At 51.1% G+C, this 121,970-nt stretch overlaps 3 protein-coding genes across 3 annotated transcripts; 1 reads left to right on the top strand and 2 right to left on the bottom strand.

The window, feature by feature from the left end:
- Window positions 1-8,595: 8,595 nt before the first annotated feature.
- On the bottom strand, window positions 8,596-9,314 carry LOC132577426 (probable N-acetyltransferase CML1). The gene has a single exon (XM_060247206.1). It carries the CDS (start codon window positions 9,304-9,306, stop codon window positions 8,641-8,643), a length of 666 nt encoding a protein of 221 aa, XP_060103189.1. The 5' UTR covers window positions 9,307-9,314; the 3' UTR covers window positions 8,596-8,640.
- Window positions 9,315-11,652: 2,338 nt separating this feature from the next.
- On the top strand, window positions 11,653-23,850 carry INO80B (INO80 complex subunit B). The gene is given in 6 exon segments (XM_060247207.1): window positions 11,653-11,679; window positions 11,682-11,721; window positions 15,457-15,643; window positions 17,076-17,194; window positions 20,620-20,795; window positions 22,745-23,850. Coding segments are annotated over 6 exon segments (1,014 nt in total). The 3' UTR covers window positions 23,210-23,850.
- Window positions 23,851-24,999: 1,149 nt separating this feature from the next.
- CPXM1 (carboxypeptidase X, M14 family member 1) lies at window positions 25,000-93,409 on the bottom strand. The gene is made up of 14 exons (XM_060247208.1): window positions 93,100-93,409; window positions 71,643-71,741; window positions 57,445-57,554; window positions 56,058-56,197; window positions 51,426-51,510; window positions 46,469-46,619; window positions 46,102-46,190; window positions 40,607-40,730; window positions 39,138-39,334; window positions 37,249-37,428; window positions 34,887-35,184; window positions 33,912-34,051; window positions 31,028-31,130; window positions 25,000-27,854 (listed from the first exon to the last, which is right to left on the bottom strand). Exons 1-14 carry the CDS (start codon window positions 93,407-93,409, stop codon window positions 27,592-27,594), a joined length of 2,289 nt encoding a protein of 762 aa, XP_060103191.1. The 3' UTR covers window positions 25,000-27,591.
- Between the last annotated feature and the right edge of the window lie 28,561 nt (window positions 93,410-121,970).

Below are 121,970 nucleotides of genomic sequence, written 5' to 3' on the forward strand. Positions count from 1 at the left end.
GGTTTGATTCCCCACCCCTCCACTTGCAAGCTGCTGGAATGGCCTTGGGTCAGCCATAGCTCTCTTATCTGGGAGAACCGGGTTTCATTCCCCACTCCTCCACTTGCACCTGCTGGAATGGCCTTGGGTCAGCCAGAGCTCTCACAGGAGTTGTCCTTGAAAGGGCAACTTCTGGGAGAGCTCTCTCAGCTGCACCCACCTCACAGGGTGTCTGTTGTCGGGGAGGAAGGGAAAGGAGATTGTGAGCCCCTCTGAGACTCTGAAATTCGAAATGGAGGGCAGGATTTAAATCCAGTGTCCTCGTCGTCTTCTTCTTATTATTACTACTACAATGTAATATATAATGAAATAATTATAGAACTCATGGCCGGTTGCTTACAGGCCCGGTTGCTAACGGACTGGGACTGGTTTGTGGAGTGTGGTTTGGGGAGCTGGGCTATCCAGATTAGGAGATGCTATCTTAGCCTAGACACATGGCAAACTTAGCCCTAACCTCAGCAGCCCAGGCTAGCTTGATCTCATCAGATCTTGGAAGCTAAGCAGGGTTACGCCTGGTTAGTACTTGGGTAGAAGACCACTGAAAAAGACGAGGTCCCCTGTGCAGAGGCAGGCAACAACAAACCATCTCTCGCCTTAAAAACCCTTGAAACGCCATAAATCTGTCGTGACTTGAGAATACATATTTGCCCATGTTTTGGTTGGTCCAAGCTTCACTGATCTTATCAGGTCAGGTCAGCCCAGGTTAGTATTTGAATGGGGGACCATCAGGGAAGTCCAGGGTTGCAAGGCAGAGGCAAGCAATGGCAATCCATCTCTGGACAGTTCGTGCCTTAAAAACCCTATGGACTGCTGGTGGGCCTCCTGATGGCCCCTGGGTTTTGGCCACTGTGTGACACAGAGCGTTGGACTGGATTGGCCACTGGCCTGATCCAACAGGGCTTCTCTTATGTGACACAGAGTGTTGGACTGGATGGGCCATTGGCCTGACCCAACATGGCTTCTCTTATGTTCTTATGTGACACAGAGTGTTGGACTGGATGGGTCATTGGAGAGCCAGTTTGGTGTAGTGGTTAAGTGTGCGGACTCTTATCTGGGAGAACCGGGTTTGATTCCCCACTCCTCCACTTGCACCTGCTAGCATGGCCTTGGGTCAGCCATAGCTCTGGCAGAGGTTGTCCTTGAAAGGACAGCTGCTGTGAGAGCCCTCTCCAGCCCCACCCACCTCACAGGGTGTCTGTTGTGGGGAGGAAGGTAAAGGAGATTGTGAGCCGCTCTGAGACTCTTCAGAGTGGAGGGCGGGATATAAATCCAATATCATCTTCTTCTTCTTATGTGACACAGAGTGTTGGACTGGATGGGCCATTGGCCTGATCCAGCATGGCTTCTCTTATGTTCTTATGTGACACAGAGCGTTGGACTGGATGGGCCATTGGCCTGACCCAACATGGCTTCTCTTATGTTCTTGTGTGACACAGAGTGTTGGACTGGAATATCTGTTCCAGTCTGATATCAAAAAGGATATTGTTTCCTGCAATATCAAAAATATTATACCATTGGAAAAAGTGCAGAAAAAGGCAACTAGAATGATTAAAGGTTTGGAACACTTTCCTTATGAAGAAAGGTTAAAACGCTTGGGGCTCTTTAGCTTCGAGAAACGTCGACTGCGGGGTGACATGACGAAGGTTTACAAGATTATGCATGGGATGGAGAATGTAGAGAAAGAAGTACTTAGCCACAGTGTTTGTGTGCGTGTATATATATATATATATATATATATATATATATATATATATATATATATATATATATATGTATAAATTATTGGCCACTGTATGACAGAGTGTTGGACTGAATGGGCCACTGGCCTGATCCAACAGGGCTTCTCTTATGTTCTTATGTGACACAGAGTGCTGGACTGGATGGGCCACTGGCCTGATCCAAAAGGGCTTCTCTTATGTGACACAGAGTGTTGGACTGGAGGGGCCATTGGCCTGATCCAACAGGGCTTCTCTTATGTTCTTATGTGACACAGAGTGTTGGACTGGATGGGCCACTGGCCTGATCCAACAGGGCTTCTCTTATGTTCTTATGTGACACAGAGTGTTGGACTGGAGGGGCCATTGGCCTGATCCAACATGGCTTCTCTTATGTTCTTAAAACCCCTGTGCTTGTTTCAGTTGCAACACAAGACCGCAGCTGGTGCTGAATGACGCGCTCCATCTTTGCCAAGTTTCCTCCCGTCGCTTTCTGCATCTCAAGCTAATTGGCGGAAGGAGATCTAAGTAGATTTAAATACTTCTGCAGCTGCAGGCTCTTCCGCCCTGGGGAACAGGTCACGGATTCATTAGGGCTCTACATTTATCGTGTTTCACCTTTTCAACCCTGCCGATGCGCACACAACTCTTCCAAAGCCAGGACTCGTCAGCGATATCAGGTACGGGCTAGCGAAATGGCCAAAAACACACCAAGCCTGCGGTCTCAGCTTGAAAAAGGTGGATGAGCCAAAACAGGCAGCTGTCATGCGTGGAGTGGGGAGACCCCCTTTTTAATACATCGAAAAGTTTCAAAAGCAGATTCAAATGTTATCTGGAATGGCCTTGGGTTAGCCATAGCTCTCGTAGGAGTTGTCCTTGAATGGGCAGCTGCTGTGAGAGCCCTCCCAGCCCCACCCACCTCACAGGGTGCCTGTTGTGGGGGGAGAAGATATAGGAGATTGTAAGCCGCTGAGTCTGATTCAGAGAGAAGGTAGGGATATAAATATACAGTCTTTCTTCTATGGGAAGAGGCAGAGAAGATGAAAGATGATGATAGTGGATTTCTATCTGAATCTCAGAGCGGTCACAATCTTCTTTACCTTCCTCCCCCATAACAAACACCCTGTGAGGTAGGCGGGGCTGAGAGAGCTCTCCCAGAAGCTGCCCTTTCAAGGACAACTCCTAGGATAGCTATGGCTGACCCAAGGTCATTCCAGCAGCTGCAAGTGCAGGAGTGGGGAATCCAACCCGGTTCTCCCAGATAAGAGAGCTCTGGCTGACTCAAGGCCATTCCAGCAACTGCAAGTAGAGGAGTGGGGAATCCAACCCGGTTCTCCCAGATAAGAGAGCTCTGGCTGACCCAAGGCCATTCCAGCGGCTGCAAGTGGAGGAGTGGGGAATCCAACCCGGTTCTCCCAGATAAGAGAGCTCTGGCTGACCCAAGGCCATTCCAGCAGCTGCAAGTGGAGGAGTGGGGAATCCAACCCGGTTCTCCCAGATAAGAGAGCTCTGGCTGACTCAAGGCCATTCCAGCAACTGCAAGTAGAGGAGTGGGGAATCCAACCCGGTTCTCCCAGATAAGAGAGCTCTGGCTGACCCAAGGCCATTCCAGCAGCTGCAAGTGGAGGAGGGGGGAATCCAACCCGGTTCTCCCAGATAAGAGAGCTCTGGCTGACCCAAGGCCATTCCAGCAGCTGCAAGTGGAGGAGTGGGGGAATCCAACCCGGTTCTCCCAGATAAGAGAGCTCTGGCTGACCCAAGGCCATTCCAGCAGCTGCAAGTGGAGGAGTGGGGAATCCAACCCGGTTCTCCCAGATAAGAGAGCTCTGGCTGACCCAAGGCCATTCCAGCAGCTGCAAGTGGAGGAGTGGGGGAATCCAACCCGGTTCTCCCAGATAAGAGAGCTCTGGCTGACCCAAGGCCATTCCAGCAGCTGCAAGTGGAGGAGTGGGGGAATCCAACCCAGTTCTCCCAGATAAGAGAGCTATGGCTGACCCAAGGCCATTCCAGCAGGTGCAAGTGGAGGAGTGGGGAATCCAACCCGGTTCTCCCAGATATGAGTCTGCACACATAAACCACAACATCAAACTGGCTCTCAATAAAGGTAAAAATACAGAGGCCTACATTAAGGTGCGCTGTACTTTGACTTGTGTTTGGCTTTCCTGATTCAAAAGTAATTTCAAACACCAAGAAAGTGTTATCTAGTCTATGGCTTTAAAGGGAGTCAAAGTCTACGGGTGGGGAAAGGTCACTAGTCCCGATTTGTTGTATTCTCCATGATGTTTCCTTCTAATGAACAGTTTAGTAAATAACACTTCCATCACAGAAGAAATTGATGAAGATATTGGATTTATATCCCGCCCTCCACTGTGAATTTCAGAGTCTCAGAGCGGCTCACAATCTCCTTTATCTTCCTTCCCTACAACAGACACTGTGTGAGGTAGGTGGGGCTGGGAGAGCTCTTACAGCAGCTGCCATTTCAAGGAAAACCTCTGCGAGAGCTATGGCTGACCCAAGGCCATTCACGCAGCTGCAATTGGAGTAGGGAATCAAACCCAGTTCTCTCAGATAAGAGTCCGCACACTTAACCACGTCACCAAACTGGCTCTCTTACAATTAACTTCCCTTCCTCCCTGCAACAAACACCCTGTGAGGTGGGTGGGGCTGAGAGATCTCTCCCAGAAGCTGCCCTTTCAAGAACAACCTCTGCTAGAACTATGACTGACCCAAGGCCATTCCAGCAGCTGCAAGTGGAGGAGTGGGGAATCAAACCCGGTTCTCCCAGAAAAGAGAGCTCTGGCTGACCCACGGCCATTCCAGCAGCTGCAAGTGGAGGAGTGGGGAATCCAACCCGGTTCTCCCAGATAAGAGAGCTCTGGCTGACCCAAGGCCATTCCAGCAGGTGCAAGTGGAGGAGTGGGGAATCAAACCCAATTCTCCCAGATAAGAGAATAATGGCTGACCCAAGGCCATTCCAGCAGGTTCAAGTGGAGGAGTGGGGAATCATACCTGGTTCTCCCAGATAAGAGAGCTCTGGCTGACCCGAGGCCATTTCGGCAGCTGCAAGTGGAGGAGTGGGGAATCCAACCCTGTTCTCCCAGATAAGAGAGCTCTGGCTGACCCAAGGCCATCCCAGCAGGTGCAAGTGGAGGAGTGGGGAATCAAACCCAATTCTCCCAGATAAGAGAGCAATGGCTGACCCAAGGCCATTCCAGCAGGTGCAAGTGGAGGAGTGGGGAATCAAACTGGTTCTCCCAGATAAGAGAGCTATGGCTGACCCAAGGCCATCCCAGCATATGCAAGTGGAGGAGTGGGGAATCAAACCCGGTTCCCCCAGAAAAGAGAGCTCTGGCTGACCCACGGCCATTCCAGCAGCTGCAAGCAGAGGAGTGGGGAGTCCAACCTGGTTCTCCCAGATAAGAGAGCTCTGGCTGACCCAAGGCCATTCCAGCAGGTGCACGTGGAGGAGTGGGGAATCCAACCCGGTTCTCCCAGTTAAGAGACCTCTGGCTGACCCAAGGCCATTCCAGCAGCTGCAAGTGGAGGAGTGGGGAATCCAACCCGGTTCTCCCAGATAAGAGAGCTCTGGCTGACCTAAGGCCATTCCAGCAGCTGCAAGCAGAGGAGTGGGGAGTCCAACCCGGTTCTCCCAGATAAGAGAGCTCTGGATGACCCAAGGCCATTCCAGTAGGTGCAAGTGGAGGAGTGGGGAATCCAACCCGGTTCTCCCAGATAAGAGAGCTATGGCTGACCCAAGGCCATTCCATCAGGTGCAAGTGGAGGAGTGGGGAATCCAACCCAGTTCTCCCAGATAAGAGAGCAATGGCTGATCCAAGGCCATTCCAGCAGCTGCAAGTGGAGGAGTGGGGAATCCGACCCGGTTCTCCCAGATAAGAGAGCAATAGCTGACCCAAGGCCATTCCAGCAGCTGCAAGTGGAGGAGTGGGGAATCAAACCCAGTTCTTCCAGATAAGAGAGCTCTGGCTGACCCAAGGCCATTCCAGCAGCTGCAAGTGGAGAAGTGGGGAATCAAAGCCGGTTCTCCTTTGGAGAGAACCCGGTTCTCCCTTTGGAGTTCAGTGATGCTTGTCACACCCTGGCTCCACCCCCCAAAGTCCCCAGATATTTCTTGAATTGGACTTGGGAACCCTAGCCTAAATGTACCTTGCAGGGTTGTCGTGAAGATAAAAATATTGAGACAAGAACGAGGTTAAGCCGTTTGGGGTCTCCACCGCTACAAAAAAAATATCAACGAGGTAAAAAAAACACCAAAGTGAGATGCTCTGCAAAGTATATTCCATAGCGCTGTACTTTAATACAAATAAAATGACACTGATCGGTGTGGGGAAAGCAGCACAGTCTTAACATTTTGCATTCAGAAAACGAGGCAAGACACTATTGGCACCTTCGCAGGTCTTCATAAAATCAAGATGGGCAGCTGTGTCCGTAGCAGTGAAGAAGAGCAAAAGTCTAGCAGCACCATAAAGACTAACGACATTTGTGGCGAGGGAGGAGCTTTTGTGAGGGCACGAGCTTCCAAAGATTCACATTCTAGCTGCGTCTGAAGATGACGACGATACTGGACTTATATCCCACTCTATTCTCTGAATCTCAGAGTCGTCACAATCTCCTTTACTTTCCCTCCCCCAACAGACACCCTGTGAGGTGGATGGTGGCTGAGAGGGCTCTGACAGAAACTGCCCTTTCAAGGACAACCTCTGCGAGACCTATGGCTGACCCAAGGCCTTTCCAGCAGCTGCAAGTGGAGGAGTGGGGAATCCAACTTGGTTCTCCCAGATAAGAGTCTGCAAACGTAACCACTACACCAAAATGGCTCTCAGGAGACAGACACCTGTGAGATGGGTGGGGCTGAGAGAGCTCTCAAAGCAGCTGCCCTTTTAAGGACAACCTCTGCGAGAGCTGCAGCTAACTCAAGGTCATTCCAGCAGCTGCAAGTGGGGAATCAAACCTGGTTCTCCCAGATAAGAGTCCGTGCACTTCACCACTACACCAAACTGGCTCTCAGGAGACAGACACCCTGTGAGGTGGGTGGTGCTGAGAGAATTCTCACAGCAGCTGCCCTTTCAAGGACAACCTCTGCGAGAGCTACGGCTAACCCAAGGCCATTCCAGCAGCTGCAAGTGGCGGAGTGGAGAATCAAACCTGGTTCTCCCAGATAAGAGTCCATGCACTTCACCGCTACACCAAACTGGCTCTCAGGAGACAGACACCCTGTGTGGGTGGGGCTGAGAGAGTTCTCACAGCAGCTGCCCTTTCAAGGACAACCTCTGCAAGAGCTCTGGCTGACCCAAGGCCATTCCAGTAGGTGCAAGTGGAGGAGTGGGGAATCAAACCCGATTCTCCCAGATGAGAGAGCTATGGCTGACCCAAGGCCATTCCAGCAGCTGCAAGTGGAGGAGTGGGGAATCCAACCTGGTTCTCGCAGATAAGAGTCAGCGCACTTAACCACTACACCAAACTGATTCTGTGAGCACGAAAGCACCTCCCCTGCCACAAATTTTGTTAGTCTTTAAGGTGCTCCTGGACTCTTGCTTTTTCTAAAAAAAAAAGAAAATCAGGTTTTCTGCATAAACTGCAAACCAGGATTCCACAACAGGAGCAAACTGGTTTTACAGGGTTTTACATAATCCACAGTTTGTTGCTTTGGATGTAATGGCAAACTATGGCAGGCTTAAAACTAGACATAACTGAACTTTCCCAAAGAGAGAGGAAGGATTTTGAGAACAAGGCCTGTGCACTGCCAAATCACAGTTTGCTTTTATGTCCGAACCCAGCTTATTAGTTGTAGAACAAGGAGAGCAGGAAGACAGCACCCGTTCTTCAGTAGTGTGTTCAACTGCATGCCAAAAGCTGCCTGCTGCACAGGCTGAGGAAACTGACAAGGCATTTCTTCATCAAGACAGGCTGAAGAAAAGGCCTCTGGATGCAATGAGTCCACCTGAGAAGGCAAACAGACATTTTTGATGTTGGCAACATGATAGCCCCCTGGCTTCTGGGACTCTCACCAGCCACATAAAATTTGTAGACCTGTCTTCTCTCTCTCGAAGGGAAGGAGGGAGGGGAGGAAGAAAAGAAACGACTAAGGGGGTGGGGGATATGACAAAGGTTTACAGTACTACGTATGGGGTGGAGAGAGCTGACAAAAAGAACATTTTCCTCCACTCCCCAAGTACTTGAACGCAATGACATCCAATCAAGCTGATGGGCAGTAGGTTCAGGACAGACAAAAGGAAATACTGCTTTACGCAGAGGCTGATTCGAATGTGGAATTAGCTGCCAGAGGTTGCAGTGATGGCCCCGGGAATAAACAGCTACAAAAGGGAATTAGATAGATTCATGGAGGAAAAGTCTATCAACAGCTACTAGCTGCAGTGATTAAGAAGAACCTCCACATTCAGAAGCACTAATCCTCTGAAGGAGGGGAAGGCCATGGCCTCTATGCCCTGTTGTCGGCTGTCTAGAGGAACTGGTTGGCCGCTGTGTGAGACAGGAGGCTGGACTAGATGGACCACTGATCTGATCCAGCAGGGCTCTTCTGATGTTCTTCGGTTCACCCCTTTATCCAAGGCTGCAGGTATTGCAAAAGCACACAGCAGAAGAAAAAAGGAATGGAAAAATATATACTATTTCAGCATCCTTCATTACTAGACTCCCTCGGGGCATGATTCCTATTGAATGCCTTCTTCAGACAATCTGAAAATTAACACTCCAGGTGTACAAAACCGGAGGCGTCTTCCTTCACCCGGCACCGCAAAGTGACTCGCTTCCATTCTCTTCATCCCACGGAATCCGCTGCTTGAAAAAAACAAGCAGGTTGAAATGCCAAGTCCGGTCAGCAGCCACAGCCAAAGTCCCAACCGACTTCTCAGCCCGCGGAAGGGATGTCGTATCGATGCTTGGAGACAACGCAGTTGGCCAAGTTGCCGTAGAAGGTGGGCAAGACGTAGCGGTGGTACACGCGGAAGCCGACACTGCTGTACAGGGCGCGGGCTTCGTGCTGCACCATCAGGGTGTTGAGCACCACCGACCGGTAGCCGCGCTCTCGGGCGAAGGAGAGGACCGTCTTGCACAGGGCCTTGGCGATGCCGAGGCCTCGATAGTCCTTGCGGACCGACATGCGCTTCAGCATGAGCGCCTCTTGGTGTTCCTCGGAGGGCCGGGCTCCCACCGTGGCCACCACGCACTCATCCGACTCTGCAACCCAGAAGCGGGAGCCTTTGCCCTCCATGTACGTCGCCTGGATGTCCAGGAGGTCCTCTTGCAAGCAGCGGTCGATGTACCTGGACCAAACGTAGCCCAGCAGCTGCCGCCCCACGGCCAGCAGCAGGGTGACGGCGAGGATGGGGAGGAGGAGGGATTTGGAGCTGGCGAGCAGCAGGCAGAAGGTGCAGGCCAGGAGGAGGATCAGCCACGGCTGCTTCAGCGTGTGGACGCACAGCGTGGGCACGTACTCGCTCATCCCCGTGGCGAACAAGTCACGCACCGTCTCGTAATCCTCGTCTCGGTACTCGCGGATGTGGAAAGGCACCATGACGCCGGGAGGGGGGGGGCAGAGCTGGAACAAAAAGCAGGCTTAGGATCATAGAGCTGGAAGGGGGACCTCCGGGGTCATCTAGGCCAACCCCCTGCACAATGCAGGAAATTCACAAATACCTCCCCGCCACACATATACATCCCCAGCGACCCCTGCTCCATGCCCAGAAGATGGCAAAAACCTCCAGGATCCCTAGCTAAACTGCCCTGGAGAAAAGTTGCTGCTAGACCCCAAAAGTTTCTGATAGACCTGTTGGGTTAGCCATAGCTCTGGCAGAGGTTGTCCTTGAAAGGGCAGCTGCTGTGAGAGCCCTCTCCGGCCCCACCCATCTCACAGGGTGCCTGTTGTGGGGGAGGAAGGTAAAGGAGATTGTGAGCCGCTCGGAGACTCTTCGGAGTGGAGGGCGGGATATAAATCCAATATCTTCATCTACCTCACAGAGTGTCTGTTGTGTGTGGGGGGGGGAAGAAGGTAAAGGAGATTGTGAGCCGCTCTGAGACTCTTCGGAGTGGAGGGTGGGATATAAATCCAATATCTTCATCTACCTCACAGGGTGTCTGTTGTGTGTGTGTGTGGAGGGGAGGTAAAGGAGATTGTAAGCTTCTCTGAGTGGAGGGCAGGATATAAATCCAATATCTTCTTCTTCAAAGTGGCAAACAACATTTCCCTGGGTGTGTAAGAAAGGGTCAGGAGAACTAAACATTGACACACCCCTTCCTGCTCTCCTTCTGATCTGCCTAATTCACAGAATCAGCATTGCTGTCAGATGGCCATCTAAGCCTCTGTTTACAAACCTCCAAGAAAGGAGAGCCCACCACCTCCCGAGGAAGCCTCTTCCACTGAGGAACCGCTCCGTCGGAAAGTTCTTCCTGTTTAGCTGGAAACTCTTTTTCTTTTTAAAAATACTTTATTTTAACTTTTATTCAACATACATCCAACACTACAGCAAAAAACAAACTCTCTTGAGTCTTACCACTTTAAGATTTTTTTCCCCAACTGTAATTTGATACAGGAAAGCCATACAAAGAGCCCTTAGCAGCAGGCACAGCAGTTGCCTTAGATTTATTTAATCCGATTTTTAATTTATTTTCCTTCGTTTCGCTTCCACTTTTCTTTCCAGCGGAGGGCGCAAAGCAACACACATTGTTCTCCTCCGCTTTGTCCTCACCCTGTGAGGTAGATTAGGCTGAGAGCATGTGACTGGCTCATATTTTATCTATTTTATCCCTGCAACAACCCTGCAAGGTAAGTTAGGCTAAGAGGACATGACTAGCCCATGGACAGCCAGCACAACCAACCACACATTAGTCTCTCGACATCTTACCCTCATGACATCCCTGTGAGGTAGGTCAGGCTGAGAATTATGCGACAGGTCTGGCTCAGCTGGTATCTGGGGTGGGCTGTGTTTTTTTTTTTAGGCAGAGGCACCAAATTTGCAGCATAGCATCCAGGGCCTCTCCTCAAAATATCCTCCAAGTTTCAAAAAGATTGGGTCAGGGGTCCAATTCTATGAGCCCCCAAAGAAGGTGCCCCTATCCTTCATTCTTTCGAATGGAGGGAAGGCATTTAAAAGGTGCGCGGTCCCTTTAAATGGGATAGCCAGACCTCTCTTTGGAGTTCAATGCTTGTCACAACCTTACTCCCGGCTCCACCCCCAAAGTCTCCTGGCTCCACCCCCAAAGTCCCCAGATATTTCTTGAATTGGGTTTGGCAACCCTGATTCGAACCCGTGTCCCTCTGACCACGTTGGGCTCGCAGCGCTACGTTATCTCACCTGTAGCCACTCAGGACGGCCCTCCAGCAGGAAAGCCCGGCGGGAGGGTGGCAAGCACGAGTTTCACGCAGGGAGAAACAGGCTGGCCTTCTCCCTTAGCAACGGCGCCCTCTCGGCGTCATTCCAAAGCGCGGCTGCCGCTTCCGGTGACGTCACTTCCCGGGTCAGGCCCGCCCCAGCCAATCGCGCTCGCTCTTTTCCCGCCGCTTCTCCGACCACAGAGTTGGGCTAGAGCGTCCGAACGCCGACGGACTGGGTCTAACTTCCGGCTTAACTCGAGTTTCCGTTTCAAGCCGCCCGAGAGCGGCCTGGAAGAGACGACCTTGGGAAATGCTTTGAAACCATCGCGAAGGCCGAAGCGGCCGAGTTTATTGTTCGCGGCCTCCCGAGGCCGGAGGCTCTTTGAGCCGGGGCAACAAAATGGCGCCCAAACCAGACGGAAGTCCCGCCTCCCAGGAGTGGGGTTGTCAATCGCTGGGCGGAAGTAAAGGCCGGGGCTGGTCCGTTGCTTTTGTGGTCCCCCAGGGGAGGCTTCCGCGCAGCTTCAGCCTCTATTCCGAATTTCCTTGATGAGTAAAGCGTGGCGAAGGCCGAGGTGGGCGGCGGCGGCGGCCTCAGGATGGAAGGCGCCGGACGAGGTGAGGAACCGGGGAGTCCGGGCGCGCCCAAAGATTCTGGGGTTGCCAATCCCCAGGTGGGGGCGGGGGAAGAGGTGTCCTGCCGAGCACTCCATTATTCCCTATGGAGGTCAATTCCAATAGAGTGTAATGGAGAATTGACCCACGGGTATCTGGGGCTGAGAGAAGGCCCCCTATTTTTTGACGCAGAGACACCAAATTTGCAGCATAGTACCCAGTGCCTCTCGTCAAAACACCCTCCTAGTTTCAAAAAGGTTGGACCGCGGGGTCCAATTCTATGAACCCCAAGTAAGGTGCTCCCATTCTTCATTATTTCCTATGGAAGGAAGGCTTTTTAAAAAGTTGTTCGGTCCCTTTCAATGTGATGGAAGGAGGGGAGGGAAATGTCTGCTGGGCACTCCGGTATTCCCTATGGAGACCAATTTCCATAGGGTTTAATGGAGAATTGATTCACGGTTATTTGGGGCTCAGGGAGGGGGCTGCTTTTTGAGATAGAGGCACCACATTTGCAGCATAGCATCCGATGCCTCTTAACAAAAGACTCTCAAAGTTTCAAAAGGATTAGACCAGGGGGTCCAATTCTATGAGCCCCAAAAGAAGGTGCCCCTAGCCTCTATTATTTCCAATGGAGGAAAGGCATTTAAAAGGTGTGCCGTCCCTTTAAAATGTGATGACCAGAACTCCCCTTGGAGTTCAATTTTGCTTGTCGCAACCTTGCTCCTGGCTCCATCCCCAAGTCTCCTGGCTCTACCCCCAAAGTCCCCAGATATTTCTTGAATTGGACCTGGCAATCCTACTGCCTTCTTCGGGCAGGCCTGTGTTGGGCCGAGCCATGTGTGACCCTATTTAAGATTAGGTAGCAAAGGACACAGACTGAAGTTAACTGTTTTTAACTTCAGTTTTTAACTGAAGTTAAACAAAAATTAAAACATGCTTAAAACATTAGCATTTGTTGGTTTTAAAGGTGCTTTCTCTGTATTTCTCCCATGGAATCCAGGGAACTGGGCAAAGGAAGCTTTAGCTCAGGGGTGTCAAACATGTGGCCTGAGGGCCGGATCAGGCCCCTGAAGGGGTCCTATCAGGCCCATGAGCAACTGGCTGTCATCTGCTTCCTTCTCTCTCTCTCTTGCCTCTTTCTGCCTTACAGCTTGTTTTGCAAGGCTTGCTCAATCGCACAGGAGCTACAGAGCAAAGCCTCTGTTTTCTCCTTTGGCTGAGGCTACTCTGGGGAGGAAGGGGAGGAGGGAGAGCTTGCTTTGCCAGGCTCTCTCAATTGCACAGCAGAGCTACTGAGTCAAACCTCTCTTTCTTCTTTTGGCTGAGGCTCCTCAAAGCAAGCGTTCTCAGTTATCAGAGACACTTAAATAAACAAGATATTGCAAGAGCGCTAATGTTTTAAGCATTTTTTTATTTTAAGTTTAAAAAAAAATCTTTCTTTTTGTGTGTGTCCTTTATAAAGTCCTTTATAAAGTTTATATCTCTATCGCCTGCCATTACCTTTTATGACACGCATAGCCCAGCCCAACAAGGTCTCAGTTAGGTCAGATCCAGCCCTCCTAAGGGAGTTTGACACCCCTGCTCTAGTTCTTTCCCTGCCTCCTCAGGGGACCAGGAGGGGGACGAGCATCAGTCAATGGAGAAAATCAAGGTTTTGCTCTGTAGCTCTGCTGTGCGATTGAGCAAGCCTTGCAAAGCAAGTTGAGATGCAGAAGGAAGCGAGAGAGAGGGAGAAGGAAGCAGATGACAGCCAGTTGCTTGGGAGCCTGAGAGGAGCCCTCCGGGGGCCTGATTTTGGCCCTCGGACTGCATGTTTGACACCCCTGACCAAACCGCTACCAAGTTGGCGTCCAGGGACACCTTTAAGACCAACAGAGCTTTATTCTGGGTGTGCTCTTTCCCTGTCTCCCCCGGGGACCAGGAGGGGGACGAGCATCAGCCAATGGAGAAAATCAAGGTTTTGCTCTGTATCTCTGCTGTGCGATTGAGCAGGCCGTGCAAAGCAAGTTGAGATGCAGAAGGAAGCGAGAGAGAGGGAGAAGGAAGCAGATGACAGCCAGTTGCTTGGGAGCCTGAGAGGAGCCCTCCAGGGGCCTGATTTGGCCCTTGGACTGCGTGTTTGACGCCCCTGACCAAACCATACCAAGTTGGTGTCCAGGGACACCTTTAAGACCAACATTCTGGGTGTGCATACACACAAAAGTATCTGAAGAAGCGTGCCTGCACATGAAAGCTTATACCCAGAATTAAACAGTGTTGGTATTAAAGGGGCTGCTGGACTCAAACTTGTTATACTGCTTCAGACCAACAGGGCGAACCACCGTGTAGCTGCACCACGCTGTTACTCTGAACTGCCCATGCTTGTTTTTGCCTGTCGGGCCTCTTTCCCTCATTCCTGTTGTGGCTGTGCGTCTATCTCCTACCTGGGACTCTAGCTTCTGGCTTTGTGGTATATCCTTTTAAATAGAATGATTAAAGGGTTGGAACGCTTTCTCTGTGAAGAAAGGTTGAAACGCTTGGGGCTCTTGAGCTTGGAGAAACGTCGACTGCGGGGTGACAGGATAGAGGTTGACAAGATTATGTGCGCGGGACAGAAAAGGTAGAGAAAGAAGGACTTTTCTCGCTTTGTCACAATACAAGAACTCGTGGGCACTCAATGAAATTGCTGAGCGGTCGGGTTAGAACAGATAAAAGGAAGTCCTTCTTCACCCAAAGGGGGATGAACACGTGGAATGCACTGCCACAGGAGGTGGCGGCTGCAAGCATAGACAGATTCAAGAGGGGACTGGATAAGCATCTGGAGCAGAGGTCCATCAGTGGCTGTTAGCCACAGTGTATTGTTGGAACTGTCTGGGGGCAGTGATGCTCTGTATTCTTGGTGCTTGTGGGGGGGTACAGTGGGAGAGCTTCTAGTGTCCTGGCCCCCCTGACCTCCTGATTGCACCTGGTTTTTTTGGCCACTGTGTGACACAGAGTGTTGGGTTGGATGGGCCATTGGACTGATCCAACAGGGCTTCTCTTAGGTTCTTATGTGACACAGAGTGTTGGACTGGATGGGCCATTGGCGTGATCCAACATGGCTTCTCTTATGTCCTTCTGTGACACAGAGTGCTGGACTGGATGGGCCACAGGCCTGATCCAAAATGGCTTCTCTTATGTTCTTATGTGACACAGAGTGTTGGACTGGATGGGCTACTGGCCTGATCCAATATGGCTTCTCTTATGTCCTTCTGTGACACAGAGTGTTGGACTGGATGGGCCATTGGCCTAATCCAACAAGGCTTCTCTTATGTTCTTATGTGACACAGAGTGTTGGACTGGATGGGCCATTGGCCTGATCCAACATGGCTTCTCTTATGTTCTTATGTGACACAAGTGTTGGACTGGATGGGCCATTGGCCTGATCCAACATGGCTTCTCTTATGTCCTTCTGTGACACAGAGTGTTGGACTGGATGGGCCATTGGCCTGATCCAACATGGCTTCTCTTATGTCCTTCTGTGACACAGAGTGTTGGACTGGATGGGCCATTGGCCTGATCCAACAGGGCTTCTCTTATGTCCTTCTGTGACACAGAGTGTTGGACTGGATGGGCCATTGGCCTGATCCAACATGGCTTCTCTTATGTCCTTCTGTGACACAGAGTGTTGGACTGGATGGTCCATTGGCCTGATCCAACAGGGCTTCTCTTATGTTCTTGTGTTCTTACCTTCTTTATGGGTTTTCCCCCCCGCCGCAGGTGAGGACGATGAATCCAACAGCCACGGGTCTCACAAGAAGAAGCATAAGAAACATAAGAAAAAGCACAAGAAGAAACATCACCGCGAGGATGTCGGAGTGACTGCGGTAGACATGGGTCCTGCCCTCCCGAAGCCTCAGCTGAAGCTTAAGATCAAATTGGGAGGCCAGATCCTGGGGACAAAAAGGTACAAAGACGTGGAAGGGTGGGGGAAGGGGCTTGACTGTTCGTGGCCTGGGAGTGCCGTCTGTTCCATTCAGCGGCAAGGAGCAGATTCTGTTTTAGAGCCCCTGTGAAATCCGCCAGATTAAAACGGGTTAAATCCAGTGCGTGGGGGTTCTGCCCTCGCTTCAGCCCCAATTGAAATCTTTTGCGCTGCTTCTGCTTCGTCTCCCTTAAACTCGTGGAGGAACGTCTTCCCAGCTTGCGGGCTCTTCCTTGCTCTGCCGGGACTTTAAGAACATTAGAAGATCCCTGCTAGATCAGACCATGGCCCATCTAGGCCACCATCTGTCCCACATGCTGAGTAACCAACAGGACAGGGTGGCCAGCGGTAGCTCTCCAGATGTTTTTTTTTGCCTACAACTCCCATCAGCCCCAGCCGTTGGCCATGCTGGCTGGGGCTGATGGGAGTTGTAGGCAAAAAGACATCTGGAGAGCTACCCTTGGCCAGCCCTGTCCTACATCTTCTCCCCCCACAACAGACACCCTGTGAAGTAGGTGGGGCTGAGAGAGCTCTCCCAGAAGCTGCCCTTTCAAGGACAACCTCTGCCAGAGCTATGGCTGGCCCAAGGCTGTTCCAGCAGCTGCAAGTGGGAGAGTGGGGAATCCAACCCGGTTCTCCCAGATAAGAGTCTGCACACTTCACCACTATACCAAGCTGGCTGTACAATCTCCTTTCCCTTCCTCCTCCACAACAAACACCCTGTGAGGTGGGAGGGGCTGGAGAGGGCTCTCACAGCAGCTGCCCTTTCAAGGACAGCCTCTGCCAGAGCTATGGCTGACCCAAGGCCATTCCAGCAGCTGCAAATGGAGGAGTGGGGAATCCAACCTTGTTCTCCCAGATAAGAAGACGACTGCAGATTTATACCCCGTCCTTCTCTCTGAATCAGAGACTCAGAGCGGCTTACAGTCTCCTACATCAGGGGTGGCCAACGGTAGCTCTCCAGATGTTTTTTGCCTACAACTCCCATCAGCCCCAGCCATTGGCCACGCTGGCTGGGGCTGATGGGAGTTGTAGGTAAAAAACATCTGGAGAGCTACCCTTGGCCACCCCTGACATGGAGGATGAAGCATCCTGGCACTGGGATTTGGAGGCTGACTGCCTCAGAACACGGTCACTGTGGCTAGTAGCCCCTAACAGACCTCTTCTCTAATCCCTGGCTGTCACGACATCCTCTGGCAGCATTTTAAACAGACATTTGAGTAAAGAAGCATTTCCTTTTGTCCATCCTGAACCGACCGCTCTTCAGCTTCGTTGGATACCTTCAAGTTCTAGCTTTTAGCATTCCCCAGCCTCCCCCCGCCTCCCTTTAAAGCCAGAACTGGCTGGTCTCTGAGTGTCTCTCTGCCTCCCAGGTTTCGTCTCGGCCGCTTACTTGCGTCTCTCTTCTCCCCAGCGTGCCAACCTTCACTGTCATCCCAGAGAGGCCGCGCTCTCCCTCCCCGCTGATGGTTGTGGATGACGAGGACGAGCCGATGGAGGGAGTCCCAATTGAACAGTACCGGGCCTGGCTGGGTGAGCGGATGATGGTGGAAACCAAGGCTGAAAGTGCGGATAAGAGATGGGATGGGCAGAGCTCTTCTGGATCTTTTTTTGGGGGAGGGCAGGACTCTCTATTACAGGGGTGGCCAACAGTAGCTCTCCAGATGTCTTTTGCCTACAACTCCCATCAGCCCCAGCCACCATGGCCAATGGCTGGGGCTGATAGGAGTTGTAGGCAAAAAAACATCTGGAGAGCTACCATTGGCCACCCCTGTCCTATATCTTCTCCCCCCACAACAGGCGCCATGTGAGGTGGGTGGGGCTGAGAGAGCTCTGACAGAAGCTTCCCTTTCAAGGACAGCTCTGCCAGAGCTCTGGCTGACCCAAGGCCATTCCAGCAGCTGCAAGTGGAGGAGTGGGGAATCCAACCCGGTTCTCCCAGATAAGAGAGCTCTGGCTGACCCAAGGCCATTTTAGCAGCTTCAAGTGGAGGAGGGGGGAATCAAACCTGGTTCTCCCAGATAAGAGAGCTCTCGCTGACCTAAGGCCACTCCAGCAGCTGCAAGTGGAGGAGTGGGGAATCCAACCTGGTTCTCCCAGATTAGAGAGCTATGGGTGACCCAAGGCCATTCCAGCAGATGCAAGAGGAGGAGTGGGGAATCCAACCTGGTTCTCCCAGATTAGAGAGCTATGGCTGACCCAAGGCCATTCCAGCAGCTGCAAGTGGAGGAGTGGGGAATCAAACCCGGTTCTCCCAGTTAAGAGAGCTATGGCTGACCCAAGGCCATTCCAGCAGCTGCAAGTGGAGGAGTGGGGAATCCAGCCTGGTTCTCCCAGATAAGAGAGCTCTGGCTGACCCAAGGCCATTCCAGCAGGTGCAAGTGGAGGAGTGGGGAATCCAACCCGGTTCTCCCAGATAAGAGAGCTCTGGCTGACCCAAGGCCATTCCATCAGGTGAAAGTGGAGGAGTGGGGAATCCAACCCGGTTCTCCCAGATAAGAGCGCTCTGGCTGACCCAAGGCCATTCCATCAGGTGAAAGTGGAGGAGTGGGGAATCCAACCCGGTTCTCCCAGATAAGAGTACGCACACTTAACCACTACACTAAACTGGCTCTCTCTCATTTATTAAGTGATTAAACAGGTACAGCATGCATGATACTTCTTGCTTGAACTGAGGCTTCAGGCCTTAATCCCTTTAGATAATAGTTTTGGACCCATCCGTTCTGCATTCAAATGCAAAGCACCAAAATCTACCAATCTGAGTCCCCTCTGTCCCCCACCAACATTCCAAGCCCATTAGCTTAAGAGAAACAAAAGCGTACATTCTCTGGGAGACATCTGTCTCCCAGAGTTGGCTTTGGTGCCATTATGTTCCCTTCAGGCTGATAAGCTGAACAGGACCCTGAGAGGTTCCATGAAGTCATTTACAATGCTGTGGGGCTAAAATCATGGCAGAAGGCGCTCTTGAAAACTGAACAAAGCAGGGGTCAAGGACCACCTTTAAGACCAAAGTTTTTTTTTCCAGAACGTAAGCTTTTCATGTGCCAAAAGCACACTCCTTCAGATGGGGGGGGATAAGGTGCAGTGGGCTGAAATACATGCCGTTGGTGGGTGAAGAGGGCAAACTGATGCAAAGCTGGCATCACACGGCAAAACAGTGAAACAAATTAGAGGGCTGTTTGGTCCCGATAGCCATAAAAGGTAATAAAAGTTGCCTGCCAGTTGGTGTTGCTGCAAGCCTGCGTAAAACAAAAGAACAAGGAAATACATGCCCCTTTGTTTTACCCAGGCTTTCAGCAACAGCAATTAACAGGCGACTTTTATTACCTTTTATGGCTATCCGGACCCACTGGCCTTCCAATTTATTACCCTATTTCGCAGTTCGATGCTAACTTTGTATCAGTTTACACTCTTAGCCCACCAACTGCATGTATTTCAGCCAGCTGTGCCCTATCCCATCACCTGAAGAAGTGTGCATGCGTGTGAAAGCTGACGTTCTGAATAAAACTTGGTTGGTCTTAAAGGTGTGGCTTGACTCCTGCTTTGTTCTACTGCTTCAGACCAATACGGCCTGATCCAACAGGGCCTCTCTTATGTTCTTATGTGACACAGAGTGTTGGACTGGATGGGCCTTTGGCCTGATCCAACAGGGCTTCTCTTATGTTCTTATGTGACACAAAGTGTTGGACTGGATGGGCCTTTGGCCTGATCCAACAGGGCTTCACTTATGTTCTTATGTGACACAGAGTGTTGGACTGGATGGGCCTTTGGCCTGATCCAACAGGGCCTCTCTTATGTTCTTATGTGACACAAAGTGTTGGACTGGAGGGGGCACTGGCCTGATCCAACAGGGCTTCACTTATGTTCTTATGTGACACAGAGTGTTGGACTGGATGGGCCTTTGGCCTGATCCAACAGGGCTTCTCTTATGTTCTTATGTGACACAGAGTGTAGGACTGGATGTTCCACTGGCCTGATCCAACAGGGCCTCTCTTATGTTCTTATGTGACACACAGTGTTGGACTGGATGTGCCATTGGCCTGATCCAACAGGGCTTCCCTTATGTTCTTATGAGACACAGAGTGTTGGACTGGATGGGCCATTGGCCTGATCCAACATGTCTTCTCTTATGTTCTTATGAGACACAGAGTGTTGGACTGGATGGGCCATTGGCCTGATCCAACAGGGCTTCTCTTATGTTCTTCTGTGACACAGAGTGTTGGACTGGATGGGCCATTGGCCTGATCCAACAGGGCTTCTCTTATGTTCTTCTGTGACACAGAGTGTTGGACTGGATGGGCCATTGGCCTGATCCAACAGGGCTTCTCTTATGTTCTTATGAGACACAGAGTGTTGGACTGGATGGGCCATTGGCCTGATCCAACAGGGCTTCTCTTATGTTCTTATGTGACACAGAGTGTTGGACTGGATGGGCCACTGGCCTGATCCAACAGGGCTTCTCTTATATTCTTATGTGACACAAAGTGTTGGACTGGATGGGCCACTGGCCTGATCCAACATGGCTTCTCTTATGTTCTTAGGTCTCCAGACCCCTCACCATCTTCATTGCCCTTTTAGTCAGTGTTATACTGGAAGCTTCTTTAAATTCTGCAAGGCAGAATTATCTAGGGCTGCATTTGGGTAATTTTAAGGGTTTGGAGGCAGTATTAATTGAGATTTCCAGCTGAGATTTTGAAGGTGTGCTTTTTTAGATTCATAGAATCATAGAGTTGGAAGGGACCTCCAGGGTCATCTATTCCAACCCCCTGCACAATGCAGGGAATTCACAAAGACCTCCCCCCCCCATTTGCAGTCAGTCAGTGGGAGAGGATACATGTGGTACCCAAAGACAGAGATCGAGGGGGACTTGATTTGCCGTATTGGCACGATGCTGCAGGTTTTGACTCTTTTAATAGACTATAATAAAAGCAACCCGCCTCCTTCCCATCGGTGCACAGATGAGGACAGCAACCTGGAGCCTTCGCCCCTGCCCGAGCTTGACGCGGAGATCGGCTTCCCGGCCCGGGAGGAAGAGGAGGAGCAGCGGTGGCTGGATGCCCTGGAGCGAGGCGAGCTGGACGACAACGGGGAGCTCAAGAAGGAGGTGGATGAGTCCTTGCTCACAACCCGGCAGGTAAGAGGGAGGAGCAGCCTGGCTGTTGGTGTGATGGCATGGTTTGAGTGCCTGACTCTCCCTGGGGCCGTGGCTCGGTGGCAGAGCCTCTGCTTGGTATGCAGAAGGTCCCAGGTTCAATCCCCGCCATCTCCAGTTAAAAGGACCAGGCAGTAGGAGATGTGAAAGACCTCCTCCTGAGACCCTGGAGACTAATGGAGAAGGGCTCTGGCTCAGTGGCAGAGCCTCTGCTTGGCATGCAGAAGGTCCCAGGTTCAATCCCCGATATCTCCAGTTGAAAGGACCAGGCAGGAGGGGATGGGAAAGACCTCCGCCTGAGACCCTGGAGACTAATGGAGAAGGGCTCTGGCTCAGTGGCAGAGCCTTTGCTTGGCATGCGGAAGGTCCCAGGTTCAATCTTCAGCATCTCCAGCTAAAAGGACCAGGCAGTAGGTGATGGGAAAGACCTCAGCCTGAGACCCTGGAGAAGGGCTGTGGCTCAGTGGTAGAGTATCCGTTTGGTATGCAGAAAGCTTCAGGTTCGGTCCTAGGGAATCTCCAACGAAAAGGAGCAGGCAGCTTTTATTTCGAGCTGCACTTGATTAATTTTAAGGGTTTAGAGGCAGTATTAATTGAGATTGTAAATTGTGATCTTGAAGGTGTGCTTTTTTAGAGTCAGAGTTGGAAGGGACCTCCCGGGTCATCTAGTCCAACCCCCTGCACAATGCACCTCCCCCTCACAAACACCTCCCCCTAAATTCACAGGATCCTCATTGCTGTCAGATGGCCATTTAGCCTCTGCTTACAAACCTCCAAGGAAGGAGAGCCCACCTCCTCCTGAGTTGGAAGGGACCTCCAGGGTTATCTAGTCCAACCCCCTGCGCAATGCAGGAACTTCACAAAGACCTCCCCCTAAATTCACAGGATCCTCATTGCTGTCAGATGGCCATTTAGCCTCTGTTTAAAAACCTCCAAGGAAGGAGAGCCCACCACCTCCCAAGGAGGAAGCCTGTTCCACTGAGGAACCACTCTTTCGGTCAGGAAGTTCTTCCTAATGTTGAGGCGGAAACTCTTCTGATTTAATTTCAACCCATTGGCTCTGGTCCTATCTTCCGGGGCCACAGAAAACAATTCCACACCATCCTCTATAGCACAGCCCTTCAAGTCCTTGAAGATGGTGATCCCATCACCTCTCAGCCGCCTCCTCTCCAGGCTAAACATCCCCAGCTCCTTCAGCCTTTCTTCATAGGACTTGGTCTCCAAACCCCTCACCATCTTCATCGCCCTCCTCTTCGTCAGTGTTTTACTTATACTGCAAGCTCCTTTAAATTCTGCAAGGTAGAAAGGCTATTAAATTTGTCAAATAAAGTTCCATCTGCATGATTTTCCTCCCCTGGATTTTTGCAATGTGATTTCTGGTGGCACCCCTGCATCGTCACTGCAGCTGCAGCTTGGAGCCTCTACGTCAGGGGTGGCTAAACTTGCGGAATGTAAGAGCCACATAGAATAAACATCAGATGTTTGAGGGCCGCAGAAAGTGCAGATCCAGGGAACTGGGCAAAGGAAGCTCTGGCTCTTTCCTTCCTTCCCCAGGGAACCAGGAGGAGGAGAAGCCTCAGCCAATAGAAGGATGAGAGGCTTCGCTCAGTAACTCTGCTGTGCGATTGAGAGAGCCTGGCAAAGCAAGCTCTCCCTCTTCCTCCCCAAGGGAGGAGCCTCAGCCAATGGAGAGAATAGAGGCTTTGCTCTGTAGCTCCTGTGCAGTTGAGCAGGCCTGGCAAAGCAAGCTGTGATGCAGAAGGAAGCAAAAGAAAGGGAGATGGAAGCAGATGGCAGCCAGTTGCTCGGGGAGCCCTCCGGGGGCCTGATTTGGCCCCTGGACCGCACGTTTGACACCCCTGCTGTGCGTCTGCAGCCCCTCGTCTAACCTCCTCTCCCTCCCTCCCTCCCTCTCCCTGTCTGTCCTGCAGAAAGCGCTGCTGCACAAGCAACAGAGCCAGCCGCTGCTGGAGCTGCCGATGGGCTACAAGGCCAAGGAGCTGACGGAGGAGATGCTGGTCAAGCGGGAGGAGCGCGCCCGCAAGCGGCGCCTGCAGGCCGCCAAGAAGGCCGAGGAGAGCAAGAACCAGACCATCGAGCGGCTCACCAAGACCAGCAAGGCCAAGGTGAAGACCCTGCGGGAGCGCAAGGCCAAGGGCGGGGCCGTCCCCACCGTCTGTTACCGCAACGCCCCTGACGCCGTCACCGTCTCCTTCCCGCCGGGGGCCGCCCTCCCTCTCCTGCACGCCGTCGCGCCCGCCCCGCCTCCGCCCACCCCCTGCGGGGTCAACGGGTGTCCCAACCTCAAGCGGTACTCCTGCTCCCGCACCGGAGTGCCCCTCTGCAGCCTGGCCTGTTACAAGAAGAACTTGTCCCTCCAGCAGGTGGCAGCCTAGAGCTCTCCTCCGAACGGGCTTGTGTGGCCAATCCAGGTGGTGCTCTGACCCTGGGGAAGGGCTGCTGCTGTGTGCTCTCGGCGCCCAGGCAGGCCGCGGGAGACGAACGGACAGAGCCGCCCATCTGTGATGCGAGAGGCTCGTCGGGTGGGCCGCGTCCGTCCGACTGGGGTGGCGGATGAGGCTTCTTAAGCCAGCGGAAGGGGTGATGTGGCGATGGGCGCACCAAAGGGGGTAAACGCGTCTCACGGGTGGAGCCTGCAATTCTGGCAACTCTGCTCTCCAAAGAAGCACGTGCCGCATCCGGGCACTTCGTTGTGGCTGCATTCTGGAGCTTCGGGGCGCCGTCAGCGTGGTGCACAGCGAGCGTTTCGAGCGTGCCGCTGCACGGGCCACTGATTGTGTTTGAGGTGGGGCTGTACGGAACAAGCGGCAGCATCGAGGATCCCTTTTGCGCCAGTCCCGCGGGCTTCCTGTTGGTTTCAGAGCTTCCCACTGCCTTTCCAGTAGCAGGTTGTCGAGTGGGAACGGGGAAGAGCCGGTGATGCTCTCTTAAAACCAGGCCCTGCAGGTCACTGCTTTTTAAAGAAATGTGGTTTCTTTGGCAGTAAAGGATGCATTGAAGATGCTGGAGAACCGAAGCGGGCTTGATTGTTTCCTTACCTGACCCAATCCCTCCCCCCTTTCTTCTGCTTAATGATGTTCATAGGACATAAGAGAAGCCATGTTGGATCAGGCCAGTGGCCCATCAAGTCCCACACTCTGTGTCACATAAGAACATAAGAGAAGCCATGTTGGATCAGGCCAGTGGCCCATCCAGTCCAACACTCTGTGTCACATAAGAACATAAGAGAAGCCCTGTTGGATCAGGCCAGTGGCCCATCCAGTCCAACACTTTGTGTCACACAGTGGCCAAAACCCAGGGACCATCAGGGGGTCCATCAGTGGGGCCAGAACACTAGAAGCCCTCCCACTGTTCCCCCTCCCAAGCACCAAGAATACAGAGCATCACTTGCCCCAGACATAAGAGAAGCCCTGTTGGATCAGGCCAGTGGCCCCTCCAGTCCAACACTCTGTGTCACATAAGAACATAAGAGAAGCCCTGTTGGATCAGGCCAGTGGCCCATCCAGTCCAACACTCTGTGTCACATAAGAGAAGCCATGTTGGATCAGGCCACTGGTCCATCCAGTCCCAGACTCTGTGTCACACAGTGGCCAAAACCCAGGGACCATCAGGGGGTCCATCAGTGGGGCCAGAACACTAGAAGCCCTCCCACTGTTCCCCCTCCCAAGCACCAAGAATACAGAGCATCACTTGCCCCAGACATAAGAGAAGCCATGTTGGATCAGGCCACTGGCCCATCCAGTCCAACACGCTGTGTCACACAGTGGCCAAACCGCACACCCCCCTTGGTGCCATCAGGAGGTCCATCAGTGGGGCCAGGACACTAGAAGCCCTCCCACTGCTGCCCCCCCCCCCCACAAGCACCAAGATACAGAGCATCACTGCCCCAGACAGAGAGTTCCATCTATACCTTGTGGCTAATAGCCACTGATGGACCTCTGCTCCATATGCTTATCCAGTCCCCTCTTGAAGCTGTCTATGCTTGTAACCGCCACCACCTCTTGTGGCAGTGAATTCCTTATGTTAATTGCCCTTTGGGTGAAGAAGGACTTCCTTTTACCCATTCTAACCCGACTGCTCAGTGATTTGATGGGAGTGTCCACAAGTTCTTATTTGAAAGGTGTAGCCTTTATGGGAAAACATGACTGTAACCCACACAGTGAGTAGGTTAAATAGCCAAAAGTTTATTTGATATATTTCCACGTGAACGGCCACTTGGCTAGCAAGGGCGCTTCAATGCCAGCATTTGTTTTAGGACAAAGTCGCACAGAGTAAACAATGGCAACACAGTATAAACAGAAATCTTGAAAACAACTGTGTCAAAACTACAAGATGCGATTTAGCAAATTTACAAAAAATCTCTAGATTAAATTGTGCACAGAGAGAGCATAAAGCCCCAAGCAGAAACACAGTTCCCAAGGATGACTCTGGAAAATTGTATTGAAGCCGTCGATTGAAATATACAATATGGGCGTTGGAGAGAAGCCGGTCTGAGGGCCTTGTCAGTTGGCTTGCGAAGAAGCTGCAAATGCAGCGGAATGCGATTTAAGCCGGTGGTTGCGTGAAGGCAAGATTCTCTCCTTCGGGAGCCGACAGCAGTGGAAGGACTCCGTTTGGAATTTACTTCTGAGTAATACTCCTTATAGACTTTTTGGAATTTTCCGGAGTCATCCTTAGGAACTGTGTTTTTGCTTGGGACCTTATGCTCTCTGTGTGATTTACGTCTTGGGAATGTATTTTGGATGCTTTTGCACAATTTGATATATAGATTTTTTGTAAATTTGTTAAATTGTATCTTGTATTTTTGACGCAGTTGTTTTTTAGATTTCAGCTTTTGTTTTAGAGCAAACCAGGTACTAGAGGCAGCAGTTCCGCTGGAGAAAATGGCGCTTTGGGGAGGGAAGGGTCTATGGAATGCTTTGGGTTCTAGGTGAAAATCCCTCCCCAAATCCTCCATCCTCAAGCTTTGCCCTCAAATCTCCAGGGGTCTTTCAGGCCAGAGCGGGCAGCCCTACAAAGAAGGCGATGCTGGCTGTTGTATAAAATGCCTGTTCCAAAGGCCCAGCCTGCCTCTTGCCTTGTCCCTGGCCGTCGCCATTTTGGAATTGGCGGTTGCCATCTTGGACTCTCTCACTTGGGGGCAGGAGGTTTCCCACCAACTCTGGGACTAATGCAGGAGAGTTGTAGGCATTCAGCTACGGCCCTGTTCTTCTTGGATCGAGAGAATGTCTGCCAAAGGTTCTGGTTGAGGATTTCTCAGAAATAGGAGTGTGAGCCACGCAGGCGAACAGTTCCTTGAGGGAGGTCCACGTGAAATCCAGTTCCAGAATGAAAGCTATGGGAGCCTGCCCTCAGAAGTGGGACCCCACATCCCCGTTGGAAGCCATGATCACCAATTTTAGTGCCGTGGGGGGGCTGAAGATGGTGGTGCTGGACCTTTCAGTGGGCTTCAGCCCTCAATTGCGTTGTGGGTTTATTCGATGAAGGTAGAAGATATTGCATTCATATTCTGCCCTAAGCTCCGAATCTCAGAGCAGCTCGCAATCTCCTTTTCCTTCCCCCACACATACAACACACACCCTTTGAGGTGGGTGGGGGTTAGAGGACTCTCGCAGCAGCTGCCCTTTCAAGGACAACTCCTGCGAGAGCTATGGCTGACCCAAGGCCATTCCAGCAGCTGCAAGTGGAGGAGTGGGGAATCCAACCCGGTTCTCCCAGATAAGAGAGCTCTGGCTGACCCAAGGCCATTCCAGCAGCTGCAAGTGGAGGAGTGGGTATCCAACCCGGATCTCCCAAATAAGAGTCTGCGCACTTAACCACTACACCAAACTGGTTCTAACCCCCATTGATTTTCTTTAGGCATTTAATATTTTATGCATAAGTGGGATGTTCTAGGCCTGTAGGTGGAAGAGGGCTGCGGAGAGACAGCTCTAATCTGGTCTCCCTGGGCAACGCTGCTATGGACCAACTGAAAAGGGAAGAGCACTGGATGATGATGATGATGATGGATTTATATCCCGCCCTCCACTCCGAAGAGTCTCAGAGCGGCTCACCATCTCCTTTTCCTTCCTCCCCCACAACAGACATCCTGTGAGGTGAGTGGGGCTGAGAGAGCTCTCCCGGAAGCTGCCCTTTCAAGGATAACTCTGCCAGAGCTACGGCTGACCCAAGGCCATTCCAGCAGGTGCAAGTGGAGCAGTGGGGAACCAAACCTGGGTCTCCCAGATAAGTGTCCGCGCACTTAACCCCTACACCAAATTAGGACCTGATATGTTTCCCACCCACCCCCGCTCAACCAGAAATTATATATGTACTTTCTCTCCCTAGAAATAACACAGTACCCAGAACAGGAGTCTCCAATGGGAGGCCTCCTTTGCGGCACCCACCAACACCTTTCCTGACACCCACCAATAATTTTTAGAACATGGGTGGGGCTTTTCCCATGCAAGGCTTCTGATTGGCCACAGGAGATGTGATTGGCTGTGCTTTGGCGGCAGCTGCCACCACAGCCCAAGTATCGTCGTCCCGTGACTGAAGGTCAGCTGGGGCGGCCATTTTGCGGCTAGCTCCGCCTCCTGGGGCAGCCACGTGGCGGCTGCGCTCACCTCACCGTGTCAGAGTTCCAAAAGCTGGGGGCCCCCGACTTAAAACCGTAAAGTCTTGCAAGAGGAAGGAAGCTGCTTAAGAGAAGGATGTCGGGGGGGGGGGCGGTCAAGGGGTTGCCAGAATCGTCGACGTGCGTGGAAACGGCCCCCTCTCACTGGGCCCTCCGCTGGGATCGCAGTTTGCGGAGCCGCAGCATGCGGAGGCGCAGGGCGAGATCCTTGGGGATCTTGCCCCCTTTGGCTAAGATCTCCCTCAGCCGTTGCTTGGGGGTCTTCGTCAGACGGAAGTCGCAGATGGTGGGGTTGTCCTCGTAAGAGACGCGGCAGCTCTTGGTGACGGAGTGGTAGCCCTCGGCCGCCGCCGTGACGTCGTACTCCCCGGGGTTTAGCAGGCGCCAGTAGTCCCCGTCGAAAGCTGCCGGGGAGGCAAAGAAAAGGAGACGTCAACGGCACGCAAGGTCGTTCCGCTAGGGATGCCAGCCTCCAGGTGGGACCCAGGGATCCTTTGGAACTACAGCTCACCTCCAGTCTAAAGAGGAAGGACGGTGGCTCAGTGGTAGAGCATCTGCTTGGTAAGCAGAAGCTCCCAGGTTCAATCCCCAACTAAAAAGGGTCCAGGCAAGTAGGTGTGAAGAACCTCCGTTTGAGACCCTGAAGAGCCGCTGCCAGTCTGAGTAGACAAGACTGACTTTGATGGACCCAAGAGGATCTGATTCAGTATAAGGCAATGTGACGGAACCGGCCCGATTCTGCCTTCAGACCCGGTCCCGTCAACTCCCTATTGAGTCGCCAACTCCTGGAGGGAGCTATTTCTCCTCCGGCCACTTGGGCTCGCTGCCACCACCTGCTCAGTCTAGGGGTTCAGATTGAGAGGAACAGGACTCCCAATCCCCCTCTCCAGCTATGAGGCCAGGCCTCAAGGTCCTCTGCCACCCTGTACTTGGGTATCACAGAGACCTCAGCACTTCTTTGGGGAACCCCTGGAGGACTGGCACCTTATCCAACTGCATGCCTTCCCCTTTCCCCGGGGCCCCCTTCATAAAGCAGCGTGGTCTAAGCGGTCGGGATCTATGTGGTACAGAGTTTGACTGCCAGCATTCAAAACAGCAAAAATATTTATTTAAAAGAGAAAAAGAAAAGAAAAGCACAACGAAAACAGTTGCATGTAAAAGGTTAGCACAGCCTAGCACCCGCACAGCAAACAGCATGACAAAGAAAAGGTGGTTATAAACGCATCCTACTGTCCCTGGTCTAAACTTGCCCTGCCTTGAGGATGACTTACTTGATCTGACTGCCTGGGGGCCTCCTTTTCCTGAGTAGGCCTATCCCACAGTCAGGAGCCCCCATGCTCACAACCTCCTCCTTTGAGCGCCAGTTGAGGACTGCCTCTCTTCCTGCCTAACTCACATACCAAGAACAAAAGAACTTGCCGCTCTAGGAGGCTTTCCCCCTAGAGTTGTTGGTTTGGCTCTGGAAGGGAGGGGGGAATGAAAGGAGGGCTAGGCCCCAAAGCCTGCTTAGCAGTTTCATGTTCCCTCCCAACTAAGATGGCGTTTCTCCACAGGCAGCTTCTTATGTTCTTAAGGGGAGGAATGGTGGCTCAGTGGTAGAGCATCTGCTTGGTAAGCAGAAGCTCCCAGGTTCAATCCCCAACTAAAAAGGGTCCAGGCAAGTAGGCGTGAAGAACCTCAGTTTGAGATCCTGGAGACCTGCTGCCAGTCTGAGTAGACAAGACTGACTTTGATGGACCAAAGAGGGTCTGAGTGAGTATAAGGCAGCTTTATATGTTCTTAAGGGGAGGGACAGTGGCTCAGTGGTAGAGCATCTGCTTGATAAGCAGAAGGTCCCAGGTTCAATCCCCGGCATCTCCAACTTAAAAGGATCCAGGCAAGTAGGTGTGAAAAACCTCAGCTTGAGACCCTGGATCCACTGCTGGTCAGGGGAGGGATGGTGGCTCAGTGGTAGAGCATCTGCGTGGTAAGCAGAAGGTCCCAGGTTCAATCCCCGGCATCTCCAACTAAAAAGGGTCCAGCCAAATGAGACCCTGGAGAGCTGCTGCCAGTCTGAGTAGACAAGACTGACTTTGATGGACCCAAGAGGGTCTGATTCAGTATAAGGCAGCTTTATATGTTCTTATGTTCTTAAGGGGAGGGACAGTGGCTCAGTGGTAGAGCATCTGCTTGATAAGCAGAAGGTCCCAGGTTCAATCCCCGGCATCTCCAACTAAAAAGGATCCAGGCGAATAGGCGTGAAAAACCTCAGCTGGAGACCCTGGAGAGCCACTGCCAGTCTGAGTAGACAAGACTGACTTTGATGGACCCAGGGTCTGATTCAGTAGAAGGCAGCTTCATATATTCATATGTCAGTTCCCCTGGAGAAAATGGCTGCTTTGGAGGGTGGACTCTACGGCATTGTACTCTACTGAGGCTCCACCCCCAATCACCAGGAATTTCCCGACGTGGATCTGGCATTTGTAATCCACTTTAGTGAGACTGGAGGCAGATTATATACTGGGAATCAATGCAATCTATGGATGATTGCATCTAATAAGCAATGTAACAGGATTTGGGATTGCAGGAATTTAAAATGGAGTACAAGCAATGTTCCCTCTAAGCTGCAGAGTTGTGTGAGCAAAAATTCTACTTTGTGAGCTATAGGCATTAAAGTTATGAGCTGAAGAAGAAGAAGAAGACCGCAGATTTATACCCCGCCCTTCTCTCTCTCTCTCTCTCTCTCTCTCTCTGAGTGGCTTACAATCTTCTTTATCTTCCTCCCCTACAACAGACACCCTGCGAGGTAGGCAGGGCTGAGAGAGCTCTCCCAGAAGTTTCCCTTTCAAGGACAACTTCTGCGAGAGCCATGGATGACCCAAGGCCATTCCAGCCAGGTGCAAGTGGAGGAGTAGGGAGTCCAACCCGGATTCTTATCCCAGATAAGAGTCCGCACACTTAACCACTACGCCAACTTTACTGGCATTAAAGTTGTGAGCCACTGCATAAATTAGTGTGCTCTGGGACCATCCTTCCTGAGTGAATGCAAAAATGTGTGAGCTGCAAGCTAAAAATCTGTGAGCTAGCTCACACTAACTGGGAACCCTGAGCACAAAGTATTAAGCAGGACATGTTACTGGATCAGTAGAAACACAGCGCCTTTACCTGAGTCACTCCGTTATAATGTAGCCCGTTTCCTTTATAAGAAGAAGAAGACTGCAGGTTTATACCCGGCCCTTCTCTCTGAATCAGAGACTCAGAGCGGCTTACAATCTCCTACATCTTCTCCCCCCACAACAGACACCCTGTGAGGTGCGTGGGACTGAGAGAGCTCTGACAGAAGCTGCCGTTTCAAGGACAGCTCTGTGAGAGCTACGGCTGACCCTAGGCCATTCCAGCAGCTGGAAGCGGGGGAGTGGGGAATCAAACCCGGTTCTCCCAGATAAGAGTCTGCACACTTAACCATTACACCAAACTGGCTCTTGTGAAGTTATCCTTTTTTCCTCTACAATGGAGACTCGGAGCGGCTGCCACGTTTGGCTGTCCGGATGGCCTGCCGATGAGCGACTGTCAGTTGCCCTCGAGAATTTTGCCCTACCTGTCCTGATGTCGTGGTTGATGCCGTCCACAGAAATGATGGCGTCTGCGATTCCTTGTTCGGTGTCTTTGTCTCGAACTATGCCTTTAATGCCCCTGCGGACCTGGAACGACAAGACACGGTTAACGTAAGAGATGGCACATTGCACCAAAAGATGCGTGCGCCTGAAGCATCGCAGAGAACTGAAATAAAGTTAGTTTAGTTTTGTTCATTGGATTTATATCCCGCCCTCCCCGCCGAAGCAGACTCGGGGCGGCTCACAAACACAATTGGAGAACGATAAAAACCAGTTAAACATTAAAACAAACCATTTAAAACAGCTTAAACCATTTGGTGCTAATTCTGTATGATCTAGGATGGCGCTCCACGTTCTTCGACAGCCAATTGGAACTCGTATCGCGGCGGTGGCCGTCAGTTAAAAGCTAGCTGAAATAATACTGCCTCGCAAGCCTTGCGGAATTGGGCAAGGTCCCACAAAACTCTGACGTTCTCGGGCGGTTGGTTCCACCAGCGGGGTGGGGCGGGGTGGGGCGGAGGGGCAGCGATGGAGAAGGCTCTTTCTCGAGTTGTTTTCAGCCTTGCCTCTCTCGGCCTGGTGATCGATAATAGATTGTGTGTTCCTGATCGAAGTACCTTCTGGGGAACATGTGGGGAGAGACGGTCTCTAAGGTAGACAGGTCCTCGGCCATAGAGGGCTTTAAAGGTAATAACCAGCACCTTTCTGGTGGAACTCTGAGACTCTTGAGTGGAGGGCGGAATATAAATCCAGTGTCTGTCTGTCTGCCTTCCTTCCTTCCTTCCTTCCTTCCTTCCTTCCTTCCTTCCTTCCTTCCTTCCTTCCTTCCTTCCTTCCTTCCTTCCTTCCTTCCTTCCTTCCTTCATCTGATATTTATTCTATGTGGCTCCTACATTAAGCAAGTTTGGCCAACCCTGACCTAGTGGAAGGCCAGATTTGCACCACATTGATAACTGTGCCACTATTGCATCTAACAATCGGGGAAGGAATGGTGGCTCAGTGGTAGAGCATCTGCTTGGTAAGCAGAAGGTCCCAGGTTCAATCCCCGGCATCTCCAACTAAAAAGGGTCCAGGGAAATAGGTGTGAAAAACCTCAGCTTGAGACCCTGGAGAGCCGCTGCCAGTCTGAGTAGATAATACTGACTTTGACGGACAGGGTTGGAATTCTAGCAGGAGCTCCTTTGCGTATTAGGCCACACCCCCCTGATGTAGCCAATCCTCCAAGAGCTAAGCAACCCTGGAGGGTTCCTATTGAGTAACTGTTGGTGGAATGTATTAGAAAAATGATTTGTTGGAAGTGCAAGAGAAATACAGTCTATGCGAGTGGAAGAGGAATTGTTATAATGGTGAGTGTGGCTGTGTTGTTTTAATATTTTATGAGATGCGATAACCCCTTGGTGTATTTTCTGTTAAAAGTATTATTAGGTATTTTGTCATAGGAGCAAGTTATGGCAGGGGTGTCGAACTCATGAGGGCCGGATCTGACATAAATGAGACCTTGTTGGGGCAGGCCACGCATGGACCTCTTTAAGATTAGATATCAGAGATATAAATTTTATAAAGAACACAGACAAACACAAATATATATTTTTTTAAAAAATTAAAACATGCTTAAAACGTTAGCACTCACTGGCTTTAAAGATGCTTTCTTTGTATTTCTCCAATGGGATCCAGGGAACTGGGCCAAGGAAGCTCTGGCTCTTTCCTTCCATCCCCAGGGGATCAGGAGAGGGAGGAGCCTCAGCCAATAGAAGGAAGAGAGGCTTCACTCAGTAGCTCTGCTGTGCGATTGAGAGAGCCTGGCAAAAGCAAGCTCTCCCTCCCCTCCCCCCCAAGGGAGAAGCCTCAGCCAATGGAGAAAACAGAGGCTTTGCTCTGTAGCTCCTGTGCGATTGAGCAAGCCTTGCAAAGCAAGCTGCGATGCAGAAGGAAGCAAGAGAGAGGGAGAAGGAAGCAGATGACATCCACTTGCTCGGGGACCTGATTGGAGCCCTCCGGGGGCCTGATTCGGCCTACGGACTGCATGTTTGACACCCCTGACTTAAAGCTTGGATAAAGCTTGCAGCGAAACAGGGACTTAGACCGGTTTTGCCCGTCAGCTTTCGGTTTTGATGGACGCTGTAATGTGCTGAAAGAGGATCCGCTTACAGTCATCCTTCATCGATTTATGGTGCAGCAAACGATGGATTGAATGTCCACATATATTTGGTGACAGTGGTCACACTTTTCTAATAAATGAAGATACTTGAGACACTTGGATAGTGGGACATTTTATTGAACTGAATCTTTTTTTTTTAGTTTGAATCAATATAGAAGTCTGTTCCATACGGTGCTTACACTTGTTCTCGAAATCCCCGGGTGGGGGCAGGGGATTCCCTAGTTTGAAGGCCCTCCCCCCCCCCCGGCTTTAGGGTCATCAAAAAAATAGGGGGGGAGGGAAATGTCTGCTGGGCATTCCATTACTCCCTATCAAGACCCATTCCCATAGGGTATAATGGAGAATTGATCTGTGGGTATCTGGGGCCCAGGGTGGGGCCTGTTTTTTGAGGTGGACGCACCAAATATGCAGCATAGCATCTGATGCCTCTCCTCAAAAGACCCCGGAAGTTTCAAAAAGATTGGGCCAGGGGGGTCAAATTCTATGAGCCCCAAAAGATGGCACCCCTATCCATTATTTCCAATGGAGGGAAAGTATTTAAAAGGGGTGCGATCGCTTTCAATGCGATGGCCAGAACTCCCTTTGATGCTTGTCACAACCTTGCTCCACCCCCAAATTCTCCTGGCCCCACCCCCAAAGTCCCCAGATATTTCCTCAGTTGGACCTGGCGACCTCTATCGGAGTCCTTCCACCAGCAGAGCCCCTCTCACCTGCTCCATGTAGACCAGCAAGGATTCCTTGTTGTTCTCCCATTCTTGGGGCAGCTCCGACTCGTGCGGGAATTTATCGCAGGACAATTCGATGGTGATCTCGAAGCAATTGGTGTGAAGGTAGCTGAAGTCATTCATGCCTGCAGAGAGATGCGAGACCGGAGGTGGCCAGGAGGGGGCAGAAACACCATGACGGCAGCCCTTGAGAGCCCCTCCTGGGTCAATCCCCCCCTCCCCTGATGCCAGGAAAGCTGGCCATGTGCTCCTTATTTGAAGGGATACTTTCTTCCTTCCCTTCCCTCTCCTCCCTTCCCTCCTTCCTTCCTTCCCTCTCTCCCTCCCTCCTTCCCTTCTTTCTTTCCTTCCCCTCCTTCCTTCCTTCCCTCCCTCTCCTTCCTTCCTTCCTTCCTTCCTTGCTTCCTTCCTTCCTCTCTCTCTCTCTTTCTCTCTCTCTCTTTCTTCCTCCCCTTCCTTCCCTTCTTTCCCCTCCCTCCCTTCCCTCCTCTCTCCCTTCCCTTCTTCCTTCCCTTCCTTTTGAGGTGGTGGCGGCCACAAGCATAGCCACCTTCAAGAGGGGTTTAGATAAAAATATGGAGCAGAGGTCCATCAGTGGCTATTAGCCACAGTGTGTGTGTATATATATATATATATAATTTTTTTTGGCCACTGCGTGACACAGAGTATTGGACTGGATGGGCCATTGGCCTGATCTAACATGGCTTCTCTTATGTTCTTATGTTCCTTCCTTCCCCTCCCTCCCTCCTTCCTTCCCTCCCTCCCTTCCAGTGTTTGTGTGTGTGGGCCTGCATCTGGAAGTCACATTGGTGACTGACCCCAAGTTAGAAATACTCTTGGAAAACAGAGGCTTCCCCTTCACGACGCCACATTGTCTCTCCAGCTTCCGCAATGAGAACAGCCCCATCAATCCCTGTAAAGATTTCCAAACCGACCCCCAGCCCCGCCCCGTCCACCTACTTCCCGGCACGGTGTGCCAGTTGGCCCCATTGATGATGTTGCCCTCCCGCATGAAGTCGTCGTAGTGGCAGAGCCGTCGGTCGTCGTCCAGCATGACCAGGTTGGAGGTGGCGTAGACGGTGGCCAGCCAGCGGAAGACGGGGTCGTCGGCTGTGGGCGTCAGCTCCTGGGCTTTCCAGTAGGTGCGGGTCATGTCGAAGGGGTATGACACCACCAGCTCGCCCCCATGCAAGTTGGCACTGAGCACGAAAGGGTAGCGTTGCATCCAGCTGATGACCGCCCGGGTTTCGGGGGCGACCTGTGGGGGTAGGGTGAGAGAGGCAGCTGAGATTAGGAGAACTGGGGCAGTGTTCTCGGACCACCTGCTGTGTCTTGGGGATTTTGTTCTTTGCGCGTGTGGTTTGATGACGTCACTGGAAGTGACATCATAGCACCAGGGATGTCGTGCACGGATGCTCTAGGACTTGCACTAAAACTCTATGGTACCAGATCCCTGCCCCCCAAATAGCCCCATTGGCACAATGATGTCACCTGGAATTGACATCATCGCAGCGGGGACACTCTAGGACTCACACTGAAAACTCTGGTACCATAGAGTTTTACTGCAATTCCGAGAGCATCATACCAGAAATGCTCTAGGAATCGTGGTAAAACTCTATGGTACTATAGAGTTTTCAGTGTGAGTTCTAGAGTGTCCCCCGCTGTGATGATGTCACTTCCAGGTGACATTATCATGCCAGTGGGGCTATGTGGGGGCAGGGATTCCCCTGGTAGCCTGCTCCCTGCTGGCGGGTTGGGGCCCTCCCGGGCAGGGGATCCCCTGCCCCCAGGAAGAGCTTGGGAGCCCTAATTATTGGCGATCACCTGTGATCATGATTATTGGTTTTCTTCCTTGCTGTTAATTTATTCTGTATTGACTCTCTTGTTTTCTCTTGCACTTCAGAACACTGGTCGAAGAAGCTAATACATGAAAGGCGATCACCTGGGGCTTCATCGTCCCCACCTAGGTGGGACTGCAAGGTGAGAGGTGCATGGTGGGCCAGTGTCTTTTGTGGGTCTCAGGTTGTGGCAGGAGAGAGCAAAGGGGTTGCGAGGAGGAGGCCAGCCTCTGGTGTGTGTGTGCGCGTGGGGGGGGGGCGGATCTGGGGATCCTCTGGAATTCCAGTTCATCTCCAGACTACAGAGATCACCTCCCCTGCAGGAAAAGGGCTACTTTGGAGGGTGACTCTAAGTAGGGGTGCCAGCCTCCAGGGGGGACCTGGGAATCCCCAGGAACTCCAGCTCATCTCCAGGCTGCACAGAGCAGCTGCCTTGGAGGAAATGGGATTCCCAAGTAGGGATCCCAGCCTCCAGTAGAATCACAGAGTTGGAAGGGACCTCCAGGGGCCATCTAGTCCAACCACCTGCACAATGCAGGACATCCCCAAATACCTGTCCCCCACACATGCATCCCCCATGACCCTTGCTCCATGCCCAGAAGGTGGATTCTAGGATCCCTGGCCAAAGTGGCCTGCAGAAAAATTGCTCACTGACCCCAGAGTGTCAATCAGTATTTCCCTGGGCGTGTAAGAAAAAGCCATGAGAACTAAGCACTGATGGAGCCCTTCCCGCCCTCCTTCTTATGATCTGCCTAAGTTCAGCCTTGCTGTCTGAGGGCCATCTAGCCTCTGCTTCAAAACCTCCAAGGAAGGAGAGCCCACCACCTCCCATGGAGGAAGCCTGTTCCACAGAGGAACTGCTCTAACAGTCAGGAAGTTCTTCCTAATAGAATCCTAGAGTTGGAAGGAACCTCCAGGGCCATCTAGTCCAACCCCCTGCACAATGCAGGAAACTCACAAACCCCTCCCCCTAAATTCACAGGATCTGCATTGCTGTCAGATGGCCCTCTAGCCTCTGTTTCAAAACCTCCAAGGAAGGAGAGCCCACCACCTCCCAAGGAGGAAGCCTGTTCCACTGAGGAACCACTCTAACGGTCAGGAAGTTCTTCCTAATAGAATCCTAGAGTTGGAAGGAACCTCCAGGGTCACCTAGTCCAGCCCCCTGCACAATGCAGGAAACTCACAAATACCTCCCCCTAAATTCACAGGATCTTCATTGCTGTCAGTTGGCCATCTAGGCTCTGTTGAAAAACCTCCAAGGAAGGAGAGCCCACCACCTCCCGGCTCCCGAGGAAGCCTGTTCCACTGAGGAACCGGTAGGACCTGGGGATCTCCTGGGATTCCAGCTCATCTCCAGACAACGCAGATCGGTTCCCCTGGAGGAAATGGCTGCTTTGGAGGGGGGCCTCCCCACAGAGGTCCCCCCCTGCCCTCTCCCGGCTCCATCCCCAGAGTCTGCTCCGCACAGCGGTAGAGAAGCCTACCGTCGCATTGGGAAAGGTGTAAGCCTCCGGAATGGGGATGTAGTGATTGGGGAACTTGTGGGGCACCAGCTCGCTGTCCTCAGCATCCCACAGGGCCGTGTTGAGGTCGGCAAAGTTGTGGTTGAGGTCAAAGCCTTCGTAAGTCCACCGGCCCGATGCCCAGCCGGACAGCTCGGAGCCCTGCAGGGGGGACAAAAGAACATCCGTTTCATCTCTTCCCCCCCACCCTCTGTCCCCTCTTCGATCTCACCCCTTCTTTCCAAGACCTCCTGGCAGTGCACATCACTCCCCCTTGTTTTATGCCTATAACCAGGGGTGATGGCATAGAAAAAGAGGTGCTGGAGCTAGGGTTGCCAATCCCCAGGTGGGGGCAGGGGATCCCCCGGTTTGGAGGCCCTCCCCCCGCTTCAGGGTCGTCAGAAAGCGGGGGGAGGGGAGGGAAATGTCTGCTGGGAACTCTGTTATTCCCTACGGAGATTTATTCCCATAGGAAATCATGGAGAATTGATCTGAAAAAGAAGATGATATTGGATTGTCTACTGGGCACTCCATTATTCCCTACGGAGACCGATTCCCATAGGGTATAATGGAGAATTGATCTGTAGGTATCCGGGAGAGCTGGTTTTTGAGGAAGAGGCACCCAATTTTCAGCATAGCATCCAGTGCCTCTCCTCCAAACACCCTCCAAGTTTCAAAAATATTGGACAGCACAGTTAAGTTCTATAAGCCCACAAAGAAGGTGCCCTTATCCTTCATTATTTCCAAGGAGGGAAGGCATTTAAAAGGTGTGCGGTCCCTTTAAATGAGATGGCCAGAACTCCCTTTGGAGTTCCATTATGCTTGCCACACCCTTGCTCCTGGCTCCACCCCCAAAGTCTCCTGGCCGCACCCCCAAAGTCTCCTGGCTCCACCCCCAAAGTCCCCAGATATTTCTTGAATTGGACTTGGCAACCCTAGGTGCCCCATGCCACCCACCAGCTTGTAGGCCATCTTGTAGCCATCTGGGTTCATGGATATTGGATTTATATCCCACCCTCCACTCCGAAGAGTTTCAGAGCGGCTCACAATCTCCTTTCCCTTCCTCCCCTACAACAGACACCCTGTAAGGTGGGTGGGGCTGGAGAGGGCTCTCCCAACAGCTGTCCTTCCAAGGACAACCTCTGCCAGAGCTCTGGCTGACCCAGGGCCATTCCAGCAGGTGCAAGTGGAGGAGTGGGGAATCAAACCCGGTTCTCCCAGATAAGAGTCCGCACACTTAACCACTACACCAAACTGGCTCTCCAGTGTTGCCCATGCCTCTGGGATTCAGAGGTTGGCTGCCTCTAAACACAGAGGATCCATTTAGTCATGAATCTTCCATGAATAGGAACATATGAGGTTGCCTTATACTGAATCAGACCCTGGGTCCATCAGAGTCAGTCTTGTCTACTCAGACTGGCAACAGCTCTCCAGGGTCTCAAGCTGAGGTTTTTCACGCCTATTCGCCTGGACCCCTTTTAGTTGGAGATGCTGGGGATTGAACCTGGGACCTTCTGCATGCCAAGCAGATGCTCTACCGCTGAGCCAGAGCCCTTCTCCATTAGTCTCCAGGGTCCCAGGCTGAGGTCTTTCCCATCACCTCCTGTCTGGTCCTTTTAACTGGAGATGCCGGGGATTGAACCTGGGGCCTTCTTCATGCCAAGCAGATGCTCTACCATTGAGCCACAGCCCTTCTCCATTAACCTCCAGGGTCTCAGGCTGAGGTCTTTCCCATCACCTCCTGCCTGGTCCTTTCAACTGGAGATGCCGGGGATTGAACCTGGGACCTTCTGCATGTGAAGCAGAGGTTCTGCCACTGAGCCACAGCCAACCCCCTTCCACGGACCATCCGGTGCCTCCGTACCACCCACCAGCTTGTAGGCCGTCTCGTAGCCATCTGGGTTCATGGAGGGCAGCAGGTGGATGCGGGTCTCGGTCACGAGCCGGACGACCCGCGGGTTGCCCTTTTGGAACTCCTGGCACAGGTACTCCATCAGGTTGAGCAGCAGCTCCCGGCCCAGAGCCTCGTTCCCGTGCATCCCAGCCACGTAGCGGAACTCAGGCTCCCCTGCAGGCAGCCGAGAGAGGGTGTTAGGATGGCTCTCCAGGACCCTCTGTTGCCAACCCCTCTCCCCCCAAATGGGCAGGGCCTAATTTCTAAAAAGCAAGAGGCATCCTCCCAGATACATCCTTGATGAGGGGTATGAGGGAAAGCACTTTGCGTATGCTCTGGTGCCCTCGTTTATTTGTAAAACAGCCGCTTTGAAAACCCCTGAGCTGAAGCAAGTATGACCGTGCATGGCTTTGGAGGGCTGAAATACACGAGAAGATGGGAGATTCGTGACTGGACATTATTTCAAAACACGGCTGGCTCCCACATGTGGCTCTTTCACACATATAGTGTGGCTCTCAAAGAACCCACCACCCAGTCAGCTGGCTTGGAGAAGGCATTTAAACTTAAAGTTGCTTTCTTTCTACCCCTACCAATATATGTGTATGTATGTATATGTGTGTGTGTGTATACATATATACATACACACACACATATATTGGCCACTGTGTGACGCAGAGTGTTGGACTGGTTTGGCCATTGGCCTGATCCAACAAGGCTTCTCTTATGTTCTTATGTGATACAGAGTGCTGGACTGGATGGGCCATTGGCCTGATCCAACAGGGCTTCTCTTATGTTCTTATGTGACACAGAGTGCTGGACTGGATGGGCCATTGGCCTGATCCAACAGGGCTTCTCTTATGTTCTTATGTGACACAGAGTGTTGGACTGGATGGGCCACTGGCCTGATCCAACAGGGCTTCTCTTATGTTCTTATGTGACACAGAGTGTTGGATTGGATGCGCCAGTGGCCTGATCCAACATGGTTTCTCTTGTGTTCTTATGTGACACAGAGTGTTGGACTGGAGGGGCCATTGGCCTGATCCAACAGGGCTTCTCTTATGTTCTTATGTGACACAGAGTGTTGGACTGGAGGGGCCCCTGGCCTGATCCAACAGGGCTTCTCTTATGTTCTTATGTGACACAGAGTGTTGGACTGGAGGGGCCATTGGCCTGATCCAACAGGGCTTCTCTTATGTTCTTCCATCTCATTTCAGATGAAGGCACCGCTGGTAGCATCATTGTGGGATCCATTCCAAGTGACCCTATCCCATTGCATACGTCCCGTCTCTATTTTACCCCCACAAGAATCAGCAACCCCCCCCCTGAAAATTACTCTCCGTGACCTTGAACCCAGCCTCCCCCCCAATCTCCAATCGCAGATCTACAGCTGAGTTCTTATTCACGAGCTCTTATTCTTGGAGGGGGAGGCTGGTAGCAGCAGCTTACCCACTTCGTGGTGCCCAGGGTCATCGGATATCTCCATGACGTACATTTTCAAACCCCGGTAGCTCTTCCCGATGCTGTAGATCCGGGTGATGTTAGGGCAGGCATCGTTCACTTTCTTCATGAGCTGTAAGCGGAGAAGGGAACAGATTTAGACCGCTGCCCTGTCGTATTGCAAGAATTTAAGGGGAGTGGACTTTAGCTCATTTGCCCTGCTTGGAATCAGCTCTGGAGGAATGTAAGTTAGTCAAAGCCAGGGGCTGGCCAGACTTGCTTAATGCAACAGTCACCCAGAATAAACATCAGATGTTTGAGAGCCGCAAGACATGGACATCTGATGTTGGAGAGCTGGAAAGGAGGGAAGGAGGAAAATAGATGGGGGAGGGAGGGAGAGGTTGAAAGAAAGCAAAATGCATTCTCCAAGCTGCTGGCTGGCTTGGCTTGGAGAGTCGATTTAACAAGACAAACGCTTTCTCCACGATGGCCAATGACTAGGCTATGGGAGCTTCAAGAGCCACACGATAGGTGTGATAGAGCCACATGTGGCTCCCAAACCGCAGTTTGGCCACCCCTGGTCAAAGTCCTTTACTGGGCTTTTCCACATTCTTATTTTCCTCCCTGGTAAGTTCCTGCGTTCCTCACGTGTTGGCTGGTGAGTGAAAGGCAGGGGTGGCCAAACTGCAGCTCCAGAGCCACACGTGGCTCTTTCACACATATTGTGTGGCTCTCGAAGCCCCCATCAGCCCATTGGCGGGCTTGAGAGAAGGCATTTCTCTCTTTAAATCACTTTTCCAAGTCAAGCCAGCCAGCAGCTTGAAGAATGCATTTAAAGTTGCTTTCATTCCACCTCTCTCTCCCTCTCCCTTCCCTCGTCAGTTTTCCTTCCTTCCTTGCAGCTTTCACACGTCTGACATTTTTTCTATGGGGCTCTTACATTAAGCAAGTTTGGCCACCCCTGGTCAAAGGCAAGAGCATCCCTAACTGGAAATGTTGTATTAAAACTACTAATGTGGAGAATATCTGATGAATGAGGGGAACACAGATTTCCCCTGAACACTTGTGTTTTCCCTGATTCTTTCCAGTTACAACCCAAAGCCACCTTGTAATGGGAACCTTTGTCTCACTGTCCACCTCTCCTTTATTACTGGATGATCAACAGTGTCATAAGAACATAAGAGAAGCCCTGTTGGACCAGGCCAGTGGCCCATCCAGTCCAACACTCTGTGTCACATAAGAACATAAGAGAAGCCCTGTTGGACCAGGCCAGTGGCCCATCCAGTCCAACACTCTGTGTCACATAAGAACATAAGAGAAGCCCTGTTGGACCAGGCCAGTGGCCCATCCAGTCCAACACTCTGTGTCACATAAGAACATAAGAGAAGCCCTGTTGGATCAGGCCAATGGCCCATCCAGTCCAACACTCTGTTTCTCATAAGAACATCAGAGAAGCCCTGTTGGAGCAGGCCACTGGCCCATCCAGTCCAACACTGTGTGTCACATAAGAACATAAGAGAAACCCTGTTGGATCAGGCCACTGGCCCCTCCAGTCCAACACCCTGTGTCACAGAAGAACATAAGAGAAGCCATGCTGGATCAGGCCAGTGGCCCCTCCAGTCCAACACTCTGTGTCACATAAGAACATAAGAGAAGCCCTGTTGGATCAGGCCAATGGCCCATCCAGTCAAACACTCTGTGTCACATAAGAACATAAGAGAAGCCATGTTGGATCAGGCCAATGGCCCATCCAGTCCAACACTCTGTGTCACATAAGAACATAAGAGAAGCCCTGTTGGATCAGGCCAGTGGCCCCTCCAGTCCAACACTCTGTGTCACATAAGAACATAAGAGAAGCCCTGTTGGATCAGGCCAATGGCCCATCCAGCCCAACACTCTGTGTCACATAAGAACATAAGAGAAGCCATGTTGGATCAGGCCAATGGCCCATCCAGTCCAACACTCTGTTTCACATAAGAACATAAGAGAAGCCCTGTTGGATCAGGCCAGTGGCCCCTCCAGTCCAACACTCTGTGTCACAGAAGAACATAAGAGAAGCCATGCTGGATCAGGCCAGTGGCCCCTCCAGTCCAACACTCTGTGTCACATAAGAACATAAGAGAAGCCCTGTTGGATCAGGCCAGTGGCCAATCCAGTCCAACATTCTGTGTCACATAAGAGCATAAGAGAAGCCATGCTGGATCAGGCCAATGGCCCATCCAATCCAACACTCTGTGTCACAGAAGAACATAAGAGAAGCCATGCTGGATCAGGCCAGTGGCCCCTCCAGTCCAACACTCTGTGTCACATAAGAACATAAGAGAAGCCCTGTTGGATCAGGCCAGTGGCTAATCCAGTCCAACACTCTGTGTCACATAAGAACATAAGAGAAGCCCTGTTGGATCAGGCCAATGGCCCATCCAGTCCAACACTCTGTGTCACTTAAGAACATAAGAGGAGCCCTGTTGGATCAGGCCAGTGGCTAATCCAGTCCAACACTCTGTGTCACATAAGAACATAAGAGAAGCCCTGTTGGATCAGGCCAATGGCCCATCCAGTCCAACACTCTGTGTCACTTAAGAACATAAGAGGAGCCCTGTTGGATCAGGCCAGTGGCTAATCCAGTCCAACACTCTGTGTCACATAAGAACATAAGAGAAGCCCTGTTGGATCAGGCCAATGGCCCATCCAGTCCAACACTCTGTGTCACTTAAGAACATAAGAGGAGCCCTGTTGGATCAGGCCAATGGCCCATCCAGTCCAACACTCTGTGTCATATAAGAACATAAGAGAAGCCCTGTTGGATCAGGCCAATGGCCCATCCAGTCCAACACTCTGTGTCATATAAGAACATAAGAGAAGCCATGTTGGATCAGGCCAGTGGCCCATCCAGTCCAACACTCTGTGTCACATAAGAATATAAGAGAAGCCCTGTTGGATCAGGCCAGTGGCCTATCCAGTCCAACACTCTGTGTCACATAAGAATATAAGAGAAGCCCTGTTGGATCAGGCCAGTGGCCTATCCAGTCCAACACTCTGTGTCACATAAGAACATAAGAGAAGCCCTGTTGGATCAGGCCAATGGCCCATCCAGTCCAACACTCTGTATCACACAGTGGCCAAAATTTTATATATATATATATATATATATATATATAAATAAAATTTTTGGCCACTGTGTGATACAGAGTGTATATATACATATATATTTATATTTATTTATTTATTTATCTAACCCCCTCTTGAAGGTGGCTATGCTTGTGGCCGCCGCCACCTCCTGTGGCTGTGAATTCCACATGTTAATCACCCTTTGGGTGAAGAAGGACTTCCTTTTATCCGTTTTAACCTGTCTGCTCAGCAATTTCATCGAATGCCCACGAGTTCTTGTATTGTGAGAAAGGGAGAAAAGTACCTCTTTCTCTACTTCCTCCATCCCATGCATTATCTTGTCAACCTCTATCATGTCACCCCGCAGTCGACGTTTCTCCAAGCTAAAGAGCCCCAAGCGTTTCAACCTTTCTTCATAGGGAAAGTGCTCCAGCCCTTTAATAATTCTAGTTGCCCTTTTCTGCACTTGGAAAGGCCTTCTGGCCTCGGCATTTGTTACGATCCCTAACCCTTAGTCAGGCTCATGGCCTTGTAGGTGTGCACTTTTGACACGTGGGGAGGGTCTCCTTTAAGAACTGGGCTGTGTAAACAAGAAGCTTTGACTCCCTTCACCTGTTAGGTTACACAAATTAGGGTCAATGTGGAAGGTGGAAGAACCCATGTCTGGCTTAATTGGCTTTGACAGCGGAGGGCCTAGGCGAGCTGCCAGGATCTTCAAGATCTGCTTTGTCATCTTGATTAGTTCCTGCCTCTCGTTGGTTGGTCTGGAAGGACAGCGAGGGGCAGGATTGCTATAACTCTGCACTAGCCCACGGGCTAAGTGTGGAGATGACAGGAAGCCTTGCTACTCCCTCTGGCCATTCTTTTGTTTGTATGTTGCTGGAATATTGCTGGCTGGAATGCTGAGGCTGTACTTGTCCACATGGTAATGTCCTGCCTGTCTGAGAATGTCTAATTAGTGTTTATATCATGCTTTTACTTTGATTTTGCACTAGGGTTGCCAATCCCCGGGGGGGGGGCAGGGGATCCCCTGGTTTAGAGGCCCTCCCCCCGCTTCAGGGTCATCAGAAAGCGTGGGGAGGGGAGGGAAATGTCTGCTGGGAACTCTGTTATTCCCTATGGAGATTTATTCCCATGGAAAAGCATGGAGAATTGATCTGCGGGTATCTGGGGCTCTGGGGGGGGGCTGTTTTTTTGGGATAGAGGCACCAAATGTTCAGTATAGCATCTAGTGCCTCTCCCCAAAATACCCGCCAAGTTTCAAAAAGATTGGACCAGGGGGTCCAATTCTATGAGCCCCCAAAGAAGGTGCCCCTATCCTTCATTATTTCCTATGGAAGGAAGGCATTGAAAAGGTGTGCCGTCCCTTGAAATGTGATGGCCAGAACTCCCTTTGGAGTTCAATTATTCTTGTCACAGCCTTGATCTTGGCTCCACCCCTCATGTCTCCTGGCTGCACCCCCAAAGTCTCCTGGCTCCACCCCCAAAGTCCCCAGATATTTCTTAAATTGGATTTGGCAACCCTATTTTGCACTGCCTCAATGTTTATTTTAAACTTATGACCACTTTTTGTTAACACAATGAACAATTTCGCACTAGACCTTTAACCCTGGTTTATCCCTGTCCCCAAGCTGACATTCTACACTAAAATCATAGAATCATAGAGTCACAGAGTTGGTTTCTCTGATTCTAGTGTAGAATGTCAGTTTGGGGACAGAGTTAAACCAGGATTAAAGGTCTAGTGCGAAATTGGTCATTATAAAGTCTTACTTTGTTACTGGTGCTGGCTCTGTGTGTTGCCAGTTAGAGCTCTCCAGGGATCTGGTGTCCTTGACCTCGGCTATCTTAAGCCACCTGTTTTGGCCTTCGGGCGGGGCTGCTGACTCTCTCTGCAAGTAGAGCCAGGTGGGGGTTCTCCTTTTCTCTCTCCTGGAGTTTGTTAGGTGGCAGACTACCAAGAGGGCTGGGTACTAAACCAGGCAATGTTTCTTGGAGTAGCTTCCTGACTGAGCTAGCTGGTAGAGGCTGAGTACAGCGGGGACTGGGGAACAGTTAAGAAATCCCTTAACAGTTATGAAATCCCCAGCTTGCAGGTATTAAAAATCCAAAGGTAACCCTGAGAGTAAGAGTAAACTAAGGGGGGTGCCTAAGGGGATAAACTAATGAGATTTTGGACAAACAGCTATCTATTTTTTAGGGTCAAAGGATACTCTCTCTCGGCTTGGCTTTGCGAACGAAGATTTAAGAAGGGTGCAATAGTCCACGTCTGCTGCAGGCTCGCTGGTGGCTGACAATACCAATGCGGGACAGGCAGGTCCGGCCACAGTGGCTGCAGGGAAAAGTCTGATTTAGGGTTGGTGCTGTAGCAGTGTGATTCTTCCTCAAAGGATACACACCTTTCTCATTTCCTTGTAGTTGTGGTGTCTAAAATCCAACTTATCTTTTGTCACTGGTGCGTCATCCCAATAGTAGATGTTGTTGGGGTCTGGAAAGAAGAGGGGAGGGGGAAAAGATGCCATGTTTTCACTGCTATGGCACCATCTTGCAAGCTGGAGTTGGAGGAGAAGGAGATAGTTTCGGTTGCCTAGAAACCAAGAGCCGTAGTCCCTGATCACCCACACCAAAGCCAGAGTTGCTAGCAGCAGACCTCGCTGGTTGCTAGGCAACACCAAACTCCTTCCTCTCCTGGATCTGGAAGAGCGATGCCATGAAAGCATCGGCAGAGATCTCTCAGGGAGGCTCACCTCACCTGGAAGGCCTTACCTGGCAAGGTGCAGCCAAGGACCTCCGCCCTCAGGCAGATGGTGCCGTTCTCAAACCACGTCTGAGGATTGATGCGGATGTATCGAGCCACCACCGGGTCAGGGAAGAGGTTGAGGACTGGAGTCTCAGGGTCCTTGTTCCCGGGGAATATCTGGAAAGGGAGAGGCGGTTAGACGGTCTTCCTTCAAGTGGCAGGGAGTCCCGGAGATGGCAGCGCTGAGTTTAGTCTCCTTTCCATGAGAGAGCACCGGATACTCACGGCATCCTTGTAATCATTTGTGTTACCTGAAAGTATGCAAGGTGAGCAAACAAGCATTCCTGCGGAAGACACCAGATCTCCAGAAAACGTCTTGGCTGCACGCTCAGTCCCACCTTTCTCCAGCAAGACATGCTCCGTTCACTCTCTGTGTTCTTTTAGTTCCAAGCAAGACTTGGAAGACAGCACTATTCTGGCTAGCCTTTAATGGATCCTGAATTGCCGATATAGGGTGTTTTTACATTCAGTTTGATCCAGAGTTTTACTTGTGATAAACAATTTTATTAGTAACATATGGTAGCAAAACTATATCTACAGCTTATAAAGACTTAAAGAAAAGAAAAATTTTTCTACCCCATATCTTACTTTCCCCCCACCCCACCGCCCGTTACTTGACCCCCGCCAGTGTTATTTACTTAAAAGAAACAAATATTAAAGGTACCCTTAACTATTAAAAAACCAAAAGTTATATTCTTATTTTAAAAACTTAATCATTATCAAAGATGGTCCAATGTCCTTTTAGTTTGATCCAGAGTTTAAGTCTTCAAATCGCCTGCCACCGTTCAGCTTTAATTATTTTATTTATTTATGTATTTATTTAAATTTCTATCCCGCCCTCTCCGTAAGCGGACTCAGGGCGGCTAACAACAAACATTTTTACAATTTAACCAATAAAAACTACCAATTTAAAATTATTTAAAACACTTAAACATTCCATTGCATTTTTGGTGCTGTATCACTATGATATAATTTAACATACATATAAATTTAAATGGCGATCATGGTACTCTGTAATGGTGTAGAGTGGCAGCGCTCTCCCAAATTAGGTTAGATCTCAAAGGCCTGTTGAAACAGTTCGGTCTTACAGGCCCTGCAGAAGCCAAAAAGATCCCGCAGGGCCCTTATGGCCTCTGGGAGAGTATTCCACAATTCTGGCGCTGCCACCAAGAAGGCCCTAGCTCGCGTCTGCTGCAACCTAACCTACCTTGGACCAGGGATGGACAACAGATTTCTTTGTCCCTGAACGCAGTGTTCTCTGGGGAACGTGTGGGGAAAGGCGGTCCCGCAGATAGACAGGCCCCTGACCATAGAAGGCTTTAAAGGTCAATACCAACACCTTGAAACGGACTCGGAACAGTAGCCAGTGCAGCTCTCTCAACACTGGCCGAATGTGCTCACACCGGGGGAGCCCCATTAGCAGCCGCGCTGCAGCGTTCTATACTAGCTGTAGTTTCCGGGCCAGCGCCAAGGGTAGCCCCATGTAGAGAGCGTTACAGTGATCTATTCTTGAGATGACCGTAGCATGGATCACCAGTGCTAAGTCGTTGTGCTCCAGGAAGGGGGCCAACTGCCGCACCCGCAATTGTTTTCCTTTTACATTGGTGGATTTACTCTGCTCATTTTGCATAGCCATACTTCCAGTCCAACACTCTGTGTCACAGAAGGACATAAGAGAAGCCCTGTTGGATCAGGCCAGTGGCCAATCCAGTCCAACACTCTGTGTCACATAAGAGAAGCCCTGTTGGATCAGGCTGGTGCCCCATCCAGTCCAACACTCTGTGTCACACAGTGGCCAAAAAACCCAAGGGTCATCAGAAGGTCAACCAGTGGGGCCAGGACTCTAGAAGCCCTTCCACTGTTGCCCCCGCCCCCAAGCACCAAGAATACAGAGCATCACTGCCCCAGCCAGAGTCCCAATCATACACTGTGGCTAATAGCCACTGATGGACCTCTGCTTAAGATTGCCAATCCTCAAGTGGGGGCAGAGGATCCCCCAGTTTGGAGGCCCTCCCCCACTTCAGGGTCATTGGAAAGCCAGAAATGTCTGCTGGGCACTCTATTATTCCCTATGGAGACTGATTCCCATAGAGAATAATGGAGAATTGATGCATGGGTATCGGGGGCTCGGGGGGGGGGCTGTTTTTTTGAGGTAGAGGCACCAGAATTTCAGTATAACATCCAGTGCCTCTCCCCAAAATACTCCCCCCCCCCAAGTTTCAAAAAGATTGGACCAGGGGGTCCAATTCTATGAGCCCTAAAAGAAGGTGCCCCTATCTTTATTTCCTATGGAAGAAAGGCATTTAAAAAGGTGTGCAGTCCATTGAAATGTGATGGCCAGAACTCCCTTTGGAGTTCAATTATCCTTCTCACACCCTGGCTCCACCCCCAATGTCTCCTGGCTCCACCCTCAAAGTCCCCAGATATTTCTTGAATTGGGCTTGGCAACCCTACCTCTGCTCCATATGCTTATCCAATCCCCTCTTGAAGCTGTCTATGCTTGTAGCTGCCACCTCCCGTGGCAGTGAATTCCATGTGTTAATCACCCTTTGGGTGAAGAAGGACTTCCTTTTATACTTGGATGGGAGACCACCAAGAGAGTGCAGGGTTGCTACACAAATGCAGGCAATGGTATATCTAGGGCCAGCCATGACCACATTGAATAGCTTTTTTCTATCGAAGAGGCTTTTAATCCATTGTGTCTTGTCCATTTCACATTCCAGCCATAGGCATGGACCCCAGTGTAAACCTCATGTGGCATGCAAAACTGACAAGACAAGACACAACTTCAAATGGATTAAAGGTTTGGAACACTTTCCCTATGAAGAAAGGTTAAAACGCTTCAGCTTGGAGAAACGTCGACGGTGGGGTGACATGATAGAGGTTTACATGATAATGCATGGGATGGAGAAAGTAGAGAAAGAAGTACTTTTCCCCCTTTCTCACAATACAAGAACTCGTGGGCATTCGATGAAATTGCTGAGCAGACAGGTTAAAACGGATAAAAGGAAGTCCTTCTTCACCCAAAGGGTGAGTAACACGTGGAATTCACTGCCACAGGAGGTGGTGGCGGCCACAAGCATATCCAGCTTTAAGAGGGGATTGGATAAAAATATGGAGCAGAGGTCCATCAGTGGCTATTAGCCACAGTATATATATGTGTGTGTGTCTGTGTGTGTGTGTGCATATATATATATATATATATATATATATATATATATATATATATATATATATATATACACACAAACATATATTGCCGACTGTGTGACACAGTGTTGGACTGGATGGGCCATTGGCCTGACCCAACATGACTTCTCTTATGTCCTTATGTTCTTAAAAGCACTTTATTTGTTATTTGGGATCCGCATAAGCACTTAAAAGTTACAAGACTGGTGCATTTTGGAACTTTTTAAGATTTTGGAAGTCTTACGTGAACTTTTCCTTAAATCGTTGCATTCTTTGGACTTTTGGACTGTATATATGTATTTGCAACAGAATGTTGACAGAGATACTGGAAAAATATATACTTCTTGAATTTTTGTACTCACCTGTATGGATTTTCATGGTTTCTTTTCAGCTTTCCCCCTTTTTTCTTGAGGTTGAACCTCCTGGAGGTTGGCAACCCTCCTACCTGGGAATCGTTGGCCGGGAGAGAGGGCTGCAAAGAGGCCTCTGGGCGCACTGCTGACCTTGGCAAGGGGCAGCGGAGTTGTTGATTTCCCTTTGGTTAGCTTGGCACGACCTGGGCCTGGATCTCTGCCCCGGCCTTGGTGCCAAACTCCGGCTCAGCTGCACCCTTGTCTTTTTCCCATTAAGGGAGGGACGGAGGCCAGAGACTGGAGGGGAAGGGAAGGCCCAGAAGTAGGTTCGGTCAAAGTTAACCCTTCACGACCCAAGCAATGGAGATGTTAGAGACAGAGGAAAGGAAAGGTCCCTTGTGCAAGCACCAGTCATTTCCGACACTGGGGTGACATTGCTTTCCCAGTGTTTTCACGGCAGACTTTTGACGGAGTGGTTTGCCATTGCCTTCCCCAGTCGTCTACAGAAGCTGTGGCTGAATATGCAAAGGTGTTCCTGCTACAAAAAAAGCCCTGAGTATAAGACAGCTTGGTGTGTCTACCCTTGCACCCAATTGGCCTTCTCTGGCCTCCTGTCAGGAGAGCCAGTTTGGTGTATTTTTATTTATTTTATTTTTCGCATTTATATCCCGCCCTCCCTGCCGAAGCAGGCTCAGGGCGGCTAACAACATCATGTAGTGGTTAAGCATGCGGACTCTTATCTGGGAGAACTGGGTTTGATTCCCCACTCCTTCACTTGCAGCTGCTGGCATGGCCTTGGGTCAGCCAGAGCTCTTATCTGGGAGAACCGGGTTTGATTCCCCACTCCTCCACTTGCAGCTCCTGGAATGGCCTTGGGTCAGCCAGAGCTCTCTTATCTGGGAGAACCGGTTTTGATTCCCCACTCCTCCACTGCAGCTGCTGGAATGGCCTTGGGTCAGCCATAGCTCTGGCAGAGGTTGTCTTTGAAAGGGCAGCTGCTGTGAGAGCCCTCTCCAGCCCCACCCACCTCACAGGGTGTCTGTTGTGGGAGAGGAAAGTAAAGGAGATTGTGAGCTGCTCTGAGACTCTTCGGAGTGGAGGGCGGGATAGAAATCCAATATCTTCATCTACCTCACAGGGTGTCTGTTGTGGGGGAGGAAGGAAAAGGCGATTTTGAGCTGCTCTGAGACTCTTCGGAGTGGAGGGCGGGATATAAATCCAGTATCATCATCATCTTCTGTCCCCTGAGGCTTCATAGGTTGCATCCTCAGATTCTTTGCCAACTATTTGCCCACCTGGATCTCGGAAGCAGAAGAAAGCATGCCAGGTAAGGAAGGATGGGTCCCAGCCCTGACCTCTAGCGAGATCCTGACCCACTCACCATTTCCTGGCTCCCGTTCTTGCACGGCTGCCACGTGTGGGTGTCGTTGCTGAACTGGACCTTGTAGGAAGTCACCCAGTCATAACTGGTGGAGGAAAAGAGCAACAAACGGGGATGAAATGAGGGGAAAGATCAACTGTCGTTTTAGAGGTAGGTCAGGATGGGTTGCCCTGTTGGTCCGTCTGTAGCAGCAGAAAAGAGCTAGAGTCCAAAAACACCGTAAAAGGGAAAGGTGGTCTCCTGTTGTTTCCAACTCTAGGGTGATGATAATAATAATAATAATAATAATAATAATAATAATAATAATAATAATAATAATAATAATAATAATAATAACTTTTATTTCTATCCCGCCCTCCCCGCCTAGGCGGCTCAGGGCGGCTAACAACAATTTATACGTTAACATAAATAATAAAACTTTAAATTTAACAGTTAAAATTAAACATATAAAAACCAGTCAGTTAAGTTAAAATACATAATTTACATTACACTATATATAAATATATCTGGCAGTAATAAACTATGATAGCGCTGGTTCTGCCAGTTTAGACAATCTTATATGAGTGTTCTTATATTTAATGGATGGCGGTTCTTTGTATCATGCAACTCAGCAGTCAGTGTCATTATAGGCTTGCCTAAAAAGGGCGGTCTTGCAGGCCCTGCGGAACTGGCCGAGGTCCCGCAGGGCCCGCACTTCCTCCGGAAGCTGGTTCCACAGTGCAGGTGCCGCAGCTGAAAAGGCCCGTACTCTAGTGTTTTGGAGTTTGACCTCTCTCGGCCCAGGGGTAGTCGTTTTGTTTTTACCCACTGACCTCAGTGCCCTCTGGGGTTCGTATGGGGAGAGACGGTCCCTTAGGTAGGCTGGTCCTCGGCCATATAGGGCTTTAAAGGTGATAACCAACACTTTGTACTGGACTCGGTAGATAACTGGCAGCCAGTGCAGTCCGCGCAGCCCCAGCCGTATGTGCTCCCATTTCGAGAGCCCCAATAGTAGCCTGGCCGACGCGTTCTGCACCAGCTGTAACTTCCGGGTCCGGCACAGAGGTAGCCCAAAGTAGAGGGCATTACAGTAGTCCAATCTTGAGGTGACCGTTGCATGGATCACTGTTGCGAGGTCACGGCGTTCCAGGAAGGGGGCCAACTGCCTTGCCCGCTTCAGATGGAAGAATGCTGACTTGGCAGTGGCTGCTATCTGGGCCTCCATTGATAACGAAGGCTCCAGTAAAACACCCAGACTTTTTACCTGGCGCGCTGGTTCCAATGGCGCGCCGTCGAAAGTTGGGAGAGCTATTCCCCCTCCCAGGGCGCCACGACCCACACAAAGGACCTCTGTCTTCACTGGATTCACATCACAACGTTTTTATGGCAGATTTTTTACAGGGTGGTTTGCCCTTGCCTTCCCCAGTCCTCTACACTTCCCCCCCTCCTGCAAGCTGGGGACTCCTTTGACCGACCCTGGAAGGATGGAAGGCTGAGTCAACCTTGAGCCGGCTACCCGAACCCAGCTTCCGCCGGGATCGAACTCAGGTCATGAGCAGAGGGCTCCGACTGCAGTACTGCAGCTTTACCACTCTGCGCCACCAGGCTTCCTAAAAGTACCATAATGAATATAAAAATTTGTTGCGGGGGACGAGCTCTTGGGAGGCACTGGCTGTGATTACACATGCTAAATAATGCAGTTTCAATCCACCTTCAGTGCATTTTCAAACTGGATTTTGCTAGTCCACACAGTAAAATCCAAGTGCACTGAAAGTGGATTGAAACGGCATTATTTAACAAGTGTAATCACAGCCACTGACTCCCAAAAGCTCCTCTTCCTGCCACAAAGGTTGTTAGGTGCTGCTGAACTTTGGCTGTTTTCTATTGCTACAGACAGATTACCCATCTTGATCTAACTCACTGCAATACAGGAGACTCAAAGAGACATGGCTTTCTTCTTTGGAGGGAAGAACCTAAAAACCTAAGAGAAGCCATGTTGGATCCATCCAGTCCAACGCTCTGTGTCACACAGTGGGCAAAACTCAGGTGCCAACAGGAGGTCCATCAGTCGCGTCAGAACTCCAGAAGCCCTCCCACTTTTGCCTTCCAAGAATACAGAGCATCACTGTTCCAGACATAAGAATGAGAGAGAAACCATGTTGGATCGGGCCAATGGCCCATCCAGTCCAACACTCTGTGTCACACAATGGCCAAAAAAACCCACACACACAGGTGCCATCAGGAGGTCCATCAAGTGGGACCACAACTCTAGAAGTCCTCCCCCTTTTGCCCCCCAAGCACCAAGAAGACAGAGCATTACTGCCCCAGACATAAGAACATAAGAGAAGCCATGTTGGAATATTATTAGTTTATTTATTTATGGATCAGGCCAGTGGCCCATCCAGCCAACGCTCTGTGTCACACAGTGGCCAAAAACCCAGGCGCCATCAGGAGGTCCATCAGTGGGGCTAGAACACTAGAAACCCTCCCACAGTTACCCCTCCAAGCACCAAGAATACAGAACATCACTGCCCCTGACAGAGAGTTCCATCAATACGCTGTGGCTAATAGTCACTGATGGACCTCTGCTCCAGATGTTTATCTATACCTTGAACCAGTCCTGTGGGTGTGAGAGCTGCACATGAACAAATTCGACGCAGCCACCCAAGCGTCTGCATGTCCTTCCCCTCCCGCCACCCACACCCAGCTCTTTCCCTGATGGCTAGGGTTGCCAACCACCAGGTAAGGCCTGGAGATCTCCTGGAAAAACTACTGGTCTCAGTTCCCCCGGAGAAAATGGCTGCTTTGGGAAGAGCTCGACTCTAAAAGACTCAAGCACTTTCCCATGAGGGAAGACTGAAGAGTCTGGAACTTCTCAATTGAGGGGGGGGGGGGGGAAACACCAGGGGTCAGGGATAGGATGGTGGTTTATAAAATTAGGTACAGGTGGAAAAAGTTGACAAAGAGAAACTTTTTCTTCCTCTTCCCAAATACTGGAATTTGAAGGCATCTGATGAAACAAACGGGCAGTAGATTAGGGAGGGAGAAAGGGAAATCCTTGTTAAAATATGGAATTCACTCCCTGAGGATGCAGTGGTGGCCACGGGAATAAAAAGCTTTTAAACGGGTTTAGACAGATTCATAGAGGAGAGGACTATCAGCAGCGGCAAGCCACGGTGAATAGAGGGAACCTCCATGTTCAGAGGCAATCAGCTTCTGAATCCCAGAGCCTGGAGGCAACATCAGGGGAAGACTGCCTCTATCCTGTTGTTGGCCACTGGTCTGATCCAGCAGGGCTCTTCTTATGTCCTTATGAAGGTCTTGGCTGCTATGCCCTGTTGCTGGCTGTCCAGAGGAACTGGTTGGCCACTGTGAGAGATGGGATGCTGGACTGGATGGACCATTGGTCTGAGAGCCGGTTTGGTGTAGTGGTTAAGTGTGCGGACTCTTATCTGGGAGAACCGGGTTTGATTCCCCACTCCTCCACTTGCACCTGCTAGCATGGCCTTGGGTCAGCCATAGCTCTGGCAGAGGTTGTCCTTGAAAGGGCAGCTGCTGTGAGAGCCCTCTCCAGCCCCACCCACCTCACAGGGTGTCTGTTGTGGGGGAGGAAGGGAAAGGAGATTGTGAGCTGCTCTAACACTCTTGGAGTGGAGGGCGGGATATAAATCCAATATCTTCATCTTCTTGATCCAGCAGAGCTCTCCTGATGTTCTTCTCAGGAGAAGGCCTCAGTCTCTCTGCCCAGTTGTTGGCCCTCCAGAGGAACTGTGTAGCCACTATGTGAGACTGGATGCTGGACTTGATGGACCCTCCCTGGTCTGATCCAGCAGGGCTCTTCTGATGTTCTTTGAAGGCTTCAGTCTCTCCGCTCGTTGGCTCACCAGAGGGACTGGTAGGCCCCTGTGTGAGATAGGAAGCTGGACTAGGTGGACCCTCCCTGGTCTGATCCAGCACGGCTGTCCTGATGTTCTTAACAGGGAATGGCCTCAGCCTCTCTGCCCTCTTGTTGGCCCTCCAGAGGAACTGGTTGGCCATTGAGTGAGACAGGAGGCTGGACTAGATGGACCCTCCCTGGTCTTATGCAGCAGGGCTCTTCTTTGATGTTCTTATGAAGGCCTCAGCCTCTCTGTCCTGTTCGTTGGCCCTCCAGAGGAACTGGTTGGCCACTGTGTGAGACAGGAGGCTGGACTAGATGGACCACTGGTCTGATCCAGCAGGGCTTTTCTGATGTTCTTATGAAGACCTCGGTCTCTCTGCCCTGTTCGTTGGTCCTCCAGAGGAGCTGGTTGGCCACTGTGTGAGACAGGATGCTGGACTAGATGGACCCTCCCTGGTCTTATCCAGAAGGGCTCTTCTTTGATGTTCTTATGAAGGCCTCAGCCTCTCTGCCCTGTTGTTGGCCCTCCAGAGGAACTGGTTGGCTACTGTGCAAGACAAGGAGGCTGAACTAGATGGACCCTCACTGGTCTGATCCAGCAGGGCTCTTCTGATGTTCTTATGTTCTTAACAGAGCACTAGCTAATGTTTCAGCAGTCATCAGGTATCCATTACAATGAGAGTTGGAGGCATGTTTGCCGTGCTAGAAACCCCTTTGAAAAAGGCACATGGGCAGCTGGCCTGTCAAATCTGGGGCTCCTCGGGGGCACTCACGTCCAGATGGAGTTCAGCCCTTGCGTGATGACCCCCGTGAAGCGTGTCATCCGCCTGGTATCGATCTCCAGCCACTGGCTCCTGTCTTTGTGGCCTGCACACCAACCACCATCGTAGAAGTCACCGTCGTTGATGCCAGACTAGAACAGAAGCAGAGGGGTGCAAGTTAAGAGGCTGCAAGACACAAGTCCTTCCTGCTGCGTCTTTAGGGTTGCCAAGTCCAATTCAAGAAATATCTGGGGACTTTGGGGGTGGAGCCAGGAGACTTTGGGGCTGGAGCCAAGATCAAGGCTGTGACAAGCATCATTGAACTCCAAAGGGAGTTCTGGCCATCACATTTCAAGGGTCGGCACACCTTTTCAATGCCTTCCTTCCATAGGAAATAATGAAGGATAGGGGCACCTTCTTTTGGGGCTCATAGAATTGGACCCCCTGGTCCAATCTTTTTGAAACTTGGGGGGTATTTTTGGGGAGAGGCACTAGATGCTATACTGAAAATTTGGTGCCTCTACTCCAAAAAACAGCCCCCCCAGAGCCCCAGATACCCGCAGATCAATTCTCCATAATTTTCTATGGGAATAAATCTCCATAGGGAATAACAGAGTTCCCAGCAGACATTTCCCTCCCTTCCCCCCGCTTTCTGATGACCCCGAAGCGGGGGGAGGGCCTCCAAACCGGGGGATCCCCTGCCCCCACCTGGGGATTGGCAACCCTATGCATCTTGCCAAAATTCAGCCTGCTGCCAGCAGAAGGGGGTCATTTGGGGTCAGTCTGAGTGGCACATAAGGCAGGCGGAAGAAAATCCGTTCTGCAGATAACAGAGATCAGTTCCTCTGGAGAAATGGCTGATTTGGAGGGGGGACTCAATAGCACTGAACCCCGTTCCCTCCCCAAACCCAACCTTTCCCGTGCGACACTCCCGAATCTCCAGAAACTTCCCAACTTGGATTGGCAACCCTATTTTGCTTTCCCCTCTCCTCCATTTATCCCCACGATAGCCTAGTGCAGGGGTGGCCAACGGGAGCTCTCCAGATGTTTTTTTTTGCCTACAACTCCCATCAGCCCCAGCCAGCATGGGCAATGGCTGGGGCTGATGGGAGTTGTAGGCAAAAAAACATCTGGAGAGCTACCGTTGGGCACCCCTGGCCTAGTGAGATAGATGCAGACAGGGCTTTTTTTTTGTAGAAAAAGCTCAGCAGGAACTCATTTGCGCATTAGGCCACACCCTCTAACATCACCATTGTTGCACATAGGAGTTTTTAAAGGAAAGGCCCGGCAGGAGTTCATTTGCATATTAGGCCACACACCCTGATGCCAAGCCAGCCGGAACGGCATTCCTGTGTGTTCCCGCTCAAAAAAACCCCCCTGGATGCTAGGCTTGCTTCACCTGTATGTTGAGGCGACCCCGGTGGGCCCCCAGGCCGTGGCGCTTGATGCTGGAAGCTCGGAGCTGTGAGTCTCGCACTCGTAGAGATTCAAGCCCCAATGGGGGGCATTCTGGTTGCAAATGGTGGAAGGGGGGAGGAGAAGAAAGACAGGGTCAAGTCAGCAAAATATCCATCTTATTCTCACTGGGAAGCATCCTCCTGTAATGAAGACCATACTTTCTGGTGCGTGCAGTTGCCAGTTTGGTGTAGTGGTTAGCTTAAGTGCGTGGGCTCTTATCTGGGAGAACCTGGTTTGATTCCCCACTCCTGCACTTGCACCTGCTGGAATGGCCTTGGGTCAGCCAGAGCTCTCTTATCTGGGAGAACCTGGTTTGATTCCCCACTCCTGCACTTGCACCTGCTGGAATGGCCTTGGGTCAGCCAGAGCTCTCTTATCTGGGAGAACCGGGTTGGATTCCCCACTCCTCCACTTGCAGCTGCTGGAATGGCCTTGGGTCAGCCAGAGCTCTCTTATCTGGGAGAACCGGGTTTGATTCCCCACTCCTCCACTTGCAGCTGCTGGAATGGCCTTGGGTCAGCCAGAGCTCTCTTATCTGGGAGAACTGGGTTTGATTCCCCATTCCTCCACTTGCACCTGCTGGAATTGCCTTGGGTCAGCCAGAGCTCTCTTATCTGGGAGAACCTGGTTGGATTCCCCACTCCTCCACTTGCAGCTGCTGGAATGGCCTCGGGTCAGCCATAGCTCTCTTATCTGGGAGAACCGGGTTGGATTCCCCACTCCTGCACTTGCAGCTGCTAGAATGGCCTTGGGTCAGCCAGAGCTCTCTTATCTGGGAGAACCGGGTTGGATTCCCCACTCCTGCACTTGCAGCTGCTAGAATGGCCTTGGGGCAGCCAGAGCTCTCTTATCTGGGAGAACCGGGTTGGATTCCCCACTCCTGCACTTGCAGCTGCTAGAATGGCCTTGGGTCAGCCAGAGCTCTCTTATCTGGGAGAACCAGGTTTGATTCCCCACTCCTCCACTTCCACCTGCTGGGATGGCCTCGGGTCAGCCATAGCTCTCTTATCTGGGAGAACCGGGTTGGATTCCCCACTCCTGCACTTGCAGCTGCTAGAATGGCCTTGGGGCAGCCAGAGCTCTCTTATCTGGGAGAACCAGGTTTGAATCCCCACTCCTCCACTGGCACCTGCTGGATGGTCTTGGGTCAGCCAGAGCTCTCTTATCTGTGAGAACCGGGTTGGATTCCCCACTCCTCCACTTGCAGCTGCTGGAATGGCCTCGGGTCAGCCATAGCTCTCTTATCTGGGAGAACCGGGTTGGATTCCCCACTCCTCCACTTGCAGCTGCTGGAATGGCCTTGGGTCAGCCAGAGCTCTCTTATCTGGGAGAACCGGGTTTGATTCCCCACTCCTCCACTTGCAGCTGCTGGAATGGCCTTGGGTCAGGCAGAGCTCTCTTATCTGGGAGAACTGGGTTTGATTCCCCATTCCTCCACTTGCACCTGCTGGAATTGCCTTGGGTCAGCCAGAGCTCTCTTATCTGGGAGAACCTGGTTGGATTCCCCACTCCTCCACTTGCAGCTGCTGGAATGGCCTCGGGTCAGCCATAGCTCTCTTATCTGGGAGAACCGGGTTGGATTCCCCACTCCTGCACTTGCAGCTGCTAGAATGGCCTTGGGTCAGCCAGAGCTCTCTTATCTGGGAGAACCAGGTTTGATTCCCCACTCCTCCACTTGCACCTGCTGGGATGGCCTTGGGTCAGCCAGAGCTCTCTTATCTGGGAGAACCTGGTTGGATTCCCCACTCCTCCACTTGCAGCTGCTGGAATGGCCTCGGGTCAGCCATAGCTCTCTTATCTGGGAGAACCGGGTTGGATTCCCCACTCCTGCACTTGCAGCTGCTAGAATGGCCTTGGGGCAGCCAGAGCTCTCTTATCTGGGAGAACCAGGTTTGATTCCCCACTCCTCCACTTGCACCTGCTGGATGGTCTTGGGTCAGCCAGAGCGCTCGTATCTGGGAGAACAGGGTTGGATTCCCCACTCCTCCACTTGACCTGCTGGAATGGCCTTGGGTCAGCCAGAGCTCTCTTATCTGGGAGAACCGGGTTTGATTCCCCACTCCTCCGCTTGACCTGCTGGAATGGCCTTGGGTCAGCCATAGCTCTGGCAGAGGTTGTCCTTGAAAGGGCAGCTGCTGTCAGAGCTCTCTCAGCCCTACCTACCTCACAGGGTGTCTGTTGCGGGAGTGGAAGGTAAAGGAGATTGTGACTGCTCTGAGATTCAAAGCATAGGGTAGGATATAAAGCCAATATCTTCTTCAAAAAAGACAGCCATTTTGGTGTAGTGGTTAAGTGTGCGGACTCTTATCCGGGAGAACCTGGTTTGATTCCCCACTCCTCCACTTGCACCTGCCGGAATGGCCTTGGGTCAGCCAGAGCTCTCTTATCTGGAAGTACCGGGTTTGATTCCCCGCTCCTCCACTTGCAGCTGCTGGAATGGCCTTGGGTCAGCCAGAGCTCTCTTATCTGGGAGAACCGGGTTTGATTCCCCACTCCTCCACTTGTTCCTGCTGGAATGGCCTTGGGTCAGCCATAGCTCTGGCAGAGGTTGTCCTTGAAAGGGCAGCTGCTGTGAGAGCCCTCTCAGTCCCACCCACCTCACAGGGTGTCTGTTGTGGGGGGAGAAGATATGGAAGATTTTACGCCACTCTGAGTCTCTGATTCAGAGAGAAGGGAGGGGTATAAATCTGCAATTCTTCTTTTTCTTCTTCATTTATATCCTGCTTTTCTCACATTTATAAATTTAATTTAATTTAATTTCTCACATTTAGGAGCCCCGGGGCATGGCGTGGTCAGCTGCAGTACTGCAGTCCGAGCTCTCTGCTCATTACCTGAGTTTTATCCTGGCAGAAACTGGGTTCAGGTAGCCGACTCAAGGTTGACTCAGCCTTCCAACCTTCCAAGGTCAGTAAAAGGAGTCCCCAGCTTGCTGGGGGGGAAGTGTAGAGGACTGGGGAAGGCAATGGCAAATCGCACTTTAAAAAGTCTGCCATGAAAATGTTGCACACCTTTACCTTTAAAATGAGCCCCGTGGCGCAGAGTGGTAAAGCTGCAGTACTGCAGTCCAAGCTCTGCTCACGACCTGAGTTCGATCCCGGCGGAAGCTGGGTTCAGGTAGCCGGCTCAAGGTTGACTCCGCCTTCCATCCTTCTGAGATCGGTAATAGGAGTCCCCAGCTTGCTGGGGGGAAAGCGTAGATGACTGGGGAAGGCAATAGCAAACCACCCCATGAAAAGTCTGCCACGAAAATGTCATAATCTGACACCGCCCCATGAGTCTGTAGTGACTCGGTGCTTCCACAGGGAACTACGTACCTTTGCCTATCTTTATCCTTCTCACATTTGGAACACAAAGCAGCTTCTAGCATGTTGTTCTCCCCTCCTTCATTTTCCTGCTTGGTGCGCCAAGCCATGAGTTTGTGACAGGCCCAAGGTTGCCCAGTGAGCTCCTGTGGTAGAAGTGGGGATTCACACCTGGGTCACAGTCTGCCACTCTATCCACTACACCAGGGGTGGCCAACCGTAGCTCTCCAGATGTTTTCTGCCTACAACTCTCATCAGCCCCAGCCAGCATGGCCAATGGCTGGGGCTGATGGGAGTTGTAGGCAAAAAAACATCTGGAGAGCTACTGTTGGCCACCCCTGACCTATAGATTTCAGCCGGAGGAGTCCCAGGCTCCAAAGCGTCTCCCTCAACCATGAGGACTAGGGACTTGCATACTTTTTAAACACAATGAAGAAGAAGACTGCAGATTTATACCCTACCCTTCTCTCTGAATCAGAGCGGCTCATAATCTCCTTTATCTTCCTCCCCCACAACAGGCACCCTGTGAGGTGGGTGGGGCTGAGAATGCTCTCACAGTAGCTGCCCTTTCAAGGACAGCTCTGTGAGAGCTATGGCTGACCTGAGGCCATTCCAGCAGGTGCGGGTGGAGGTGTGGGGAATCAAACCCGGTTCTCCCAGATAAGAGAGCTCTGGCTGACCCAAGGCCATTCCAGCAACTGCAGGGGGAGGAGTGGGGAATCAAACCCTGTTCTCCCAGATAAGAGAGCTCTGGCTGACCCAAGGCCATTCCAGCAGCTGCAAGTGGAGGAGTGGGGAATCAAACCCGGTTCTCCCAGATAAGAGAGCTCTGGCTGACCCAAGGCCATTCCAGCAACTGCAGGGGGAGGAGTGGGGAATCAAACCCGGTTCTCCCAGATAAGAGAGCTCTGGCTGACCCAAGACCATCCCAGCAGGTGCAGGTGGAGGTGTGGGCCATCAAATCTGGTTCTCCCAGATAAGAGTCCACACACTTCACCACTACACCGAAGTCAGAGAGGTACAAGCGTTTGAACATGCTTGAGGGTTAGATCAAATGCACATTTGCACACCCTTCCGCACCCACCCAAACCATTTGCCCGTGGCATGATCTACCAGGTTGCGCTCTTCCCTTCCTCCCACCTCCTGCCTCCATGCCGGCCGGCCCCTTTAAGGAGCGCACACATCCTTCTCTTCTTAAGAGGGTATTGATTGGTAACTGATCCTCAGCTGCCTTGGAGGCAGCTAATGGGCTATATGGCTGCAGGGAACGATCAGTCAGGGAATACAAACCCTGGAGAAATCTGAGCCCAGGGGAAAGGGGAGGAAGGGGGAGTGTTTGGGGGAAACGCCAGGCGTCTGGGAGAGAGGGCTGCTCTCCATGCAGATTTGGTTTGCAAGCCAGAGCTGCCCTCCCCTCACGGAGGTGGCAAAGTATCCCCTCCTTGCCTTTAGCCTGGCCACTGTTTTCATGTCACAACTCAAAAGACACAAGAGGGAAAAAGGGGCGAAGAACCTGGAGGAAACCACAGAGCAGGGGTGGCCAACGGTAGCTCTCCAGATGCTTTCTGCCTACAACTCCCATCAGCCCCAGCCAGCATGGCTCTCACTGGTAGCATGAGGTAGCACGAGGGTTGCCAGCCTCCAGGAGGGTCCTGAAGATCTCCTGCTTTTACAACTGATCTCCAGCTGGCAGAGATCAGCTACTGTGGAGAAAATGGCTGCTCTGATGGGTGGGCTCTAGGGCATTGGGCCCTGCTGATGCCCCTCCCCTCTTCAAACCCCAGCCTCTCCCAGCTCCGCCCCCAAAGTCTCCTGAGGAGAACCTCCACATTCAGAAGCAGTCAACCTCTGAATCTCACAGCCAGGAGGCAACATCAGGAGTAGGCTTCAGCCTCTCTGCCCTGTTGTCCCTCCAGAGGAACTGGTTAGCCACCATGTGAGACAGGAGGCTGAGCTAGATGGACCCTCCCTGGTCTGATCCAGCAGAGCTCTTCTGATGTTCTTATGAAGGCCTCAGCCTCTCTGCCCTGTTGTTGTCCCTCCAGAGGAACTGGCTGTCCCCTGTGTGAGACTAGATGCTGGGCTAGATGGACCCTCGCTGGTCTGATCCAGCAGGGTTCTTCTGATGTTCTTCTCAGGAGAAGGCCTTAGTCTCTCTGCCCTGTTGTTGGCCCTCCAGAGGAACTGTGTAGCCACTATGTGAGACTGGATGCTGGACTTGATGGACCCTCACTGGTCTGATCCAGCAGGGCTCTGCTGAGGTTCTTTGAAGGCCTCAGTCTCTCTGCTCGTTGGCTCACCAGGTAGGCCCCTGTGTGAGACAGGAAGCTGGACTAGGTGGACCCTTCCTGGTCTGATCCAGCAGGGCTGTCCTGATGTTCTTAACGGGGAATGGCCTCAGCCTCTCTGCCCTCTTGTTGGCCTTCCAGAGGAACTGGCTGGCCACTGTGTGAGACAGGATGCTGGACTAGATGGACCCTCACTGGTCTGATCCAGCAGGACTCTTCTGAGGTTCTTCTCAGGGGAAGGCCTCAGCCTCTCTGCCCTCTTGTTGGCTCTTCAGAGGAACTGGTTGGCCACTGTGTGAGACAGGAGGCTGGACTAGATGGACCCTCACTGGTCTGATCCAGCAGGACTCTTCTGAGGTTCTTCTCAGGGGAAGACCTCGGCCTCTCTGCCATCTTGTTGGCCCTCCAGAGGAACTGGCTGGCCACTGAGTGAGACAGGAGGCTGGACTAGATGGACCACTGGGCTGACCCAGCAGGGCTCTTCTGATGTTCTTATGAAGGCCTCAGCCTCTCTGCCCTCTTGTTGGCCCTCCAAAAGAACTGGTTGACCACTGTGTGAAACAGGATGCTGGACTAGATGGACCACTGGCCTGACCCTGTAGGGCTGTTCTGATGTTCTTAACAGGCTTAGTGGCATTCACAAAAGGCAGAGCTATGGATGCTGCGTTCCAAACACAAGTTAAGGAAATATTTTTTCCCCACTGGCGGGGAGGAGGGTGCCTCTAATCATACCGGAGCATTGAAACCACAGCTATGTTTTATATGACTCAAAGCCCCAGAAGACAGTGAGTGGTCCAGCCAGATCCGAATCCTTGAAAGGATGGGGGAAGGGACCATTCCTTCTGGTTTTCTGGCACCATTCCTTCAACCTCATGGAAATACAGACTAGAGGCCCAGAGGAATGGATGCAAAAGGAACAATTTAAAGCAGTGCAGTTGGCAGGTTGTTTTTTCCCCGTCTGATAGGGTCTTGCACCTTTAAAAACTTCTGCATAACATGCAGAAATCTTCCCATCCCTGTAATTCTGTGCCAGGAGAAGCTCCCGAAGCCCTACCACTGTGTCCCGCTCCCCATGGACCAAAAAGACAGAGCACCACTGCCCTAGACATAAGAACATAAGAGAACCCATGTTGGATCATGCCAATGGCCATCCAGTCCAACATTCTGGGTCACACAGTGGCCAAAACCCAGGTGCCATCAGGAGGTCCATCAGTGGGGCCAGGACACTAGAAGCCCTCCCACTGTGCCCCCCCCCCCCAAGCACCAAGAAGACAGAGCATCACAGCCCCCACACATGGTAATTACTTTTTGGTGAAAAAGTATTTCCTTTGATCTGTTCCTACCTGGAGGTTGGCAACCCTATTTCACATCAGTGTGAACTGGAACGGCATGACACTATCAGCATTATAACTCAGTTTGGGGAGAGTATCTGCAAGAATGTCCTTTCTCCTCTTGGAAAGTGAAAGAAAGGGGATGAAAATGACCCAAGAAGAAGAGGAATGCAGATTTATACCTCACCCATCTCTTTGAATCAGAGTTCAAGGTGGCTTACAATCTCCTTTATCTTCTACCACCACAACAGACACCCTGTGAGATGGGTGGGGCTGAGAGAGCTCTCCCAGAAGCTGCCTTTCAAGGACAGCTCTGCGAGAGCTATGGCTAACTCAAGGTCATTCTAGCAGCTGCAAGTGGGGGAGTGGAGAATCCAACCCGGTTCTCCCAGGTATGATTCCGCGCACTTAACCACTCCACCAAACTGGCTCACAAACAGTCCTATCAGTGTACACAAAATCCAGAACTAGAAATCTGAGTTGTGTAATCCTGTTTAAAAAAAACAAAACAAAACGAGAGCCATCCGAAATGACGCAACATGTTGCATAAGCTTTTGAATATTTCATTTTGGTAACATCTGCCCAAGGAAGGGTTCTGATGAACTCGAAAGATGCCACAATGTTTTAGTTGGCCCTCATAAAAAGCGACGGCACAGATTAGTTTTCTCGAGAAGAGACGGAACTCTCCACGCTGACCTCTAAAGAAGAGTCACCCCAAATCTGGCTCCCGTTCCAGCTCCTGGTGTTGGACCCTCTCCCCAGACGCTCTGATCATTATGTGGAGTTGCCAACCTCCAGGTGGGATAGAATACAATCCGAGAGAGGTCACTATAATGGATAACACAACAAAAAATGCAAACTAGTGACCAATTTACTAAGAAATATATAGAAACCAGTCCAAATGTTCAAAACATGTACAAAACATGTACATTCAAGCCCCAAAGTAGTGTGGTGACAAGCCAATCGATTAAGTACTTGTTTCTTTCCAGTCTTCAAGAAGCCTCATACTGAGTATAAATCGATGGTGCGGTCTCATTTGGAGTACTGTGTGCAGTTCTGGTCGCCGCACCTCAAAAAGGATATTATGGCATTGGAGAAAGTCCAGAGAAGGGCAACTAGAATGATTAAAGGGCTGGAGCACTTTCCCTATGAAGAAAGGTTGAAACGCTTGGGACTCTTTAGCTTGGAGAAACGTCAACTGCGGGGTGACATGATAGAGGTTTACAAGATAATGCATGGGATGGAGAAGGTAGAGAAAGAAGTACTTTTCTCCCTTTCTCACAATACAAGAACTCGTGGGCATTCGATGAAATTGCTGAGCAGACAGGTTAAAACGGATAAAAGGAAGTACTTCTTCACCCAAAGGGTGATTAACATGTGGAATTCACTGCCACAGGAGGTGGTGGCGTCCACAAGCATAGCCACCTTCAAGAAGGGGTTAGATAAAAATATGGAGCAGAGGTCCATCAGTGGCTATTAGCCACAGTGTGTGTGTGTGTGTATATATATATATATATATATATATATATATATATATATATATATATATATATATATATATATATTTGGCCGCTGTGTGACACAGAATGTTGGACTGGATGGGCCATTGGCCTGATCTAACATGGCTTCTCTTATGTTCTTATGTTCTTATGAGCTGTAGCTGATGTAAAATTGCTGTTGGAGATGCTCTGCATTCCCCTTTTTAAAAAATTATGTAAAGAATCTATATAATCGAATCAATATTGGTCCCAGGTCTGATGAAGACTGTAAAGAAACAAGTACTTAATCGATTGGCTTGTCTCCACACTACTTTGGGGCTTGAATGTACATGATTTGGACATTTGGACTGGTTTCTATATATTTCTTCGTAAATTGGTCACTAGTTTGCATTTTTTGTTGTGTGAACCTCCAGGTAATCCTGGAGATCTCCCAGGATTGCCAACTCATCTCCAAAATGCAGAGATCACTTCCCCTGGAGAAAATGACTGCTTTGGAGGGCGGACTCTTTGGCATTATAACCCGTTGTGGTCCCTCCCTTTCCCAAACCCTGCCTCCCCCGGGCTCTGCTCCCCAAATTTCCAGGAATTTCCAACATTGCAGTTGACAACACTTTATTTGTACCCTGCTAATCCCCTGTGCCACTGAGTGAGTGATTTATAAAATGCATCTCCCACCTTTCTGCCCTTAGAAGGGCCATGGAATTGGCTTAACATTTTCAATTGTGATATGCAAAGGGTGGGGGGGGGTTGTAGAAAAAACCCAGCAGGAAATTTACATATTAGGCCACACCCCCTGATGGCAAGCCAGCCGGAACTGTGTTCCTGTGTGTTCCTGCTCAAAAAAAGCCCCGTTGATATGATTTTATCATGTGTGTTTTAATTTTTTTAGCCACCTTGGCGTCCTTGAGAGCCAGTTTGGTGCAGTGGTGAAGTGGGCGGACTCTTAGCTGGGAGAACCGTGCTTGATTCCCCATTCCTCCACTGGCAGCTGCTGGAATGGCCTTGGGTCAGCCAGAGCTCTCGCAGGAGTTGTCCTTAAAAGGACAGCTTCTGGGAGAGTCCTCTCAGCCCCACTCACCTCACAGTGTGTCTGTTGTGGGGGAGGAAGGTAAAACGAGATTGTGAGCCGTTCTGAGACTCAAGTATAGGAAAAGGAAAGGCAAGGAAAGGCCCCCCGTGCAAGCTCCAGTCGTTTCCGACTCTGGAGTGATGTTGCTTTCACAACATTTTCACGGCAGAGTTTTTACGGGGTGGTTTGCCATTGCCTTCCCCAGTCCTCTACACTTTCCCCCCAGCAAGCTGGGTAGTCATTTCACCGTCTTCGGGGGGATGGAAGGCCGAGTCAACTTCCAGCCGGCTACCTGAACCCAGCTTCCGCCAGAATCGAACTCAGGTTGTGAGCAGAGAGTTCAGACCACAGTACTGCAGTACTGCTGCTTTACCACTCTGTGCCACAGGGCTGCTTCAGGGAGGAGAGGGATCTTCAAAGAGATAGAATGCCATAGCATAGAGCCGGGGTGTCAAACATGCAGCTCGGGGGCCGAATCAGGCCCTTGAAGGGCTCCTATCAGGCCCCCGAGCAACTGGCTGTCATCTGCTTCCTTCTCCCCCTCTCTTGCTTCCTTCTGCATCATGGCTTGCTTTGCCAGGCTTGCTCAATCGCACAGCAGAGCTACAGAGCAAAACCTTTGTTTTCTGCATTGGTTGAGGCTCCTTCCTTGGGGAAGAAATTGGGGGGGGGGGAGGCAGAGCTAGCTTTGCCAGGCACTCTCAATCGCACAGCAGAGCTACTGAGCCAAGCCTCTCTTCCTTTTATTGGCCAAGGCTCCTCCCCCTCCTGGTCCCCTGGGGAAGGAAGGAAAGAGCCACAGCTTCCTTTGCCCAGTTCCCTGGATCCCATGGGAGAAATACAAAAGAAAGCACCTTTAAGACCAATGAGTGTTAATGTTTTAAGTTTAAAAAATAAAATAAAAATCTTTAATTGTTTTGTGTCCTTTATAAAGTTTATATTTCTGCTACTTAAATAGGTACACACATGGCCCGACCCAACCCAACATAGCCCAGCCCAACAATGTCTCATTTATGTCAGATCTGGCCCTCATAACAAATGAGTTTGACAACCCTGGCATAGACTCTTTAATAACAATGGGTTTATACTAATAAACAATGGGATGATGGTGATGATGAGAATAATATTTAGAATAATAAACTGTGGGTTTATAATAGCAGCAACAATGGGTTTATATTTATTATTAAATTAGCAAAACTTCAGTACATAGCAATTAGTAAAAAAAAAAAAATTAAGACCAGATGCATTTTGGCTTACCGGCCAGCAAACCACTAGGCTGAAACATGTCTGGTTTTAACAAATAATGTTATGGATCGTCGTTTATCAAAGTTTTGCTAATTTAACAGTGCCAGATGAAACGCCGTGGAGGTCCCTGGGCGGTCAAAATCCCAGGGCCCCCTTGTAAATTATCTCAGAGTCTGAGTGCCTGCTAGGGTTGCCAATCCACAGGTGGGAGCTGGACACTCTATTATTCCCTGTGGAGACTGATTCCCATAGGGAATAATGGAGAATTGATCCATGGGTATTTGGGGCTCTTGGGGGGGGGCTGTTTTTGTGGTGGAGGCACCAAATTTTCAGTATAGCATCCAGTTCCTCTCCCAAAAATACCCCCCAAGTTTCAAAAAGATTGGGCCAGGGGGTCCAATTCTATGAGCCCCCGAAGAAGGTGCCCCCATCCTTATTTCCAATGGAGGAAAGGCACTTAAAAAGTGTGCGGTCCCTTTAAATCTGATGGCCAGAACTCCCTTTGGAGTTCAATTGTGCTTGTCACAACCTTGCTTCTGGCTCCACCCCCAGTGTCTCCTGGCTCCACCCACAACGTCCCCAGATATTTCTTGAATTGGACTTGGCCACCGTAGTGCCTGCCCCATTGCCCACAGCCCCACTGCAGCCTGCAGGCCCCTTCTCAAAAGCCCCTTTGACCAAGCTTTGGGGGAGAGGCAGAGAGCGGCAAATTTGGCAACGACGCCAGCAGCAGCCGCACCAGGCAAGTCAGGCAAAGAGGGCTCAGTTGCTGGCTGCGGGTGCAGGCTGGGAGGGCTGCAAGCAGGGGGGAAACGGGGGAAAGACATCCCAAGGCCCCTAGAGGTGTGGGGGCACATAGGCCAATGCCTACTTGGCCTAACTGTTAATCCAGCCCTGTAATTTAATAATAGATGCAAACCCACCATTATTTATTTTGCTATTAGGCTCAGCGTCAACGTTCCTGGTTATCTGGTTCACCTTGGATGAATTCTTTTCTCTGCCTTTTTTGCGGGGGGCAGACGATATAATGCCCTAGACGCCACCTTCCAGAGTACCCGTTTCCTCCAGGGGTACTGATCTCCGTTGCCGGTGATCAGTTGTAATCCCAGGAGATCTCCAGCCGCAACCTGCAAGATGGCAACCTGGGAAACAGATCTCTGCAGGGACGGTGGCTCAGTGGTAGAGCATCTGCTTGGGAAGCAGAAGGTCCCAGGGCTTCTCTGATGTTCTTATGTGACACAGAGTATTGGACTGGATGGACCATTGGCCTGATCCAACATGGCTTCTCTTATGTTCTTATGTGACACAGAGTGTTGGAATGGATGGGCCATTGGCCTGATCCAACAGGGATTCTCTTATGTTCTTACGTGACACAGAGTGTTGGACTGGAGGGGCCATTGGCCTGATCCAACATGGCTGTTCTTATGTGACACAGAGTGTTGGACTGGAGGGGCCATTGGCCTGATCCAACATGGCTTCTCTTATGTGACACAGAGTGTTGGACTGGAGGGGCCATTGGCCTGATCCAACAGGGCTTCTTTTATGTTCTTATGTGACACAGAGTGTTGGACTGGATGGGTCATTGGCCTGATCCAACATGGCTTCTCTTATGTTCTTATGTGACACAGAGTGTTGGACTGGAGGGGCCATTGGCCTGATCCAACATGGCTTCTCTTATGTTCTTATGTGACACAGAGTGTTGGACTGGATGGGCCATTGGCCTGATCCAACAGGGCTTCTCTTATGTTCTTATGTGACACAGAGTGTTGGACTGGAGGGGGCATTGGCCTGATCCAACATGGCTTCTCTTATGTTCTTATGTGACACAGAGTGTTGGACTGGAGGGGCCATTGGCCTGATCCAACAGGGCTTCTTTTATGTTCTTATGTGACACAGAGTGTTGGACTGGATGGGTCATTGGCCTGATCCAACATGGCTTCTCTTATGTTCTTATGTGACACAGAGTGTTGGGCTGCAGGGGCCACTGGCCTGATCCAACATGGCTTCTCTTATGTTCTTATGTGACACAGAGTATTGGACTGGATGGGCCATTGGCCTGATCCAACATGACTTCTCTTATGTTCTTAAAAGCACTTTATTTGTTATTTGGGATCCGCATAAGCACTTAAGAGTTACAATACTGGTGCATTTTGGAACTCTTTAAGATTTTGGAAGTCTTATGTGAACTTTTCCTTAAATCGTTGCATTCTTTGGACTTTTGGATTGCATTGAGGGACGGTGGCTCAGTGGTAGAACATCTGCTTGGGAAACAGAATGTCCCAGGTTCAGTCCCCGGCATCTCCAAAAAAAGGGTCCAGGCAAATAGGTGTGAAAATCCTCAGCTTGAGACCCTGGAAAGCCGCTGCCAGTCTGAGAAGACAATACTGACTTTGATGGACCAAAGGTCTGATTCAGTATAAGGCAACTTCATATGTTCATCAGTTGCAATTCCAGGAGAACTCCGGGTCCTGCGTGGAGGCTGGCAACCTAGGTAAGATCTCCCCCTTCTAGGGCAGTGGTTCAGTTCCTACCGGCTCTCCTGTCTCACAGTAGAGCTCAGAAACGCTTAATTGGTTGTGTGAATGGCTCCTTTCTCTTTGCCTCTCTCCCCCTGAGCGAGCTCGATGCCTGCGCTTCTTACGATGCCAATGCTGTGTGCACGTGGGGGCGGTGTGGGGAGCCCCCTGCCAACATTTCACCTGGCTGCAGCACAACCAAACATGACGCTCTCGTCCGTGCTGCAGTAAAAGCAAAAAAGCCCAGGAAAAATAACAGTGCCGGCTTTCCAAGAATAATCGGAAGGTGCCCAAAAGGGCCTCTGGGCTTTTGGCACTCCCAAGTTCCCTTTATGTAACAGGCAAAATGTCAGGGCAGTAGGGTTGCCAATCCCCAGCTGAAGGCAGGAGATCCCCCAGTTTGGAGGCCCTCCCCCCGCTTCAGGGTCATCAGAAAGAGGGAGGGGGGAAATGTCTGCTGGGCATGCCGTTATTCCCTCTGGAGACCAATTCCCATAGGTATAATGGAGAACTGATCCGCTGGTATCTGGGGCTCTGGGAGAGTTGTTTTTTGAGGTAGGGGCATCAAATTTTCAGCATAGCATTCGGTGCCTCTCCTTAAAACACCCTCCAGGTTTCAAAAGGATTGGACTGGGGGGTCCAATTCGATGAGCCCCCAAAGAAGGTGCCCCTATCCTTCATGATTTCCAAATGGAGGGAAGACATTTCAAAGGTGTGCGGTCCCTTTAAATGTGATGGCCAGAACTCCCTTTGGAGTTCAGTTGTGCTTGCCACACCCTGGCGCCTGACTCCACCCAATGTCTCCTGGCTCCACCCCAAAGTCCCTAGATATTTCTAGAATTGGACTTGGCCACCCTAGGAGGGGAGGGGTGGGGATGGGGGTACCTACGTGGCTCCTGTTTTGCCACCGGTTCGTGGACGGAAGGCTTTGCTTTCTTCTTCAAGACCTTCTTCTTGATGACTTTGATGCGGACATTGTTTTTCACACCTGGGGAGAGAGGCACAGCGGAGGCAACAGGTTAAGAACGTAAGAACATCAGAGAAGCCCTGTTGGATCAGGCCAGTGGCCCATCCAGTCCAACACTCTGTGTCACATAAGAACATAAGAGAAGCCCTGTTGGATCAGGCCAATGGCCCATCCAGTCCAACACTCTGTGTCACATAAGAACATAAGAGAAGCCCTGTTGGATCAGGCCAGTGGCCCCTCCAGTCCAACACTCTGTGTCACATAAGAACATAAGAGAAGCCCTGTTGGATCAGGCCAGTGGCCCATCCAGTCCAACACTCTGTGTCACACAGGGGCCAAAAAACCCAGGAGCAATCAGGAGGTCCACCACTGGGGCCAGGACACTAGAAGCCCTACCACTGTGGCCCTCCTAAGCACCAAGAATACAGAGCATCACTGCCCCAGACATAAGAGAAGCCCTGTTGGATCAGGCCAGTGGCCCATCCAGTCCAACACTGTGTCACACAGTGGCCAAAAACCCAGGGGCCATCAGGAGGTCCACCAGTGGGGCCAGGACACTAGAAGCCCTACCACTGTGGCCCCCCCCAAGCACCAAGAATACAGAGCATCACTGCCCCAGACATAAGAACATAAGAGAAGCCATGTTGGATCAGGCCAATGGCCCATCCGGTCCAACACTCTTTTACACAGTGGCCAAAAACCCATCAGGAAGTCCACTAGTGGGGCCAGGACACCAGAAGCCCTCTCACTGTGCGTTTCGGACTCTGGGGTGACGTTGCTTTTACATTTTCACGGCAGACTTTTTACGGGGTGGTTTGCCATTGCCTTCCCCATTCATCTACACTTTCCCCCCAGGAAGCTGGGCACTCCTTTGATCGACCTCAGAAGGATGGAAGGCTGAGTCAACCTCGAGCCAGCGACCTGAAAACGCAGCTTCCGCCAGGGATTGAACTCCGGTCGTGATCAGAACTTAGGACTGCAGTGCTGCAGCTTTAACCTTCTGCGCCACGGGGCTCCTCCTTCTTTGAGAGCCATGCAGTATGTGCGGAAGAGCCGTGTGTGGCTCTTCCGCACAGAGCCGTGTGAGTCACAGTTTGGCCCCCACCCCTGATCTAGGAGATGTTATAGCAAGAATATTCATCCCTGCTTTGAAGTGAACTTAGTGCTGTGCTCTATAGGATAAACAATTGCTTGGCGATTTCTGTCTGGAGCCCAGTCTCAGAGATAAGATAGGAGATTAGAAGATGAGACATAAACCATGAACAGCTGCCTACCATTGAGTAAATGCCTGTGATCGTTAGGGTGCCTTTGTCACAAAGTGCTAGGCTTCCCAATCCCCAGGTCCCAGCGGGGGATCCCCCGGTTTTACAGGCTTCCCCCCTCCCCCAGCCAGCCGGCCGGCGGGGGAAGCTCCACCTCCACAGCCATTATGCACCTCCATGAACAATTCCCATGGGGAATGATGGGGAATTGATTGGCGGGTATCAGGGGCTTTGGGGGGGCTGTTCTTTGAGGTAGAGGTGCCAAATTTTCAGTATAGCATCTAGTGCCTCTCCTCAAAATACCCCCCAAGTTTCAAAAGGATTGGACCAGGGGGTCCAATTCTATGAGCCCCAAAAGAAGGTGCCCCTATCTTTCATTATTTTCTTTGGAAGGAAGGCATTTTAAAAGGTGTGCTGTCCCTTTAAATGTGATGGCCAGAACTCCGTTGGAGTTCAATTTTGCTTATCATGCCCTTGCTCCTGGCTCCGCCCCCAAAGTCTCCTGGCTCCGCCCCCAAAGTCCCCAGATATTTCTTGAATTGGACTTGGCAACCCTGCAAAGTGCAGAGATGTGTTTTTTTTTTTTTGTAGCAGGCAGTCCTTTGCATATTAGGCCACACACCCCTGATGCAGTCAATCCTCCAAGAGCTTACAGGGCTCCTTACAGGGCCTACTGTAAGCTCCATGCGGATTGGCTACTTCAGGGGTGTGTGGCCTAATATGCAAAGGAGTTCCTGCTACAAAAAGAACTCTGGAGAAGTGTAATTGATAAATGACATAAACGATCATGAAAACATAACGAGTAGGTCACAGGATAACTGGAGAGGGAAGACGATAGCACAGGGGCGGCCAAGGGTAGCTCTCCAGATGTTTTTTTTGCCTACAACTCCCATCAACCCCAGCCGTTGGCCTTGCTGGCTGGGGCTGATGGGAGTTGTAGGCAAAAAAAACATCCGGAGAGCTACCGTTGGCCACCCCTGCCGTAGCCCTTTTAAGACCAACAAAGTTTTATGCAGAATGTAGCTTTCGTGTGCTAAAAGCACACGCCGTCAGAGAATACTATGGGGTGGAATTAGCAACCCTACACACAGAGAGAGTGGGCTTCCGACCAACCCAGCTGCCTGAATGGATCTATATAATGCATGGTGTGTCTTTTCGAACTCTGGAGAACTTATTTTCCATGTCTGGATAGGATCTCCCTTTTTAGTTCAAACACTTAATACATTCTTTTTCTCCTGAAGGTGGCCGCGGCTTGGAAGCACAGAGGGCTCCAAAAGGGGATTGCTTTGGTCTCCCTGTTGCTAGCCTTTTGAAAGGGAAAAGAACCGTATTCTTTAAAAATTGTCTTTCTCCTGCATCCTTTTAAAAAGCTCATAAGAACGCAGGGAGTTCCATTTTCAGTCGGCAAGTCAAATGCCCCAGCATTTAGGAGGTTAAATGCTTTCCCATGAGGTCCTGATTCCAAGCGGCTGAACACACAGTGCAATTTCCTGTTTACAGGCCACTGGAGAGAGAGCTGTGATTTTTGTCACATCTGTTTTGGCTAGGGTTGCCAAGTCCAATTCAAGAAATATCTGGGGACTTTGGGGGTGGAGCCAGGAGACATGAGGGGTGGAGCCAAGATCAAGGCTGTGACAAGCATCATTGAACTCCAGAGGGAGTTCTGGCCATCACATTTAAAGGGACGGCACACCGTTTCAATGCCTTCCTTCCTTAGGAAATAATGAAGGATAGGGGCACCTTCTTTTGGGGCTCATAGAATTGGACCCCCTGGTCCAATCTTTTTGAAACATGGAGGGTATTTTGGGGAGAGGCACTAGATGCTGTACTGAAAATTTGGTGCCTCCATCCCAAAAAACAGCCCCCCCAGAGCCCCAGATACCTGCAGATCAATTCTCCATGATTTTCCATGGGGATAAATCTCCATAGGGAATAACAGAGTTCCCAGCAGACATTTCCCTCCCCTCCCCCCGCTTTTTGATGACCCTGAAGCGGGGGGAGGGCCTCCAAACCAGGGGATCCCCTGCCCCCCCCTGTGGATTGGCAACCCTAGTTTTGGCCCTGAGTCTGTTCTAAAGCCTGAAGTCTGGAGTTTGGCTGGTGCAAAAATCTAAACATATGCAGCTGCATTATACTCAGTCAGGGGAGATGGGTCTTGTCTGCCATCTGTTTTCTGAAACCTTGTAAGTGGAGACTTACTCAATGTGGAAAAGAGCAAGAGTCCAGTAACACCTTGAAGACTAATAAAATTTGTGGCCGGGTAGGAACTTCCGCAAGTCACTTAGAATCCTAGAGTTGGAAGGGATCTCCAGGGTCATCTAGTCCAACCCCCTGCACAATGCAGGAAACTCACAAACCCCTCCCCCTAAATTCACAGGATCCGCATTGCTGTCGGATGGCCATCTAGCCTCTGTTGAAAAACCTCCAAGGAAGGAGAGCCCACCACCTCCTGAGTTGGAAGGGACCTCCAGGGTCATCTAGTAAAGCCCCCTGCACAGTGCAGGAAACTCACAAACCCCTCCCCCTAAATTCACAAGATCCTCGTTGCTGTCAGATGGCCATCCAGCCTCTGTTTAAAAGGAGACTGCCACTCCCAGATAGGGTTCTCTCACCCGGCTACAGGCGTAATTACTGCACCAGGAAGGGAACTCCTGAGTCAAGAGACGCACAGTTCATTTTAATTGAATCAATTTCCAGGACCAAAAGAGGAGAGGGGAAAGAAAACAAAAGGGCATATGAACATATGAAGCTGCTTTCTACTGAATCAGACCCTTGGTCCATCAAAGTCAGTATTGTCTTCTCAGACTGGCAGCGGCTCTCCAGGGTCTCAAGCAGAGGTTTTTCACACCTATTTGCCTGGACTCTTTTCTGGAGATGTCAGGGATTAAACCTGGGACCTTCTGCTTCCCAAGCAGATGCCACTGAGTCCAAGTAACTTCCCCAATAGTTACCACCTGTAACAATTCCAAGCTGTTAGCTGATTCCTCGATCTGGCTTCTGAGGAGGGTTGTTTTCAACAACAAAGTCAAACAAATTGCAGGTATCTTCCCGGCACCAACTGCAAGTAAAACGTTACCTCCTCTTCCTAATTCTGTTCCCACTCCAGGTGCTTGGGCATCTGGCTTCCACCGCCTATTAGGCTGCCTCGGCCTAATTTGATGCAGCTGTCGACTTCAGACTTCATCGTACAAAGGTAAAGATTAACCCCTGCAATTCAGGAGAGGAATCTTCAAAGGCCTGGAACTGCTATTACACATTTTTTTGTCCTTTACATCTAGGGTTGCCAAGTCCAATTCAAGAAATATCTGGGGACTTTGGGGGTGGAGCCAGGATACATTGGGGTGGAGCCAAGATCAAGGCTGTTTGCAAGCATAATTGAACTCCCAAGGGAGTTCTGGCCATCACATTTAAAGGGACGGCACACCTTTTCAATGCCTTCCTTCCATAGGAAATAATGGATAGGGGCACCTTCTTTTGGGGCTCATAGAATTGGACCCCCTGGTCCAATCTTTTTGAAACTTGGGGGGTATTTTGGGGAGAGGCACTAGATACTATGCTGAAAATTTGGTGCCTCTACCCTAAAAAACAGCCCCCCCCGAGCCCCAGATACCAATTCTCCATGATTTTCTATGGGAATAAATCTCTATAGGGAATAACAGAGTTCCCAGCAGACATTTCCCTCCCCTCCCCCCTCCCGCTTTCTGATGACCCTGAAGCGGGGGGAGGGCCTCTAAACAGGGGGATCCCCTGCCCCCACCTGGGGATTGGCAACCCTTTTTACATCCTTCCCCTTCTCAAATAAAAATGAGGGTTCTACTTCAATTTTTATTCTCTATCATTTAAAACTCTTTAAAACCCAACACAACTCTGTTCATTTCAAGACTACCATGGAACAATCACGTATTTCAATCACCCAACTTCCCCAATATCACGTTACGAGTGATTTTTGCCTCCAGCACTCTGATATACTCTAGGCAATTGATCCGCTATGATGTCCTTAGCACCACTGATGAGAGTGATCTCAAAAGCATCGCCACGAAGGGCCGAGCTCCAACACAGCAATTTCCGATTGGTATTTTTCACTTTATCCAACCAGCATAGTGGAGAATGATCTGTTTGCAATAGAAAACGTTGCCCCCACAAATAAGATCGCAGCTTAGTCAATGCCCACACAATGGCAAAACACTCCAGTTCAATAACTGACAAATCTTGCTCTCTGGGCAATATTTTTTTACTTAGAAACACAAGTGGATGCAATTCTCCCTCAGCAAAACACCCCAGACCAAAACAGCTAGCATCTGTTTGTACCACCAACTGTTGTCCTTTACACCTCCAAGGAAGGAGAGCCCACCACCTCCCAAGGAAGTCTGTTCCACTGAGGAATTGCTCCGTCAGGAAGTTCTTCCTAATGTTGAGCTGGAAACTCTTTTGATTTAATTCCATTGGTTCTGGTCCTACCTTCCGGGGCCACAGAAAACAATTCCACACCATCCTCTAGATGACAGCCCTTCAAGTCCTTGAAGATGGTGATCATATCACCTCTCAGCCACCTCCTCTTCAGGCTAAACAGGCCCAGCTCCTTCAGCCTTTCCTCATAGGACTTGGTCTCCAAATCCCTCACCATCTTCGTCGCCTTCCTCTGGACCTGTTCCAGCTTGTCTATATCCTTCTTAAAATGTGGTGCCCAAAACTGAACACAATACTCCAGGTGAGGTCTTACCAGAGCAGAGTAAAGTTGAAAACCTACTTTTGATTTATTGACACTCATTACAGAAATCTCATAGTCGATGCTTTGAGCCTAAGACCCAGGGGAAAACATGAAATGGCTGGGCATTGTGAGCTTTAGCACACAACCTGCTTCATGAGCTGGTCAGCCAGTGGAGAAAATAGAGGTTTTGCTCTGTAGCTCCTGTGCAATCGAGCAAGCTTTTCAAAGCAAGCTGTGATGCAGAAAGAAATGAGCGCAAGAGAGGGAAGCAGATGACAGTGAGTTGCTTGTGGGCCTGATAGGAGCCCTCTGGGGGCCTGATCCGGCCCTCGGGCTGCATGTTTGACACCCCTACTCTAGGGAATGCAGGGTTGGTGTCCCTCTCCTGCAGTTTCTCTTTACCACAATCTAGGGTTGCCAACTTCCAGGTGGGGATTAAGATCTCCTAGGTAACTGCTTTCCAACAAAGTTTGATTCCAGCAAAATTTAATTTTGGGTATAAGCTTTCACGTGGAGGCACACAAAAGCTGATACCCAGAATTAAACTTTGTTAGTCTTAAAGGTGCCACCGGACTTTGTTCTGCTGCTTCAGACCAACACGGCTGCCCAGCTGGATCTAACTGCTTTCTAGATACAGAACCCAGTTGCCTTGGGGAAATGACCACTTTGGAGGGCGGACTCTGTGGCATTATAACCCACTGAGGCTCTTTCCCATCTCCAAACTCCACCTCCTCAGACTCTGCCCCCAAATCTCCACCAGCTTCCTAACCCCAAGTTGGCAAACTCACAGCAACCCTGCAAGGTAGGTTAGGCTGAGAGAGAACGACAACATGAACATAAGAGAAGCCATGTTGGATCAGGCCAATGGCCCATCCAGTCCAACACCTGTGTCACATAAGAACATAAGAGAAGCCATGTTGGATCAGGCCAGTGGCCCATCCAGTCCAACACTCTGTGTCACATAAGAACATAAGAGAAGCCCTGTTGGATCAGGCCAATGGTGCATCCAGTCCAAAACTCTGTGTCACATAAGAACATAAGAGAAGCCATGTTGGATCAGGCCAATGGCCCATCCAGTCCAACACTCTGTGACACATAAGAACATAAGAGAAGCCCTGTTGGATCAGGCCAATGGCCCCTCCAGTCCAACACTCTGTGTCACATAAGAACATAAGAGAAGCCATGTTGGATCAGGCCAATGGCCCATCCAGTCCAACACTCTGTGTCACATAAGAACATAAGAGAAGCCATGTTGGATCAGGCCAGTGGCCCATCCAGTCCAACACTCTGTGTCACATAAGAACATAAGAGAAGCCCTGTTGGATCAGGCCAATGGCCCATCCAGTCCAACACTCTGTGTCACATAAGAACATAAGAGAAGCCATGTTGGATCAGGCCAATGGCCCCTCCAGTCCAACACTCTGTGTCACATAAGAACATAAGAGAAGCCCTGTTGGATCAGGCCAATGGCCCCTCCAGTCCAACACTCTGTGTCACATAAGAACATAAGAGAAGCCCTGTTGGAGCAGGCCAGTGGCCCATCCAGTCCAACACTGTGTCACACAGTGGCAACCCCCCCCCCCCAGTGCCATCAGGAGGTTCACAAGTGGGGCTAGAAGGCCTTCCACTTTGCCCACCCCCCCAAGCACCAAGAAAAGTTACAACGCTTGGGGCTCTTTAGCTTGGAGAAATGTCCACTGCGGGGTGACATGATAGAGGTTTACAAGATTTTGCATGGGATGGAGAAAGCTCTGAGATAGAGCAGAGAATAACTGATATAAGGGTGAGCAGCTGGGGAAGTTGCTGAGAATTTCTGAGTTTGTGTGACTGCTGAAAATTCTGAGTTTGTGGTTGCCGGGGAACTGCTGTTTGTTTGGTTGAGTGGGCTGAAGGTGAAGATGATTGAAGGTGATTGTTGCTGATTGATTAGAAGTGGCTGTGTTCCCCACCCTCTTTGCATTGTTAAGCTGCGCCTTGCCAGAGGCGAGAGCTAAAGGACTCTTGGCCTGTGGCTCTTGGCCTGGGGGCTCTGTAAGGACCAGGAACCCAGATCCCTAATTTCCTTGTGCTCCCAATAAGGTAAGTTGACCTCCAGAAGGGGAGCCACATAAACAAACAGGATTTAAAAGGGGACTGTGTATATGTGTATATATATATATATATATATATATATATATATATATATATATATATATATATATATATATATATATATATATACACACACACACACACATATACACAGTCCCCTTTTAAATATATATATATATATATATATTTAAAAAAGCTATCGTGAAGGTAGAATGCCAGCAGGGGGGGTGGGAGCTTTCCAGTGTTTTGCATTGAGTGTCACATGAGTGCACATAGGACAGAAGTCTTGGGTGTGTGCACGATGCAAGGAGCTCCTGGTCTTCAGCCAATGAGTTTGTACCCTTGAGGCCGAGGTGACTGACCTGGAGAAGCAGAGACAGTCAGTTAGGCACTCGGGGAAGACTCTTGGGGACGTATTAGATGAGCCCCACTCTGAACGTGGCAGCCCCGTTGCTGCCAGGGAGCATGAGGGTCCAGAGGGAACAGGGCACCGAGCTGAGGATAAGGGGAATGCGCCCTCAGAAGGGACCTCTTCTTCAGTTGGTGAGCGGGTATCCTTTCGTGCCAAGGAACCATCCCTGGGCAGGGAGAGAGTAGATAGCTGGGTGGCAAAACTGTGTACTGACCGTATGGTGACTTGCCTGCCTGGTGCGAAGGTAGCGGACATTACGCGTGTAGTAGATAGGCTGATAGACAGTGCTGGGGAGGAGCCAGTGGGGAGGAGCCAACAATGTGGGGAAATGCAGTCCTGAGGTCCTGGAGGAAAAAATTAGGCTGCTAGGCAGGAGACTTAAGGCCAGGACCTCCAAGGTAGCCTTCTCAGAAGTGCTATCTGTTCCACGTGCAAGGCAGGAGAGACAGGCACAAATTAGAAGTCTCAATGTGTGGATGAGATGGAGCAGAGGTCCATCAGTGGCTATTAGCCACAGTATATATATATGTATATATGTGTGTGTGTGTATATCTATATCTATACACACACACACACACACATATATATATTGGCCACTGTGTGACACGGAGTGTTGGACTGGATGGGCCATTGGCCTGATCCAACATGGCTTCTCTTATGTTCTTAAGAATACAGAGCATCACTGCCCCAGACACTTCCAATAATATGCTGTGGCTAATAGCCGCTGATGGACCTCTGCTCCATATTTTTATCCAATCCCCTCTTGAAGCTGGCTATACTTGTAGCCGCCACCACCTCCTGCAGCAGTGAATTCCACATGTTAATCACCCTTTCGGTGAAGAAAGACTTCCTTTTATCCGTTCTAACCCGACTGCTCAGCAATTTCATTGAATGCCCACAAGTTCTTGTATTGTGAGAAAGGGAAGCTTCATGGCAAGCAAGGATTCAACTCTAACCCAGGGGTGCCAAACTTGTGGCTTTACGCCATATCAGGCCCCCAGGGGGCTGCTATGAGCTCCCCGAGCAATTGGCTGTCATCTGCTTCCTTCTCCCTCTCTTGTTTCCTTCCGCATCATGGCTTGCTTTGCTAGTCTTGCTCAATCGCACAGTAGCTACAGAGCAAGGCCTCTGTTTTCTCCACTGGCTGACCAGCGCATGAAGCAACTTATGTGCAAAAGCTCACAATGCCGAGCCATTTCATGTTTTCCCCTGGGTCTTAGGCTCAAAGCATTGACCGTGAGATTTCTGTAACGAATGTCAATAAATCAAAAGTAGGTTTGAAACTTTCAGACATGCTGAAGATATTGTCTCCAGATTTTGATGCAATAATTCAGAGCAAGAGTTATCAGTTATCAGAAACTGTTATCAGAAAGAGTGCTAATCTTTTATGCATATTTTATTTTAATTTTTTTTTTTAAAAACCCTTTAATTGTGTTTGTTTGTGCTTTATAAAGTATGTATCTCTGCTACCTGGTCTTACATTTTATGACGCACATGGCCAGCCCGACAAGCTCTCATTGATGTCAGATCCAGCCCTCATAAAAAATGTTTGACACCCCTGCTCTAACCACTAAACCACAGTGCCTCATATGCCAGGGACTGGCTCTGCAATTTTTTTCGTGCAAAGCAAGCGATCCAGCCATTTGGCACGAGTCCCTGAACGGAGAAAGCAACTAGAAGTTAGAGGAGTTTACCAATGTCACAGTTACAAGTTGATGGGGTGTGAACTGGCAGAGCCTTGCCAAGAGAGAGATCTTGGGGTCGTGCTAGATTACTCACTGAAAATGTTGAGACAGTGTGCGATGGCAGTAAAAAAGGTGAAAGCCCGCTGGGAATTAAGAGGAAGGGAATTGAAAGCAAATCAGCCAGTATCATAACGCCCCTGTAAAAATCGATGGTGCGGTCTCATTTGGAGTACTGCGTGCAGTTCTGGTCACTGCACCTCAAAAAAGATATTATAGCATTGGGAAAAGTGCAGAAAACAGCAACTAGAATGATTAAAAGGGTTGGAACACTTTCCCTATGAAGAAAGGTTAAAACTCTTGGGGCTCTTTAGCTTGGAGAAACGTCGACTGCGGGGACATAATAGAGGCTTACAAGTTTATGCATGGGATGGAGAAGGTAGAGAAAGAAGGACTTTTCTCCCTTTCTCACAATATGAGAACTTGTGAATATTCAATGAAATTGTTGAGCAGTTGGGTTAGAATTGATAAAAGGAAGTCCTTCTTCACCCAAAGGGTGATTAACACGTGGAATTCACTGCAAAGGAGGTGGTGGCAGCTACAAGCAGAGACAGCTTCAAGAGGGGATTGGATAAGCATATGGAGCAGAGGTCCATCAGTGGCCCAACTGTGTCCATCAGTGGCCCATCAGAGATCCAACAGTGTATTGTTGGAACTCTCTGTCTGGGACAGTGATGCTCTGTATTCTTTGTGCTTGGGAGGTAGCACAGTGGGAGGACTGGTGGACCTCCTGATGGCGCCTGTTTTTTTGGCCACTGTGTGACACAGAGTGTTGGACTGGATGGGCCATTGGTCTGATCCAACATGGCTTCTCTTATGTTCCTATGTCTGGGGCAGTGATGCTTTGTATTCTTGGTGCTTGGAGGGTGCAAGAGTGGGAGGGCTTCTGGAGTTTTGGCCCCACTGGTGGACCTCCGTATGGCACCTGGTTTTCTGGCCACTGTGTGACACAGAGTGTTGGACTGGATGGGCCATGGACCTGATCCAACAGGGCTTCTCTTATGTTCTTGTGTGACACAGAGTGTTGGACTGTATGGGCCATTGGCCTGATCCAACAGGGCTTCTCTTATGTTCTTCTGTGACACAGAGTGTTGGACTGGATGGGCCACTGGCCTGATCCAACATGGCTTCTCTTATGTTCTTTTGTGACACAGAGTGTTGGGCTGGATGGGCCACTGGCCTGATCCAACATGGCTTCTCTTATGTTCTTATGAGACACAGAGTGTTGGACTGGATGGGCCACTGGCCTGATCCAACAGGGCTTCTCTTATGTTCTTATGTGACACTGAGTGTTGGACTGGATGCGCCACTGGCCTGATCCAACATGGCTTCTCTTATGTTCTTATGTGACACAGAGTGTTGGGCTGGATGGGCCATTGGCCTGATCCAACATGGCTTCTCTTATGTTCTTATGTGACACAGAGTGTTGGACTGGATGGGCCACTGGCCTGATCCAACAGAGCTTCTCTTATGTTCTTATGTGACACAGAGTGTGGGACTGGATGGGCCACTGGCCTGATCCAACAGGGCTTCTCTTATGTTCTTATGTGACACAGAGTGTTGGACTGGATGGGCCACTGGCCTGATCCAACAGGGCTTCTCTTATGTTCTTATGAGACACAGAGCGTTGGACAGGATGGGCCATTGGCCTGATCCAACATGGCTTCTCTTATGTTCTTATGTGACACAGAGTGTTGGACTGGATGGGCCACTGGCCTGATCCAACAGGGCTTCTGTTATGTTCTTATGTGACACAGAGTGTCGGACTGGATGGGCCATTGGCCTGATCCAACATGGCTTCTCTTATGTTCTTAATGTCTTATGTCTTGACTGAGAAACTGGGATATTTCTTGGGGAACTTTTACTGGCAAGATTCATCAGGACAGGAAATGCGTCTCTTCACTTTGCAGCCGTGCTTTAAAAGATAGCTTGTTCAGCATGGAGGCACATGTTTCTTTGCAGCTCTTTACGAGCGGAACGGTTTCCTGCAAGCTCAGAATGGGAAGACGGAATTCCAGAAGCTGACTCATGGGCCAGGCGGTGCCAGAAACAGACGCCTGGAGCCAGAGCATTGTGCGCTTGGCGAGAGAAACTGAACTTCCCTGTCTCTTCTCAGCCCTGCTGCCCACTGTGACTGCTGAAATGCTGGTCTCAGGGGTTGCAGTTGCTAACTCCAGTTGCCTCTGGGAGCTGTCCATGCCTGTAACATAGATCCAGTTTGGTGCAGTGGTGAAGTGCGCGGACTCTTATTTGGGAGAGCCGGGTTTGATTCCCCACTTCTCCACTTGCAGCTGCTGGAATGGCCTTGAGTTAGCCATAGCTCTCGCAGAGTTGTCCTTGAAAGGGCAGCTGCTGGGAGAGCTCTCTCATCCACACCTACCTCACAGGATGTCTGTTGTGGGGGAGGAAAGTAAAGGAGATTGTAAGCAGCTCTGAGACTCTGAGATTTGGAGTGGAGGGCGGGGTATAAATCCAATATCATGTCTTCTTCTTCTAGCCACCACCTTCTGTGGCAATTAATTCCACGTGTTAATGTCCCTTTGGGTGAAGAAGGACTGCCTTTGATCTGTGCTATGCCTATCAATTTCACAGAGCGTCGCAGGGATGCCAGCCTCCAGGTGGGACCTGGGGATCTCCTGGAATTACAGCTTATCTCCAGGCTACAGAGATCAGGTCCCCTGGGGGAAAGGAATGCTTTGGAGGGGGGGTATCTCTAGTATTGTACCCCACTGAGGTCCCTGTACTCCCCAGCCTCCACCCCCAAATCTCCTAAGGCAGGGGTGGCCAACAGTAGCTCTCCAGATGTTTTTTTGCCTACAACTTCCATAAGCCCCAGCCAGCATGGCCAATGGCTGGGGCTGATGGGAGTTGTAGGCAAAAAACATCTGGAGAGCTACCGTTAACCACCCCTGCCCTAGGGCGCTGGCCTTTTGGGGGCATCGAATTGGGCACTCCTTATGTGACTCAGTGATGTTATTCATACTGGGGGGGGGCACTAGAAGTTAGTCTTGCCCTGAATCTTTCTGAGGGTTCCCCCTCCTCCTCCCCACCTCCCTTGTCCATTGACTAGTAGGTGCAGCTGCATAACAAGCCCCGGATTAGAAGAGCAGGCAGCCAGCCAGCTACCAGGGGCTTTGCCACGCCCCCAGCAGCCCTCATGAACCCCTGGAGAAGCTCACCCCACCCTTTCTCCACTTCTTATGGGATTCTGGGCGGTGGGTGGCTTGCTGGCCTTTTGACTGGGGGAGGGAAAGCAGCCCAGGAGAGCCCCAGGCGAGCAAGGCCTGCTTAGCTGGCTGGATCTCTAGCCAGCCCAAGCAGGCCTCGCTCGCCCGGGGCTCTCCTTTCTTGCATTCGGTTGCTTTTGGCTAGGGAGGGGCAGGGCGGCATATGCTAATGAGTTATGCTAACGAGCTCCACCACCTATTTTTCTACAAAACGACCCCTGCTTACCAGCAATGGGTGGCTTGCTGGCCTTTTGATTGCAGGGGGGGCGAGGGGAGCCAAAGAGAGCCCCAGGCAAGCGAGGCCTGCTTGGGCTGGCTGGATCTCTAGTCAGCCCAAGCAGGCCTCGCTCACCTGTGGCTCTCCTTTCTTGCCTTGGGTTTGGTGTCGTAGCTAAGTGCGCGGACTCTTATCTGGGAGAACCGGGTTGGATTCCCCACTGCTCCACCTGCAGCTGGTGGAATGGCCTTGGGTCAGCCAGAGCTCTCCTATCTGGGAGAACCGGGTTGAATTCCCCACTCCTCCACTTGCAGCTGGTGGAATGGCCTTGGGTCAGGCAGAGGTCTCTTATCTGGGAGAACCGGGTTGGATTCCCCACTCCTCCACTTGCACCTTCTGGAATGGCCTTGGGTCAGCCATCGCTCTCTTATCTGGAAGAACCAGGTTTGATTCCCCACTCCTCCACTTGCACCTGCTGGAATGGCCTTAGGTCAGCCAGAGCTCTCTTATCTGGGAGAACCCGGTTTGATTCCCCATTCCTCCACTTGCACCTGCTGGAATGGCCATGGGTCAGCCATAGCTCTGGCAGAGGTTGTCCTTGAAAGGGCAGCTGCTATGAGAGCCCTCTCCAGCCCCACCCACCTCACGGGGTGTCTGTTGTGGGGAAGGAAGGTAAACGAGATTGTGAGCCGCTCTGAGACTCTTTGGAGTGGAGGGCGGGATATAAATCCAATATCTTCATCTACCTCACAGGGTGTCTGTTGTGGGGGAGGAAGGTGAAGGAGATTGTGAGCCCCTCTGAGACTCTTCAGAATGGAGGGCGGGATATAAATCCAATATCTTCATCTACCTCACAGGGTGTCTGTTGTGGGGGAGGAAGGGAAAAGAGATTGTGAGCCGCTCTGAGACTCTTCGGAGTGGAGGGCGGGATATAAATCCAGTATCTTCATCTACCTCACAGGGTGTCTGTTGTGGGGGAGGAAGGTGAAGGAGATTGTGAGCCCCTCTGAGACTCTTTGGAGTGGAGGGCGGGATATAAATCCAATATCTTCATCTACCTCACAGGGTGTCTGTTGTGGGGGAGGAAGGGAAAGGAGATTGTGAGCCGCTCTGAGACTCTTCGGAGTGGAGGGCAGGATATAACTCCAATATCTTCATCTACCTCACAGGGTGTCTGTTATGGGGGGGGGGAGGTAGAGGAGATTGTGAGCCGCTCTGAGACTCTTCGGAGTGGAGGGTGGGATATAAATCCAATATCTTCATCTACCTCACAGTGGGAGGAAGGGAAAGGAGATTGTGAGCCGCTCTGAGACTCTTCAGAGTGGAGGGCGGGATATAAATCCAATATCTTCATCTACCTCACAGGGTGTCTGTTGTGGGGGAGGAAGGGAAAGGAGATTGTGAGCCGCTCTGAGACTCTTTGGAGTGGAGGGCGGGATATAACTCAATATCTTCATCTACCTCACAGGGTGTCTGTTATGGGGGGGGGGAGGTAGAGGAGATTGTGAGCTGCTCTGAGACTCTTCGGAGTGGAGGGCGGGATATAAATCCAATATCTTCTTCTTCTATTCACCCGGCTCCAAGGGAAGAATAAAGCGCCAGTGCCTACCAGATTTTAAGTGCAGGTGATTTCAGTTTTTCAAAGATGTTTTTTCTGTTGCAGGTGTTCCATTAAAACGCCCATCTTTTCCAAGCAATTTTAAAGTCAGTGGGGTTTCCCAGCCTCTCCTGAAGAGCCATTCCCTGTGTTTTGGAGCTGGGTCGCGATTCCGGGAGATTTCGGGCGCTGCCTGGAGGGTGGCAACCCGCGCGGCCGTCTTGGCTTCGTCCCTCCCCGGGGCTGTCCCCGGTGACGGAGGGCGCCCCCAAACAGAGGCGGCTCTGTGCCGGCCGGCCCCCGCTGGCTTCCTGCCTCCACTGCAGCGCCGGCTTGGAGGAGCACCAGGCGGGGCGTGGGAGCCTGCAGAGGAGGGAGGGAAAGAGGGAGCCAGCTGGGGAAGCCTTTCGAGGAAAGAAGGAGGCCTCCCCCCCCCCACTTCCTTTTCTGCAAGCCCAGTAGAAGAAAGCAGGGAGGGAAGGCGAAGGGAAGGGAAGTTTGCAAGGGAAGGACGTGGAACCGTTCAGGACGGTTTGCAAGGTCTTTGGTGCTCCACCAAAGCAGCTCGTATGCACCACTGCCTGGCTGGTGGAACTGCGACTGAGATGGCAGCTAGGCGTGCCAACCTCCAGGCAGGGCCTGGAGAGCGCTGCCACAGGAAGGGTTGGTGGCTACGGGCATGGACAGCTTCAAGAGGGGATTGGAGAAACATCTGGAGCAAAGGTCCATCAGTGGCTCTTAGCCACAAAGTATAGATGGAACTCTCTGTCTGGGGCAAGTGATGCTCTGTATTCTTGGTACCTGAGGGGGCAACAGTGGGAGGGCTTCTAGAGTTCTGGCTCCACTGGTGGACCTCCTGATGGCCCCTGGGTTTTGGCCGTTGTGTGACACAGAGTGTTGGACTGGATGGGCCATTGGCCTGATCCAACATGGATTCTCTGATGCTTTTTTGAAGTTTTTTGGCCACTGTGCGGCACAGAATGTTGGACTGGATGGGCCACTGGCCTGATCCAACATGGCTTCTCTTATGTTCTTTTGGAGGCTGGAGTTTTTTGGCCACTGTGTGGCACAGAGTGTGGGAATGGATGGGCCATCAGCCTGATCCAACAGCGCTTCTCTTCTGTTCTTAAGTGCAGAAGTCCACGCGAGGCTATCAGCCACAAGGTATAGATGGAACTCTTTATCTTGGGCAGTGATGCTCTGTATGCTTGGTGCTTGGGTGGCCACAGTGGGAGGACTTCTGGCCCCACTAGTGGGCCTCCTGACAGCACCTTGGTTTTGACCACTATGTGACACAGAGTGCTGGACTGGATGGGCCACTGGCCTGATCCAACAGGGCTTCTCTTATGTTCTTATGTGATACAGAGTGTTGGACTGGATGGGCCACTGGCCTGATCCAACATGGCTTCTCTTATGTTCTTATGTGACACAGAGTGCTGGACTGGATGGGCCATTGGCCTGATCCAACAGGGCTTCTCTTATGTGACACAGAGTGCTGGACTGGATGGGCCATTGGCATGATCCAACAGGGCTTCTCTTATGTTCTTATGTGACACAGAATGTTGGACTGGATGGGCCACTGGCCTGATCCAACAGGGCTTCTCTTATGTTCTTATGTGACACAGAGTGTTGGACTGGATAGGCCATTGGCTTGATCCAACAGGGCTTCTCTTATGTGACACAGAGTGTTAGACTGGAGGGGCCACTGGCCTGATCCAACATGGCTTCTCTTATGTTCTTATGTGACACAGAATGTTGGACTGGATGGGCCACTGGCCTGATCCAACAGGGCTTTGGTGCGTGGTGGGCAACAGTGTTCTGCCGGCACCTGGGTTTTGGTCAGTGAGTGTTGGACTGGATAGGAGTGACACAGTAAGTTGGTTGGGCTGGATACACCACAGCTTCTTTTATGTTATTATCTCCCAGGATTACAACTCATCTCCAGACAGCAGCCATTTGTCCCCCTGGAGGAAATAACTGCTTTAGGAAGGTGGACTTCTTCAGGGTTTTGTACCCTACGGAGGTCCCCAAATCCCATCCTCCCCCAGCTCCACACGCAAGGATCTTTAGGAATTTCCCACCCTGGAGTTTGCAGTTGAGTCATACCAAAGCCATGCAGGGCTGCGTGAGGCGGTGTCAAGTTTGTGAGGGCAGAAAAGGAAGCTGGCGGCATAACTAGGCAGAGCGCATGCGACACTCAATGATGGAACACCAGTTGTGCCATCCCGCAACAACTCCCACCTACAACCGTCCGGGTTTGCAAAGCACAAAACCTGAGAGTAGCCCCAAACACACAACAGCCTGCTCATATGGCCATATACTAGGGTTGCCAACATCCAGCTGAGCCCAGCATCTCCTGGAATTGCAGCTGACCTGAGAGCTTCGGCCATCTGTTTCCTTGGGGCAAATGGCTGCTTTGGAGGGTTGACTCTGGCGTTATAACCTGTTGAGGGCCCTCCCCTCCTCAAGTTGTGCTTTCTCCAGGCTCTACCTCTGAAAGCTCCAGGAATTTCTCATCTTGGAGTTTTCAGCCCGGATATGTACGCAGCAGAGATGAGCCATGTGCAACATTATAGCTTGTGAAAGACCACTGCCCAGGTGTGGAAAGAGAACAGCCCAGAGAAGTCAAGGAAACTCACATGCCACTAGGTAAACCAGGTGATAGTCTAGGGCATCGGCCTTCGGGGGGTACCGAATCAGGCACCCCCCATGTGACTTATAAGAGCCCCGTGGCGCAGAGTGTTAAAGCTGCAGTACTGCAGTCCTAAGCTTTGCTCACGACCTGAGTTTGATCCCTGGCGGAAGCTGGGTTTTCAGGTAGCCGGCTCGAGGTTGACTCAGCCTTCCATCCTTCCGAGGTCGGTCAAAGGAGTCCCCAGCTTGCAGGGGGGGAAAGGGTAGAGGACTGGGGAAGGCGATGGCAAACCACCGTCTGCCGTGAAAGCAACGTCACCCCAGAGTCGGAAACGACTGGTGCTTGCACAGGGGACCGTTCCTTTTTTCCTTTCCGTGTGACTTGGTGACGTTATCAGTGCAGGAGGGGTGCCAGAAGTTAGCCTGGCCTAGGGTGCCAGACAGTCTAGAGCCGGCACAGCATATAACAGGACACAGATACAAGCAGCGTTCGCAATGAGGATCCTGTGAATTTAGGGGGGAGGGGTTTGTGAGTTTCCTGCATTGTGCAGGGGGTTGGACTAGATGACCCTGGAGGTCCCTTCCAACTCTAGGATTCTATTAGGAAGAACTTCCTGACGGTTAGAGCGGTTCCTCAGTGGAACAGGCTTCCTCCTTGGGAGGTGGTGGGCTCCCCTTCCTTGGAGGTTTTGCAACAGAGGCTAGATGGCCATCTGACAGCTATGAGGATCCTACGGATTTAGGGGGAGGAGTTTGTGAGTTTCCTGCCTTGTGCAGGGGGTTGGACTAGATGGCCCTAGAGGTCCCTTCCAACTCTATGATTCTGTGAGTGCTCCGATACTACACAATTGTGTAACACAGGAGCCAATTGGGCCTCATTGGGGGGTGCGGTAGGGTAGAGACGCTTCTCAGAATTATCACTGAATCCTGTCCAAGAGAAACAGGATTGCCTGCACACACAATCTGTAACAGAAAGGAACATGTTGGCAACCTTGACATCTGCTGGAAACCCCGGCACATAAATACAAACATGCACAAATTCATAAGCACATGCGTGTGCCAAACCACTTTGCAAGTTCTGGTTTTGCAACATGGATTTGACTGCACAGCGTGTTAACTTGTGAACAGCCACACCAACTTCTGTGACTTTTTTCAGGTTGGAGAAACCGTCATCACCTACATAATATACCAAAAACCACACTGCGGGACATTTTACCTGGCTTGCCCCACAAATTTGGCCAGCTTGATCTCCTTAGAAGAAGAAGACGACTGCAGATTTATACCCTGCCATTCTCTCTAAATCGGAGCCTCAGAGCGGCTCACAATCTCTTCTATCTTCTCCCCCCCACAACAGACACTCTGTGAGGTGGGTGGGGCTGAGAGGGCTCTCACAGCAGCTGCCCTTCCAAGGACAACTCCTGCGACAGCTATGGCTGACCCATGGCCATTCCAGCAGCTGCAAGTGGAGGGGTGGGGAATCAAACCTGGTTCTCCCAGAGAAGAGTTCACGCGCTTAACCACTACACCAAACTAGAAGTAGAGAGGGCAGGATAAAAGCTTGGGAGACAATAAATGAAAAGGCACAGCTTTGCAGAAGGAGCTGAATTCGAACTGGGATTTGTGTGGAGGTGTCTGCTTTGTTGGGATGTGAGGATCAGTTGTCATCCCGTCAGTCTTTGGAGAGGAAACTTTGCCATCCAGAGCACACCAGATCTCTTTTTAATTAGATTTAAAACCTCAGTGCTTTGTGGAATAATTGCTCTCCCAGGTGCGGGCAGAGATGCTTCTGGGCTGTCTTTTTCGGGAGGCGATAACCATGCATGAAGCTGCCTTCTACTGAATCAGATCCTTGGTCCATCAAAGTCAGTATTGCCTACTCAGACTGGCAGCGGCTCTCCAAGGTCTCAGGAAGGGGCCTTTCCCATCACTTCCCACCTAGAATCATAGAGTTGGAAGGGACCTCCAGGTCAACCCCATGCACAATGCAGGGAATTGCTGTCAGATGGCCATCTAGCCTCTGTTGAAAAACCTCCAAGGAAGGAGAGCCCACCACTTCCCGAGGAGGAAGCCTGTTCCACTGAGGAACCGCTCTAACGGTCAGGAAGTTCTTTCTAATAGAATCCTAGAGTTGGAAGGGACCTCCAGGGTCATCTAGTCCAACCCCCTGCACAATGCAAGAAACTCACAGGATCTGCATTGCTGTCAGATGGCCATCTAGCCTCTGTTGAAAGACCTCCAAGGAAGGAGAGCCCACCACCTCCCAAGGAGGAAGCCTGTTCCACTGAGGAACCGCTCTAACGGTCAGGAAGTTCTTCCTCATGTTGAGCCGGAAACTCTTTTGATTTAATTTCAACCCGTTGGTTCTGGTCCGACCTTCCGGGGCCAGAGAAAACAATTCCGTACCCTCCTCAATAGGAAAGCCCTTCAAGGACTTGGAGATGGTCATCCTGCCTCCTCTGCTCCCTTTTAGCTGGAGATGCTGGGGATCAGTGGTGGGCTAGGGGGTCCGCTTGCCCGATGGCAAGTGGGCCCCTGAAAAGTGCCCCGCCCCTTAAACTTTAGACAATATGTTAAAAATGGTAATGACGCTTTTAGTAGCTTGAAAATATAATAAACGTTCCAATATTATTGCTGCAATGCAACTGAAATTTATGTTGTGCTTAGGGGTTGCCAGCCTCCAGGTGGGGCCTGGGGATCTCCCGCTTTTACAACTGATCTCCCGCTGGCGGCAGAGATCATCTCTCCTGGAGAAAAGGCAAACCTGTATTTACATTTAGGATCTGCTGTCTACTGCCAATAATACGTGCAATGTAAGTATACTGTAATTACACACACGCGCACACATTTATTTTGCAATTCTAAATAAATTCTAAATAAATTCTAAATAAATAAAAGTTTTCATTGTAAGAGCCCCGTGGCGCAGAATGCTAAAGCTGCAGTCCTGCAGCCCTAAGCTCTGCTCACGACCTGAGTTCGATCCCCGGCAGAAGCTGGGTTTTCAGGTAGCCGGCTCGAGGTTGACTCAGCCTTCCATCCTTCCGAGGTCGGGAAAAGGAGTAGCGAGCTTGCTGGGGGGAAAGCGTAGAGGACTGGGGAAGGCAAGGGCAAACCACGGCGTCAAAAGTCTGCCGTGGAAACGTTGTGAAAGCAACGTCACCCCAGAGTCGGAAACGACTGGTGCTTGCACAGGGGACCTTTCCTTTTTCCTTTTTCCACTTACGTATTTTTGAACAATTTATTTATTTTTTACAAAAATTAAATGATAGCCTTATAGTTGTGGGTGGGCCCCCTATGCCTCTTGGCAGCCAATATTTTTAGACCCAGTCCACCACTGCTGGGGGATCAAACCTGGGACCTTCCGCATGCCAAGCAGAGGCTCTGCCGCCGAACCACAGCTTCTCCTCAACAAACTTTCAACAAACATCCTACACACTTTCTGTCCCCAAGGAAGCTCCCGGCCTCCCTTCCCTCACACCTTAAGATGGGTACCTTTCTTACCAGGTGTGGAGAACTGCTGCTTCTTGGAAAGAGGTCCTTCCAGATCTTCCCTCTGGTAGGGAAAGGTGGTCTTCACGTGGGCAGGTGAGGTGGGCTTTGTGCTGGCCGTGCCTCTCACCTGGTTCATCCTGGAGGTGAAGGGGGTAGGAGATGTGGGAATGGGCAGAGCGGTGCCCTGGCTGCCCGTGGTGCTCATCTTCTTCTGCCCAGGGCTGGGGGTGACTTGGCGGAGTGCCCCATTCACAGAGGGGTCTCGAATTGCGTGGGAGAGGAGCAAGATTGCTGCCCAGAGAGTTAGCATGGTGGGGGAGGGAGGGAGGCCAAGCGGGACCCGGCTGCAAGAGGAGTGGGAAAGCTCTGCAGCTCAAATCCGGCCTCTGCCTGCGTCTCTCCTTCTCCTCGGGCTTGGGAAGGATGCTGCCCCCCTTCTCCTTTATAACAAGCCCTCCCCTCTCCCTGGCTCGCCTGCCATGCCGGTTCCATACATGTACCGCATTGTCAGGAATAGCTGTGACTCTACAAAACCTTGGATTCATTTCTCTCCTTTTTGGCTTTGGCAATACTTTTTTCCAGCCCACTTTGGGCTTTTCTGCTTTCTGGGTCTCCTTAGGCCCGCTCACCGAGTTGGAGTCCTGTGGCACCTTTAAGACCAAGAAAGATTTATTCTGGGTGTAAGCTTGGGTGCGCATGCGGACTTCCTCAGATACTTTTGGAGCCAGTTTGGTGTAGTGGTTAAATGGGCAGGCTCTTATCTGGGAGAACCGGGTTTGATTCCCTGCTCCTAAACTTGCAGCTGCTGGAATGGCCTTGGGTCAGCCATAGCTATCGCAGGAGTTGGCCTTGAAAGGAGAGCTCCTGGGAGAGCTCTTGCAGCCCCACCCACCTCAGAGGGTGTCTGTTGTGGGGGAGGAAGGTAAAGGAGATTGTGAGCCACTCTGAGATTCGGAGTGGAGAGTGGGATATAAATCCAATTTCTTCTTCTTTTCCTCCTCCTTCTCCTCTCCTCCTCCTCCTTCCTGCTCTTCTCCTTCTCTTTCTCCTCCTTCTCCTTCTCCTCTTCCTTCTCCTCCTTCTCTCCTCCTCCTCCTCCTTCTTCCTGCTTTTCTCCTCCCACTTCCTTCTCCTCCTCCTTGCCTCCTCCTTCTTTCCTTCTCCTCCTTCTTCCTGCTCTTCTCCTCCTTCTTCTCCTCCTTCTTGCCTCCTCCTCCTTCTCCCTGCTCTCCTCCTCCCCCTCCTTTTTCCTGCTCTTCTCCTCCTCTTCTCTCTCCTCCTTCTCGCCTCTTCCTCCTCCTCCTTCTTCCTGCTCTTCTCCTCCTCCTCTTCCTTCTCGCCTCCTCCTCTTTCTTCCTGCTCTTCTCCTCCTCCTCTTCCTTCTCGCCTCCTCCTCCTCCTTCCTGCTCTCTTCTTCCTCTTCCTCCTCGCCTGCTCATTCTTCCTGCTCTTCTCCTCCTCCTCTTCCTTCTCGCCTCCTCCTCCTTCTTCCTGCTCTTCTCCTCCTCCTCCTTCCTGCTCTCTTCTTCCTCTTCCTCCTCGCCTCCTCTTTCTTCCTGCTCTTCTCCTCCTCCTCTTCCTTCTCGCCTCCTCCTCCTCCTTCCTGCTCTCTTCTTCCTCTTCCTCCTCGCCTCCTCCTTCTTCCTGCTCTCCTCCTCCTTCTCTCCTCCTCCTCCCTCTTCCTTACACCCAGATGAATGAAACGATGTTGGTCTGAAGATGCCGTGGACTCAAACTTTGTTCTGCTGCTTCAGACCCCCACGGCTGCCCACCTGGAGCTAGGTCCACTGAAGGCAGTTTCCCCTCTTCCAGACGATCCTTTCTATTTTGAGTTTATTTAAAATGACACATGAATTTAATTTAAAACGTCGTCATGGCACCCTTTCCACCTGATCAGGCTCCACCAGGCAGCGAAAATTAAATTTTTTTTTAAAAAGATAAAACGTTTAGGAAACCAGTTAAAAATAAAACGGTTCAATTAAAAACACATGGCACATCAACCGATGCTATAGTGCTGGAGTTTGGTGATTCGGCCCCCAGGCCGCATGTTTGACACCCCTGCTCTAGAGTCCACCTTCCGAAGCAGCCATTTTCTCCAGGGGAACTCATCTCTGTTGTCTGGAGACCAGCTTCTAATTCCAGGAGCTCTGGCAACCCTTGCTGCCTCACTTAAGTTTGGAGCCAGTTTGGTGCAGTGGTTAAGTGTGCGGACTCTTACCTGGGAGAACCGGGTTTGATTCCCCACTCCTCCACTTGCACCTGCTGGAATGGCCTTGGGTCAGCCAGAGCTCTCTTATCTGGGAGAACCGGGTTTGATTCCCCACTCCTCCACTTGCACCTGCTGGAATGGCCTTGGGTCAGCCAGAGCTCTCTTATCTGGGAGAACCGGGTTTGATTCCCCACTCCTCCACTTGCACCTGCTGGAATGGCCTTGGGTCAGCCATAGCTCTGGCAGAGGTTGTCCTTGAAAGGGCAGCTTCTGGGAGAGCTCTCTCAGCCCCACGCACCTCACAATGCTGTCTGTTGTGGGGGAGGAAGATGTAGGAGATTGTAAGCTGCTCTGAGTCTCTGATTCAGAGAGAAGCGTGGGGTATAAATTTGCAATCGTCATAGTTTTCCACTTCTCCTTCTTCTTCCTCTCCTCCTCCTCCTCCTTCTTCTCATGGTGTCTGTTGTGGAGGCAGAAGATCCACGCGGAGGGGAGAGAGATTAAATCTAAAAGGCTTCTGTTTATCAGTGAATCAGTCACATTCTCAGGAATTGATCAATACTCCCTCTCAGTCCATGTGGTCAGGATTACGGCTTTGTGCAAAAGATTTCTGCACACAAACAGGATGTGGCTGAATTATCATCCAGGATCTCACTGGGGCAGCTCCGAAGAACTTGTCTGTCTTGGGGAGGGGGGCGTGGGGTTCTGGGATATGTGGGGCTCTGTCTAGGAAGGGGAGGCTGGGAAGTCCCCTTTCATGAGCGGAACACTAAATGGTGCGTTTTGGACCCCAGCGTTTGAGTAGAGGAGGCGAACCGGGCAGACGGAGCCACAAGACGGGTCCATCTACAAGGAATCCAGATGTCCTCAATTGTCTCGTCAAGGAAGATGGTGTTGACAGTTTGCATAGAACCGAAATGTTTTGAAAGAGGCGTTTGGAAGAAGGGCTTGCAACATTTTGGTTCTGGGCCTGTTGTGCTCCTTCCCCTTTGGCCGGAGAAAGGCCCAGAATGCTGAGCTTGCAGAGAAGAGCAAGAAGGGTCCGTCTCCGATAGCCAAGAAGGAGTTTCCTCTTCAGCTTGAAGGCCCCCCCGGCTCTTCCCTGTGATAAATGACACGGAGCCAATTGCGGAGGCAAACCAGCTGGTCTCAGAGCGGCCAGCCTCCTGGAGCAGCTGAGATAAACAGGAACAGAGTTCCCAACCTCCTGGTAGGGCCTGGAGATCTCCCAGAACTGCAACTCATCTCCAAGCGCGGGCTTTATGGCATTGTAGACCATTAGTCTCCCTCTGCCAAAATATGAGAACTCGAGGGCATCCCATTGAAACTGACGGGCAGTAGGTTCAAGATGGACAAAAGGAAACACTACTTTATACAGAGAGGGATTCAAATGTGGAATTGATGTAGTGATGGCTGCAGGAATAAACAGCTTTCAAAAAGACTCGTGGAGAAAAAGTCTGCTAATGCAGGTCCTAGCCATGATGGCTGAGGGGAACCTTCACATTCAGAGGCAGTCAATCACATTCAGAGGCAGTCAATACTAGGAATTATTAGGAAGGGAGTTGAAAACAAATCAGCCAGCATCATCCTAGACCCTTGCCAGTCCGGCTTTCGCCCGGGCCACGGGACGGAGACAGTGCTGGTCGCCTTGGCAGATGACCTCCAGCGGCAACTGGATCGAGGAGGCATGGCGGTGCTGATGCTGTTAGACCTGTCGGCAGCGTTCGACACGGTCGACCACCGGCTACTGACCCGCCGCCTCGCCGACATAGGGGTCAGGGGGCTGGCCTTACAATGGCTTTCCTCCTTCCTCAAAGGTCGGGGACAAAGGGTGGCAATCGGGGGTGAGCTTTCCCAGAGGCGCACACTAGATTGTGGGGTGCCTCAGGGAGCAGTTCTCTCCCCGATGTTATTTAACATCTACATGCGCCCCCTTGCCCAGATTGCCCGGAGTTTTGGACTGGGTTGTCATCAATATGCGGATGACACCCAGCTCTATCTGCTAATGGATGGCCGGCCTGACTGCGTTCCAGTGAATTTAGACCGGGCACTGCAGGCCGTGGCAACTTGGCTTAGGCTGAGTGGGTTGAAGCTGAACCCGACGAAGACAGTGGTCCTTTGCGTGGGGCGCGGCGCTCTGGGAAGGGAAATACCTCTCCCGGTTTTTGACGGTGCGCCGCTGAAGGCGGCGGGCCGGGTCAGGAGCCTGGGAGTCCTACTGGAGCCTTCACTATCAATGGAGGCCCAGGTAGCGGCCACTGCCAAGTCGGCATTCTTCCACCTGAGGCGGGCAAGGCAGCTGGCTCCTTTCCTGGAGCGCCGGGACCTGGCAACAGTGATCCATGCGACGGTCACCTCAAGACTAGACTACTGCAATGCCCTCTACATGGGGCTGCCTTTGTGTCGAACCCGGAAGCTGCAGCTAGTGCAGAACGCAGCGGCCAGGCTGTTATTGGGACTCCCGAAATGGGAGCATATACAGCCGGGGCTGCGTGAACTGCACTGGCTGCCAGTTACATACCGGGTCCGATACAAAGTGCTGGTTATTACCTTTAAAACCCTATATGGCCGAGGACCTGCCTACCTGAGGGACCGTCTCTCCCCATATGAGCCCCAAAGAGCACTGAGGTCGGCAGGGAAGAACACGCTGACTATCCCTGGGCCAAAGGAGGCGAAATTACAGAGTACACGGGCACGGGCCTTCTCTGTTATAGCCCCGTGCCTTTGGAATCAACTTCCGGAGGAGGTACGGGCCCTGCGGAATTTGGACCAATTCCGCAGGGCCTGTAAGACCATCCTTTTCAAGCAGGCGTTTGTAGAAGTTGATAGGATGGCTGTTTAATTACCAACGATTTATCTAGTGACCCCTGCCATAATACAAGTGTACAGATAACATCAGGAAGATCACCGCCGTTTAAATTATGGAATGATCCAGACATTTGGAACTGGTTTTAGATTGTTGTTTTAAATCAATGTATAACTTAAATGTTGTTTTAAATTACCTTATATTGTATATTTTATACTGTATAATTTTATCGAACTGTTGTCAGCCGCCCTGAGCCTGCCTAGGCGGGGAGGGCGGGATATAAATAAAATTTATTATTATTATTATTATTATTATTATTATTATTATTATTATTATTATTATTATTATTATTATTATTATTATTATCATAATGCCCCTGTATAAATTGATGGTGCGGTCTCATTTGGAGTACTGTGTACAATTCTGGTCGCCGCACCTCAAAAAAGACATTATAGCACTGGAAAAAGTTCAGAAAAGGGCAACTAGAATGATTAAAGGTTTGGAACACTTTCCCTATGAAGAAAGGTTAAAACCGCTTGGGGCTCTTTAGCTTGGAGAAACGTCGACTGCGGGGTGACATGATAGAGGTTTACAAGATGATGCATGGGATGGAGAAAGTAGAGAAAGAAGTACTTTTCTCCCTTTCTCACAATACAAGAACTCGTGGGCATTCAATGAAATTGCTGAGCAGTCAGGTTAAAAAGGATAGAAGGAAGTCCTTCTTCACCCAAAGGGTGATTAACATGTGGAATTCACTGCCACAGGAGGTGGCGGCGGCTACAATCCAGCTTTAAGAGGGGATTGGATAAAAATATGGAGCAGAAGTCCATCAGTGGCTACAAGCCACAGTGTGTGTGTGTATATATATATATTGGCAACTGTGTGACACAGAGTGTTGGACTGGATGAGCCATTGGCCTGATCCAACATGGGTTCTCTTATGTTCTTATGTGACACAGAGTGTTTGACTGGAGGGGCCATTGAAACTTGGGGGGTATTTTGGGGAGAGGCACTGGATGCTATACTGAAAATCTGGTGCCTCTACCCCCAAAACCAGCCCCCCCCCCCAGAGCCCCAGATACCCGCGGATTGGGTATGGGATTGGACTGAATGACCCTGGAGGTCCCTTCCAACTCTATGATTCTGTGATTCTGTGAACTTCCTGACAGCGGTTCCTCAGTGGAACAGGCTTCCTCCTCGGGAGGTGGTGGGCTCTCCTTCCTTGGAGGTTTTTCAACAGAGGCTAGATGGCCACCTGACAGCGATGAAGGTCCTGTGAATTTAGGGGGAGGTGTTTGTGAGTCTCTTGCATTGTGCACGGGGTTGGACTGGATGACCCTAGAGGTCTCTTCCAACTCTATGATTCTATTAGGAAGAACTTCCTGATGGTTAGAGCGGTTCCTCAGTAGAACAGGCTTCCTCCTCGGGAGGTGGTGGGCTCTCCCTCCTTGGAGGTTTTTCAACAGAGGCTAGATGGCCATCTGACAGCGATGAAGGTTCTGTGAATTTAGGGGGAGGTGTTTGTGAGTCTCTTGCATTGTGCACGGGGTTGGACTGGATGACCCTAGAGGTTCCTTCCAACTCTACGATTCTGTAATTCTGTGAACTTTGTGACAGAGCGGTTCCTCAGTGGAACAGGCTTCCTCCTCGGGAGGTGGTGGGCTCTCCTTCCTTGGAGGTTTTGAAGCAGAGGCTAGATGGCCATCTGACAGCGATGAAGATCCTGTGAATTTAGGGGGAGGTGTTTGTGGGTTTCCTGCATTGTGCAGGGGGTTGGACTAGATGAGCCCGGAGGTCCCTTCCAACTCTAGGATTCTAAACAGAGCTGTGTCACCTGACATTGCCTGCTTCCAGCCCCTCCCCCTCTGATAAAGAAAAAAAGAAGACATTTTCGTATGCTCTCCAGCTAAAGGGCAGGGCCGCATGACCGAGCTCTGCTCTCTGTTCTGCAGTCAAACAACCAAAGAGGACGAGGAGTCCGCAAGCTCCTGAGAGATAACTTGATGGGCAGAGCTCCCAGGAAAACAGAGCGTCCTTTGGGGGGCGAGAGGGGGCCTGGCATTGATTCCTAGTCTCCGTTCCTTGCTTGCATTTCCCGTGCTGGGCCACAGATGTGAATCATTTTGTGAGTCAGTCCGGCTTGTGGATTTTTAAAGGATACTTATCAGTGTTTCCGGCATGGGATGGGCTCCCTGGGGGCAGGAAGTGCCACAGCTGATTTTTGGCGACCAAATCAGGGTCTCAAGGCAAGAGACCTTCAGAGGTGGTTGGCCGTCGCCTGCCTCTACACAGCAACCCCGGACTTCTGGGAAGAGCCAGTTTGGTGTCGTGGTTAAGTGTGCAGACTCTTATCTGGGAGAACCGGGTTTGATTTCCCACTCCTCCACTTGCAGCTGCTGGCATGGCCTTGGGTCAGCCATAGCCCTGGCAGAGGTTGTCCTTGAAAGGGCAGCTGCTGTGAGAATTCTCTCAGCCCCAGCCACCCCACAGGGTGTCTGTTGTGGGGGGGAGAAGATACACGAAATTGTAAGCCGCTCTGAGTCTCTGATTCAGAGAGAAGGGCGGGGTATTAATCTGCAGTCTTCTTCTGCAGTTTGGTGAAGTGGATAAGTGCGTGGACTCTTATCTGGGAGATAAGAGTCGGACTGGATGGGCTTCTGGCCTGATCTGACATGGCTTCTCTTATGTTCTTATGTGACACAGAGTGTTGGACTGAATGGGCCATTGGCCTGATCCAACTGGGCTTCTCTTATGTTCTTATGTGACACAGAGTGTTGGACTGGAGCGGCCATTGGCATGAGCCAACTGGGCTTCTCTTATGTGACACAGAGTGTTGGACTGGATGGGCCACTGGCCTGATCCAGCTGGGCTTCTCTTATGTTCTTATGTGACACAGAGTGTTGGACTGGAGGGGCCACTGGCCTGATCCAACAGGGCTTCTCTTATGTTCTTATGTGACACAGTGTTGGACTGGAGGGGCCACTGGCCTGATCAACAGGGCTTCTCTTATGTTCTTACGTGACACAGAGTGTTGGACTGGATGGGCCATTGGCCTGATCCAACTGGGCTTCTCTTATGTTCTTACGTGACACAGAGTGTTGGACTGGATGGGCCATTGGCCTGATCCAACTGGGCTTCTCTTATGTGACACAGAGTGTTGGACTGGATGGGCCACTGGCCTGATCCAACAGGGCTTCTCTTATGTTCTTATGTGACACAGAGTGTTGGACTGGAGGGGCCACTGGCCTGATCCAACAGGGCTTCTCTTATGTTCTTATGTGACACAGTGTTGGACTGGAGGGGCCACTGGCCTGATCAACAGGGCTTCTCTTATGTTCTTATGTGACACAGTGTTGGACTGGAGGGGCCACTGGCCTGATCCAACAGGGCTTCTCTTATGTTCTTATGTGACACAGAGTGTTGGACTGGAGGGGCCACTGGCCTGATCCAACAGGGCTTCTCTTATGTTCTTATGTGACACAGTGTTGGACTGGAGGGGCCACTGGCCTGATCAACAGGGCTTCTCTTATGTTCTTATGTGACACAGTGTTGGACTGGAGGGGCCACTGGCCTGATCCAACAGGGCTTCTCTTATGTTCTTATGTGACACAGAGTGTTGGACTGGAGGGGCCACTGGCCTGATCCAACAGGGCTTCTCTTATGTTCTTATGTGACACAGAGTGTTGGACTGGAGGGGCCACTGGCCTGATCCAACAGGGCTTCTTTTATGTTCTTATGTTATGTTCTTATCACTCACCTATGCTTATTGTTGTGTTGTCCCACCTGGGGATTGGTCACCCTAGCTACAGACAGACTAACAAGGCAACCCATCTTGACCTCTCAGCTGAGGAGTCCAGAAAACCAGGCCAGGCAGGGAGCGAAGGTGCTGGCTGCAATAAAAAGCTGGCTGTATCTGTCCGTGAAACCTGTATCTGGCAGCTAAAGGGTCAAGCAGAAAGCATCTCCTAACAAAGCCGGGCATCTGGAATTCATTTGCTGCAAAGCTGTCCTGCTTTCCTGGTCCTTCTTTTTTGCAACTGAAAACAATCCTCTTTTCTTCTCCCTTATGCAACTCTCGATTTTTTGGGTCTTCCCCCTCCCCCTGCCTCTGCTTCCTGCAGCTTGAAACTTCCAAACTTTTGCCTGCACAAGTTTCCTTTTCTAGCAAACCGGTGCTGGCTTGAGCTGATTTTCCAACCTTCTCCAACCGGCCCCATGCCTTTAAATAGCCAAACCGCAGCTCCGAGAACACCCTTAATAAGAGCAAGGCAGCCCAATAACCAGGAACTGTTCCTGGAGCTGAGACAGACCTAACATGACCTCATTCCCCAAATGCCCCATAAGCTCAGGCTGTTCGGTTCTTATGTTACCCTGCATTTAAGAGGTTTTCCATGGAGTTGATCATATAGGCCAGGGGTGGCCAACGGTAGCTCTCCAGATGTTTTTTTGCCTACAGCTCCCATCAGCCCCAGCCATTGGCCATGCTGGCTGGGGCTGATGGGAGTTGTAGGAAAAAAAAACGTCTGGAGAGCTACCGTTGGCCACCCCTGGCCTACATCTTCTCCCCCCACAAGAGACACCCTGTGAGGTGGTTGGGGCTGAGAGGGCTCTCCCAGAAGCTGCCCTTTCTAGGCTGTTCCTTTCGACACTGCAAAGCCCCCATCCAGTTGCTGGGAAGGCCTTCTCTTCCAGGCTAAACATACCCAGCTCCTGCAATAGCTATGGCTGACCCAAGGCCATCCCAGCAGCTGCAAGTGGAGGAGTGTGGAAGAAGAAGACTTGCAGATTTATACCCCGCCCTTCTCTCCGAATCAGAGACACAGAGCGGCTCGCAATCTCCTATATATGCTGGCTGGGGCTGATGGGAGTTGTAGGCAAAAAAACATCTGGAGAGCTACTGTTGGCCACCCCTGATATAGAGCAAATTCTTCCACATGGGAGACTGCCTGTGCCACCAGGAAACAACTCCTGGTGGGGTGGCCGTGTTTGGCTGTTGCAGTTTACGTTGCCACCAGTCTCCAGGTGGCACCTGGCAATAGGGTTGCCAGGTCCAATTCAAGAACTATCTGGGGGCTTTGGGGGTGGAGCCAGGAGACTTTGGGGGTGGAGCCAGGAGACATTGAGGGTGGAGCCAGGAGCAGGGTCGTGACAAGCATCACTGAACTCCAGAGAGGGTTCTGGCCATTGCCTTTAAAGGGACCACACTCCTTTTAAATGCCTTCCCTCTATTGGATATAATTTAGGATAGGGGCACTTTCTTTAGGGGCTCATAGAATTGAACCCCCTGCTTTCATGTTTTTGAAACTTGGAGGGTGTTTTAAGGAGAGGTGCCAGATGCTATGCTGCAAATTTGGTGCTTCTATCTAAAAAAAACTCAGCCCCCTCAGAGCCCCAGATACCCATGGATCAATTCTCCATTATACCATATGGGAATCCGTCTCCATAGGGAATAATGGAGTGCCCAGCAATTTTATTTATTTATTTATTTCATTCGATTTATATCCCACCCTACCCCACCGAAGCGGGCTCAGGGCGGCTCACAATATAAAACTCTAACAATAAATCAGGTTAAATACATTAATAATTAATACAATAAAATACATAAAAACACATTTATCAATATACCATGCTACATCTTCCCTAAAAGTCGGTTCTTCAAGTATTCCAAAGTTCAGATATGCTGATATTCATGAATTTGGATATTCAAATATCGGTCAGTTGTATGCCAGCCGGAAGAGGGTTGTCTTACAGGCCCTGTGGAACTGTCTGAGATTCCGCAGGGCCCTCACCTCCTCCTAGGCTTCCCAATCCCCAGGTCCCAGCGGGTGTCAGAACTTGTAACTTTATTATTGCTAGCTTAATGTAGAACCAGTATAATTGATGGTTGGCAAATATGCATAGAGTGGACCTGAGCGTTGAACCAGACCGACCCCATGTTGTAACCTTTCTTAACCTGAAGTGCCTGAGTAGTAGTTAACCCTGCCCCGATGGTATCCAAAGTATTTGGGGGCTGGAGACTGGATAATGTTGTATCTCTGTACTTTCTCACACTGACACCCTTTGAAGCCGAATCGTGTGGCCTTCAGAGTAAGGAGGCAACGTCTTTGCTGATAGCACTGGTGGGAAGACAGATGTGCCTGTAACGGTGTGAATTAAAGCTTTGTGGGTTGTTTGTCTTACTATATAAAACTGGGCCAGTGCTGGCTCTCGCCATCACTGTTATCTTGTACCTTGTATCTAACAGTTCTTAGTTCTCTCTAATAAAATCCTAGCTTGGAAACTAAGTATGGGATCTGCCTGGAGTTCTTAAGTTCTGACATTATAACAGTGATCCCATTGTTTCGGAGCTTATCTGAACTGGAAACCCGGCCCGATGGCTGCAAAGGTTCCAGACAACGGAGAGCCCACCACTCCAACGGAGGACCCGCCGCTCGACCCGAAGGTGACGGGGGTGAGGCGCAAGATTAAGGTGCCCGCACCTTTCTCGGTGGACGCGTTCGCCGCACCCCGATCCTGGAGCCCGCGGAAGTCCACGGCGGCGATCGACGCGGCGGAGCAGCGGTACAGAAGTATGCTGGGCGACGGGGCAAGCGGAGACGGAGACGACGACCAGGGCGAAGGTCCAGAACCGCGAGGCGGGGACGACCCGGTCCGGAGCCTCCGCAACGACCTGTTCGACTATGTACGGGAAATTCACAACGACGTACACGCCTCCCGAGTTATGATGGCCGAGGAGATGCAACAGAACCTAGGCGCGATCTACGACCAGCTCCGCACCTTGCAGACGGCGGTCCTGGGGATCCCCGTGGGAGGGCTGCCGCTGGGGCAACCGCCCGTGGCTCCACCGGCCCCGCTGGCTCCCGCGCCGCCGGTGGTGCCCGCTCCAGCCCCACCGGCCCCACAACCAGTGGCGCCTCCGGCCCCGGGGGCCCCCGCGCCGCCGGTCCCAGCGCCTCCGGCGCCGCCAGTTCCGGCGCCCCCGGCGGTCCCCGTGCCCGCACCGCCAGCGCCGCCGGCCCCAGCTGCACCAGCCCTACCGGCCCTACCGGCCCCGGTGCCCCAACCCGCGGCACCCCCGGTCGCAGGGGGGGGGAGAGAGCTGAAAATTACATTCGACGGGAGCCCAGAGGACGTGGAGTACTTCACCATACAGTGCGACACGTTCTTTACCCACTGGGGTGCGGACTACCCGACCGAAGCCAGCCGAGTGTACCACATTGCGTCCCGACTGAGAGGTCCAGCCCGCAAATGGTACGTCGGGCTGTTCACCGCGAGGAAGCCCGAGCTAGCAACCGTAGCGGGGTTCCTGCACGCCATGCTCCGCCAGTACGGCGACCCGCTCCGAGAGGAGAAAGCCATCGCAGCCCTCCAGCGTATCGAACAAGGCCACCGATCCATTCGCGAGTATGCCACGGAGTTCCTGGGCTACTGCGCGGCAGTGAGAGGGTGGAACGAGATTATGAAATATACTGCTTTTTGTAACGGGCTGAACCCGAACGTCCTCGACCGCTGCTACAGCCACGGGCGACCCGACACCTTGGTCGGGTGGATCCAGCTAGCCGGAGAGGTCGAGACCAACATCCAGCACGTGGGGCTTCGCCGACAGCAACTGGCGAAGAAGGGGTTGAAATCCACACCTACCAAGGCGGAGGGGCGGCGGGCCCCGACAACCTCGACCCCCACCACTGCCCGAAAGTGTTACCGGTGCGGCGACCCGGACCACCTCGCCTCCAACTGCCCAGTCAAAGCGGGGTCCACCCCGCCGACAGCCAGGCCAACCGCATCGGGGCCCAAGAAGAAAAAGAGTAATCGGCCGAAAGAGCCCGGACGGGGCTCCGTCGCCACCACCTTGGCGACTGACGAGGATTTTACCGCCGAACCAGAAACCGTGGAAGAATCGACCGGGGAGTCGGACGACACCGAGTCGGCGGGAAACGACAACGACCTGCTTTAATGGGTGCCGCGAAGCAGGTCCAGCAACAGCCGGCACTCCTCACGGTGAGAGCCACTGGGGGTTTATTGTTTATGGCCGTAACCCTTCTCAACCCGAACCTAAAACGGTTCATGCATGCCCGAGCACTAATCGACTCGGGGTGCAACCGGGACTTAATCACCCCCCGCCTAGTAGAGGCGCTTGGATTAGCCACGTCCCCCCTCCCGCTACCCATGCTTTTCCAGCAGATGGACGGGGGGCCCATGAGGGGAGAGCCATGTAAGCTAGAAACGCAGGCGGTCCCCGTTGGGACCGAAGAGCATTGGGGGATCGAAACTTTTGTAATTGCCCCCTCTTGCTCGTTTGATGTGGTGATGGGCTCGGGTTGGCTCGCCCGCCACCAGCCAGACATAAGGTGGGAGGAGCAGATCGTCCGATTCCCGGACTGGAGGTGCGAACACCACCATTGGCGCCCCGAATGGGGGCCGCATCCGCCTCCCCGGAATGAGCGAGCCTGCCTCACCCTCGAGGAGGTCGCCTCGATCCCCAAAGAATACCGGGACTTAAAACTGGCCTTTAGTGAGAAGGAGGCGGATGAGTTACCACCTCACCGCCCCACGGACTGTGCAATCGAACTGATCCCGGGGCAGCAACTGCCAAAAGCGAAACTGTACTCCATGGGTTGGGCGGAGAAAGCGGAACTCCGCAAATTTTTGGACAAAAACCTGAAGCGGGGGTTCATACGACCGGCAACAGCCCCCCATGCCGCCCCCGTCCTCTTCAGAAAGAAAAAGGATGGGTCGCTTAGACTTTGCACAGATTTTCGCTCGATAAACGGGATTTCGATGTCTAATGCCTACCCGATCCCATTGATTAAGGACCTATTGAACACTGTGGCCACAGGGAAAATATTCACAAAACTCGACCTCCGAGACGCGTACTTCCGAGTCCGCATCAGGGAGGGGGACGAGTGGAAGACCGCGTTCAATACCCCGCTAGGACAATTTGAGTACTTGGTTATGCCTTTCGGGCTACAGGGGGCCCCCGGGGTATTCATGAACTTTATCAACGAGGTTCTGCGAGAGTTCCTGTTTAAGGGGGTGGTGGTGTACCTTGATGACATCATTATCTATTCGCCAGATCTCAAGTCACATGTACCACTAGTCAGAAAAGTGTTGAGCACCCTGTGCAAGCACAAGTTGTATGCCAAACTATCAAAATGTGAATTTCACAAGACTGAACTAGACTATCTAGGCTTCCGAGTATCGGGGGAAGGGTTGTCAATGGACCCAGCAAAGGTTCAAGCGGTGCTAGACTGGGAGCCCCACGAACCCGCAAACAGCTCCAAAGTTTTCTCGGTTCGCAAATTTTTACCGCGACTTCATAAAGGGGTTCGCCACCATCATGTTACCCCTTACGGAGCTCCTTAAAACAAAGGGAAAGGGGGCAGAGGCAAAAAAGCCGGGCGCGCGCCTAACGTGGACGCCCGAGTGTCAAAAAGCCTTCACAGAATTGAAACGCCTCTTCACCTCGGAGCCCGTGTTGGCCCACCCTGACGAGTTAAAACCTTTCGTGGTTCAATGTGATGCTTCCGACGCCGCCGTCGGAGCCATATTAATGCAAAGGGGGGACAACGGGTTCTGCGCCCCTGCGCCTACATTTCACGAAAGTTCTCGAACGAGCAGAAAAATTGGTCAGTGTGGGACAAGGAGGCTTTTGCAGTCATGTTTGCCTTGAAAACCTGGCGCTCCTGGCTTGAAGGGGCCAGAGTCCCATTTGAAATCTGGACTGACCACAAAAATCTCGAGGCATTAACCGGGCGCCGCAAAATGACTGCAAAACAAATCCGGTGGCTGGGTTTTTCGCCAAATTCGACTTTGTACTGAAACACATCCCAGGTACCAAGAATTTCTTGGCGGACGCCCTCTCCCGCCTGCCACAGCACGAGAGCCTCCGCGAGGAGGTGGTGGACTCCCTTATCCCCCCTTCGGCCATCGCGGGGGGGGTCACCACCCGCTCCGGGAAGAGGATCGGCCCCCCGGAGCCAGACCTCTTGTCTCAGTTAGTTGCGGAGACTGCTCGGGAAGCAGATCAACCACCGAACCTCCGTAAAAGCGAGGACGGCCTCCTGTTGCACAACGAAAAGATCTATGTGCCCTCCTCCCTCCGCAAGCAGATTTTAGAGCATTGTCATTCCAGCCGCCTGGCGGGCCATTTCGGCTATGTCAAAACCCTCAACCTCCTTACCCGACAGTTTTGGTGGCCTAGGCTCAAAAGAGACGTCTCCGAATTCGTCCTCTCATGTCCCACCTGTCTGATGGCTAAACGTAGAGGGGGTAAACCTCCCGGCACCTAGTGCCCCTCCCAACAGCCACCCGGCCTTGGTCGGTAGTGTCTATGGATTTCATTGTGGAGCTCCCGCCGTCGCAGGGCAAAACTGTTGTTTTGGTAGTGGTCGATACATTCTCCAAACAAGCCCACTTCATCCCCTGCAAGCAGCTCCCCACGGCTAAAAAACTTGCCCAACTTTTCTTTACACACATTGTACGCCTACACTCGTTCCCAGACAAGGTCATTAGCGACCGCGGGACGCAGTTCGTTGCCAACTTCTGGCGGGAGTTTTGCAAACTTGCGGGTATTGAGCAGGGCCTCAGCTCGGCCTACCACCCCCAGTCGGACGGACAGACGGAGAGGGTTAATAGCCTTCTAGAACAGTACCTCCGCTGTTTCATTAACTTCCAACAGTCCAACTGGGTGGACCTACTCCCATTCGCTGAATACGGCTACAACAACAGCCTTCACAGCTCTACGAAAACCTCTCCTTTCCAAATCATAAATGGCTATGAGGGCAAGCCTTTCCCAACGCTTCCCCTCCCTGCCACCCCCTCAGAACCCACATCGTGCCAACAATGGTGGAGGGCCTTCGGGAGAGCTGGAAGGAATTCAGGAGAACCTGGAGGAAGCGAAAAAGGCTTACAAAAAACAGTTTGATAAAAAAACACTCTCCTGAATGGGAATTGAGAGTGGGAGACACTGTCTTTTTGTCCACAAAAAACCTCCCCCTTCCTCAGCCCTGCCGCAAACTTGCGTTGAAGTTTCTTGGGCCTTTTAGGATCAAACGAGTAATCAATAAGGTGACTGCAGAACTCGAGCTGCCCAAGTCTCTAAGCAAAATCCATCCTGTTTTTCATTGCAGCTTACTCCGGAAAGACCCTGGTGCCACGTCCTTCCATCCCAGGGCTCCGCCGCCCCCTCCGACGACAGTGAGGGGTCAGAGTCACCATGAAGTCCACGAAATCCTGGACTCCAAAGTCAAACGGGGGAAACTGTATTACTTAGTCAGGTGGAAGCATTTCCCCCGAGCTGTGATGAATGGGTCGAGTCTCAGAACGTAGCTGCGCCGCAATTGTTAAAAAAGTTTCACCTGCTGTACCGCACAAGCCCAAGCCGCCACCCCCCGGGGAGGGCGCTTAGGGGGGGCAGTATGTCAGAACTTGTAACTTTATTATTGCTAGCTTAATGTAGAACCAGTATAATTGATGGTTGGCAAATATGCATAGAGTGGACCTGAGCGTTGAACCAGACCGACCCCATGTTGTAACCTTTCTTAACCTGAAGTGCCTGAGTAGTAGTTAACCCTGCCCCGATGGTATCCAAAGTATTTGGGGGCTGAGACTGGATAATGTTGTATCTCTGTACTTTCTCACACTGACACCCTTTGAAGCCGAATCGTGTGGCCTTCAGAGTAAGGAGGCAACGTCTTTGCTGATAGCACTGGTGGAAGACAGATGTGCCTGTAACGGTGTGAATTAAAGCTTTGTGGTTGTTTGTCTTACTATATAAAACTGGGCCAGTGCTGGCTCTCGCCATCACTGTTATCTTGTACCTTGTATCTAACAGTTCTTAGTTCTCTCTCTAATAAAATCCTAGCTTGGAAACTAAGTATGGGATCTGCCTGGAGTTCTTAAGTTCTGACAGCGGGGGATCCCCTGGTTTTACAGGCTTCCCCCCTCCCCCAGCCAGCTGGCCGGCGGGGGAAGCTCCACCCCCATAGCCATTATGCACCTTCAGGAACGATTCCCATAGGGAATGATGGGGAATTGATCCGCGGCTGTGAGGGGCTCTGGGGGGGGCTGTTTTTTGAGGTAGAGGCGCCAAATTTTCAGTATAGCATCTAGTGCCTCTCCCCAAAATACCTCCCAAGTTTTAAAAAGATTGGACCAGGGGGTCCAATTCTATGAGCCCCAAAAGAAGGTGCCCCTATCCATTATTTTCTATGGAAGGAAGGCATTCTAAAAGGTGTGCTGTCCCTTTAAATGTGATGGCCAGAACTCCCTTGGAGTTCAATTATGCTTGTCACACCCTTGCTCCTGGCTCTGCCCCCAGTGTCTCCTGGCTCCGCCCCCAAAGTCCCCAGATATTTCTTGAATTGGACTTGGCAACCCTACCTCCTCCGGGAGCTGGTTCCACCAACAGGGGGCTGCAATCGAAAAGGCCCTGTCCCTCGTTGTTTTCAGACGGGCCTACTTTGGCCCAGGGATTGTAAGGAGGTTCTGAGACCCCGATCTCAGCACTCTCTGGGGAACATGTGGGGAGAGACGTCCCTAAGGTAGGCAGGTCCTAGACCATAAAGGGCTTTAAAGGTCATAACCAGCACATTGTACCGAACTCGGTATGCTATCGGCAGCCAATGCAGTCCCTGAAGCTCCGGCTGAATGTGCTCCCTTCCCCCCACTTTCTGATGAACCTAAAGTGGGGGGAAGGCCTCCAAACCGGGGGATCCCCTGCCCCCCCCTGGGGATTGGCAACCCTACCTGGAGATCCCCCACTATCGCAATCCATCTCCAGATGACCAAGAGCAGTTCCCCTTGAGAAAACGGCTGCTTTGGAGGGCGGACTCTGTGGCCTTGTATCCTGCTGAGGCCCCTCCCTCCCCAAATCCCACCCTCCCCGGGCTCCGCCCCCCCAAAATCTCCAGGGATTTCCCAACCCAGAGTTGGCAACCTAGGTTTCAGCAAAGCCAAACATAAAAGTTTCAGCAAGGACATGAACACACGAGGAAACGGCTTTATATTGAAGCGACCCCCTGGGTTTGTCAGGGGCAGTATTGTCTACGCAGACCGGCAGAGGCTCTCCAAGGTTTCAGGCCAAGAAAGGTCTATCACAAGGGTGGCCTCAGGAGCCACAGGTGGCTCTTTCACACATCTTGTGCGGCTCTCAAAGCTCCCAGGGCCCCGGCAGTTGGTTTAGAGAAGGCATTTGCCTCTTTAAAGCACTTCTCCAAACCAAGCCAGCCAGAGAACGCATTTAAAGTTGAAGTTGTTTTCTTTCCACCTCCCCTCCCCTTCTCCTCCCTCCTTTTTCATCTACCTATTTTCCTTCCTTCCTTCCTTCCTTCCTTCCTTCCTGATGGCACTTGGGATTTGAAGAAGATATTGGATTTATATCCCGCCCTCCACTCTGAAGAGTCTCAGAGCGGCTCACAATCTCCCTCCCCTACAACAGACACCCTGTGAGGTGGGTGGGGATGGAGAGGGCTCTCACAGCAGCTGCCCTTTTAAGGACAACCTCTGCCAGAGCTATGGCTGACCCAAGGCCATTCCAGCAGGTGCAAGTGGAGGAGTGGGAATCAAACCTGGTTCTCCCAGATAAGAGAGCTCTGGCTGACCCAAGGCCATTCAGCAGGTGCAAGTGGAGGAGTGGGGAATCCAACCTGGTTTCTTCCCTGATAAGAGAGCTCTGGCTGACCCAAGGCCATTCCAGCAGCTGCAAGTGGAGGAGTGGGGAATCCAACCCGGTTCTCCCTGATAAGAGAGCTCTGGCTGACCCAAGGCCATTCCAGCAGCTGCAAGTGGAGGAGTGGGGAATCAAACCCGGTTCTCCCAGATAAGAGAGCTCTGGCTGACCCAAGGCCATTCCAGCAGCTGCAAGTGGAGGAGTGCGGAATCAAACCCGGTTCTCCCAGATAAGAGAGCTCTGGCTGACCCAAGGCCATTCCAGAAGCTGCAAGTGGAGGAGTGGGGAATCCAACCTGGTTCTCCCAGATAAGAGAGCTCTGGCTGACCCAAGGCCATTCCAACAGCTGCAAGTGGAGGAGTGGGGAATCAAACCCGGTTCTCCCAGATAAGAGAGCTCTGGCTGACCCAAGGCCATTCCAACAGCTGCAAGTGGAGGAGTGGGGAATCCAACCCAGTTCTCCCAGATAAGAGAGCTCTGGCTGACCCAAGGCCATTCCAGCAGGTGCAAGTGGAGAAGTGGGGAATCCAACCCGGTTCTCCCAGATAAGAGAGCTCTGGCTGACCCAAGGCCATTCCAGCAGGTGCAAGTGAAGGAGTGGGGAATCAAACCCGGTTCTCCCAGATAAGAGAGCTCTGGCTGATCCAAGGCCATTGCAGCAGCTGCAAGTGGAGGAGTGGGGAATCAAACCCAGTTCTCCCAGCTAAGAGTCCGCATACTTAACCTCTACACCAAACTGGCTCTCTGTGCGACACAGAGGGTTGGACTGGATGGGCCACTGGCCCTTATAGTCTTATGTCTGAGGCAGTAATGCTCTGTCTTCTCTGTGCTTGGGGCAAGAGTAGGAGGACTTGTGGCACTCTGGCCCTGCTGGTGGACCTCCTGATGCTTCCTGGGTTTTGGCCACTGTGTGACATAGACTGTTGGATTGGATGGGCTTGGACCTCTCTGCCCTGTTGTTGGCCCTCCAGAGTAACCAGCTGGCCACTGTAGGAGACAGGAGGCTGGACCCTCCCTGGTCTGATCCAGCAGGGCTCTTATCTTCTTACAAGCAGGGGAAGGCCTTGGCCTCTCTGCCCTGTCGTTGGGCCTTCAGAGTAACCAGCTGGCTGCTGTGTGAGATGGGATGGTGGAGGGATGGTGGCTCAGTGGTAGAGCATCTGCTTGGGAAGCAGAAGGTCCCAGGTTCAATCCCTGGCATCTCCAACTAAAAAGGGTCCAGGCAAATAGGTGTGAAAAACCTCCGCTTGAGACCCTGGAGAGCCGCTGCCAGTCTGAGAAGACAATACTGACTTTGATGGACCGAGGGTCTGATTCAGTAGAAGGCAGCTTCATATGTTCATATGGATGCTGGATTAGATGGACCACTGGTCTGATCCAGCAGGGCCGTTCTGATGTTCTTGAGTCATTGGCGGTGAGTCAGCCCTGTTTCTTGGTGTTCCAGCTGGAAGGAAGACAGGACTGCAAACATCTGGAGCTGGGAGAGCAGGCAGGTCCGTCCAGGGACAATGTGAAATTGCTGAACTTTTCACCAAGCGATGCAGTGCTGTGAAACACCCACCTCCCTGCCAGAGGAGTGGCAGAGTGCCAGCGCAGCAACAGTGCTGGAAAGGGGATGCAGGAAACTGCATTTGTGGAAGGTAGAAAGCAGACCCAGAGCGAGAACTATTCAGTGTATGTAAGGCTTTTTGCAAGAGGAAGTCCTGCCGGCTCAACCTAAGAACATAAGAGAAGCCATGTTGGATCAGGCCAACGGCCCATCAAGTCCAACCCTCTGTGTCACACAGTGGCAAAAAATGTTATATACACACATACACTGTGGCTAATAGCCACTGATGGACCTGTGCTCCATATTTTTATCTAAACCCCTCTTGAAGGTGGCTATACTTGTGGCCGCCACCACCTCCTGTGGCAGTGAATTCCACATGTTAATCACCCTTTGGGTGAAGAAGTACTTCCTTTTATCCGTTTTAACCTGTCTGCTCAGCAATTTCATCGAATGCCCACGAGTTCTTGTATTGTGAGAAAGGGAGAAAAGGACTTCTTTCTCTACTTTCTCCATCCCATGCATTATCTTGTAAACCTCTATCATGTCACCCCGCAGTCGACGTTTCTCCAAGCTAAAGAGTCCCAAGCGTTTCAACCTTTCTTCATAGGGAAAGTGCTCCAGCCCTTTAATCATTCTAGTTGCCCTTCTCTGCACCTTCTCTAATGCTATAATATCCTTTTTGAGGTGCGGCAACCAGAACTGCACACAGTACTCCAAATGAGACCGCACCATCGATTTATACAGGGGCATTATGATACTGGCTGATTTGTTTTCAATTCCCTTCCTAATAATTCCCAGCATGGCGTTGGCCTTTTTTATTGCAAACACACACTGTCTTGACACTTTCAGTGAGTTATCTATCATGACCCCAAGATCTCTCTCTTGGTCAGTCTCTGCCAGTTCACACCCCATCAACTTGTATTTGTAGCTGGGATGCTTGGCCCCAATGTGCATTACTTTGCACTTGGCCACATTGAACCGCATCTGCCACGTTGACGCCCACTCACCCAGCCTCAACAGATCCCTTTGGAGTTCCTCACAATCCTCTCTGGTTCTCACCACCCTGAACAATTTAGTGTCATTCACAAACTTGGCCACTTCACTGCTCACTCCCAACTCTAAATCATTTATGAACAAGTTTATGAACAACATTTTGAAGTTCTCGGTGAAAGTTTACGAGCATGTAGATAAGGGCGATGAAGTCAACGTTCTGTGTTTGGACATCTGAAAAGTTTTGGTTGAAGGATAAGATTTCCGAGCAAATGTAACTGTCGTAGTATGAGACGATATGTGTGCTTCCATATGGATTAGGTAACCCTTTCAAGAACAGAAGAAGATGAAGATATTGGATTTATATCCCGCCCTCCACTCCGAAGAGTCTCAGAGCGGCTCACAATCTCCTTTACCTTCTTCCCCCACAACAGACACCCTGTGAGGTAGATGAAGATATCCCGCCCTCCACTCCGAAGAGTCTCAGAGCGGCTCACAATCTCCTTTACCTTCCCCCCCACAACAGACACCCTGTGAGGTAGATGAAGATATTGGATTTATATCCCGCCCTCCACTCCGAAGAGTCTCAGAGCAGCTCCGAATCTCCTTTCCCTTCCTCCCCCACAACAGACACCCTGTGAGGTAGATGAAGATATTGGATTTATATCCCGCCCTCCACTCCGAAGAGTCTCAGAGCAGCTCCGAATCTCCTTTCCCTTCCTCCCCCACAACAGACACCCTGTGAGGTAGATGAAGATATTGGATTTACATCCCGCCCTCCACTCCCAAGAGTCTCAGAGCGGCTCACAATCTCCTTTACCTTCCTCCCCCACAACAGACACCCTGTGTGGTGGGTGGGGCTGGAGAGGGCTCTCACAGCAGCTGCCCGTTCAAGGACAACCTCTGCCAGAGCTCTGGCTGACCCAAGGCCATTCCAGCAGGTGCAGTGGAGGAGTGGGAAATCAAACCCGTTCTCCCAGATAAGAGTCCGCACACTTAACCACTACACCAAACTGGCTCTCCAGGGAAAAGAGGGTATGAATGAAAGGACAGTTTTCAGGATGGAGAGAAGGAATTGTTGAAGACCAATGCTCTTTGGTACATCACGTTTCTGGGATCCAAGATCATTGCAGATGGTGACTGTCTCCATGAAATTAAAAGATGTTTGCTCCTTGGGAGGGCAGCTATGGAGAACCTGGGCAGTATAATAAAAAGTAGAGACATCACCCTGCCAACAAAAGTCCATATAGTCAAAGCGATGGTATTCCCTGTAGTAATGTATGGCTGTGAGAGCTGGACCATAAGGAAGGCCAAGCGCAGAAGAATAGATGCTTTCGAGCTGTGGTGCTGGAGAAGAACCTTGAGAGTCCCTTGGACTGCAAGAAGATCAAACCAGTCAGTTCTAAGGGAAATCAACCCAGACTGTTCCCTGGAAGGTCAGATGCTGAAGTTGAAGCTCAAATCCTTTGGCCACCCAATGAGAAGGGAGCACTCGCTGGAGAAGACCCTGATGCTGGGAAAGACAGAAGGCAAAAGAAGAAGGGGCGGCAAAAGATGAGACAGCTGGACAGCGTTACTGATATAACGAACATGAATTTGAGTGATCTGAAATTTGGAGAGGGGTTTGGAGAAGAAGTCCTTTTCTCCCTTTCTCACAATACAAGAACTTGTGGACATTCGATGAAATTGCTGAGCAGTCGGGTTAGAATGGTAAAATAAATGACAGTAAAACAAATAACTTCACTTACCGTGAAAGAAATCTCATACTGATTCTCTCTGCCTTCCGTCTTTCCCTTCTAGGGACTCATGAATTTTACCAAGCACTATCAGTAGGTCTCATACAGGTCCTGTCTCATACAGGACTTACATGTTGTGAGCTGCCCTGAGCCTGCTCGCGGGGAGGGCGGGATACAAATAAAAAGTTATTATTATATTATTATATTATACAGTGGCCAGCTGGTTACTCTGAAGGGCCAACAACAGGGCAAAGAGGACACTTTTAGGTCTTACTTCACGTGTTTTGAGATTTGATACTAAGCTCAAAGAGCCCCTTGGCACAGAGTGGTAAAGCTGCAGTCCTGCAGTCCGAAGCTCTGCTCACGACCTGAGTTCGATCCCCGGCGGAAGCTGGGTTTTCAGGTAGCCGGCTCGAGGTTGACTCAGCCTTCCATCCTTCCGAGGTTGGTCAAATGAGTGCCCAGCTTGCTGGGGGGGAAGTGTTGATGACTGGGGAAGGCAATGGCAAACCACCCTGTAAAACGTCTGCCGTGAAAACATGAAAGCTGTCAACCAGAGTCGGAAACCACTGGTGGTTATACAGGGGACCTTTCCTTCCTTTCCAAAGTTTAGCGTGGCTATTTCTCCGACCACCAGCAGGGGGCACTATGGATCAGGAGTCCGTTTATTTTGCAGTGGAAATCATTATAAATAAGAATTGGTCACTTTTTCAGAGTGGAGGGATACGCTGAAGCATGTAGGATGCAACCAGCCCAGTGTTTAAGTGCTGCCCTGCTTCCATTACTCTCCCTAATAAGAAACAGATGTGGCTTTCCGCGGAATTTATTTTGCCTCTAAGGCAATCGGCCGGATTCTTGTGTTGGAAATTCTTGCCGGTAAGCCCGGCGGTAAACAGATTAGACTCCCGAGTGTGCGCGATGGCATCTCCAAATTAACTCTTCCTTCAAACTAATTTTCTGGGCCGCGGGATCTTTGATAAGAGCGCTGTTTGTCTTTCTCTAGCGTGTCCCCCTCTGCCTTTCCTAACATTAGAAGTTGTAGAACAGGGGCGTCGAACCCATTTGTTATGAGGGCCGGATCTGACATAAATGTGAGACCATGTTGGGCCGGGCCATGATGGGTTGGGCTGAGCCATGCTGGGTCAGGCCATGTGTGTATCTATTTAAAATTAGGTAGCCGAGATATACACTTTATAAAGAACACAGATAAACACAAATATATATTTAAAAAAACTTAAAACATGCTTAAAACGTTAGCATTCGCTGGTTTTAAAGATGCTTTCTTTGTATTTCTCCCATGGGATCTAGGGAACTGGGCCAAGGAAGCTCTGGCTCTTTCCTTCCTTCCCCAGGGGACCAGGACGGGGAGGAGCCTCAGCCAACAGAAGGAAGAGAGGCTTGGCTCAGTAGCTCTGCTGTGCGATTTAGAATTGTGGAATTTCAGAAACTTGGTGGAATGAGGAGAATCAGTGGGACACGGTGATTCTGGATATAAGTTATATCGGAAGGATAGGGAGGGAAGGGTTGGAGGGGGGGTGGCTCTGTATGTCAGAGAGGGTATACGGTCCAGTAAGACTGAGGTCAGAGAATTAGATTCCTTCTAGAAATGCTTTGGGTTGATATAGAGGGCCCAAAAGGAAATTTAACTATGGGAGTTTGTTATCATCCACCAAATCAAAGATAGAGGACGATTATAATATGATGGAAGGATTAAAGATAGCGACTAAACGTAAAAAACTGTGTCGTAATAGGTGATTTTAACTACCCACAGATTGATTGGGTCAATATGTGTTCTGGTGAGAGAGATTGAGTTTCTTGATGCTCTCAGTGACTGTGCTATGGAGCAGATGGTCTCAGGAGGTGGTGGCGGCTACAAGCATAGCCAGCTTCAAGAGGGGATTGGATAAAAATATGGAGCAGAGGTCCATCAGTGGCTATTAGCCACAGTATAGATATATATGTGTGTGTATATGTATGTATGTATGTATATGTGTGTGTGAGTGTGTATATGTATGTACACACACACACATATATTGGCCACTGTGTGACACAGAGTGTTGGACTGGATGGGCCATTGGCCTGATCCAACAGGGCTTCTCTTATGTTCTTAAGAATACAGAGCACTACTGCTCCAGACAGTTTCAATAATATGCTGTGGCTAATAGCCGCTGATGGACCTCTGCTCCATATTTTTATCCAGCCCCCTCTTGAAGGTGGCTATGCTTGAGGCCGCCACCACCTCCTGTGGCAGTGAATCCCACATGTTAATCACCCTTTGGGTGAAGAAGAACTTCCTTTTATCCGTTCTAACCCAACTGCTCAGCAATTTCATTGAATGTTCTTATATTGTATTATGTTCTTATGTTCTAACCGCTTCTTGATGCCCATCCTCCCTCCCCACCGCTAGCACTTTGTGGCTTCCCTGCGGACTCCTCTTTTGAGGATTAGGAAACTTTTCCGAGTGCCCTTTGGGGACTGCCAGCTTCTCGGCTGGGGTGAGACCACAGCTGTTTCGTGGAGGCGTCTGAGGCTACGAGATGCTCTCCAAAGCAAACGCGTTGGTCGTAGGCCCAGTGACCGCAGGCCGCCTGCCAACGGGAGCTTTGCTCCAGGGCTCTTCCACTCAGAGGCCCAAGGGGGGTGGGGTGGGAAATGTTGGCTGGTGTTGCTGTATCAAGGCTTCGAGGAGGAGAAGAGGGGAACCTTCAGCTGGGCCAAGCTGAAGAGCCGCAATGGACTGGAGTCTCGTGAAGTCGCCCGTAATGAACCCACATTCTCTGTGGGGCTGCCCTTGAACCATGGCTCATAAAACCAGCTTGGTGTAGAGAGGAGGAGGAGGTAGGGTCGCCAATCCCCTAGAGCTGGAAGGTACCTCCAGGGTCATCTAGTCCAACCCCCTGCACAATGCAGGGAACTCACAAACACCTCCCCCTAAGTTCACAGGATCCTCATTGCTGTCAGATGGCCATCAAGCCTGTGTTTAAAAACCTCCAAGGAAGGAGAGCCCCCACCTCCCAAGGAGGAAGCCTGTTCCACTGAGGAACCGCTCTAACGGTCAGGAAGTTCTTCCTAATGTTGAGCTGGAAACTCTTTTGATTCAATTTCAACCCACTGGTTCTGGTCCTACCTTTCGGGGCCACAGAAACTAATTCCACACTATCTTCTATATGACAGCCCTTCAAGTCCTTGAAGATGGTGATCCTATCACCTCTCAGCTGCCTCCTCTCCAGGCTAAACATCCCCAGCTCCTTCAGCCTTTCCTCACAGGACTTGGACTCTAGACTCCTCATCATCTCTGTCGCCCTCTTCTGGACCCGTTCCAGCTTGTCTATATCCTTCTTAAAATGTGGTGCCCCAAACTGAAAACAAAACTCCAGGTGAGGTCTTCCCAGAGCAGAAGAAAGCATCCCATCCCTTCACGTGATCTGAACATTATACTTTTGTTGAAGCAGCCCAAAATTGCATTAGCCTTTTAGCCACCGATTGGAGAAGGCATTTCTCTCTTTAAATCATTTCTCCAAGCCAAGCCATCCAGCGGCTTGGAGAATGCATTTTAAGTTGCTTTCTTTCCACCTCTCCTCAACTTCCTTCCTTCCTTCCTTCCTTCCTTCCTTCCTTCCTTCCTTCCTTCCTTCCTTCCTTCCTTCCTTCCTTCCTTCCTCCCTCCCTCCCTCCCTCCTTCCTCCCTCCCTCCTTCCTCCCTCCCTCCTTCCTCCCTCCCTCCCTCCCTCCTCCCTCCCTCCCTCCTTCCTTCCTCCCTCCTTCCTTCCTTCCTTCCTTCCTTCCTTCCTTCCTTCCTTCCTTCCTTCCTTCCTTCCTTCCTTCCTTCCTTCCTCCCTCCCTCCCTCCCTCCCTCCCTCCCTCCCTCCTCCCTCCCTCCCTCCCTCCCTCCTTCCTTCCTTCCTTCCTTCCTTCCTTCCTTCCTTCCTTCCTCCCTCCCTCCTTCCCTCCTTCCTTCCTTCCTTCCTTCCTTCCTTCCTTCCTTCCTTCCTTCCTTCCTTCCTTCCCTCAAACATCTGACATTCATGTTTTGTGGCTCTCAAACATCCAACATCTATTCCGTGTGGCCCTTACGTTAAGCAAATTTGGCTGCCCCTGGTATATTATCATCAAGGCTTGGTCTGTCCTTGGTGCATTGAAAGGATTTCTTCCAACAGTTTCATGGAGTTTTATTCAGAATAAAGCAGTAGACAAGTGCACCTTTAAGACCAACTAAGTTTTATTCAGAATGTAAGCTTTCGTGTGCACTTCAGCAGACTTCATCAGACAAGATGGGAATGGAAGCAGCAATTCTTAATATAAGTGGGCAGTGTGGAATCATGGGAATGTTTTTAGCAGATTAAAAGAATCACACATAGGATCTGTGTGTTGTTAGTGTTAGGACAAAGCAGGGCTGAAACAACACTGGAGGGTGCTAAAAAGCAGACGGCTGTTGTAGGTGCGAAGTGCCATAAATCTAGGTAACATTCTGGCTTTGTTAGTTTCAACAGAGGGCATGGTTTCCCAAGAGGTTATCACATCGGTTATAGTTTGCCAATAGAAAAAGACATTAACATACAGTGGAGGATGGGTTGGCATAGGCACAAAAATGTTTTCGTTCTCTGACCAAGTGTGCATGCACACGAAAGCTTACATTCTGAGCAACGCTTTCTTGGTCTTAAAGGTGCCCCCGGATTCCAGCTTCGTTCTTTTGCTTCAGACCAACAGGGCTGCTCACTGGGATACAGGTTCATGGAGCTGTTATCAAAGCAACAGCGCCATCCAGTGGCAGCCATGCAGAATGGACGTTAAGGGAAGTTCCACCCCTACCCTCCTTTGTTTTCAGGTGTTGCTCCAGGCAAGGATGAATTCAAGGAGGGAGAACAGTTTGTGTGCAAGTGAATTAATTGTGTGCAGAACCAACCTCTGTGTGTGTGTGTGTGTGGGTGCATGCGTGTAACTTATGGTCAGGGCTGGAATTCTAGCAGGAGCTCCTTTGCATATTAGGCCACACCTCCCTGATGTAGCCAACCCTCCAAGAGCTCACAAGGTTCTTTTTATGTAAGCTCTCGGAGGATTGACTACATTGGGGAGGTGTGGCCTAATATGCAAAGGAGCTCCTGCTAGAATTTCACCCCTGGTTACGGTGACCCCAGCTAGGGGCGTTCGAGGCAGGACAGAAGCAGGGTGTGTGTGTGTGTGTCTGCGCTTGCCTTCCTCCGTAGAGCCTTCCTTGGTGCTCGGCCTTCCAAGTACTGACCCTGCTCAGCTTCTGAGATCTGATGCGATTGGGCTATGTCATTCTGCCTTCCTTCCCAGAATAGCTTACAGAAGTGAAAACAAAAAAAAATCAGAGGCAGATAGGGCTGCCAATCCCCAGGTGGGGGCAGGGGATCCCCAGTTTGGAGACCCTCCCCCCCCCCGCTTCAGGGTCATCAGAAAGCAGGGGGGAGGGGAGGGGAAATGTCTGCTGGGAACTCTATTATTCCCTAGGGAGATTTATTCCCATAGAAAATCATGGAGAATTGATCCACGGGTATCTGGGGCTCTGGGGAGGCTGTTTTTTGGGGTAGAGGCACCAAATTTTCAGTACAGCATCTAGTGCCTCTCCCCAAAATACCCCCCAAGTTTCAAAAAGATTGACAAGGGGGTCCAATTCTATGAGCCCCAAAGAAGGTGCCCCTATCCTTCATTATTTCCTATGGAAGGAAGGAATTGAAAAAGTTTGCCATCCCCTTTAAACGTGATGGCCAGAACTCCCTTGGAGTTCAGTTATGCTTGATATTGGCCCCACCCCAATGTCTCCTGGCTCCGCCCCCAAAGTCTCCTGGCTCCACCCCCAAAGTCCCCAGATATTTCTTGAATTGGACTTGGCAACCCTACAGGGCTCATTCTTGCTCAGAGCACTTCTGTCACTCTCCAGAGGGACTGTTT

Source organism: Heteronotia binoei, chromosome 9, assembly GCF_032191835.1.
Source record: "Heteronotia binoei isolate CCM8104 ecotype False Entrance Well chromosome 9, APGP_CSIRO_Hbin_v1, whole genome shotgun sequence".
Taxonomy (NCBI): domain Eukaryota; kingdom Metazoa; phylum Chordata; class Lepidosauria; order Squamata; family Gekkonidae; genus Heteronotia; species Heteronotia binoei.

What these genes read in the sequence shown, in the direction of transcription:
- CPXM1 (XM_060247208.1), bottom strand. Translation starts at nt 93,409, where the DNA reads ATGCTAACTCTCTGGGCAGCAATCTTGCTCCTCTCCCACGCAATTCGA. An exon ending in CTCCACACCTGGTAAGAAAG is followed by an intron (nt 71,742 to 93,099) that starts GTACCCATCTTA and finishes CTCTCTCCCCAG; the next exon opens with GTGTGAAAAACAATGTCCGC. An exon ending in ACTACAAGGAAATGAGAAAG is followed by an intron (nt 40,731 to 46,101) that starts GTGTGTATCCTT and finishes CTCCGCTTACAG; the next exon opens with CTCATGAAGAAAGTGAACGA.
- LOC132577426 (XM_060247206.1), bottom strand. Translation starts at nt 9,306, where the DNA reads ATGGTGCCTTTCCACATCCGCGAGTACCGAGACGAGGATTACGAGACG.